General features: G+C 46.5%; 2 protein-coding genes and 2 long non-coding RNA genes across 9 annotated transcripts; 1 reads left to right on the top strand and 3 right to left on the bottom strand.

Moving 5' to 3' along the window:
* Positions 1 to 409: 409 nt before the first annotated feature.
* On the bottom strand, positions 410 to 20,704 carry PRKAA2 (protein kinase AMP-activated catalytic subunit alpha 2). 5 transcript variants are annotated; one of them, XM_084527844.1, is made up of 10 exons: positions 20,478 to 20,704; positions 14,188 to 14,329; positions 12,034 to 12,127; positions 10,560 to 10,704; positions 9,649 to 9,736; positions 6,891 to 7,115; positions 4,945 to 5,449; positions 2,175 to 2,301; positions 1,590 to 1,864; positions 410 to 897 (listed from the first exon to the last, which is right to left on the bottom strand). In XM_084527844.1, the coding sequence occupies exons 1-9, from the start codon at positions 20,569 to 20,571 to the stop codon at positions 1,626 to 1,628; spliced, it is 1,659 nt and encodes a 552-aa protein (XP_084383970.1). In that variant the 5' UTR covers positions 20,572 to 20,704; the 3' UTR covers positions 410 to 897; positions 1,590 to 1,625. The 5 variants fall into 5 exon arrangements, with proteins under 5 accessions (XP_084383970.1, XP_084383969.1, XP_084383968.1 ...); XM_084527843.1 differs by having other exon boundaries at positions 1,600 to 1,864; XM_084527842.1 differs by having other exon boundaries at positions 410 to 1,864.
* A 22,976-nt stretch (positions 20,705 to 43,680) lies between these two features.
* PLPP3 (phospholipid phosphatase 3) lies at positions 43,681 to 86,255 on the top strand. Its single transcript, XM_084527841.1, has 6 exons — positions 43,681 to 44,360; positions 67,567 to 67,724; positions 72,831 to 73,114; positions 73,879 to 73,936; positions 80,362 to 80,538; positions 84,436 to 86,255. Exons 1-6 carry the CDS (start codon positions 44,222 to 44,224, stop codon positions 84,559 to 84,561), a joined length of 942 nt encoding a protein of 313 aa, XP_084383967.1. The 5' UTR covers positions 43,681 to 44,221; the 3' UTR covers positions 84,562 to 86,255.
* Positions 80,893 to 84,427, bottom strand: LOC311440672. Its single transcript, XR_014695533.1, has 2 exons — positions 82,552 to 84,427; positions 80,893 to 81,973 (listed from the first exon to the last, which is right to left on the bottom strand). It is a non-coding gene; the product is annotated as an uncharacterized lncRNA (long non-coding RNA).
* Positions 86,256 to 106,211: 19,956 nt separating the features above from the next.
* On the bottom strand, positions 106,212 to 110,143 carry LOC311440400. 2 transcript variants are annotated; one of them, XR_014695389.1, is made up of 4 exons: positions 109,422 to 110,143; positions 107,675 to 108,960; positions 107,167 to 107,390; positions 106,212 to 107,062 (listed from the first exon to the last, which is right to left on the bottom strand). It is a non-coding gene; the product is annotated as an uncharacterized lncRNA (long non-coding RNA). The 2 variants fall into 2 exon arrangements; XR_014695388.1 differs by having other exon boundaries at positions 107,167 to 108,960.
* Between the last annotated feature and the right edge of the window lie 19,600 nt (positions 110,144 to 129,743).

The following is a 129,743-nucleotide window of genomic DNA, read 5'->3' as shown; positions in this document are numbered from 1 at the left end:
TGTGCGGCTTTTGGAAAAAATGGAGCTGGAAATTCACACTAGTGAGAATCAAAGTGTAATCTGTAACAAAAGTAAGGCAATTTTGTGTTTGTTAAAAAAAGGGACTTCAAGTTGAAAACGTCCACTTAACTGCCAGTAGATGGCAAAAATATCCTGTATTTGTCTTCATTACCTAAAATGATTAGTACAAAAGGCTTAACGTGTCTTTCTCTTCCTTGCTTCTCATAGAAACTTTCAGAAAGTATAAATTAAAGTGCAACTGTACAAAAAAAACAATTCCTAGCAAAAACCATCTAGGGTCATAAGAAGCTATCAAAAAAATTGTTTTGTTTTGTTGTGTTTTTTTTTTTTAAACATCAAACGACCAAATTCCTGGGACCAGTATCATTGGTTCTCCTTTGTTTTCTTAAAACAAAACCAAAAAAAAGTATGAAAAAAAAAAAAAACACCCAGGATTTTTTGGCAAACTTTTCATAAAGCATTTGTTCCTTGACTGATTAGCCTATTATGTTCCTTCGCAATCAAGTAAATGGAATTAAATACCATAGCAAAGCCAAGCAGATGCCAACGCTGTCCATGAGATTAAGCCTATGCGATGAGAAGTAGTAACTCTTTTAAACAAAGAAGTCGTCACACACGCACTAGACTTTACCCTCAAATAACAAGAATTTTAACCTTAAAAATCCCCACAGTTTGTCTGAAAGTATAAAATCCTATCCTTCAGATAGTAAAGGAACAGTGAAATGTTCAAGATATCCCTGCCTTCTCCATGGAGCGGCGAGGTCCCAGCCCCTTCAGCATCAGGACAGCAGAGCTCTTTGTTCTCAGATCCTCCGGTGGGTGAAGGCAGGCGGCTTTGGCAGAGGTTTTGGGGTGGTGACGATGGCCAAAAGCTTCCTACAGGAAAGGTGAAAGGTAAATGTGCCAGGGCCATGCTGCTGGCTCTCGAGTGTGCAGGGAAGCTCCCCCTCCATGAGAATACTGAGGACAAAGTGCTGGATTTGGGGGGGGCTCGGGAGCATCCTGTCCCACATCTGCAATGGGAGCTTTGCACATCCCACCCCTCACCCTTCTTTAGTAGGGGAAAAAGAACAGAGGGTAGGATGGCACTAGAAGCAGGAGCACTTCAGCAGCTGCTGGTTTTAGGAGAAAAGCATTGCCAGAGGCTCACATCCTCCCCGTGCTTGGAGCAGCACAGGGGTTTCAACATGAACCTTGCTGCACACTGTGTTTGTCATAGAAAGAGATGCTTGGCCACAGCTCTGTAAATTCAGGATCAACCAGGAGGAAGGTGTCTACCAAAAAGTCAGTGATACGTTTGCTACTTTAAAGCCATGCCCATGTTTCCAATTTGGTTCACAAGGAAAAGTTCATTGTATACATTTCACCCAGGTCTAACGAGTGAAATTAAGTTATTCCTGATTTCCTCAATGCCTTGTTAGAGGGGACTGGATCCTTTGAGAGTACAAAGGAGTACATTTTGGATCTTTTAAAAAAGGAATTGGTTCTGTGTCGCAGGCTATGGAGCGGTGAGGAGGACGAAGGAAGAAGAAGAAAGAAGGAACGGCCACGTCGGACCTGATCCTCACAGTGCGATACCGTGTGCTGGGGGAGCGGTGCCTGGCTCAGCGAGCCAGAGCCATGATCAGGCTGGCGCACATCTCGAAGAAGTCCATGGTGTGGCTGCCCAGGCGCGGGGGCACCGAGGGGATGCTGCCCACGAAGGAACCGCTCAGGGACCCCATCAGTGACTGGCACTCGGTGGCTGCTGCGGCATCAATGCTCAGTCTCGGCCGGTGCAAGCCTGCAGCAGAGCACGAGCGCTGTGGGGTGGATGAGCCAGACCTCTGTTCCATCACCTCATCTTCAAGGAGGAGAAAAAAAAAAGGCAAGAAAAAATAAAACACAACATTAGTTTGGCATCCCTAACATGTTTGCTAAGGAACTAGTAATAGTAGTGGAGACGAATGGATCAGAAGGGCTTTAGGAGTTAGACTCAATGACCCTTGTGGGCCCCTTCCAACTTCAGATATTCTATGATTACAATTCTAACTGAACAGCACTGTGTGCTACAAAAGCATTTGGGAATGGAAAGAATGATTATTTTTCTTCCAAACCACCAAACTTGCCATTTTGTATGTTTTCCATCTCAAGTTGCACCATTTCCCACTTACCATCAATGCTTTTGAAGTCCAGGAGATAGCTGCGGTTGTCCACCTGGTACAGCTGCAGACTCATTTTCACGTAGTTGCCCGTCACCGGGTTCTTTCTGCGCACTCTGAGATGGTAGGAGTTCACCACCTGCAACATGCAACTGGCTTTAAGGAATACCATTCAAGGGAGCAAGAAGAATCCTTATTTTTTTCCTAAATACTAGCAAGACACCTTCTGAGGTAAATAAAACCAACGCAACAGTTTCTGAAAAGACTAATTATTTTAAAATAAGCAAATGGCTTCATAACCTATTTCCTCTTAGAATTCGTTTTTAAAAATGCTTCTTGGGGCTCTGATTCACCATCCCTGCTGGCAGACAAAGCCTTTGCAGCCTGTCTGCCAGGCACCAAGCTGACATTGTTGCTCCCTCAACAGCAGCAATGGCCAAATGAGCCACAAGGCCACTCGCACACCCGCATACGAGGACTGTGCCTGGGAAAACCGGGCAGGCTGGATGGTGGGGACCAGTAATCTCTCCCATCAGCACAGCTAAACTCAGTGTTCGTGAATCAGTCCTGAGCCATGCTACGCATTTTCTCTTGCCACTTCCCACCCTACAATCTGCTGCATCTCATTTGCAACGAGATCTTTTCTCTGTGCTATATTTACGAAGCGATTGCATGGATGGGAGAGCTATTTTGACTAAGAGCCACAGCTGAAGTTATTCTTAGGGTGGAAAGGACTATTGTGAAACCTCCTTGTACAAAAAAAGCTCCACTGCCTACATAAAGGCGTTTGCCTGAGTCGCTTCGCAAAGCTACACCGGAAATACATTAGGTTTGTTAGCTCTCCTCAAAGCTGCGCAGCTAAGAAATGTCTGGCTCTTGTAGGCATGTGCATCTGGAGACAGTCCATCTCTTCACTGGTGCCATGAAAGCAGGCTTCTGGGCGCTACTTAGCTTTAAATACGTAACAATATTATCAAAATAAGGAGGAGATACGAGGCTTTGATGAAAGCCTGGGATCCAGCTGGGATGCAGCTACCAAACACAAACAGCATTTCCTGCAGGCAGATGCTCGCTACTGAGCGAGATGAAGGAAGGTGTGCCAGCATGTTTGAAGGAGCAAAGCTGCATGGGCACAAAACTTGGGCATTTTCTAAGTGCTGAAGTGTGACATTCAACCTGCAAAACCCTCTGGGCCTGGAATGAGAACAGTGACTCTGGTGATGAAGATCTAGGCAGAAATTCTCCTATCTTGGTCCTGATGCTTGCACAAGGCTGCAGCAAAAGGCCAGAAGAGCCCACACCCACAACTGCAATGAGTTTTAGGAAGTTGGACCCTGTAGCCATAGTGAGGACTCGCTCATGGGTTTACCCATCTGAATGTGAAAAAGATTGTGACCAAATGCTGTGTACCTCTGCTGAAGTATCTGAAGCAAATATTATCAACTAAAATGTCATCTGGGTTTAAATCAGGCTTCAAGAAGCTCAGCCCTAAACCATGGAAGCAATGTCTGGAAACACATCTGGTCACTGCTCTGGCTCTGTCAAGGAAAATGCCACCACATCAACGATACAAACAGCTTCAGTGTGGCTTCTGCCCCCAAACACCCCAGCATCTCATCTGGGCCTCTTCTATGATGTAGCAGGTTTACAGGGCAAGGTTTTGGTAGTGGGGGGGCTGCATGGTCCCACATGGAGCAGATCTCCACGCTGCAGCCCGTGGAGGAGCCCCCGGTGGAGCAGGTGGATGTGTCCTGGAGGAAGCTGTGGCCCATGGAGAGCCCCTGCAGGAGCAGGCCCCAGGCCAGAGGTGCAGCCCGTGGAGAGGAGCCCACGCAGGAGCAGGGGGCTGGGGGGAGCTGCTGTCCGTGGGGGACCCATGCTGGAGCAGTTTGCTCCTGAGGGATGGACCTCATGGTTCCTGAAGTGCTGATGCCTCTGGGCAGCCCCCACAGGATCAGTCCAGGAAGGACGGCATCCTGTGGGAGGGACCCCATGTGAAGGAGCAGCGGAGATGAAGCAGCAGGGACTGGCCGCAGCCCCTATTCCCTGTTCCCCTGCACACTTGGGGGGAGAAGGTAGAAGAGGGTGGATGGGGAAAAGTTTTTTTTAGCTTGTTTTTAGTTCCAACTGCTCTAGTCTGTTAGTAAAACGCAATAAATTACATTAATCTCTGTACACTGAGTCTCTTTTGCTTGTGACAGTAATTGGTGAGTGCTCTCCTTGTCCTTACTTATACCCATGAGCTTTTTTCATCGTATTTTCTCTCCATGTTCTTTTGAAGAAAAGGGAGTGAGAGAGGAGTGTGGTGGAGCTTAGCTGCCCATCAGTGTGAAATCACCACATAAGAAGGAATAAGGGAACACGTATCGTGCTATTTCAGGACACGTGGCTGCAATGGCCCAAGCAGAAATAATGGGACTTGCTTTTCTTGGGAGCACTCGAGATGACCTCGCAAGGAATTAGCCACTAAAATTAGAAATGTAACCAGCTCCTCTTATCCCCACAGCTAAACAAGGCAGAATTATCTTTCCAGCCAGAGGCTTAGGGCATTCAGGGAGAAAACGCTTATTTCATGCCATAAATAAATGGCATGGATACTGAGCCACAGCCAGCATCTTCACACAGTGTGTTGGTATAAATAAGCACTAGCAGGGATGATCACAAGGTGTGGGTATTTGTTTGGAAACAGGTGAGACTGACACCACACTTTTACTAACATTGTTGATCAACTCAGGTCATAAGAAAATAACCCTTGAAAACCTCCCTACAACATATTTCCTACCTTCCACTCAAAATCCAGCTGTTTCATAGCGCGGTACACCTCGGCCATAATGTCGTAGGGCTTGCTCTGGCTGCGGATCCCCAGATGCCACTTGGCCTTTTTGACAGTCAGAGGTTTGGGCTTTGTGGTGTTGAGTGCATCCAAAGGGCACCGTGCCTTGGGGCTGTCTGCTATCAAAGGTGGCATCCGCTCGGGGTGCGGCTTCACGCCAGGAGGGATGTGCATGGTGCTGTCATCCATGAAGGAGCCAGTGGGGGGACTGGAGGCGAGGTAGAACTCGCTGGCTTGGTTCATGATCCTCCGGTTGTCGATGACGAGGTGGTAGGCGACTGCCAGCTGGTCCTGCGGGTCACCACTGTACAGGCTGTTCATCACCTCTGACTCAGTGCATTCAAACTTCTCACAGACCTCCCGAACTGCATCGTCGTCAATGACAGTGGCGTCATAGGAAGGGTCCTCTGGGAAGAGGTAACTGGGCAGCTCTTCCTTAAACCATTCGTGTTCCCTGGGGAAAGACAGGTGCCACTGTCAGCTCTGGGGAACCACTGATGCCACTTTGGTGAAAAACTAGATATTTTTTGTACAGGAGAGGAGACGGAGAAAACGAGCTCTCTGGCTGCATATCTCTGGATGAGAAATGGGGTGGCTGCATGTACCCCACACAGGTTGCTTGGTCAAACTAGGACTAATCCTCAGACACAGAAAGGGGAGCTGGGCCTGGTCCTGCATGGTTCCCCCAACATTGCAGCACTGCGGACACACAGCTGCTTGCTCACCTGCCTCTGCAGCAAGAGGCAGCACTTAAAAGACACTCATGCTTTTTCATTCCCATGGGTCTGATAGAGATGCTGAGACTCAGAGCTTCCGAGGCCCCCAATTCCCATGGATTTACAATGAAGTCGATGATAATTAAGTGGGTAAAAGCCACAGAGAGCCTTGGTGCCATGTACCAACTGTAATCTTACCATGTGTGCTGCAGCTCTAACATGTAATTAAATCCTCCAGTCTTAAGGACTCAAGAGATAAAAAAAGGCATTTATAATCTTAATTTTACTTAAATGGTTAAATTACGACCATCAGTTGCAAAAATATATAAAAAAATAGGAAGTCCTGGAAGTGTCTGTAACACTTATGCATATGCTTACCACACCAGCTACATGTAACGGCTACCATAAATTTCATAAAATGTACATACTGGCCTCCAGTTTTACAAAATTTTTTAAAAATTACTCAAAGTTCTATTACCAGTCAAGAACTTTTAATGATACCTGAAGGCTCAAATATCTGCTTAAGAGCCCACTTGTTCCCTTTACCTTGAATACCCACAGTGATGCATGCTGGCAAAGGCTCATGAGCAGTACACTCATTGACTACACAAGAAAAGGATGCTGCATTTAAAGATAAACCATTTGCTCACATTTTAAGCTATATCTTATATTTTAAGATTAATTTAGTAATTCTTGTGTTCCTCTTGATTTTTTATTGAATGGACATTAAATACATTGATTACCCTTTTATTCTGAACTGGTATCCTGAGGGATATGTTCTTAAAATAAAATACTGAAAAATGGTTGATGAATAGTAAATTCTCAGGATTATTGTGTTATAGACCTGGTTTTCCTCAGGACTTTTAAGACATTTTTGAAGCTATTTTTATCGTGCAATAACACAGCATTATATATATGGAAATGTATACATATATATATAAATTATATATATGTATACACACACAAACATATATATATAAAATTGCAGGAAGTTACCTATTGCCCTTTTTTCACATACATTGGTGAAGCCACTGAGAAACAACGTCACCACCCCAGGTTCATCATCACCCACCTCTCCATCAGCACAGAACATTGCAGGAGGGTACCAAAATTAAATCCCTCAGGACAAAACCCAGCTGGATTAACTGACTACTCCTGTAAAGCATGCTGTGGGCTGACCTGATGTCTTTGATGGTTGCTCGCTTGAGGGGGTCAACCTGCAGCATGTGCATGAGCAGCGTGGCAACAGAGCGGTTGAGGTACTCTGGGATGTAAAACACACCTCCCCGGATCTTCTTGAAGAGTGTGGGGACGTGCTCGTCGTCGAAGGGCAGCGTGCCACAGAGAAGGGCGTAGAGGATAACGCCACAGCTCCAGATGTCCACCTCTGGGCCAGCGTACAGCCTGCACAAAGACAAGGGCAGGAGAAAGGGGTCACCCCTCTGCCCACCTCCCGCTCTGCTCTCCTTCCCTGGGCCCAGCTACCTTAAAAACCTATCTAAGCCCAAAACCACACAAGAGTGATAGGCAATGACCTGCAGAGCTGGTGCTGGCTGACCACGTTCCTCCATGGTGTAAGGAGCAGGTATGTGAGTGTCTCCCCCAGACCTATGGAAAAGCCAAAACCCGCATTTCCAGGAGCTCTGCCAGGTTGCTTGTTCCTTTGCCCCCAGGGCCAGGCAACTCAGCCAGCAATTTCTATTCATTCAGAGAGGCAGATTAAGTGGCAGTAGATACTATATCTCTTGAGTGTTTATTTTCAGTTGAAGTTTGTGTGCTGGTATGCAAGAGCTCCTGCTTCCGACAAGCTGCTAATGTGCTCCCTGGCATCACCATGTCAGGACACCCCAAATATATGGGTTTTGCTCCTGCTCTCCTGCTCTATTTGTTTGTTGCTTTTTGCTACGACTGATGCTTTCTTAGAGACTCTGGGAGGCAGTGCTACCCTGGGGCTGAAAAATCAAAATGGACAGGGGGAAATGGAAAGACAGAGGTCCGTTCATGAAACCTAATCATCCTGCACTTGCTGCTCTTGAAAAGCTCTGCTGCAGCCACACCTGGTATACAAAAAGCACCAGTCGTGTATGCTGTCATTCTCTGAATGCTACCAGAGCACCAAAACACTGCCTTTGCTTCCAAGTGTGAGACTTTCCCCACTGAGTCCAGCAGCGAAATTAGGGCATTTTGAAAATGCACTTATCAGTTAGCCACCCCCTGGTCCTGCCACTGCGTGCCAGCTTTCAGTAGATAGGAGGCCAGATTTTTTGGCTGGTAGTCACATTGTTTGAACAGTGGTTGGATTTTTAATACCAAATGAGGCATCCTTCAGTTACGCTGAAATCCAAGGTCTCACATTCTGGACCTGCCAAGGCAGCAGAGCTCTGGAAGCAGCTCACCTCCTCCAGCCTGCCATACCCACCCCCAGAGGTATATTTACCCTCTGGCAGAAACGGCAGATCATTCCTCTCCCCCACAAACACAGCTCTCGTATGCTGTTACAGATTTGAGGAAAGGGCAGCTTGGCACATAATTCAAGGGTATAAATCACAGGAGTCACTTCACTGATGCTGTGAGCGGTACTGATGCGGGATGGCTGCAGGAAACACTGTGGTTGGTGAAAAAGTGCCACAGGCAGGTTTGGTGTTGCTTTTTTTCCTTACTTTGCTTGTTAATAAGCAGTATTGCCTCTATCCTTGGAATGATTACACTCTGCATACCAGGACCTGTAGGGACTAAATACTTCTTGTTAATCTCCCAGGTGCCTTCTCTCTTACATGAACTCAAAAAGAAATGCATTTCTGGCCTTTATTGAAAAGGACAAAGAGATAATGTTAATATTTTTTGGAATCACAGCAGAGTTTCTGGCATTGTGCCCCTCTTGACAATGAGGATTTGCTTGCTTTCATATATAGAGCTGTAGTCACAACAGGCTTTTTGGATGCTGGTCTAGTTTCTAGGATACTCTGCCAACACATGCGCCTGTGTAAACAGGCATAAAATAGTCACAATCACAACTTCAAACAAAATGCTGGATTTAAAAGTTATAGGTATAAATATACTGAACTATGAAAACCAATGTTCATGCAAAGGATGATTAAAACATATAGAGCAGATACTAAGGAGACAGGCAGCCTGAAAGACCACGCAGAGGGCTGTAAATTTGAAAATCTGTGTTTATAATCTGCACTATGCCATTACAGAAAAGTAATGGAAATCGATGTAGCTTAGATTCTTGACAGAAAAACACGGGAGTTAAAATGTCTGTATCAATGTGACAAGACTGAACTCAGCCTTGTAGCCTGAGTTCAAATGCCATGTGCATGCAGATGCTGCACACTAGCAAGATGCAGCTCAGATATGCCACTGCACTGGCGTTTTGTCAGTTCAATTCATCAATTCAAAACAAAGCTATGACGGCTGAACCTACTGAAAAAAAAAAAAAAAAAGAGCCTAGCTTAAGGAACCAGAAGCCAAGGATTTTCAATACAAGAGCTTAGCGGTGTAGGGAAGAAAGTAAAGAACATACTGATTGCTCTCATAGTGAATGGTTTTTCTCATTAACATTGTGTTTTATATTATAGGTGGGCAGGAGAGAAGGGGGTGGCCTGAAAGAGCCTTTCCAACTGAAACCTCAGTATTTGCATTCAAAGAGCAATTTCCATCCTCTTTAATTAGCAATATAAACAGTAAACATCTGCTATTAATAATTTCTCCAGAGTAAACAACTTTAGCAAAACATGTTTTGCTATTACAGCCATTGAGAAATGTAATAACCGAGAAAACGTTATTATTTTGCTAGTAGATTCACCCAAACATAAAACACAGACTGGAACCATTCAGCTGCTTTTACTAGATGTACAAAGCTGTTTCCAATCCCAAGAGCAAATTTAAAGATCACGTACTCACATGTGCTCTGATTAGAAGTGGCATGTCCTACCTTCCAGAGATGACTTCAGGGGCTGCATAATTTGGGGAACCACAGCTGGTGCGAAGAAATTCACCATCTGACATCATGTTGGACAATCCTAAAAACAAGATGTTCGCTACATATTGACATTTGATGTGAATGTCCAGACAGACAAGACTCAACAGAGGAGGAGAGATATGGCAAGTGGAGGGGGAAATTTGACATCATTTAAGCAGAAACCTCTGAGCTGCTTTGATAATCCTTAATATTTTCTTTTCACATTCATACAAGGAATATTGACTCCAAGCTAGCTTTGCTTCTCTGAGTTGCAAAGCTCGGAGCTTTCTATAGCAGAGGAAGAGAGATATAATTCACTCCAGAGTGTGTTGTTTATATGGGAATTGTGTGGGGTTGTGAAATTTGTAAATCTTTAAAAGGATTTATCACTGCTAGAAAAGACTGAATGGGACTGAGCTGGTAACCCAGCTTTTACGTTGGATTTCAAACAGTAATGCCACTTAAAGACTCCTGTTACTGTTCATTTGGAAAATGAAGTGAGGCCAAGAGCACATGGCCATACTAAGGAGAACACACATGAAAATAAACATATGCAGCCAGCTCACCCTGGAACTAACTGTGATGAGTCTGTCTTAAACATAAATTAACTAAATCTTTATATTAGGTGATTATAATAAAACATAGTGAAGATTTGCAAATGACCTTGCTTCTCCATTATTAATGCAAGCACAGAAGCAGCCTACAATAAGTAATCCCTGCTTTTGCTAAGAAGCCAGTGTTTATAACTGTGGGCTTTTCAGGTAGAGAAACTGCTAGTGGTTATGAAAACAGACTCTGGGTTTTGTAAGGCGTGCTACGCAGACACGCTCCAGCAAGCGGCTTGTAGCTGGCTGCATTTCTGGAATGCTGTTGGGGTCACATACCAAAATCAGCTATCTTCGCATTCATGTGTGCGTCCAGCAGCACGTTCTCCGGTTTCAGGTCTCGGTGGACAACCATGTGTCGGTGACAGTAATCCACTGCAGAGAGAATCTGCTGGAAAAGGCGTCGAGCCTCTGCCTCTTCAACCTGCAGAAGCAAGGGGAAACCGGCCTGAAGGCTGCGGGGCTGGCAAGGGGAGGTTTGCCTTAGCAAGGAGCCAAAACTGTTTCACAGAGCGGAGACAAAACTATAACATGCTTGTGACCACGCTGGAACCAGGAGCAGCAAATGAAGCAAATTTCCCACTGGCATTTAATAACGTGCTTGTGTTTTCAAGTGATATAGCCCAGAACTGGGGGTAATGAGATGAAATTGGAAAACTAAATTTGGCTGAGCTGTCAAGGAGAACCTACTGGTGACACCTATCAGGCAACAGCCTGCTTTCCCAAGGGGACAGGCTCTGTTGTACAGCATATGAAGATCAAAACACTGCAGAGGATGCTACAGGGATGATGATACTGCAATGATGCTACAGACAGAAAATCTACATATAAAATGATCAGGAGACTTATTGTTTATGCTGAAGACTTCCTAAATATTCCCTTCGTGAAAATTTAGTTTCTGAATGTGAGAGTTCAGAAAGGATCCAAACTGGTCATTGGACAGATCCAAGTGGGCAAAATCAGAAATTATGCTGGACTCAGAACTGTATGTAAAAACATAAATTAGTTAGCTCCGTCTACCAGTGCAATAACCTAAAAAAAATAAAATAAAATTGTAAATTGATTGACTTTTTGTAGCATAGAGAAGAAAATGGACTGATCCTTCACCCGAAGCCTTATTCTGGATGTTCATTTTAGTCCATTTTTGTCTCTTTGACCTGAGACTGCTCCCTAACTATGAGGATGTCCACAAGTGATTTTCTCTGTAACCATAATATCATATTTCATGCACTCAACCTATTCCTCAGATGATTTATACCCAGTAGGAATACTGTCATTTGAAAATGTTGTTCAGATAAGCCACATCCTTAAAAAGTCTTCAAAAAGTCTGACATGGAGCCAAGGGGGAGTCTGGAGGAGGAAAATGACTGGGATGGAGACCACACCGAGTGCTCTTTCCCTCCAATGCCCTGCACACACGTAAATCTGCTGCTGAACCAGGGGGGTTTGACAGGCAATCTATAGCGAAAAATTAAAAAAAATAAATATATGGTAGTTTTCCAAATATTTTCGCTAAGCAACACGTTACCTTGGATATTTTGGTTTGCGTATCGAAATACATCACAGAATGTTGCAAAAAATGGCACACAACTTTTGTGCAAGGCGAGTACGAGACGCTCCAGATGGGATTGCTGTGAAGCAACTTCTATTTTGGGCCTTAACCTTAACCGTGTTCCCTGTAGCAGCCGTTTTACTTCTAAACATCATCCTCTTCCCACACAAGTGTTTGGCCTGACACGGTACTGGCACTTACGCGTCCATGCTTACAGATGTAATCAAATAATTCTCCGCCAGATACATATTCCATGACCATGAAGAAGTCTGTTGGTGTGCTGATGACCTGGTACCTTCAAAAACACAAGGGGAAAATAGAACAATAGTAAGAAATGGAAAGGCTTTTAAACAGATTATTAGTGTCCCGTCAATCCTTAAAATAAGCAGTGCTTGGATCTTGCATTTATAATTGCTTTCCATTTCTGAAAAGCCATCTCTTATTTCAAGGGGCAAGTCAGGATAATCTTTCACTTGACTATGAAAGAATCTCTTTTACAGATTTACCTTCTTCCTTCAAGCTTTTCAATAATCCTCTAAAATCTCTGCCAGAGAATCCTATTGCAATTAGGGCTGTCCTGACTTTCAAATTTCCATTTTGGCTATGATCTGCAACAAAATCTTCAGAAATGAAGGCTTTATTAAAATGGGGATAGGAATGGGGTATATTTGGTTTCCCTCTTGGTGAAGATAAATAAAGGAAGTCTAGACACCAGAGGGAGCTGCCCTTGGAAAGGCATAGAGACAAAGATGAGTGCTCCAGATTAATGTTATTTTTCAAACATTAAACTCCTTTATATTCTAATGATAGGTGTGTGGGGGAAAAGAGTATCCCCATTGACTTGCAAATTTACTCTCCACCTCCGCTAAACGATCCCAGAGTGCCACAAATGCACTTCAGTTTCCCAGCTGGCAGAACCTAACGGTGATGAGCTGCGGTCAATGCAGCTGTAGTAATTCATAGCAGCACCAGCTGAGGTGCCCTGTTTTAGACAGGTTATTTGCCCCCCCACACCCTTTTTTTTTTTTTTTTTTCCACAATTGGTAAATAGATTTCAAATTATTTTCAGAGATCAGCAAGTGAACAGGTGTTAGTTCAATAAGGATCAATAGGATCAACTTAATTTTTCTGAAGTGCTTTGCACCCAGACATCTAAGTTATTAGTAGCACTAATATTTCTTTCATTTATATGTAAAGTGATGGGACATCGCAACGGACTGAAAGAGGAGGCTTATGTACTGTAGTCTCCTCCTCACGTCTTTTTTTTATCACTGTATTTCAGGATTGCAGTATTTACTGTAGGACACCAATGTTTTTAAACTGGTTTTAATTTCTAGGCTTTAAAAGGTTGTTTGATAAATGTGTGAGCGGGACTTGCAGGATACTGCATGCACAGCTGAGGACTCTTGCTGGCTTTTTTGTAAAATAATACCAATGTGTTCTCCAATAAATCCAGGGAACTGTGAAGTTACTCTAAAGTCAACAGTTGCTGCATGGTTAGTTATTTAACTGTAGGGAGAATTTGTTTTCCCTTGCCTCTAAGTCCCAGGTATTTGCTATATCTCATGCCAGGTTTAAGGCTGACCTAAATGTCAACTTATCCTCGCAGTTACCATTCAACAGCTTTCTTTTATAGAAATGCCAAAGATATTATCGAGTGCCTCATTAATGTGGACTGGCTGCACAAACTGGGGATTGAGAAGGAATCCCAGAGGCTGGAGTGCAGGTGCTGATTTACAACTTAAATTCAGGTTCATCAGAGTGGCAATGTTGAAAACTTATGTCTGAATAATAAATAAATAAAAATGTTCCTTTAAGCTCTGGATAATCAGGCCATTAAAACATAAATCCTATTGAATTCAGGCCAAAGCTTCACTCTAAGGGCCTGGCTGTGCTGTAATTCCTCAGGCATGATTCTCAGTAGCTTCAAGTCCTGAAATACCAACCCAAAAAAGGGAAAAAATCACAGAAATTTCATATAGCATCCCAACACAGGAAAGTACAGATCCTCAGATCCTCTCCAGGCAACTTTGTAACGGCCTCAGCAAGGAAAACAGGATGTTTTGTGCAACTTTAGCTAAGCCAAACTTGGTGCGGGGACAAGTCTGATGGCTGGTATAATGGCCCAAACTCCTAATGGTAGACACATTTTCCATCGTTTCTCAATATGTTGATTGTGCCCCCAGGCAAATTAGCAGGAGGATTCTCAAAAAAACATTTGGCTCTAAAATGCAAAAACTTGACCAGGCACCTAGCATCCTCTACAACTATAAGCCTTCTGTTGAAGCCAAGTCGCCATGTGAAGCCTTTGCAGATGGCGCAGTAAGGTGAACACATGGAAGAAAATGTACTTACAGTTTGATAATATGAGGGTGCCGGAAGAGTTTCAAGTTTTGAATTTCTCGTTTGATCTTCCCAACCACATCCAGGCTGCGTATTTTCTGTCTGTTTAGTATTTTTACTGCCACTTTGTGCCCTGTCAGCTGGTGTTCGCCAACTAAATAGAAAGAAAGAATTGCAAAGTCACTAAACAGAGAACCAAAGTTCACATAAGCAACTTAAGATACTGAGACAGACAATTTCTAAGCAAAAAGCAACTCTTGAAGGGAAAAAGCAATAGAACCTGGGATGTTCTGCATGTAGTCTGGATATTAGGACTTTATTTTCCTCAGCTTTCCTATAGGTACTCTTCACATTTCTTAAGCCCTCTTTCAGAGAGAAAAGTTGGAACCAAACACCCAGGGAAAGAGGCAAGTTTAAAGGAAGCAAAATGGTGCAGCATTTCATAAAATGCCTTAACTAAAAGAGCAGAAATCAGTGCCACAATATATAAATGACTTTACAACTAGATTTGGCACATTCGTAAAGCAAATCCCAATAGACCTATTCAAAAAGACAATTTGGATAAAGAATGACTGAGTGCTTAAAAGTCAGCTTGTGTCTCTTCACTTTATTATTTTCCCATTGAAGTGCAGGAAGAAAAGAGGGGACTTATCTGCAAAGTGAGTTACTGGAGGTGTTCATACCCAAAGCTAATTTGCAAGGATTTATAGCACGAAAAGGTTACAGCGATCAGAAGCAGATATATTTAAATGGCAGCAGAGAATCTCCACTGTCACGCATGGGTTGAGTAAATCCCTGATAAACCAAATCTTAAAACTAGAACATCACGCTTCTTTAAGAAAAAAGATATAGAGATTTTTCCCTGCCCAAAACAGGACTGCGGGATTTGCATTACTAAAATGAATTTCTATTTATACTTCCTTAAGTGTGCTTCTTGTTTTGATGACAAGCAGCAGGAACACCACGCTGGAGAGTAAGAGCTCCAGCAAATTCTGCTTGTAGAAAAGACACAAACTTTAATATGTGTTTTTATAATATCCACATGGTGCACTTACAGTGATGCTTATCTGTTGCACACATCAGGACAAACAGTGACCATAATCTGGAGTAGCACCACGGTTACTGGTGTAATGGCACTAATTTATCAGTAATGTAAAATGAATTCAGAATTTAATCCATTTGCTATCAACAAATAGACTATTTTAAAAAGGAAAACAATTGCTCTGTGTTGCAGGAAGCAAAATTTATAGTCAAGTTAAACTGCTGAAACTGCTTGAAAACTGTCCATCAGGTGTTTACATCTAAAAGGGTTCTCTGGCCACAGGCTACCCCTCTGCAGTATCTCAAGGTGTGACACTCAAAAAGGTGGCATAGAGATGGCTTTCTAAAGACTGTAGGCAAAACCTGCTTACGGTACATATCTGGTCTCTCTAATCATGAATATTACCCCTTCAATAATAACATAGAGCACAAGGAGTTAATAATTATGAGCGAACCCTGTTATTATGTTATTAGAGTCTGTAATTTTGGAGCCTTTAACGAGGTGATCAGAAGCAACCTGCATAAGCAGGCAGCCTGAGAAGGACCGGACGGCAGCACCAGCACTGCTCAGGGCACGCAAGGTCACTATTATTAGCCACGAGATAAGACCTGCCGGAGATTCTTTCCTCAATAAGAGCATCCTAAAAATAAAACACTTTACTGCCCTTGAAAATTAAAGCACCACTTTGCATGTCCATTTTATTCCTCGTAATACTTAAACTACCAGATGAAATGAAAATAAACTCAGCTTTGCAGTTTGGATGCAATTTAGGGATTAGCTGAGGGCTGAAGTAGGGAGGTAATTCCTCCCGTGTGGTACAAGGAGAGCACTGAAAATAGTCGGAGGAGGCATTTTCCCTGGTGATCCTCGGGGATGGGAGAGCAGGGCAGTGCTGGACTTGCCCCGCTGCAGGGAGGCTGTGCTGGAGCAAAACTCTGCAAAGCAGCCTGTGTGCAAGGGGTGCAAAAGCCTGCCCCAGGTTTACTGGCCAGGGCACAGCTTCTTCATTCACTGCAAGAAATCTTCCCCAACTTGCTGTGCTTTGGCCGATAGTAGGCCTGCAAAAGGCGCCGACCTCTCCTTGCCCAGGTTGTCAAGGTTTATGCACAGTACACGCTGCACCGAGGAGGCTGGGGAAGGCAGAACAGAGGGGGAGCAACAACTGCAGCAGGTGTCTTCAAGACATTTGACTTGGTTGACCTTTGTGCTGCAATACTTCTGCCCTCTCCTTCCCTACCTCTGTGGCTGGGAATGCAATACACTGCATTTTGAAAGCTGCCCTTGCTTCATTTAGTCCCATTCAAGAACTGTAGTGCACTAGGGCAGTACTTGGGAAAACGAGGACCAGCAAAGCAAAGTGGCTTATGGCAGAACTATGAAGAAGACTCAGATCACTGCCATCCTTTGTTCAAGACAAGTCTGTCTGGCCTTACCCCAGTATATACTTCAGGGGAAAAAAAAAAAAAAAAAAAAAGCCATTCCCGGAATGAATAATTATTGTTTTTAAACTACTGCCGAATAGTTCATCTTCTTTCCACCCATGACAAACAACACTCAACTCTGCAAAGGTTTTCTAGTTCAAAGACATCAATAATTAAAAATAAACAGTCTATTTTGTAATCCATCTTTTGCTTACAGTAAGCATTAGATACAGAGATATTATTGTTTCGGTCCCCAGTGGCTTGTTAAGCCTACTCGAACGTCTTGAGAGAGACAAAGAGAGAATATAATTTGCTATGTGGTGGGTGTCTTTTAAGCCTTTTGGGTCCCTCCTGCTGCAGCCTGCGGACACGGGAATTTCCACACATGGCTCTAGGGACAATTTTCCCCTCTGCTCACTAAGTTTCCAACCCAGCACACACCGGGGGCACGGTGCAGCCCTGGCACGGGAACACCAGCAAGTCCCACGTGCTTGGGTAGGGCTGAAAGCCATCTCTGTGCTTATGGGTTTGTCCTTTCCTGGTCCCTGGGATGGTGGTGCTGAGGGAGTCTTCTCCTTCCTTCTCCCTCCCTGCCCGGATTAAGAGCCCACGGGGAGGAGGGAGGGCTGAGCAGCAGTATTAGGAGAGGGATTGGTGCACATCTCATCTTTTAGTGGCAAGTGCTCTGGTAAGCTCCCCCGCAGCTTAAAATCAGCAACCAAGGCTCCTTCAGGGCAGGTAGAGGAGATGGATTTGACCTTGAGATGAGGAGCAGCCCTGTGTACTGAACAGAGGCCTTAAACTCCTAAAACTGGCACCAAACCAGACGTGGTGCGAGTGTCCTCAGCCACTACAGCATCTGCTTACACATGGGACTGCCTGGGGACAAGAACACTTCAGTATCAGATGCTACTAGAGAAAGAAGAGAAGATACAACAAATTAGTTTCTGATAGAAGACCTTTTTTATTTTGTTATTTTTACATGAGAAAAAGACGAGGATGAATAGTGTTTATCTTGCAGTGAGCCAAGATAATCACTGAAGTCCCTTGCCAGCGTGGCTTTTTACATGAAGCCCACCTCTGGGTGTGTGTTTGGCACAGCTCAGGCAGCACAAGCACTTATGTTTTTTGCAAATACTTTGCAAGGACTGTAAAAGTTTGGGGAAAGGAGAGAAAACTCCTTCTCTATCAGCTGTGCTGGCCCTTATCTTAGCCTGAAGTTACAAATGAAATCAATCCAAAGCATATATTTAGCCATGACGTATTACAACTGTCCCAGTGCCACTTGCTCATATGTTCTGTCACCGTTCCTCTCCCTTTCCTTCATCTGTTCAGGCTCTTCTAGTTGATCATCCTCCAGTGCAAGGTTTGTCCTTTAGCAGCAATGGAAAACAGGACCTGACCCTGCCTCGAGCCCTACGAACAGATATAAACATAACCCAAGATCTGCAGGTCCCTGAGGGACCATGAATTGATCACTTCGGTGGCCAAGAAGCATAGGTACAAAACCACCAAGTGGCCACCTGAGACGCTGAGCATGACACCACAAGAAGAAACACTGCAGCAATTCCTCCTGCTGCTATATTTCTTCCCTAAGCTCCAAATCCACAATACGGACACCTCAGCTCTATTTTCTGCAAATTCATCTCGTCTTGAGTGTAGAGGTCAGGGGGAATAACTATCACCAGCTCTCCCTGGATTTGGCAAAACCCTGTGGCACCAGTGGCAGCTCCGAGCCTTCCTCCAAAGCCTGCTGTCCATCCACACTCACATCCACCACCTTCCTCCCCTATAACAAGTGCTGTATTCCCATCAGCTCTTCCAACTGGGATTTCAGCATTAGCACCAAAATCCTGCTCTCATCTCTCAACCTATCTGCTCCCCTCACCTCGTGCCTTGTGTGGTCTTCCTGTAAATGAGATTAAGGAACTGAAGGGGCTTAAAAGTAACTATTTCTTTTAGCTTTCAGTGAGGCAGTATCATGCACCAATGACACGGGCAGCGTTGAAGTAGAATGAACATCCCAACAGGGCAGCAGTGACTTTTGCTATCATACCTCTGGTTTCTGATAGCTGGAAGTGACTCCTCAGCTCCAGCCACAAATTCAAGCTCCGTTAGCATCCCATCGCCACTAAATCCTCCCCCCACCCTTCCACTGCCATGTTTCTGGTTCCTTAATACCTTCACGGTTGGAAATTGCAATTTATTATTTCTTAACCATGGAGAGTAAGGCAGAAAAAGTGCCTCTCACAAAGTCTTGTGCAAGGCAGGTTGAAGAAAACACATCAGCAACAAGAAACGTGGCACGGATGGCCCCAGCCTGATGAGTGCAGAAGTAATTATTACACACAACGTACACAAAGCTTGAAGCAACCAGGAAAAAAATCTCTTTGCTTTCCCTGTGTTTTCTGCTAAACACGGTGAATATGGTCTTTTCTAAAGCCCATTAGATTAAAACACCACAGTTCTGCACAAACAGGAGATGCAGTTTCTATGTCTCGGTTTCCAATCTCACATCCAGATTTCACCTGTCAAACACCAACTGCTATCACAGGCAAAATACTATGTGAAAAATACACAAGTATAGCGCGTACTACTTACTCATATAAGGCTTTGAGTTTAGAAATCATTTTTGTGTTATTTTAAACGCACCTCTGAAACTGTTCTTAACCAAAGCAGGGAGATGTATGCGCTGGGAGTGCTGGTGCTAGCTACTCCTGAAAGGTAGCTAAGGAAAACAGGCTTTGTTGGCAGGCTTAATTTGGTCCGCAAGAAAAAAAATGCTCTTGAAACACTTTTTGAGGTCCGCTGGCATACAGGAGTGATTTAAACAGTCCTTACTGTTAGAAATATTTATTCTGATAATTCTTTAGTCGCTAATTTGTGGTTTGGGATTAAACGCAGCAATATATTTTTAGGGGCCTGATTAATGGTCACAGGTGGATTTAGCTCCAGCGGTCGAGGTGTTTTCTCTCTCCTGCTGTCAGTTTTGGTTTATTTTAATACTCTGGCCGCTGAGCGCGGGCACATCTCCTGTCTGAGCAGCCCCTGGGTGCTGCGGCAGCCTCCCATGGCAGGGCAGGGGACAGCCCAGCGGGGCAGATGCTCCGCACCAGCAGTCTGGAATCACAGCTCTTCATTTCCCTTAGATAACAAAATTTTAAAAAGCTTTTTAAATGTATTTATTTATTAATATCATGACTCAGTGTGAAAATGGCAGATTTGGCAGGAAAAAGAGAAAGAAATCTTGGTGTCAGGTAAAGCAAAGCTGGTGTCTCTCTTGAGTTGCCCTCTCTGGGGTGAATCCCAGGGGACCCTCCCAAGCCCCAGCCCTGTCTGGCCGCGGGGCTGCTCGCACGGGGAAGGGGGGTGGACAGCAAAAAGACCCCCTCTCTCTTCCTCTTCCTCGCACCCCCCCCGGCTCGAAGCGAGCAGGATAAGCAGCCCACAGCCCGTTTTCCATGCAAGGCTCGGCAACGCCGACCCTGCCGCCCAGCCTCCCGCATCGCCGGCCTCCCGCCGCCGGTTCAAAGTTTTGCTGGGGGCACCGCAGGCGCTGGGGGCAAGGGAGGGGGCCGCAGCCGCTGCTACCAAAGGGCCAGCTCGGCGCTCCCTCGCCCCTTTCCCCCCACACACCCCCAATTTGCAGGGGCCGCCCCATCCTCTGCGCCCACCCGGCGCGGCGCCAGCCTCCGCCCGCCCCCGGGATGCAGCGCGGAGAGGGGGCGATGCCCGGGGAGGGGAGGGGGGGGGAGGCGACACGGGGCGACATGGAGACCCCCCCCCTCGTCCAGCCAAGCCCCCTCCCCTCCCTCCATCCCCTCCCCTCGGTACTCAGCTCTTGACTTTGCCGAAGGTGCCGACCCCCAGCGTGTCGCCCAGCACGTAGTGGCCGATCTTCACCCGCCCGTCGTGCTTCTGCTTCTCGGCCATCTTCGCCCCCCGCCGGCGGACCACAATGCGCAGGGCTGGCCCGGCACGGCACGGCTCTCAGCACGGCTCGGCACGGCTCTTAGCACGGCTCGGCACGGCGCAGCGCAACGGGCGTGCGCAGCGGGGAGCGGCGGCGGCGGCGGCGGCGGCGGCGGCCCGGGCTGGGTGCGCGGGGGCGGGGATGGGCGCGCCCGGTGCTGATGGATAGGGTGGGATGGGATGGGGTGGGATGGGATGCAGCTTCCCGGGGCTGAGGCCGGCCTCAGGGATACCCTCGCCGGGGTGCACCTGCCTGAGGGTGTCCCCCGTGCTCGGGGTGGAGCCCCGAGGAGGTGCCGCTGCCTCCCCGGTGCGCCCTACCCGGGATGCGCCCCCTTCCTGCTGGGGAGGGTCGCCTTAGGGTGTCCCCTCTTCGAGGGACTGCTAGCTCGGGTGGAATTTAGTAGGGGGTTTTGTCTGCCTGGGGGTGGCAGCATCCTGGGGGTGCAGGAGCCTAAGGGTGATGCTGGCCTCAGGATGCATTCTGCTTGCATGGGATGCTATTTGGGGTGAAACTCGCCTTATGGTGCATCCCTTTTGGGGTGCACCTGTGTGAAAGTGACACTGTCCTCTGAGGGACACCCAGCTGAGGGTGGCAGTGTCCTTGGGGTGCACCTATTTGGGGGTGTCACACCTGGGTAGCACCCATCTGCCCTCGGGGTGTGTCCTCTTCTGGTGCACCCTCTTTGGGTTGATACCCCCTTGTGGCATACCTGGCTTGGGGTGACACCCAGCTTGGGCAGCAGCTGCTTGAGCCTGACACCCTGCTTGTGGTGACACCTTGCTTCAGGTGACACCAGCTAGGGGAATTGTGTCAGGTCCTTAGAGTGCATCCCCACAGGAGGGATGCTGTGGGGCAGGAGGCATGGCCCAATACGTGCCCTGTGTGGCCTGGATGTAGCTTGGGCTGGGAGATGAGATGGGCAGGTGGAGGGAAAGGATGAAAATAATCAATAATGGGCAATTAAATAACATGGGCTGGTGAGGGTGAGGGGAAGGGAAAGGAAGGGAAAGGCTGGCTTTGGGTGATGGAGGTGCTGCCTGCTTCTAGCAGCTGCTGGCTGGGCTGTGGGGGCTGCTGGGAGGTTCATGCTTGGCAAAACAGCTCCAGGAGTCTTCCTGTGGGTCACTTGCTGTGTTAGTACAACGGAATGAAACAGATTCACAGGGAAGGAAGCATCCGTACATCAGTCAGTGCAGCCAGCCGAAGCCATCTCCACATCTTGGCAGTGTTGTCAGCTGCTTCTCCTGAGCTAACAGCTCATCCTAATGATAGCATTATCTGTTCCTTAGCATTTCAGCCCTGGGACAGCCTACGGTCTGCTATGGTAATGTTGTAAATTAAATAACAACACAACTGCTTTAAGTGGGCTAATTCCTCTTGCTAGAGCTTCTGTCTCATTAAAAGTGTACTTTAGGGGAGGGAAAAAAAAAAAGCTATCCTGAAGGAAACACCCATTCAGCAATCCCAACTTTATTCTGTAATGAAGATTCCCCTTTCACTTATTAAGAGGAAAACTGTAACCCCAAAAAGAAAGCCCCTTTCCCCACTGTGCAAAAACTGAGCTCAGCAAGCAGCTGGCACAGGTTTGTTTGATATAATGAGGTGATGGTCTGCCTCCTTCACAGCCCTGTGGCCTCAGGTGCATGGTCCTGGGACCCCAACATCACCTTAAAAAAACACATGTGCTCTTCCCAAGTAAGCAGCAAGGCTGAGCACTGAAATAAATGGATCTCATGTATTTCAAGTGTGGTCCTGACATGTTTTTATTCTAACCTCTCCAATACTGAACTTTGTTATTCAGCTGCAAGAGGTAGCAGAAGGTAGCCAAATGCAGTCCACGTTCTGAAATAATAAAGAGCTATTTGGGAAGCTGGAATGGGAAGATGTATAAACAAAGGATGTGTGATAAAATAATGACCAGACTGTGCAGCCGTACTGTCATAAATAATAAAATGACGACTTAATTCAACAAATCCATTCATGTAAATAAAATAGCAATCTCAGGGCAGAGACAAGAAGGTTGCTGCAGTATAAAACCATATGTAGTGTAATGAAACCATATCTGTTCAATCAGAACAATAGCTGTACATCAGGTTGTAAGAGAAGCAGTATTTACAAATAACAATATTACTATCTTATCTGAAGTTTACTATGTCTTGGAAAGCCTATGAAAACTGGTCTTCAGGCAGCTGCAAACATCCGTCCGTGCAAGTCTTTACCTTGCAAAGTCTCGGCAGCTTTCTTCACTCCTAGCACACCCGAGCACATGGGGTTTGTTTGATCTCTGCTTCCAGTCTTGGCAAGCCCTGAGCCTGCCTGAATGAGGCACCACAACAACTAGGTGAGATCTCGCATGGTATTTTTGTAATGGCTAAATTAATGTGTTTAACAGGAGCTGCTGTATGTAGGTGCGTTATTTAGCCTTGCTTGTTTCTTCAAAGCTGGTAGCTAAATCTCAGAGCAAACTGATGCATCATGAACATTGATGCAGCTTATTATTACATACAGATGCTAGTAAATAGAAATATTGACTTAATACAATAATATTGAATTAATATCAATAAAGTTTTTAATCTACAGATACATTTTCTGGGCTTAATGCTTACAGGAGATATCCAGCAAGCCCTTTGCTCAGAAGCAGACGTGTCTGTAGGTGGGTGGGCACCTTCCACCAGCACAAGATCACTGAGAGCAGTTCTGCAAAGATCCCGATGTGCTGTGGGAAGGCAGCACCATGGCTCAGGTTCCTCTGTGGCTGTTTACCTGTGCTTTTTCAGCCACCATGGGCTAGCAGTTGGCTTTTCTGGTCCAGGGGTTATTAAATGCATCCTGCTGGGGCTTGTTCTATGTATTGTTGTTCATGCCCCTTGTTGGACCCCAGTGCCAGGACTCCAACTCCCATCTGGCTCTGCCTATGCCTTCCCCAGCCACATCTGGCCCTGTGGGGATTTCAGCTTGGCACCCTGAACCTCTCAGCTTGCCTGGGGATGCGTTACGATGCTGCCCTTTCTGGCTCAGGCCATGTTTTCTGGTTCAATGTGACCAAAAAAGACTAGGAACGCTGTGCATCTATTTATATGGGAGCTCAGATTCGGGGCCATGCCGTCCAACTCTGTTAAGTGCCCTAAATCTGTGGATTTTCAGTAGGATTTGATTTTCCAGGCTGTTTGGAGGAGATGGTTAATGAGATAATGCAGCAGCGGGTAAACTGTGACATGTGAAATGATTTATTTTGAATGTTTCCGAAACTACATGCATCAGAGGCTTATGGACACTAGATTTGTAACCAAGCAATTTCCATTTATATTATGTAACTGATGTTATTTATCAAACTGCACGCGCTGGCCAAGAGCAGATGTTGAACTGCAGTACTACGGTGTTGGAAATGAACTTTTCAGAGGGTTAGTTATTTGAAAACAATCTTGTGATTAGTTCATTGTGATGTAAGCATATTCCAAAAATGTAGTGCATATGGGTCCAAAGTCTATTATGTTCTTTTCAGTATTAAGTGAAAATCTGGACTGCGTGGCAACATATGATGCTCTGCTGGGGATGTGTGCTGAAAACTCTCCCGGAGTCAGGGGAGGCAATGAATGTGATATTTCTGACATCCTAAATAAAACACTTCAAGCATACAACATGCTAAACAGTTGTTTAATTAGGAGACTGCTGAAAAGAGGCTGCTTGTGCCACCAAAAATCTGATTTTAGAGGCCAAATGTGCATGTAATGAGATACCTCATCTCACTAGAAGTCAATAATAATCAATTACTGTTGTTTTTTTGTATGCTCTGCAATGGCTTATCTGGGCACTTTGGGGTCATTTGTAAGGCAGATGTGTACACTACTCCTTTTTCTGCAGTCACGGAATTGATCTTTTAGGCTGTATCTACGGATGTGTAGCACGACATGGATTTACAGTGAGCTTTACGGGTAGTTTATATTGTTTCTGCACAGCCTCGCCCTCCTTTTCTTTACAAATACAGGCAGCCCAGCTCCAAATCCTGGAAGATAACTTCTAGCAGTGCAGAGGGAAAAGCAGTGACCGTGTGAGCTGCTTATAGCATTTTTCTGTGGCTTGCCAAGTATGTTTTCTTTCAGGGCATAATCTGCGAGAGCTGGCAGACCTTCTCTTGGCTTTGCCTAATTAAATCATCTGGGAAAGGGCTTGTTGGTGAGGAGGAGTCTGAAGTGTGTCCTCACTGCTACTTAGCACCCTTCTCTTTGGACCAGTGAGGTTATGCTCCAGCGACTGACTGTAAAACTTCAGGATTTGGTCCTTTGCCTATAAAGTCAATCCAGCCTCTTTTGACCTTGCTATAAAATGCTATTTAAAGATTCACAGCCTTGCAGAATCAGTCCACTGTTTCCTTGCCTCTTCAGTATTTTTGTTCTGAATCAGAGGATTGCTGCAGACAGGGTGGAACAACATGTTCTCCACGTCCACAATGGCCAGGACAAGAATAGGGCTAAAATTAAACCACAGACAGATGGTATGAAATGAAGAAATGCTTAAAATGAGGCTTGCTGAAGCATCAGAACCTATTTGGTTGGGACTGTGGAGTGCAGATGTTCCTGCCCAGGGCAGAAGGATGCTGCGAGGTCAGTTCCCGCACATTGAGTGTTTGATTCATGTCCCAGTCAGGGCCTTGGGATTTGGGTTCAGCCCCTGTGGGATGCTGGGCAAGCTGCTAAGGGCCACGTGAAATTTAGGGCTGAAGTCCCCAGAGTGGGGGAGCTGAGCTGAAGTTGAAAAATCATGATCCGAATCTCTGACTCTGCTGCTGCCAAGCCCTGATGTTTAGGTGGCTTTTTTATTATTAATATTTTTTAATTTATTTTTTACTATTAAGCTCCCCAAATGGGAATCTGCCAAAGGAAAAAAAAAAAAAAAGCCAAACCTCCTTTTTTTAACCCAAACAGCTCTGTTTTTACCAGCACTGAGCTGTGGAGTTACCTAACCCAGAGCAACCCAAGATGTGGGCCCTCCCTTGTGCCTAATACCTGGGTGCCCTGGGAGCACCTTTAGCACCTTGCGGTACCTGTGGCTTGGGAGAAAGCTTTGCTTGGGGGAAATTTCTGCTTCCCTTTTCCAGTTGTGGCTATGTATAATTTTCCATCACCAATTTTAAAATAAATCTAGATCCTTTTTTTGGTCGTATCTCACAGTCTTTGTGCTTGTTCCCTGTCCTCACAACTTATTCTTTTTCCTTGTCAGTATCTGAGAGGGTATTTTAGGCTGGAAACTCTCCGACCTGTTCTGAAAATGTATGTAAGTATTGCAAGATGTGATGCATCGTGGCAGGATGCTGGTGTGGAGGGTTGGCTGTCCCTTCAAGAGGTTTGTCCCTGCTGTCATCTGGGCTGGATTTGAGCACTCCTGGCCCTATCACAGCACATAGTGCTGTTTGTGCCTGTGTTTAATGCGCGGGTTGTTCCACATGAAACGCCTATCTCTGGGGCTGGCACGCTCGGAGGATCGCTCTCGCCCTCTCTCACCTCAGTGGCAAACTGAGAAAGATTTTCTTCAGTCAGCTGGGGGAGAGGGGGAGGATTTATGAATCGGAGATATGCATTCCTGGTGTGGAGTAGGCACATTCTGCACCCCCCCCCCCCCCCCAGCTCAATAAAAGCACCATTTGTGTGGCAAATAGCCAAGGGTTTTATGAATACGGCTCTTACTTTCTCCAGCTGCTAGAAACCTTTCTCGAATATGAATTAAAATAAAAGCCATGCTAGACACTTTTAGCACTCCTAATTCTGCTATTTTTGGGCTGCGGTGTGGAGTTCTTGCATCAGAAATCACGGTTTGAGAGGCTTCTTTCAAATATCATTAACCAGAAGAAAACCTGAGAGATGGATGACTTCAATCTCACACATGACAAGGATCATCAAGACCTCGATGTGATTGCATCCCCAGATCTGATGTTTCCCTAGTTGTTGTGGCTGAAATTCCATTCCTGACATCTTTATATAGACTTACCCTTCCTTCAGGAAAACACTGGGGTATGTTCTTGAGAAATTGGTACGCTGTGGGTTAGGTGTTTTTAATAAATCAGCTACCAGGGAGAAGACGAGATAAGGACCGCCATCCACACATGGGAATCTCCTGTAGGTTTTAGGAAAGCATTTTTCGTTACATCATGAATGTAACGAAATGAGAATGAGCTTTGGTAAGAGAAAGAGGAAACCATGGTAACGGCAGTGAGCTGGATGAATTGTGAGTTTGCGTGGCGGGGAGAGCTGCGTCTGGGTGACTTGTCATGCAGGCAGGCGTGGGACAGGGATGGGCGCTCGGTCTGGTGCACATGCACCGCACAGGGGAGGAAGCAGCATCTTCTGGAGGAAGGATTTGGACAGTTTACAGTCAGTGATTTTGGGCAAATATCTGCCCTGTGCTTACCTGTGTGCTGGGATTTTGGGTACTTCCCTGCTCAGAGGGGCTTTTGCCTTGCTCGGAGTCCCTCAGAAGGGTGGTACCACCTGGGCAGTAGCTACAGTGGGACTTGGGGCAGCCCTTCCCTGCAGTGTCTGCAATCCAGCTGCCCCTCTTGCTGTAATATATTTTGGCCAGAGCCTGCTTTTTTTTTTTTTTCTTATTGTCTTATTTCAGTGGCTGGACCCTCCCAGCTCTTCTGTGTTCCTGTACTGCAATGCAGGCAGCCGGCAGTGAGAGGAAAAGATCTGGACAAATGTAAATCTCACCCACTAGGATTTTGAAGGTGAATCGTGAAAATGTGCCAGAGGGGGATCTAGTTATATATAGGCTGTGGTGTCATTAAGATGGAGTGGATGCGAGTTACAGGCATTCATTAAACAATCGTTTATTCCTAGACCTATGCATGGCAGGGAGAGGTGAAACAGAGCAAATCTTTCCTTATAAATTTGTGTGACATGGCAATGTGATGGCTCAATCTATTTGCAGGAGCTGTAGGGATTTTTCACTTCTGTTTCATCAGTCTGAATCTCAGCCAGATCAGAAATAAACAAAAGAGCCCTCTGGAGACCACAAACTGTCTGAAGGGCCCTTGTACCTTTGCTTTTGGCCTACACTCAGAAATTCTGATTATTGCTGGCTGGTAGGAAAGAGTGGGAATTCCCCTCATCACCCCAGTTGTGTGCATCAAACCCTTTCTGGCGGGGTCATCTTCTGGGATGAAAAGTTCAGTGTCTGCAATGGTTGTGCTGAGGCTTCCCCAGAACTGATGCTCGGAGGTAATTACGTGACGCTTTGGCACTTTTTTTGTTGTCTGTGAGTTGGAAACTTGTCTGAGGCTCCAGCAGCACTGCTCATGTAGGTCACCAAGCTTAACAAGGCAGTGATGGGAAACGTGCATGAACTGCTGCACTCGTTTGTAGAAGGGACTTAATTATGTAGAGAGTTTGTTGGAAATAATTGCTAAAGGCTTTGGTACATGAAAAAGTTGCCATTGTCAAAGAAGTTCTCAGCCACCAGCAGCTCCACGGGAGCTTCACGTGCCCAGGCTTACCCTGGTGTAGATGTGGAGCAAGCTGCCATGAATTTTCTTGCTTTCATACACATGTAAGGCATTTTACCTGGGCACTAACTAGAGATCACCCCAAATGGGGTAATGTTTTACACCGCAGCAACGTGACTGTGTGTCACAGCCCTTGAAGCATGTTGTGGGCATGTAAACTCTCCCACTTACAGCACTCATATGTCTTGTTTCTCTTCAACTTGCGTGCCTTACTACCATGTAAAAAACCTTAATGAATTAAGGCCTCACCAAAGGGGCATTACTCACATTTTACTGATCAGAAGATAAACACCAAATCACTCTTAATAAGGGGTGTTTTCCCCGATTCCCAGGCTTCTGAGTTAACCTCTAGACAGCACTTTCTTTAATAACTCAGCAGCATATTGTGAAAATAAACCCAAATCTGGCCATCCATGTTAAAAACAAACAAAGCAAAACCTCTTTCATAAGAAATAACAATCTTTCAGCTATATTTTGTGTGTCTTAGAAACAACCCCATAACACACTAATCATGACCACTGGATATATGCAGCAATATTACTGTATAGCCAGAAATATCATATTTTGCTTCGGGTATATTGCATGCAAGTGCATCAATATAACTTTCCACTCTGCTTGATACGACCGCTTTTATAAGCCAGGATATCATTTTACTAGCGTGCTATCGCAAGGTTGTGCATTAGTATAATTTTTCATTTTGTTCCAAAGCATACTGAAAGCAGTCTTTTTTCCCCATGTGCTTCAGTGTATGTTGTATTGCAAATGAGATGATTAATTTGAGAAATAGCATATTATAATGATCCTGAAAATGTCTTCTGACCAATTCACATGATAGAGAACTTCATCCTACGGTAGCATTTTTGTTCCATGTGTTGCCTAAATAAAAGCGACTCTCACAGCTGGCCTTCCCATCAGTTTTTCCCCTGCTGCCTAGAGATTAGATCTCCTAATCTGTTTTTATCGTTTCTGAGAATCAGCCACACTGTTTTAGACCCCTCTGCTCTGCCAGCACCGCGGAGCACTTCCAGCCTGATGGTGCCCTCTCAGCTGCAGGCCATGGGATGGCCTGGCCGTGGGAGCCACGCTCGCATCCTCCCCAGAAATCTTCAGAGACCTGTTCTGAGATGAGAACGTGAGGCTTTCACAGCCCACTTCAGCAGAAATTAAGATGTCATTGCCAAGTTTGCTGGGCTGGGAGGAAAAATCTGGGATATGCAGATGGAGGTGGAATCTCATGAACTTCCCCGGAGAGCCCCAACACCACCGCGTTTTGCTGTGCGGCCCGGCGACGGATGTGGCAAAGCTGCATGAGCAATGAAATGGGGTCCCAAAAGTCCCCGATTGTCATAGCTGGCCTGGGCTGGGGTGTCTGACAAGAGGGAAATGGCTGATGATTTTGGGTCGTGTAAGTCAGCGTGTGGAAACGGAGCCCTGCTATGTTTCATGGCCATCTGAGTCGCACATGTTCGGCAAAGGCGCTTGTGATTTGGCTGTTATCTCTGTATGAGGGAGAAGTGGGAGATAAATCTGAAGGTTTTTCCAGACAAAAGAAACTTATCGAGTAATACTGAAACAGGCGGCTCAGAGCCAAGTTGGGATTTGGCCCTTGTTTTGAGCTGAGTAGATAGAAACGGTGGCCAAGGATCAGCTGGAAAACCATTTAACCTTTCTGAGATTGAACAGCGGCTTTTGCTGAGAAAGTCTCAGTTGAAATGCAAGCATGAGAAAAATTGAGAGCAGTGATTTGTACAGTGATTGACAGCATGTCATGTAGGACAACGTACGAGCTCACCTCCTGAAGGTTATACCATGTATGATCATGTACTCTGATGAGGTGGGGCTATAAAGTATAAGAGGTAATAGAGGAAAAATGCCACTTCTGATTCTTTTCACCTCTTCTGATGTGACTTTCCCTTACCCTGCATTTCTCAAAATCTGTTTCAGGCCCAAGCTTTGCTAGGGATAATGAAGTTAGAGGGATTAGCGCCATAAAATTCATCCACTGTAATACTGGCAACCTCTTTATTTGCTGAATTCCTCCCTGTTGCGTTGTGGTTCTCTGACCTCCAGCTCATGTTTGCTGTTCCTTCATCTGACCATACTATTTGTGAGCCCTTAATCAGCTTAGGCATTCTAGAAATAATTTTATTTATTTATTTATTTATTTATTTTTAATAACTTGGCTCTCTTCTTCTCTGATCCCAAGGAACAAGGAGGAAGTAATTTAAGACTTGGGGAAAGCTTCTAGGCAGTTGGGCCATCGCATTTTCCTCATCTTATTATTGTGTGTAAAGGCATGAGAAGAAGACAGCTTCCTTGCTGAGCAAGGATATCTTTGTGGGATATTTCACTTTATATCTATGATGACTTTTAGATTAATGAAGAGTAGTATTCATTTCAGTTGTGTTCTTCCTGTAAGTGATGGGTGCTGCTTTTCCTCCTTTCTAAAGCAACCTGAGCTGTATAGATGAGAAACACTAGATAGGATCAGGGTATTATTGTCTAATGGCTACTTTAGCCATTTAAGGCATGCTGAAGCTATTGTAAAACATGATTCCTCTCCAGTGGCTTAAGTGAGCTGGTTTTGCTGTACTGTGCCTAAAGGGAAGAAATAAAAATCAGATCCATCTCATGCTTACCTATGCAGTGAAATGACTCTGGATGGCCAGATTTTTATACTTCACATGCATTACTTTTTTCTTGTCTTGCAGAGCAGCTGTGGTACCCAGGTAGGCCTTGAATTTCACCTCTCTTTGGTCCACAGTGACCATCACTTTACATAGTGTCATGATGCAGGATGCTCTTGGATCTCCATGTAAAGTACAGGAAAATTTTACTCTTAAGGCAGTCCTGGTGCTTGCTGGCCCCTAGTGAATAGAGTGTTTTATTTTGTGATGCTCTTAGCTGGAAGGAGTCCTAAGACTTCGCTGTTTATCCTTCATTTGGAGTCCAGTGCTAGCTTTCCTGTTTTTACAAATGATAAAGTTGTTGATTGCAGGTTTGCTACAGGGTTGTTATGAGATTGCTGAGAAAAATTCCCCAAGAACTAGTTTCCAGCAAAAACCTCAAATCCAATTCTACTCCAGCTGTGCTGCAGAGGTCTTTAGTCAGCCTTCTTTAACTTCAGCACCAAGAAGTGTCTGTTAGGACATCCTTCCAGAACAAATCTACCAAAACAGAGCACATTGCTTAAACCATTTTCAATGGCAAAAGTGAGACTCATTGCTTATGCATGATAGGAAGGCATTACAGTATTTAAGATATGCAAACCTGTGGGATAGGTACTTATAATTGCTTGATATTTTCCAGTTATTTTTAACTGATGTATCATCTGATGCTCATCCCTCTTCATAAAATGTAGAGTAGATCAAAGAACAGAGCTCCTCAAGTCTTTGTTCAGGCAGCATTTTATCAATGTTTGGAGATCAGCAAGAACTAACAAAAACTTAAGGATCTCTCTTAAAGAAACTGAAGATTAAGACATCTTTTAGGTTGCCTCTTCTATCCTGTAGGGAGTGTGTCTTTGCAGGGCTTGTCTTTGCATATCACCTTACACAGTGGGGTTTAGAGCCATTGCTTGGGATCCCTAAGCCCTATGTGCAGAAATGAGAGTTAATGAGAGCACAAACATTTTTCTCTGTAATGAAATCCTACTATTATTTCAAATACTTTGTTAATATTCTTTAATTATTCTCTCCTTGTGATCATCCCCCTCTGCGTTTTCAATTATCAGTGTTCTAAATGAAGGAATTCTGAAGTATGAAAGATTAGATAAGGAAACGTTCAACATCAAGAAGCTTTTTGCTCAGAGGGGCTTTGAACGGGACTGTTGTATTGATTCCTTAAACCAGAGCCTGTCTTTTATCAGCAAGACATAAATCAAATGGCATGGTGCACAACAAATGTACTTACAGTTTCCAATAGGAAAAGAGACCTTGTTGTCTGAAGTGCTTCTGCTTGACATAAGAGAACGAAGAGTATTTTTTGTTGTTGTGTTGTTCTCTTTTTATTTTTTTTTATATATATGTATTTTTTTTTAAATGAAGAATGATGGAGTAGGTCTATGAGAAAAAAGATTGAACTCATTTCAAATCCAAGGGAAGCTGTTTTGCTCCTAATTCATGAACTGTCGCACGTTACAGACCAATCCAGCCCAGCTCTGACAAAACCCATGCCCTGAGCCCTTTTTAAAAACTGCATCACCTCTGGGCAGGGTTGTGCACACAGGACCAGGAGGGAGAGTGGGAATGCAGCTCCAGGAGCAGGATAGCCCCTTGCTCCATGCCATGTAGCAGCAGCAGCCAAGTGTTTTTCCTGGGGGACACAAAGGACTGCGAGCTGTGATGTTCCATCCTATCTGAGAGATTTAATTTTGTCATAAAACAACACCTAATCAATTTCACAGAATCACAGAATCACAGAATTTTCTAGGTTGGAAGAGACCTCAAGGTCATCGAGTCCAACCTCCAACCTAACGCTAACAGCCCTCCACTAAACCATATCCCTAAGCTCTACATCTAAACGTCTTTTGAAGACCTCCAGGGATGGTGACTCCACCACTTCCCTGGGCAGCCTGTTCCAGTGCCTCACAACCCTTTCAGTGAAGAAGTTCTTCCTAACATCTAGCCTAAAACTCCCCTGGCTCAACTTAAACCCATTCCCCCTCGTCCTGTCACCAGGCACATGGGAGAACAGGCCAACCCCCACCTCGCTACAGCCTCCCTTGAGGTACCTAAAAAGAGCGATAAGGTCGCCCCTGAGCCTCCTCTTCTCCAGGCTGAACAAGCCCAGCTCCCTCAGCCGCTCCTCGCAGGACTTGTTCTCCAGGCCCCTCACCAGCTTCGTCGCCCTTCTCTGCACCCGCTCAAGCACCTCGATGTCCTTCTTGTAGCGAGGGGCCCATTTAAGCCAAGCTTTACTGTCACAGGTCTAAACCAAAATAAAGTCCTGCTACTTTTTTGTACAGGTTTACCTTCTGTTAAACGCTGGCTGTTGTGCCAAGCACAGGATGCCCTGCTGCTGATGTGTTGGGTGATGTTGGGCAATGTCAATGTCCAGCCATGCATTTTAGACCCCCTTTTAATTTCTCTCTGTCCTGCAGAATACAAGTGTTGATGCAGGGGTGGAAAGAATATAAATGGGACTATCTGTAGTGTGCTGAAGAAACCAAGCAGAGTGTAACTAGCATCTCTGATGAAACTTTGAGCTGCATATTGCTCAGGAAGCCCAACACAAATGTACATCCTCCAGGTGGAAGGACATGCCAGCCCCCTGCCTTGCATCCTGCTGGCTCTTTGTCCATGTTGCGTGCTCTCCAGCTCCTCCTCCAAGCCTCAGGCTGGGGTAAGTGCAGCGATTTCACAGGCATCACCACCCAGCGGATCTTAAACCCGCAGCAGGGATGGGCCCGGCCTGACTGAGATCGGTTCTACCCACATTAAAGTCAATTAACTTTGGATGGGTAGGAATGAGAGCAAAATTTAGCCTGGCTTGTCTTCTCTGTGAAATATTTCGTGTTGGCTGAGATGAAGTCTCACCTCTCTCCTCCAGGCAGAGGCTGCTGTGTGCGGGAAGGCCAGGACTTACACAGAGCCATTAGCGCAAGGGAAAGAGCTTTGATCTCTAAATTGCACCATTTGAAATTGCAGATGAAAAAAAAAAAAAAAAAAGGAATTAATAAACCAGCAGCAAGCCTGCGAGTGAATCACTGCAGTTTCTCCCAGAGCAGGCTGGGTGCTGAGATGGGAGCAGGGCTCGGTGGGAGCCAGGCATTGCCACAAGGGAACTGAGCAGTGACCATCCCTCTAGCCTCATTGCACCAGAGTGGGTGCACGTCATTTTTTGGGGGCAGGCAGGGGAAAGCAGGGTTACCTGCTGGGGAGGTGCAGCCCAGGCAGACAGCTTGCTTTGCACCGTAATACTGCTCTGTGGCTGCCAGACCAGACCTGACTTGCATCCTGCTGGCTCCAGGCAGGAGCGGAGCAACAGGAGCCCGGCGAGCAGACGTGCCCTGAGGATACGTCTGCCTTGTGTCATGGAGGTGAGACCTGGGCTGGGCGAGACAGACTGGGATCTCGGCCACTGGGGTTGTGATGTACATGGAATATGTGGAGTGGGTGCCCCCAGCTCTGGGAGGGGGTGAAGAGGAGGAAGAGGAAGGAGGATTCCAGCCTCAGAGTCTTGTGATGCTTTGGGGGACTGAGGTTGGGTGGTGGAAGGGCTTTATGGGCTGGCATATGCTGTGCTCACCAGTGGGATGCTCACCCTGTGGAGACCATGCAGGAAAGTCAAGGCCAGCAGCACTGTGCTGGAGTTAGGGTAAAATACCTGCCTGTCCTCCTTAGGATGCACAAATCTCAGGGGCTGATTGAGCATCATCACCCCTTACCCTGGCACTGGGACAAGCCCTGGCACTTTGGCTGTATGGTTCCTCACATGGAGACCAAAACCATCTTTGAGAGGTACCTCTCTGAATCCACGAAGAATCCTCTTCTGTTTGAATTCACCACGCTGGTTTGTGGAAATCTATCCAAAGTTTCCCTCAAAACCAGGACAGCCCTGCACAGGACCCATGCCACCCACTGAAGAGGTGGCTGTATCCCACTTTGGTTCACTTTACAGTTAAATGAAGAAATAAACACCTCCTGGGGCAGCCTTCTCTTATACATCTGATAAATTCTTTCCTTCAAGTACTAGTATTTACACTGGTTGGAGACAGATTTTAGATGGCTCCAGCAGATGCTGTCCTCTGAAGGAACCCCACCTCCTTATGTTTGGTCATTCCTGAAATCCTGAAATTGTACATTAGAGAAAGAAAAAAAAAAAAAAAAAAAAAAAACAGTCATAAGAAAGTTTGTTAATTAAAAATCACAGACGAAGGTCTTTTCCAACCTAAATGATTCCATTCCTTCCTATTTAGTGATGGGACTCAATAGGTCAGATTGATTGCTGGACTTGAAAATCTTGAAGGTCTTTTCCATCCTAAACAATTCTATGATTTCTGCTGAGATTTTGGGAAACAGCCTGGTGTGAGCAAGCTGCTTAAAGCCAGAAGGGTGGCAGCAGCTGCTGGAAGAGGAGCAGAGCAGATCCCAGCAGCTCCTGGCACCTGCGAGGGCTCCTCCAGTCTCAGCTCTGAGCACTAGATGGCACACAGAGTGTGGAGCTGGGGCTCCTGGGCTCTGAAATGACAATTGCAGCTGGGTCCAAAAATACTAATGACAGCTGGGAGAATAAAAAGTAGAGGGGACGTGGACTTTTCCCACTTGTGCTACCATCCCACAGGGGCTTTTCTCTGCCGAGCTGAGCAGCGGACCATGGGGCAGGCAGCTATGGTGAGGGGATGGAGGGGGAAGGCACTGTGCCCCAGTCAAGGTGTGTTGAAGCCCAGTGGCTGTTAGCTCATGTCCCCTTTTGCTGGGGATGCTGCCAGCCTCAGCAGTGCTCGAGCATGCTGTGCACGTTGCTGTCTCTTCATCTGCTGTCCCTTGGTGTCCCCTGAGGCGTGCAGTCGGGGGATAACTGTGGGTGACTGGAAATACTGCTGGTAGACATCCCCTAATGAGGGAATTAACTTTTACTTCACCTAGTTTTATAAATAAGCCAAGCTCCCTAGGCCATCACTGAACTTTGGGAAAAGCAGAGACACCACAAAAGGTGGCTCTTGGCCGGATGGCAGTTCCTTCTCTCTGCCCTGGAGAAGATGTCTTTTTGGTGGTGTGGGTGAGCAGGGGGAGCATTTAGCATCCCCCCAGCCCCATCCCACTCCTCTGTGTGCTTCAGGGAGCACACAGCTTCCACTCTGGGCAGGATTACTCCCCAATTTGGGGAGTAAATGTCTGCAGGAGCCAGACAGGAGAGCAGATGAGTAAGTGGCTGTGGGCAGCCACAGGCAGGAGGAGCACGGCGCTCCCTGCCTGCCTCGCCTGTGTGTGACCTGGAGTTTAACAACTGAACGAGTGCTGTGCAATTGCCAGCATCATTTCAGATCACCCCGTCACTAGCCAGGACGCCACATGCTGGAGGTGGCTTTAGCACTGTCAGGGTTCACTGCCTGGAGGTCCTGCACCAACCGCATCACTTTGGGTCTCATCACTATCCAAACCCCATTCTCCTTCTAAAACACCTTCATGCCCTTACATTTTTTATTTTGTCTGTTTGTTTATTTGTTTTTATTTCCTGGTGTGAATACAGCTCCAGGAATGCAGGAGAGTTTTACTGAGGTTCGCTTGGAGTTCAAATAGTTTTCTTCCCCAAAGTATATGTACCTACAAGAAATAGCTTCAGCCTGAGCACTGGGTAATGCTGAGTTACTACAGGCTCCTGTTTGTGTGCCTGTTCCTTTTACCTACAATTATGGGGAAATTGCCATCGTGTAAGCAGCAGGCTGTATGAATAGCTTTATTATTTATTATTATTAGGCCTAGATGTGTGTTTTTCTTTAGATCGTATCAGCACAAGAAGTCACAATAATAATAGCCTTTTGGCTGCTGGTGGACTAGCCGAGTTTCATTTCTATGGACCATGAAACTTTTGAAGTAGGGTGCTGTTTATTGCTTTCTTTGTAAGATCAGAGGTGTTAAACAGTCATGGTGGAGAGGTCTCTGCTTTCTCCAGGCTGAGTTCCTCCGAGGGTAGTCATGTTGTACTCGTCCTCCCCCGCTGGCATCAGCAAAAGGGTCTCTTGTTACAGCCTGGTGCCAAGCTATTTTAAGGAGCAGGATTCCCCTTTTAGGGATTTTTTTCATCATATCAATTTAACTACTGTGCTCATTGTGCCTTTTATTTATTTATTTATGTTTGTTTCATTCTGTTCTACCTGCTGCCTTCAAGTGGGATGTGAAAGCAACATGACCAAGAATGGATCAAAAAATGGGAAAAGATTATGTCTTCTCCCCATGGTCCATTATCAGGAACAGTGGGGGTTGTCTTCTTTTGCTTTTGGTTCCCTCTTGTTTCGAAACAATCTCAGGGTTTTGAAAGAGGATTTTGACATTTACTGTTTGGTGTTGGCAGGACTGGATAAAGGAGATAAAGTGGCCTGTGACAAGGCACGCAAGCTATTTGTGATCTATTGTGCAACAACTGTCAGTGAATCTGTCTTTGTGTGTTTAAAGTGTATTTCTTGACATTTACTAGCAATTTTAAAGGGATTTACTCTTTGCGATTTCATAATCCCTGGTTCAGAGCAAACCTGCAGATTTTGAAAATCAGAGGAGACCATTAACGCTGTAGGCTCTGGATAGCTCAAGCCCCCTAACTTCATCCTCTTCTGTACCGAGCCCAATACTTTTTGTTCAGCCACTGCATATCTTCCAGAAAGGTGTTCAGGCATGGCATGAAAGTGGAGAGATCAACCACTAACCCAACAGTTTGTTCCAAGAGGTGATCATTATCAGTATTTAAAATAAAAAAGGTAATTTACTCCTCATTTTTCTTCATGTGCCTTTGGCTAGAAGATGACTTATGCCCAAACAAACTTATAAAAGCAAATATTTATTTAGCCCTTTCAAAATAAAGCAAAGAAGAGGGTAGATATGTATTATAGTGAATCTCTGTGGCTTTGCAGAGAAAACAGAGCAGCATCCTTCCAGTGGTTTGATGCTGTGGTCTGCATGCCTTTGTAACATCATTTGAGCTGTATTAAAGCCAGTATCATATCCTGAACATCATTTATTTCAGTGGCTTTTCTTCTTTGTCTGCATTTCTTCAGTCTTTTGAAATCCAATGTCCCGAGAAAAATTAAACTGGCACAGAAAAGTGAGGTAGAAGGTTGTGCACTTAGGTGAAAAAAAGGCATTTAATTGCATTCATGGAAATGTGTGACAAATGAAAGCAGGCCCGGCTTGACCCTTTCTGGCTATTAGGCTACATTGCAGGATAATTTGGGAAAATATTGTAGACAGACAGAGGGCATGAACCAAGTGGTTCATCCTGAGTCAGTAACGTGAGGGCTGTAGTAGTTTTGTAACGTCCTGCTAACCCAACAGCGGATCCCACCACTCCTCGAATTTTGGGACCAGGCTCTTATCCTAGTATCGAACAGCCCCTGCAAGAGTATTCAGAAGACAAATGGGGAAGAAAATCCTTTTCAGAGCTATAAAACAATCTTCTGTTGCAAGGAGCTTTTTGGCATGGCTTTCAAAGAAAACAGTGTTGAGATCCCCCCGATGAATAGGAACATTAATATATTAGGTATGCATTATGTAAATCCACACTTCAGTGGAGTGCTAGATAAGATAAATGAGAGCAAAGAGCAGGCTCTGAAGGTTACTGGTGAGGTTTTTTTGTGTGCTGTGCCCCTCAAAGTCTTGGTGCAGGGCTCGCAGCCCAGGGGGATAGTGTTCCTCTGGTACACACAGAGGAAACCTCCTGGGTATTGCATGGCATGGACAGATCAAGACCAGGATAGCCAGGGTGAGAGCAAACCAAACCTGTGTGCTGAAGCAAATATTTGGGGAGGGTCCAGCTTGGCCCCTTGCAAACACATTTAAATACTTCAGCCTCACTGACAATGAATTATCGAGATGGAGACTTGTGAGCAGATAAGCCCGGGGACTCGTGCATTGTATACAAATGCCTGGCCTGACTCTCACATCTCACGTGGGATGGCAGTAAGGATGAAGGAGCTTTTCCTGGTGCATCTCCATCTTCGTACCAGATGTTGGGAGGACACGAGCTCACTCCGCCTCGGCCCCAGTCCACACACCTGCCTGGCTGTGTGCTCAGGAGCTCTATGCCTGCTTTGAAGGAGATGCCAGAAGCTATCGGGTGGCCTGTAAAATGGTTTGGTCTAGACGTGGAGAAAAATACATATATATTTTTTTCTCTTTTTGGTTGGATGCTGAGCACTTTCAAACAGGTTGTTTAGATGGTTTGCGACCCAAAATCAGTCCAGGCTGAAAAAAGGTAGATGTGCCTGTTTACATTATAAACCACGAATGTTTGAATCCCACAACAACTGTCTGGGAAGTGTCCAGACGAGACGTTACCAATGTGTTAACTGCTGCGAGCTAACCGGTAATCGGTTCGGGGCTAAAATCTCGAGTGTGGACCTTTCCTACAAGACTGCTCTTTCCAACGGGGCTTTCATTTAGATCCTGACCTTGCAGAGTAATTAAAACATGCCACATTCTTGACTTTCAAACAAACTTCTGGGAGCCAGCCAGCACGGAGCACAGAGCTGGGTTTTAGTGGGTCTGGAGCAGCGCGGCCATGCACCACCTCTTTCATTAACGGTTGTTGACTGTGAAAATGCCTTCCCTGGCAGAAATTGCACATAAGGACGAATTATACAGGCAGCCCTTTAAGGCTCTGCTAATAAACACATGAAAGGATTCGAGGGAAATATATGAAAATACTGCTACAATGAAATCCCTTTTAATGCCACCAGTTGGGGAGGGCGCGCGTTATGCAGGACGGGGGGTTCTGATAATTAACGTGCCCATTCCGTCATTAAGCTCTGCTTTGATTTCCCAGCCCAGATTTGTTCTGGTGCCTCCCCAGGGCTGTGGGGCCGGGGATGAAGGATGCTGCTGGGCCAGCAGAGGCAGGTACAAGGCAGCAGGGGGTGCTGTCAGCCTCCTTTTTGGGGACAAGGCGCTCACGCTGCCTCCGCAGGAGCTTTGCGCCCTTGCCTGCGCCCAGGGGCCCCTGTCCCAAACCGGGCTCCTTTGACTTCACGACACCTTCAGGTGAAATAACGAGGTGCTCTTTCCTACATTGTGTGCCTTTTGGTCTCTCGGATGATTTTTTGAGGCTGTTTTTCTTCCTAATCGTGTCACTTGATTTTTATTATTTTTTTTTTTCTTTTTAATAATGCGAAGCAGAATCCTGTAACCAGAGCACTTCAGGAGGCAGCAAGATTTAGGGGAACTAAATTAAATTAAGGAGGAACACCAGGATTGTGAAACTTGGCAGTGGGACAAAAGCTGGTTTCAAAACAGGCTGGACTTTTAGGCTGTTGGCAAATCAAATGCATCTGACCCGTGGGTGATTTGGGATGCCAGGAACGGGTCCCTGACCCAGCTTCCTACCCTGTGGGTCACTGAGGCATGTGCTTGAGGGCTGACCCCTCTGGCCTGCATAAATCTGGGTGCCTGATTTCATGAAGGGCAGAAAATACTGCTTGGGCTGGCCTTGGCAGGGCCCCCCCTGCACCCTCTCCCCGTTGCTCATAGCCCCTCTCCTGGCTGGGGAGGGATGGGGCTGAGAATAGATCTGAGCAGGGCAGCAGTGGTTCAGCTTGGGACTTTCGAAAAGGTCCCTGCTGTTCAGGACTTGTGCCTCCGGATCAGGCCACCTGATGCTCAGCATGTTAACTCTACTCCAATTTCCCCATCTGATAGGGAACAATCTGAGATAACGGAAGGATAACAACCTGCAAACTGATTTCTTATTTTAGGTTTCCTATAGACGTGGTCATGAATGGCTCTGAACAACACAACAGACTGCCTGCCCCTTCCCACTGCGTGTCCCATCCATAGAAGAGCTGCTGCCAAATTGTCCCTGCAATGGAAAAGCCACGGGGACTCCTATATAAAACCCCACTCTATGTCTGAGGGGGCAGTGGTTTTGGCACTGGGCTGTGCATCACTAAACATGCAAATATACATGCTTGAAACACCCATCTGCTCTGCGGCCTCACATTGCTTCAGCACATCAGGCAAAGCGGGAAGGATCCCCTACAACTGCAAGAGGGACAGTGGGGCTGGATGGGGCTGCTGCTGCAGTGGTAATGCCAGATTAATGAAACACGTTGTAGGGGCTAACAAAGCACTCCCAACCCAATTAATAGTGATTTTACATTAAATAATGGGCGAGTGGAATAAAATACACCCGTGAGCCTTGGAGCAGGAACTGCCTCCCTTCCCTTCTCTCTCCCCCAAAAATACCCTGGGCACCAGGTGGAAACTGCAGCTGTCCGTAGGGTGCTCTGCCCCCAAACCAGATCCTACTGCCCCCCTCGGCCATGTTCTCCTATAGAAGAAAAAGTAAAAACGGGAACTTTTAAACTTTTTTTTCTTTCTTTTTGACAGAAGTGAGACCCTTTGACCTGAATCATGATGACTGGCGACACTGAATGTGGAAGAGGTGCTTTCAGTTTTAAGTTATTGTTGTGGAACAAGCAGATTTCCATAGGGGGGTTGGAGCCACATCCTGCAGATTCAAAGACACAAGGGGTACAAGCATCCCATTGCTGCTACTCCTGCTACAACGGTGGTTTTAAAGGAGCTTATTCTCATAAAATGACCAGACTGGATGAATAAAACACGATTTCTCTTTTAATATTGTTGGGTTCTGAAATACTACAGTTAAGGTGCAGATCTGGGCAAGAAGAAATTTTACTGCAAATGCTTTATCTTCTGATAAATTATCCTCACGCTGTGTTCTTCATTCATTGGGGCCTGGTTCAGCTCACAATGGAAGATGGTGAAAATCATGGGAGATCTCCAAAAAAGTGGGGTAAAATTCACTGGTAACATAAAGGCAGTTGGTTTGGTTAATCTATATCAAGAACAAGTACAGCCCACGGCAGGAATTTAGAGTAGGACTGAGAAGAAAAGTTGAGCCCTAAAAGGGTAGCTGGTGCGTGGTGCATTCAATAATTGCATTTATGAATGAACAATTAATTATTACCAACGAATCTCTTGCATATTATTGACCAAGGCACAGAAGCTGCCTTTTGGCACTGATGGCTTGCTCAGTTCACGCTTGACAATGGGGGATTGTAGTGGCTGTTCCCTTAAGAAATTGCCCAAGATTGGGACTTGTTTGTGCACCATTGCTTGCATCAATTAACAGCACAATCTTTTTGTTATGAAAATGCAAACATTAGTGGCCTGAGGGGCCTTGTAAATGCAAATATAAAACTTTAATTTCAGTATCCCTCACTTTCCCTTTAAGCAAAAGAAAGGCTTTTTTTTTTTTTTTTTTTTTTACTCATTTGTTGTTACAATGACAGGTCTTTTTTATTTTATTTTATTTTATTTTCTCACTTTAAACACAAAATTGAATTGAACCCAGGGAATTTCCATGGGGATCACTGTCAATCAGCAGGTTTGGATGCATGCTTGGGGTGGCTGGAGCCGGCTGTCGAAAGCCACAGGCTCCTTGGGGCAGGTTGGTGCCAGCCCTCGGGGAGGGAGCTGGGCTGGGCAGCAGGGCTGGCCCCGGGTGGGTGACAATTCCCATGTGAGGATTCTTTCCACTCGCTCCAGGCAGCTGGGGAGCCTAAATTTGGCACTTGCGGTCAGGGGAAGGAGAGAGAGACCTTGAGACGTGTCCTGAAGTCACAAGGTGGCCCCAGCTGGGTGACCGTCACCACCGGGAATGGTTTTGGGTCAAAAACTGATGGTTTTTCCCTCCTCACCGTGACATTTGAGGCAAAAGAGAGGTGTCTCCTCCAAAGCAGGGTGGGAGACAGCACCTGAGTCCATGCCGTTGAGGCGCGATGAAAGAATTGGCGAAAAACCCAAGGTCTGTTTTCCCTTTTCTTTTTACACCGCACATATACAAGTAAAATATTAAAACAGCCACTTCGCTTTCTTCCTCCCAGGCTGGCCCAAATGTGCCCAGGTATGTGTCTAAACAGATTCCTGGAAAACCTGCCCCCGCCGAGGCGCGGGCTCTTGCCTTGGCTGCAGTCTGCAACTCCGCTGGCAGTGGTTCTCCAGCGCGGACGGGAGCCCGAGGTCAGCTACAAGGCAAAAGCACAAAAAATAGCGGTCAGATGCTGTCCCGAGCAGCATCCTTTGGTACCCACAGGCTCTGCCCGCTCCCCCAGCCTCCCTGCTCGGAGCTGTTAAAATTGCCATCCGGGATTCCTGGTGAACGCTTCATTTGCATCCCTGGCAATTCCTAATTAGACCAAAGGGACAATTAGCCAAGGTAACAATCCCCTACCTAACTCCTAACGCTCTTGTTACCTTTATTTCACAAAGCTGGTGCTGCTGCCACAGGAGAATGAGGATGCTAGGCTTCGGTGGTGGCACCCAGCCTTCCCTTGACCCCATCCTACAGCCCCACATGGGCACGGCAGGACCCGGCCCCGTGTGGTGGCCTTTTGGGGTCTGTTGGGTTTTAGGGTCTGTGGGCACTGCACACACTGGAAAAGGGCCTGTCCCAGCACAGGGAGCAGAGCTTAGAGGCGGGGGGAAAAAACAGGAGGAGGAAAAAAAAAAAAAAAAAAGAAAGAGTTTTAAGCTATTTGTCACCAGTTTTCTCCCCTTCACACCACAACCACCTTTCAGGAGTCCTCCCTTGGAAAGGCTGGTTGTTTTTCTTCCCCCCCTCCCTCTGCCGTTGCACTCCTCTGCTTTGTGAACGCTAGAGGCTCTCTGCGAAAAAACTTTAGTTCCTGACTCTTTTTCTTTTCTTTTTTTTTTTTTTTCCAACTTCCCTCAGGGAAAAATGTGGAGTTAATTAGCTATGTAAAATGTCAGATGCAGGAAAGGGGCTGTGCTTACTTGGATATCCCATCCGAGGCGAAGTGACTGATATTTTTTTTTTTTCCCCCTTCGTTTTTTTTTTTTTTCTAAGGGGTGGAAAGGAGCTCGCGAAATAAAAGTGCAGCAACGAGCCGGTGGCTCCCAGAGCGGCCGGGGCGGGCGCGTCGGGAGCCCCCAAGGCAGCGCAGCGCGGAGCCCACCTGCCCCCGGGAGCTGCTCGCCCCTCGCTCCGCACCTCTCCCCCGGCACCCAGCCGCCCTGCTAGGCGCACGCCGAGGCTTTTCTCCTTCCCTTCGACTTCTCCTCCAGGACTTTTCCACCGCCGCTGGGACAGCCGCAAACTTTTTCTTTTTTTTTTTTTTTTTTTTTTTTCTTCTTTCCTCCCTTCCCTCCCACCTTCGCTGGTGGTTTTGTGCTTTTTTGTTGTTGTTGTTGTTGTTTTGCTCTTTTTTTTTATTTTTTTAAACTTTGTTGTTGCTATTATTTATTTATTTCGGGGGAAGACCCGCCTGCGTTTCAACCTCCCGTGGCCCCAGCGGAGAGGCCGGGAGCGGCTCCGGCAGCACCTCCCCGGCGCACCGCGTGCGAGCCCGGCCCGGCACGGCTCGGCACGGCTCGGCTCGGCCCGGCACGGCACGGCTCGGGCTTTCGCCCCCGATAATGCAGAGCTACAAGTACGACAAGGCGATCGCGCCGGAGAGCAAGAACGGGGGCAGCCCGGCGCTGAACAACAACCCGGCCAAAGGCAGCAGCAAGAAAGCCCTGCTCATCTGCCTCGACTTCCTCTGCCTCGTCATGGGTGAGCACGGCGCCCCAGCCTTCCTCTCCCCTCTCCTCCTCATCCTCTCCCCGGGTCCCGCTGGGGAGGGAGGCTCGGGGTTGAGCCGAGCCCAGCCGGGCCGGGGCCGCGCCGCTTCCCGAACAAAAGCGGGGCCCTACGGAAGGGGGGGGGGGGTGAGAGAGAGACACACAAGCTTGGGAAGTGTGCACAACCCCCCGAGCCAGCTCTTTTTGCAATTTATTTAACTTTGTTAAACCCCAAACTTGTTTAACTCTGCGGCCCCGCGCTGCCGTGCGCTCCCCCGGCGCTGGGGGTGCCCCCGGCAGGGTCCCCGCAGCCCCTCGGGGGCTGCGAGCTCCAGGTGGAGGCAGTGCTGGGGGGCTCCGGGGACAGGGAGCAAAGCTTTGACTCTGCTCTGTGCTGGGGGGGGTGGTGGTGCTGCCTCCCTCCATCTCCCTTGGTTGTTTAAAAAGCTGCTTTGAAGCTCGCCCGGGCATCTCCCAGTGCCTGGAGGAGCCCCAGCTTCAGCCCGCTGGTCTTTTTGGAAGTGGTGGGGCAGGCACAGAAACTGTCAGCGCTCTGCCTCCGAAAAGCCTTCGCATGCCAAAACATCAACCGGTCAATTATGGCTGCGATGCCGAATATTTAATTGACAGACGCAGGCAGGGGAAATCAACTGGCTTCCAACAAAGAGATTAATAACGCAACAGCACGTGAGTTTAATACTCCAGACACCACAGTCTTTAAAACAATTGTTTCTGCTTAGGGCCCGTTTTTTTGAGGACTGTCAGTTTGATTTAATTTTTCTGTAGTTTATTGATCATCTGGTGTATATTACGAGGCACTAATATATTAAGAAGAGAGGCATGGTTTTCTCTTTATATTCCCACAAGAATAGGGGCCAGTGCAGAAAGCTTCATCTTGTATCTGGAAAAAATAAAAATACTCGGTATCCTCTATGTGAAACTAACGTAAGCAGAAATGTAGCTTGACTTACCTCACTTACTGAAACAGGAGGTTGGATTCCTAGTAAAACAACTCCTAGGAGTCAGAACTTTTAAACTTTTATTTACTCAAGTTTTCTTGACTTTAGGCATTCCTGGCATGAGTAAGTGCTATTTGAATGGGTAAAGGACTTTTGTTGTTGTGTATTGTTTTTTTCTTCTCTAGACTAAGGGTCCAAAATGAAAAAGCAATTAGTTGACATGTGTTATTCTACTTGTGATGGTTTTGGTAAACAGAACTTATCAAGCATCACTGGAAGGTATTGTTAGCAGTGAATAATGTGATACACCAAAAGCCGTGATTGTTGCTTTGTTTCACGTTACTGCAGGTGGAAATCAGAGAGTAAACACAAGGGTTGTTTTTAGGGTGAGGAATGTTTGAAAGTAAGAGCATGATTTCAACAGCTGAAGGAGAGAGCTTTGGTCTGGCTAATGACATGCAGGTGAAGAGCACTGGTGGGACGTGCCAAGGGAGGTGATTATGTGATGGAGAGGCCGGGGTGTGTGTTTGTGGATGGGCTTTTCAAATCCACCCAGCCCAGCAGTATGGGACCTGCTGGTGGATGTCTTTGCGTGAGTTGCTGTGAAAGCCAGCTGCCCTGCTCGCAGGAGGCTTGGCATGCTCTTCTCTCTGCCTTCCTCTAGGGAAAACTAAGAGTTCGCAGTTTTCCAGGCACTTGATTCCTATTTTTCTTTGTCACAAGGAAAACACTTTGGAGGTGAGGGAGGAAAAATAAGTGCTCTAGCTGAAGCCTGGAAGAGGAACCTGGATGGTTACAAGATGAGGGGTATTTACATGTCCAGTAAAGAAATAGAGTCCTACGTAAGCTAATGAGAAGCAGAGTTGGGTGAAATGATTTGTTTTAAGGTGGATGCACTGAGCCAGGGTCTTCTGCTGGTGCACGTAGGCATGGCCAATGGCCTCCAGTGCAGTTAAAGTGAGTTACGCCCCTTGAGTGGCTGCCCAAACACATTCGGAGTAACAGGGAAACAGAAGGCTTTTCTCATTTGAAGACCACTTTAGGAAATATTAAAACCAGTCATTTGATTTGCAGAGGGCTATGACGATGCATTGGCTTCTGCTGCAGTTATTTTGCTGTAAGTCTGCCCTGAGTCAGTATTCTATGGGGAGAAATGAAAAGAATAAGCTATGGCTGAAATGCCTTTCAGAAATGACACATGCTTTTTGTGAGGCAGCAGATGTGTACAAACTCTTCTTTGTTTACATACAAATTTAACCAAATTACCCAGAAGACAATTATCATAAACATCTCAGAAAGTTAAAATAAGTAAAGCAGCACTATCAGGAGCTTCCTCCAGCTTTAATTTGATGCAAGGTGTTAGAAAGATCCACTTTGTCTTTCATCGTCATTACAATGGTTATCTTGATAGCAAATGCATGAGGGGAAGATTAGTATCTCTGTTCCTCGGGGATGGTGGGGAGCAGTTGTCAATCCATTGATGGGAGCACGTTGCTTTGGCAGCTGCCAGAGCATTGCTGGTGGGGTGGGCTTCATGAAGATCTGACAAACCAGATCACCCTCAATTTCCCCCGCATTTCCAGCTTGGATTGGGCTAAATATTTCTGAATACCCCGCTCCTGATGAGTGCACTCTGCCTATGAATGTGCCAAGCACCCATACTGACAAATCTCCGCTTCCTTGCACCAACAAGAGGTTTCATCACAGATACCGTGAACATCCCAGAAACTGTGTCAGAGTTCAACTGGGTAAAAGAGGCAGAAAAGAACTGAATGTGCATTTAAACCAGGTCATTTGAGGGGGGGAAAATAACTTTCTCCATCTGCTTCCTCTTCTCGGGATGGCTCTGTTTAGAGAATTAGAAGATGCTTCCTGAAATTGTTAGGGCCACAGGCAAGCCTGGTGGTTTGGAAGAGTCCTGCTGGTCACCACGACACATCTGAAAATGTGGCTGAGGAGCTCGGCCTGGGGGGCTCAGCTTGGCCCCGCTAAGACAGTCAGTGGCATGGGTTGAGGAGCAGCGGGAGAGTTTTTGAGGAAGGCTCTGATGTGAGGACCTCACACCACCTACAGTGGTCGCCCTGGTTGCGAGCAGCTCAACCAGCCATCACCTTTCTGCATGGGACGTGGGCCCAGTGGGGCAAGTCCTCCTATCCCGACCCTTCAGGTGGGATGTCTTGGAGGCTGTTCCCATGGAAGTAGCATCTAGGGTTAAATTTGCTCCTCTCAGTCCTGCTTTTTTTTTTTTGCATTAGGCAAACTGTGAGCAGCCACCTGTGCTCTGCTGACAGGCGCCAAGCCGAGCGTTTCATCTCAGAAGAGGGGAAGGCTGTGTCAGCAAGGCCAGCAGGGCACGCTAGGGTCTTCAGTAGCTTGTGTTTTTGCAGCTTGTGCAGGTACAGCAGCTTCCCAAACGTCCTGCTTGTGCTATAAAATAGAGGGGTTTCATCTGGCTGACCCGCTTCCTCTGCTTGTGGAAGTCAGGCTTATGGGCATGTGTATTTAGGGCTGGTGAGATGTAAAGCACGCTTAACTTACCATGCTTCTCATCCTCTGTCTCTAATTGAATTTTTTCTTTTTTTGCCAGTCACAGTTAGTCAACACAACACAAGTTTTACTGCCTTCAGGAAGTTTTGAAGCAACAGATTGATAGGCCTCTTACGCCCTTAATATCTCTTCAGCTTTCTCACAAATTTGGCATCTCTTCTGTTGTGAGTCTGATGCTAAAATGAACTTTGAAAGTAAATATTTATGCTAGCAGGACCTTGAAATGTTTATGTAAGCGGGGATATAATCTTGTAATTTGGGCTAACAGTTTAGGTTACTCTTAACTCTCGTCTGTGTAGAAAATTGTGTTGTTGTCCAGCTTCCAGAAGCAAAAAAGGCTTGAGTTCCACCTGAACCCCTGCCATGCCATCACAAAAATTGGCACAAACAGGCCTGGGTTTGTCATTTAATTGTAAGGAGTGGGAGGAATTAAAGATGAGGGATGAGGTTAGAGTTCTTTGGAGGCTGTAAAGTTGAATCCGATGAGCTAAGCAACTCTGTTTTGTTTGGGTTGTTTTTTGTTGTTTTGTTTTTTTTACGACTACCCTGCCATGCAGGGCGTGCAGATGTGCAGGTAACATCTTCCTATAGGTACCTGAAAAACTGCTGACTCAGCTGTTTCTTATTTTTGGTGAGGGACAATGAGCTCTGGCCACACTAAACCAGCCAAGCAGTCCCAGTGCCTTGGTGGTGTCTTCTCCATGCCTTCCCTGGGCTGGGGAGGTCTGGGCCTGCACCACACAGCAGAAGCTGTGTGGGTGGAGAGCCGTCATCGTGCTTGGAGCATCCCTAAATCAGGTTTGGTTGTTGGTGTTTACGTATTGCTTCTTTTCATCCTGGTAGGAGCTCCTCTTGGCAGAGGTCTGTCACGAAGCAGCAGGGTCTGTCTCAGGGATGGATGCTGTGGAAGTGCTCTGGTGAATGCAGGTTTGCAGGGGAGGCATCTTGGTAAGGGGCTGTATGGCTGCATCCCATTGTACCTTGATTGGGATGCTTCTTCTAAAAAATTTTTCAAGACTGAACCAGCAATCAGCATCCAAGCATGATATCCATCCTCAGTTTTTGCCCCTTTTTTGGAGGACAGAAAGAGCAAAAGATGACTGGAAGAAAATATGAGAGAAATGTTTTGGAGGTGTTTAAAATATTTTTTTTCTTTTGTGTGCGTGTGTTGACTTTATAAAAACTGAAACAAAAAGTATCAAGAGCAGGTTATTAGTGACAATTATACCTGAGGTGTTAATTGCAGAACAAGGAAGTGCTGTACCTATGGCAGACCGAGTCCTCGGGGGTATAAATCTGCTTGCTTTCCTGAGTTGATGGAATTCAGCCAGGCTGAAGATGTGTCTCCAGGAAAGCAGGATTACGTGCTACTGCTTCGTGGCCAGGAGTGCTTTGAATCTTGTGTACCTGCTGCTGAGACAGGCAGGAGATGGGATCGCAATTACAGTAGACGACATTTTTTTTTTAATCATATCTGTTTGTAGTGAGCACAGAAAATAATATAAACATCGCTCCCAGATCAAACAGATTATTTTTATACCCTTTAAAACTCGATTTAATATGCATACCTTTCTGGGGCTGTCTTGGTCTGACTTTGTTTGCCTAGATACAGGTTGACAGTACATCCTCCAGATGCTCGTGCCTCCATAGACCGCCCAGAAATGGTTTGCATACTTGAGCTAGGAAGGCTGTTCGCATGCCTCCATCTCTGTCTGAAATGAGTTAAAAGAGGGGAAAAAAAAACACCCCAGCCCTGTTCTGTAGCTTGCTGTGGAGGAGCAGACTCCGTCCTCTCCGTTTCATTCATACAATGCTCCCGCTTCATCCGTGGCAATCCAGGAGGGACCGTTGTGGTCGCCCGGTCTGCCTTCGCCTCGAACAAGGGCATGCCTGTTGAAGGCAGCGTGGGGAGAGGCAGCAGCCTCCAAGCCCTCCTAGCCTAGCCTCAATGCAGCCAGCTCTGAGAGCTGCAGCTTCCCTGGGGGATGTGTCACAGGGGGAACAGGGAACCCCCCTCCCCGGATGCCAGCTGGGGGCTGGGTATCATTGCCCTGTGTTGTGGTGTTTTGGTGCTTAGGGCCCTGGCTGCTGCAGTTATGCTGCTTTTTTTGATAGCTCAGGTTTCATGTTTAAAAAAAACAACATGTGACTCAAGTGAATGATAATGCCTCAGAAGAGCAGTGACTTGAAGAATCCAGCATTTATGCTGTAATGGTAAAGTCTAAAGTTGTTTTTCTGAATACACTTCATGATTCGTATATTCTTTGGGTGGCTGGTGTGGCAGAGCAGTGGGAACTGGTTCAGCAGAGGCTAACGGAGCCCTCTGTGCCTCCAGCACTATGACTCTGCCCTGTGCCCCTGCCCAGATTTCTGTCAGGCTGGAGAGGTCTCACCAAAAGCTGGGATGAGGATGCCCCATGCACCGTCTCCTGAGGGCTCAGTGTGATCCCTTTCACAGAAGGACATTCGTATCCCAGTCAGAGCCACCCCATCCTTTTTTCCATTTCGCTCTCTCTCGTGACACCTATTTGCAGAAGCACGATCCGCTCCACGATTTTAGCACACGAAAAGCTCCTCAGTGTAGATCAGGTGTCCGCGTGCAGGGTTGTGTTGGGGCAGCTGTTGGGAGGTCGTGCTCAGGAATTCTCCTGAGCAGGAAGGATGCTGCCAAGAAAGAGGAGTTTAAAAGTGTCTTCATGGAGTTTCCTGACGCAAACCACTGGAAAACTTGCCTTAAGTTTATCACCAAGACAATGTATTAAAAAGCTTGAAACTTAGGTTGGCCAGGCAGCTCTAGGTGCCAGAAATATATTTAAACTCTTGTACTTTCAAGTTGGTCACGTAAGTGGGCTTGTTTTTCACATGCGTTGGATGTTTTGAGGACAGAGGGTTGAAAACCGACTCTCCGCGTCAAGTAAATATTACAAGCAGAGCCTGTAACCTAACTCCGGAGCTCCTGATGTTCTGAGGCTGCCTGTGCTCTTTGTGCTGGGTGTTCCCATTCCAGTGCTGCCTGTATGTAGCTTGCACCTTTCCGCGAACTTGTCTTATCAGAGCATATGGTGCTCTCCATCAGGAGCTACGGGACTGGGCTGGGGCTGCTAGCCAAAGCCCAAATGGAGCTGCGTGTGGTATGACTGCTGCTGACACTGAATCACTGGAGAGCATTTGTAATCCTCTAGTACTTTCCCATCATTTTCCATCCCTTGCCCCAAAAGGATGCGGCAACTACACTGAGCACAGCACAGAAGCTTGGGAGATGACTGCAGCCTTCTGCTAAAGCACACCCATGGGTCTAGTCTGCAATGGCTGAGACACAAATTGAAGATGGATTGGCAGTGCTCTTGCTTGGTTTAGGCTGGAAAAACCTGGGCCTTGCCCTGAATAGTGCAGGCAGCTGTGGCACAGAGGTGTCCTACATGGCACTGAGGGTTTGCAGATGGCTGTACCTCTTGGGGTTGCTTCAGCTTGCCGGTCGGAGGAGCTGAGCGCAGTGTGGTGCTTCTTTCCACGAGGTTAAACAGAAAAAGTGAAAGTCCCTGGTTAGTGGTTTTGGGCAGACGTCCCTCTTGAAGCAAATGATGATCCCTCTGAGAGCTTGCTTTTCCCCACGGTGTCAGGGTTGTAGCCTGCTGCCATGCAGAGGAAGCAACAAGCTGCATTCCCTGTAATTAGCTTTCAGCTGGTTTTACTGTAAATTAGCAAGAATGACGGTCACTTTTTGAAAGCTTTTACAGCAGTGCCCTTCATCTGATTGTGCATGTGTTGGAGGCAGGCATTGCAAGCAGACATCAATTCCACTGCCATTAATCCAGTGTGTGCTTATTCACGGCTGAGACATCGCATGCCTCGGGACGAACCACTGCATTTGAAAGCTGCTGTGACAAGCGGGGTCTGGGCTTCCTGGCCTGGGAAGTTATTCCCCACCTCTGTTCTGGGGTGGTTTGATGCTCTTTTCTCAAAGCCCAGCCCTGCTGGTCTTTCCCACTGATGTTGTCTGCGAGGTCTCTGCTGCAGCAGCGCAGTGGCCGTGGCAACCGCTCCTGCACCCCAAGTATTTCAGCACAGAAGAGCTTTGAGGCTTTCCAAGGCTTTTTGTTAGGCCCACCACTCTCCAAAGTGATAGTTTCCAAAGGGAAAGCCAAAAATATCTCTCAGAATGCTGCTTAGCGAACAGCGGGTACGTTTATTTTCCCGAGTGATGCTCGTGGGTTATTTTGGATGATGGTGAGCCGGCGACAGGCAGCAAGGCTCCTCTGAAGCTGATAGCTGTGACTCGGTTTGGTGCTATCAGGTTTCTGAAGCAGCCCTTTGATCAGTGATTAGATGGCCCTGGCTTTTTGCAAAGCTGCTGCTCCCTTTGGCTCCTGGGTTTCTGCCCTGGACCTCAAAGGCCCAAAGGAATGATCCCTGTGCAGAGCCTGCTGTCCTTCCTTGTGGCCGGGGAGGTTTGTGCCTCTTGATGTAGGGAACATGAAGGAGCATCCGCCCCCATGGGTGAGGAGCAGGAGCACAATGAGGGCACTCCTCAAAGGCCAAATTTCCATTACAGATGTGCCCAGCTGCCTGGTGGGGTTTGCAGAGCTAACGGGGTACCTCTAATTCCTGATCATTTCATGTAGGCTCAAGGCCTCTGCCAGGGCCTCGCCGGGTAGGGAGGCAGCTTTTGAATGCTGATCCTCAGCCATGTGCCATCCAGGAGGAAGTCTGTGGCTCTTGTGGCCAGGCCGAATCCTGTCCCTAGGATATGTGTGCACCTGCCCCTGAAATTTCCACCTTGGTTCCTATGTGAACGTAGCTAGGTGGCCCCCCTTGCACGCTTCCCACTTCTGCAGAAAAGGGAGGCAGCCTTGGATCACCAGCTGCAGCTGGCTCGGCCCTTCCCCAAACCAGGGCTGAGGCTTTTCTTGGTAAGGGTGCATGGGAAGAGGTGTGCTGAGAGGTCTACCAACCAATAACAAGAGGCACAGGTGGATAGTTCACAGAAGAAGGGGTTGGAGGGTGTTTTTGCTTCCTCAGAACTGCCAAGCTAAGGAGAATTTCCTTTTTCTGCATAGCAATACAAGGCTGTTTTCAGTAGAGGCCTGCCTTTTTTCTTATTTTCTTATAAAAGTTTGCAGCATCAGTGACTATCTCATAAAATAATCCCATTTATTTTCACCCATAATCCAGGATAAGTTTCTTTTTCTTTCATTGCCTAACACTCCCCATTTCTTGACCCTCCCTGTCGCGTTAGCATGCAGTGGTCATTCTGCTGCAGCTCCCACAAAGCAGCAGAAAACCAAGGTAACAGCAACATTTTGAGTGAAGGGGATGAAATGTGGAATAGGTTCAGCGTATTTCTTTGTCATTGTTGGAGTCCTATTCAGTCTGGAGCTGAATAGGAGGCTGATTAGCATGTGGAAGCATTTCTAAAGCATTGGTCTGGGGAGGGTTGGTTTTTTTGTGTTTGTTTTTTTTCTTCCTTAAAGGAGAAGTTTTGTGGCATTTATTTTTCTTACTGAGCTGGCATGAATCTTTGTGAAATGCAAAACCATGGAAAAGTCAAATAGCATTTTAGAGAGAGCCTGTTTTGATAAATTATCACATGCACGGGCACAAAGAAGTTCTGCAATGCCTAAAGTTGCTGCAGGGTCTATGGGTGCCACATTTTTGAAATGGTCAGATGAGTGGGAGTGAGTTTGACCATAGGATGCATCTGGATTGCAGATATGAGACTTTGCTTTTGCTCTTGCTGAAGTCATCTGCAAAACTGGATGTTGCTTTACGAACGCAGGATTGGGTCCACAGTCTGAAAATCCACCTGCTTGAATGCTCAGCATTTTGCTTTCACAGGGAAAGATATAATGCTGAGGTCGATGAAAAAGCTCACTGCAAGTGGAAAACCAGCTTTTCCCAGTGATACTGCTTCAGGTTCTGGGTGTGGGGTTTCAGGGAAGAAAGTTCGTTTTCCCTTTGGCATTGGCAGTTACCCACGTGGAGGGGAAACCTGCTGCACCGTCCCTTGCTTTGTGCTTGGATGACACCAGAGTCACCACAGGACTTGGTGCTGGCACACCAGGGGACTTCTTGGGCGAGTTGCAGCCCTTTGCTGTGAGGTCTGGTGTGCTTAGCTCCAGGTAACTGCAATTATTGCCTCGCTGCCATCTGTGCTGCAGGGCCTCAGCTGGGGCTGTGCTAGTGCAGAGGTCCTGTCCTGGATGCACTGCATCTTCTCGTCCTAGGGGCACTGCAGGATTTTCGGGGTGCTTGCAGACCTAAAGAGAGATAGGAGACCAAGTTGCATGCTGCAGCTGTGTGGGTTTAGCACACTTGTTCCCCCGAGCTTGCAGACAGAGTGGGTTAGTACAGGAAAGTGGATTTAACATCCCATTGAGAATCTGCTGCAGCTCGCTGCTGTGTCTTCACGCAGCCTAATGAATCCTGATTAAAGCTGCTGTTTAATTAAGGAGAACTTAGCTCCTCTGGTCACAACTCACGATTAAAGGACTGTTTGAAGTAATTCTGCAATACTTTTCCCCCCTCCTCCTTTAACGTGAAGAAAGCTGCTAGCGCCGTACGTGCCCCAGCGCCGAGGTTTTGAACGTTATTACAGGACCGCAAACCTGCTGGCGAATCTGGCTGCTGCCAAGGCACCCGAACATTAAAAAGCCCTGCAGAGGGGTGGGAGGGAGTTCAATCTCAGGATACGCTGATTTGGAAAGGGAATCCAAACAAAGAGGCTTTTCAGCAGAGGCTGAGACTTGGCTTCTCTCAAGGGCAGTTTGGGCTTGGGGAAGCATCCGGGAGGCAGTGAACAGCGCGGGAGTGCGCGAGCTGGATGCGGCGCGGTGTAAGGTTTCCCAGCACAGCATGGTTTTGTGTTACAGGCTGGGGACCTGCCTGTAAGTGCTCCCCTCTCTTCTTTTTTTCTCTTTTCCCCTTTATTTCTGTTGGAAACAAAGGGGAGGTTTAGGCTCTTCTTTTTTTTTTTTTTTTTTTTTTTTTTTTTTTTTTTTTTTTTTTTTTTTTCAAAGAGAGGGAAAATAAAGGTCCTTGCCTCCAGCTCCCGGAGTTTTGGTGCCGAAGAGGAACCTGGTGGTGTCTCCAACCTGGAGAAACCCTTTGCTGGGGGGACAGGATCTTGGTGGGCAAGTGTTTGGCTCAGACAGGGAGAAATGGATACCAGGACACCTTCATGATGAAGTGGGATGTGCATCCACAAGGCGCCCCACTGCTGTTGTGCTGAGGGCAGGGCACTCCACGGCCCACAGTGCAAGCCCTTTCCCTTTTGGTGGCACCTCCAAGTGCCACTGAGCTTTTAAGAAATGTCAGGAAGAGCAGAGTGGAGAGGAGGTGCTACCAACCATCTCAACCAACCAGTCGTTTTTTTTATTTTTATAGGCACCAGATGGTTTTAATAGAGGAAAGCTGAACTTCTTATGACCCTTCCCCACAGACGCTGTTTGTTGTTTTGTAATTGTGGCCAGGACAAAACCGTGTCCCAGGACCTGCCGCGAGGGTGAGGGCTTGGTGCCTGGTGCCTTCTTCTCTCACCCCACCATGTGCCCTCCCCACTGCCCCATGCCCCTCTCCCTGCCCTGCCTCCAAATTATCTGGGGGAAGCTGCTGGCCATGAAAGACTTGAGGTTTTCCACCCATCCCCGTGTAAAGAGATTAGCAAGAGTACAAATCAGAGAAAACTGAAACATCTCAAAGCAAAGCGCAAGGAAGCAATAAAACGTCAGGCCATGTTTTCCCTTCTAGTTGATTAAAAATGCTTCTGATAAGCAAGAAAGCTTTCCTGGCTGGACAAGATCTGTATCGTGTCAAATGCACTGAAAGGTTTATTAGGAAGATAAAGTGGTGTGAGCGTTGGGCTGTACTTGCAGCCCGCCGGTGTCAGCGCTGAGTTACCCTGTGGGGCTGAAGGCTTTTTGCAGTGGTATGGGGGGAAGGAGTGTGATGGAAGAATTGCTCGCCCTATGGAGAGGGGGAAATACAAATGTAGGGAAATAGGGGTGTCTGGAGGGATGGTGGGAGACATGGGCGTCTGCATGCTTAAAAGCTGTTGGAAAATTTTGTATAGCAATTGGCTGTTGGGTAAAGGTAGAAGAGCAAAATTTATCAAATTACTGCTAATGAGGGCCTCTGGGTGCTATATCCATAATGCAACCAAACCATGATTTTTGAGTGCATAGCTCTCCCGTGACTGATGCCTCCAGGAGCAATGTTCCACCAGGGCTGACCAGTTCTGCAAATTCCCTCTCAACACGTCCAGCCTTGTTTCTGGCTAGCAGCCTCAAACCTCCAGTAAATCTGAAATAAAGATCCATAGGGCTCCTGGGCAGAGAGGCAGCCAGGAACAAACTGTTATCTCTATTCCCTTTGCTTTTGTTTCCAATAAGGTTTACTTCTTTGGGAGCAAATGGAAAAATATGTCTTCAGATGCATGTTGAAAAAGTCCCGTGCTTGGCTAGCCCATCTCAGAGACCAGAGACCATTTTAGCAGTTCCCAGCTGTAGTGGTCATCATTTTTATCACCCATTTGATGGGTGGTAGGTGATGGGACAGCCTGCTGGCATGCGTTTTTGTGGCAGAGAGCTTTGCTGCCCATCTTGTGTGCCACTCATTTCACGGCGCCTCTGCGGACAGGAGGCCACTGAACCACAGCATGCCAGGGGGAAGAGAGGCTCAGAGGACTTGCCTTGGCTTTTGGAAAGTGTAAAATCAAGTAGGAAAATGAGATGAGGGCTAGGTTTCCTTCTCTCCATGGGAGAACCAGTGGTGGTGCTTGGAGATCTGCTCGACAGAGCGAGGGGCTCGGCAGGCAGAGACCTGCTCCGCTGTGGCTTCCCCTTTGCTTGAGAACTCGATGCCTGTGTTTTCTGCTCAGAGATCAAATACAGGACAAGAATTAAAAAGCAGGAAGACAAAAGATTAGCTTCCGTGCCGTTGTTTGACTTCCCAAGGTTTAATTGCCAAGGGCTGCTCCGGGAGCCAGCTGGCTGTGAAGGGACGCGGATCTCAAGTTAGAGAAGGGCTTTTTTGCTCCCACGATCTGGTAGCTGCTATATTTTCTTTTGCAGGAGATAGAGCTTTGTATATATTTATTCCTCCAGAGGTGAATTATCTTCAGGTACCTGCTTCCTCAATTTCTCCAGTTGCTGTTCAAGCTCCTGCTGTCACTGTTTTACTACCTACATCAGCAAGAGGGTGAAAGCAGCAGGAATGGCAAGTATGGAGTGCAACCTGCACCTTAATTGTAGAGTTTTCCCTCTGTGGAGCAGAAAAGTAGTGTTTATGTGAAGGGAGAACATGATAGGTGGTTCAACTTGCAAGCCCTTGTTGGGGTGAGCGGAAGCAAAAGAGCAGTAATGAACTATTTAATGCCACTCATCCATTTTTTAAAGAAATGTGTTTCTGGTGAGCTTTGATGGCTTGTAGTGTAGGAGCAAAACCCCAGTGGTTTCCATCCAGACCGTGCACCAAGGGATGTGCACATCCCCCAGTGACAGCAGGATTAGCCCCACTGGTGTGTGGCCTGGGAGCGAGCTGGACAATCCCAGTTTTGCTGCCAGAACCTCACTTTTACACTAACTCAGAAAGAAGGGAGGAAAAAAAGACCAGCTTACTCCCCCTCCAAAACCAAACAACCAACCTGCCACCCCCCAACAAATGCATGCATTATTTGACATGCTGGCTGTATAAACCTCGACATTAGCTACCTGTGAATCATCCAGCAGCATGTTAATTGGTACCCCTCGGTAGATTAGGATTTGGCATCAGGTCTGCATGTAATTACAAGCCACACACAGAAGGACACAGGCAGCTAATGAACTCCTGCCAAACTCCAGCTCTGCTTCTGCGGCTTTTGAAGTTTGCTGGTCTTTCAGTGTTTTGTATAGCGAGCGCTGAAAGGCATCAAATCACTCCTTTGACAGCGTTTAGAAAGAGCTGGTTTGTTGAATGAGAGAGTCCCTCCAAGCTCTGATCTGAGAACTGGAGCATCTATAGGCGCCTTTCTCACCGGAGCAGTAAATAGGCTGGAAATCGAGGACACCCCCTACGAGCTGCTAAGCTCCTGCCTGGGCAGCAGGAGCCAGGGGGCTCTGGTTGCCACGATGGGCTGCAAGAAAAGAAACTATTTCCATTTAAAAACATCCTTCCAAACAACCATGCCAGTGGTAGAGGGAGAAATGGGCTTTTTCCCAAGCGTCGAAGCGCTTAGAAAAGAGGCTGTGCGAAGTGGGTTGCGGCACATTGCATGGGGCTGAGATTGCAAAGGAGGTGGGAAAAGGGGTGTTGGAGGTTTCTGCAGGTTTTTGTGATGCTGAGCAGTGGCATTGTAGGGTGCCCGGTTCAGAGGCTTGGGGGTGCTTTTCTGTGGCATTTTGTTTCTGTGGTCAGGCCTGAGCCCCTCTCCTCTTTTCATGATGGATGTGACAAAGGGAGCTGTTGAAGGAAAAAAAAACAATTTCCCTGAAAACCTGCAATTTTCAGGCAAACATACCAGGCAAGTTTCATGGCAGTACCATGGTGAAGAGGAATAATGCAACTTGGCACGAAGCCCTTCAAGAAAAAAAAAAAAAAATAGGGAAACAGTAGAGCCTTTGTCAAAATTAACCGCAATAAAGAAAAAGGGACTGCAATTCCCTTGGGCTTCTTTAACCTTTTTTCCCCAATTTATTCACACGTTCCTTGACAGCGGGGCAGGGCATTGTTACGAGGGGGCTGGAAAGGGAAATGGGGAGTTATCCATTTTTTGCTCTTAAAGAACACTGTATGCATTGTGTCCCCTGGGTGCGTGTAAATAAGGAGCCTGGATGTTGCCTGTGCTGTTCGGATCCGGCCCCATTTCTGCCCTGCCCTAAGGGAACAGGGCCATGTAGTGTCACCTGGCCACAGAGCTGCTGTTACAGAGAGGTAGTTCATCCCATCCTTGCTGGTAGTACGGGGCAGCCACCTCTGTTGCTCAAGGTGACCACCAAAGTAGCCCATTCACAGCTGTTTTTCACCAAAATATCTTAACCCACACAACTGGGCAGCAAGGCCAAGGCAGAAGCCTTCATGTACAAGGCTTGCCCTCCCTGTAATATGAAGCTCGTATAGTTAACTGCATGATTTTATTTTATTTATATATATTTTTAATATTACCTGGATACCAGCGCAGTCTCAGCTATGTCACACATTGTCGTATATTAGGGTGCCACTCTCATGGTGCGACTTCAGTCAAAGTACAGGAGAGGAAGAAATGAGATAATCCTGGATCTTTTTAACCCATTGGGCATAGGCACAGCCTTGTGGGGCTTTGCCTATGGGACCAGTGAGATTAAACCCCCATCACTTGAAGGGCTCTTGAACCATTTCCACCTGCACTCATGCTTTTTTGATTTTCTTTCAGCGCCGTGCATTATATCCTGGAAAGTGTACCAGATCACAACTACCGAGGGGGAAAAGTTTCATTTCCAGTTAATCAAGGGAGTTGTGTAATACCATTTTCTCCTGGGGAACTTCCAGAAAAAAGGAAAAAAATAAGAGGAGGGAGTATTATATAAAGCGAGTATATTAAGAGGAAATAAATTATGAATTAAAAGTGATTAGTGAACTTTTAAGGAAGAGGTCAGAAGTGCATTTTGGACTACAAACTTCTTAAGCTTTCAGTGCTTGTCTTCGGTTACAGAGTTATAACCCCGCATTATTTGTGCAGGTGGCTGCTGCTGCAAATCCGAAGCAGGATTTTGCATTTACAATAGGTACATTGACAGAACGGGGTCACAAAGCTACTCGCGGCCTCCTCCTGCAAAGGAGCAGTTGCTCCCAAAAACGTGCTCAATTATGGCTGTAGAGCTTGGCCAGGATGCTCCGGGCAAGCAGGGAGGAAGCTCGGGAAGTTTAGCAGATGAATTTTGTTTTGTTTTTGTTTTAAGGGGCCTGATGTGGACCAGGTGAGCTGGCTGTATTCCTGCATTTGCTCCTTTACTGTTTTAAAAAATAATAGGATTTGGTCAACTGCATCACTTTGGCTGCAGCTTTATATTTCCACTGTAAGCTTTTGCTAAGGTTTGTCATGGTTGTGCAATGAAAAGTAGCTTATACCTGGCAGTGTTTGGAGTAGTGAGCTGAGGTAAGGAGTCGCTGCTCATTATTCTTGTATATTAACATGAGACCTACAGCCCGCAGAATTTTAATTTTGAGTAGGGGCTGGCAGAGTTGAGCAGACCCCTTGTTATAAGGGCAAATTGGAGGGTGCCCATGGCAGTGTGTGTCAGTGGGGCCAGTGCGAGCTCTTCCTCGAAGGCAGACCCAGGGAAGCCGTGGCGAGGCAGAGCTCCTTCCAAACCCCACTGACTGGCAGAGGAAACTGGGCTCGCTTCATTTCTAATTGAAAACATAATGGTCGCCACAGCGTGTTTTTCACACGCTCTGTTTGCCCTGGGTATTGCAGGGTTTGAGGATGTGTTCTTAATTTTTTTCCCCTCTCTATTTGAGCTGGGTCATCCTAGGTCAGACTTGGCGTATCTGGAAGGCCTTCCACAGCACTTGGCCATATAGAGGTGCATCAAAAGATCTGATGCCTTGGGTTTTCATGGCACATTGCATTTTTATTTGTTTTTCTAGACAATGTGAGCTTATGGCTTTTTTTCCATCATGCTTGATTGGCGCCGTCTCTGGGTTCCTATTTATAATGTCTTTTATAATCATCCTCTCCAGCTTTTGCGGGTTGGCCAGTCTGGCTTAGATCCGTTCTACCCCACAAATGCAGAATTTTATATGCATCTAGATATTGTGACTTGGATAAGCTTTTGTTCTTATTAACGCATTTTTTAGGTATTAAAAATATATGCACACTTTATATTAAAGCTCTTTTTAATATATCAGCTAACGCCAAACTCCCAGGAGGAACAACTTAACATACTTCTTAGAATTCCTTTCTCTCCTTTTTTCCTTTGTACGTGGTGTTTACTTCTGGAAATAGGTAACAGGTACTCTCTGAAAGAGCAGAATTCCTCCCAGCAACAGCAATGGCAGCGCTCCTGTTCATCTGGAGCCTTTGGAGAGCGAGTGCATGGGTCTGGCACAGCGAGCTCCGGCCACATAAGGAAGCGTTTCCTGCTGGGGTTTCGAATCCAGAGGAATTTGCAGTGCGTGAGAATAATTTCACATTTGGTTTAAAGTATCTGTGACCAAGAGCTTTTCTCTTAATGTCCTCCAGAATGGTTGGGTCAATGAGCGTACTCCAGATAGTACTTATTGCAAAAGATGGGTTGTGCTGCTGAATAATGGTTTTGGTCTCAAGGTAGAGATAGCTGTCAGTCATCCAGTGGCGTTCCTGCCACCGTCACCACTTCCTTTTAGAGGCACTTCTCAAATACCTGTGCGGCTTGGGGTCATAAATATTACAGGGTTGTCCATATAGAAGATGAGTGCTCTTTGCTTTCTTCATTTGCCATTGCTCTCACAGGCATGAGAAGGCATTTTGCCCAGCATTCCTGCATAACCAGCTCTTATTAAAGAGGTGTTGTGGGGAACACAACGTAAAGTCTAGAAAGTATCATCATCTAGGTCAAAATGAACAATGAACCTGTGTCTGCCCATCAGGAAGCAGACCTGGTAGACCTAAAAATGGTGAGGTTTACATTGTAGTCCCTATGAATTGGCTGAAATAGAACTAATAATTATAAAGTGGATGGAAGCGTCGCTGTCTTGATAGCTAGGAAGAGCACCAGACAGATTGACATAGGCAGCCACAAAGGTTAGTGTGAGCTACTTGGCAGAACCTACAGCAGGTAGAAAATGGACTAGGGTCTTGGTTCTAGTGGAAATCAGCCCTTTGTGTGTTGGGACTTTTCCAAACGGGTCAAATCAGTGAAATGCCATGCATACTGCTCCTTGTTTGTAGGTTCTTCGGTATTCTAAAGCAGGTACCTGGTCTACAGTAAAGTCTAGGGTTTGTTTGTACATGTATGTTTAGGGAATCTTCTATCCCCATGCGTTTCTGCGTAGCTGAGTAGTAGAACTGTAATAGAGTGAGTTGAATGGGAATCTGTTTTGAAAACAAAGACATTAAATGTGTTTCCAAAATACGGGCAGATGCCCAGAGCGGTCTTCTGGACAGCTGGAACCATGGTGAAGAACAATTACAACTGAGCAGCTAATAAAATGTGAGGCTGAAGGTATTGTGCATTTCTGATACTAGCCTCTGGTGAAGATATGAGCATTAAGTATCCAGATTCAGTCAAAAAAACATTGAGGGGGCACTCACTGATCCTTTCAAGAACTTTGAAGATCCCAGCATAATTCAGCATGATTCTTCTTCTAGCTGTCATTTGACTATGGATCAGGTCCTTTGAGATGTAGTTTTTGTTGACCAACCTCCTACTGTTTGTTCCTCCATCCGTTTTGTTGGTGCTGGTGCAGAGTCAGGCCCTATAGTGACTGTCAGCATATGCCTGATATGATGAAAATGTGGAAATAGTTTTATTCTTCGTGTTATAAAATTTTATCGGTGTGTACATATATTTGTATCTATATAATGTCAACTGTCTTCAAGAGTCATTCACTCTTGCAGTAGCTGCCAAAGCTTGATGTGTTTATTTCTCATCTGAAGTGCTGCCATTTTCCTCCAAAAGCTGGGGAAGCCAACATTTAAAGCCCCAGTAAAAGCTCACCGTAGCCAAATATAGTTTTATGCATTATAAAATATGTACAAATATTGTAAACCCAATAAGGTTTATATGTACCCAAGATCAGCCACTAAATAGTTCAAATAGAAAGCCTGTCTCTTGCTGGAACCCAAATATTTACACAATGTATCTTGAATGAGCCCTGCCAAATTATTTAATGATTTTTTTTCACTTACTAAGCTAGACCTGTAATCTACTGAAACCTTAAAAACATGCCCACGGCCTGGACACTGGCAGCCAAACCCATCACAGCGCTAGAAATTATCATTGCTTTGTTGAGATAGCCAGCAACATCCCACTGACCTGCTCTCTTTAAAGAATTTTTTTTCTGGAAAAAAAAAAAAACTACCTCCATCAAAACCAAACTATTAAAAAAAAATAGACTGAGAGGGTGTTTAATTTAGTGCAAAGGTGAAGTTTGGGCTGGGAAGATGAGAGCTACATAGGTGGGTCACTGCCAAAATGGCTCTTCCCCTCCTGCTCCCTCCACAACTTTTCCAATGGGTGGCCAAGGAAAGCTTATCCCTTTATTTTTTTTTTCTCATTAAATCCGCACAAGTGCTAACTTTTCAAAGGCTCCAAGATTCAAAGTACTGTACCCAACACTGAGTCCTTTCTTCTGCCTTTGATTTTCTGCACGTTTCAAGCTGGTCGGAGAGTACATTGGGGTTTTGCAAGGGATTTTTGTTTGGGTGAGGTTTTAGCTTTCCCCTGCACCCTGCCAGCCTTCCCAGGATTATTGCCTATTAATTGCCTGTTGATAAAGGTGCTGATCAAGGAAAGGATTTTTTTTTTCCCTTGGTGCTAGATTTTCCAAACTTGATTGGCTTTATTAAATGGAAAGATAAATAAATTGAAAGCCTCCAATATTAGCATGGGACACCAGCGGTTTGGGGTCACGAAGTCACTTGGACTTCCTCCCAACAAAAGCAACATCATTTTTCAACGTCCAGCCCCGTGGCATCCTGTGGTGCCTCGCACAATTCGTTAGTGTCCACACCTGCTCTGTGCCGCCCTCCACGCGGACCCATGGCAAACCCCTGTGGGTTTGGATGGGGCAGGATCAGCCCCCAGGAGATTTCTGTTATGCTCATGGTTTGGAGCCCTGTTTGATCTCCTGCAGTGTAGTTAGATAAAAGCATGTGGTTGGGATTTCCTTGTTCTGTTATTAAAGCAGAAATTCCCCTTTATGTACGGGGGAAAAAGCCTTTCCTTTACCTTACGAAGGATGTTACAATTCAGAAAGGCAATCTCTGTTCCATTTACCTTTTTTACTTTGGAATAAGCAAATGCCTCTGTTGTACTCTGCCTTGGTTTTATCTGTCTGAAAAATTGGGATAATAATCCCATCTCTGGCTACATGGTCCCATATGAATATGCCAGGGTGGTCTTGATGCATTAGGGGATGGTTCATTGGCTGCTGCGTAAAATATCTCAGCATGGTGATACCAGTAATAAGAAGGATGTGAAGTCCTTCTGCAGTGCTATTAAAGGTTTTGCAAGTGATCTGAGAACACAGGTGCCTTATAGCGACAGGCAGAATGGCCAAATAGGGCCATTTTAGGAGAAGGTGGACCATCCCTAAGTCAGTGTAATTTTTTGTATGCCTTGTAGGGCTACTGGTCACTTCAGTGCAAATTGCCACTTGTTAGCACGTTCTGAGACGTACCTCATCTATCCTCAGTAGTTCTGTACTGTGGCTGGGGATGGGAAGTGGGAAGGGTGGAGGAGATGGGAAGTGGTAGAGGTTGGAAAGTCAGCACCATTGCGGGCAGTTCAGCTGTTGAATTTGTTGATGCAAATCTTTGCAGGCAGGGATTCATAACCTGAATTTTTTATCACTAAAATGAGTTACACTGGGGCATAAGAAGTCATGAGGCAAATGTGATCTCTCTGGTATAACCCTACACTACTTTGCCTTGCCTTTCCAAGAGTGCATGGGCTGTAGCTCCAGTTCTGGCTACCTTTGCCTCCTAGTGTGAATAAAGTTTCTGTGGTGTTTTTCTAAGGGATCTCAAAGGCATCTTGCTCCGCTTTTATTTTTCTGTGTTCTTCCAGACTTCCCTCTGTAGTGTTTTCTGCAAAACCCATTCTCTGGACGCCTTTTGGCTCTGCTTCAGGCCTCTCCGTGCTGGAACCCCCTTGCCAAAAAAATGTGGGTGGTGACCTAGTCCAGTAGACAACCCATGCTCCAAGAAATAATCTCTTGGAAGAAGAGCCATCTTTAGCACAATTTACCATTCAGCACAGGCTGGGGCTAGGGTCTTCTGTTGCTTGGGTAATTATGGCTGCAAAAGCAGCCTCTTACCCAGCCCTTGAAATCAAGGGCATGTTATGTCTTCTAAGCAATATCCGCTCAGCTATGGAGTGTGTTTATGTTTCTCATGTTAAAAAAAAAAGGGGGAGGGGAGAAAAAAAAAGGGAATCTGAGGTTACTGTTTTGCTGGAAAAATGTCAAGACTCGATTGGCAATATCCCACTAAACCACAAGTTTGTAGGAGAGAAAACAAAACCATTGGATTTTCTGAACTATGCCTATGCGCGCTTAAAGAAAATGTATACCATATAGGTCAGTTATGCTCTTATTATAGCTGTGGCAAGCGTACATATAATTGAAATGCGGAAATACTACCCCATGCTGTTCAGTGAATGAAGGGAAAACAAATCTTTATTATTCCTGGGTTCATATAATATATAGGAACACTATTGTCTTTTTTTTTTTATTTTATTTTAAGCCAGTTTTAGCTTTCAGATGTATTTTATTGTCTGTGGGAACATGTGTTTTACAGACCTGTCATGTGAAAGCTATTAACAAGAGGAACTGGAGAAATAACAATAAGCCACGTAACCGTGGCATGTCTACTCCCCGAGTTCAACTGTTACGCTGCCGCTTCAAGTGCATGTGAAATTGGATCACACCGAGCGCCGTTAGCTCTTCTACTGCAATTTTTCATTGGGAAACTAAGGATTTTTTAAGTGGCCTATTAATATCATATTGCTGGCATCAGAGGCACATTTCAGGGCCAAGCTGGCTATGCCTCAGAACAGTTAAATAGCAGAATGAAGATCAACTGGATTCACACGAGATGTCCGATCGTATTTACCAAATCGGAGATGGGCATGCAGGTCTGAAACCTTGGTTTATCATTTCACATGTGTTGGAAACTGCCCTGTCCTGCCAAGCACTGCAGGGCCAAATGCTCACCATTAACCCATTTCTGGAGTTTTTGGAGGTGATCTGGTAGGAGTCCTGAGCGGTGGCCCTGGCTACTTCCAAAAGGCTTTGGGTATGAGTGGTTTTGGCCCTGCTCACTTGGAGCAGGGAGCGGATGAGTGGCACTATCTTCTTTTTTTTTTGTTAATAGGCTAACAAAAAACCCCTAATAATCCTGGATTAGGTAAACCTGTTAACAGAGAGCAAAGGGAGCCAAAATGGATTGCGCAAACGAAGGACAAAAATTGTTCCCGTGGAGATGAGGAAAGTTACTTTGATTATGTGTTAACTCCTCAAGCAGTACCTTTGCAAATCACGCTCAGTGGACTGTGATCCAAATTTATAAAAAAAAAAAAAAAAAAATGTTTTGTTTTATTTTTTTTCATTGCTGGTTTAAAACAAACAAACAAACAAAAAAACACTGATCTCTTGGACTTCTAGCTGTGCTAACAAACCAAGGGGGGCTTGAGCAAGTTGATGGTTGACAAAGATTCCCACATGCTTTCTACAAGGTCTGGGCATAAGACTTGCTATTTTGGCCCAAAGCTTGAGCCACTCTGTGTTGTCACCTAAATGGCATCCCCTGTGCTTTCCACTGGCCACGGCTCATGGTTTTTCTCTGCTTTGCCTTGGCCCATCCTTTACGTATTCTTGCTGTGCTGCATCAGGTGCTTTGCCTTGTTTGTTTTCCTCTTGCCAGTGTTCTGCTCTGTGAGTGGGAGGAGGGTTTCCTGCACGTTGTGGTCTGTGATTTGCTCTGAACAGGGTTCAGAGAATTAGGGCCTTGCTTTGATGGGGATGTACTGCTTAACAGCAAAGATGGATGGGGAGACTGAGGCATGAGGAATGTGTGTGCCCTGTGCAAGTTAACGTTGTGGCTGGGAAATACCTTTTGAGGTAACACCGTGTTTCACCAAAACACTAAGGAGAATATGGAGTTTCACATGCACAGCAATCTTGGTGTCCTTTTGTGTGTCCTAATCCATGGCAGTCTGTTTTTTGAACCCAGCACCTGATGCAGAGCTCCAGCTGAGCTGGTTGGATGCATCTGACTTGTGCAGGGGCTTTCAAATGGTGTTTTATTAAGATTTTCACGTGGCCTTAGTGTGATTGAAGGGGAATGGGCTCTGATGGGCTTTCAGTAGCTACTGGAGCTGGGTGCAAGCTCGGGTTACCCTTGTGTGGGTGGGTGGAGGACGGATGTCCTGTGGCTGCCTAAAACACATAGACTTAGGGCATGGGAGGGTACCAGCATGCCCGTACCCTGTAAATAGGAGGGAGCCTAGGAAGGCTTCCAAGGTATAAAAGGAACGTGGGTTGACTTTAGCTGGGCCAGTCAGGTAGGAAATGCAGTGCTGATACCCAATCCCTCAGTGTTTGCTTGCACAGCTCGTCCTGCCTGGCGGCAGGGCGCTGCGGTGGGGCATCAGCCCACCGTGGAGAAAAGTGCCAGCTTTGCTTTCATGGCTTTTTGCCGAGGGATTGCTTTTGGGGTCCGTTCCTGTAAGTTAATATTTGCAGTGCATGAGGCTTAACTGAAACCAGGCAGAGCAGACATCTGATAACCATAACAGGAGAGATGCTTTTTCCCCACAAGAGCAACTTGGAAAAACAAAACCCAAAGCTATCCCCTCTGGAAAGATAGCAATACGAAAAGAGAAGCATCAGGAATGGCACTGGGTGGTTTGCAAGGGTTTTTCTACTTTTATTTTATATGTGTGTACATATATGTATATATGTATAATTTTTATGGCTTGTTTGTATTTACCTTGTATCACTGATGGGTTGGTTATCGTCTCCCCTTCTTTCTAGCTGGGTTGCCCTTCCTCATCATTGAAACAAGCACAATCCAGCCCTACCAGCGGGGCTTCTACTGCGACGATGACAGCATCAGGTACCCGCTGAAGTCGATGGAGACGATCAACGATGCAGTGCTGTGTGCTGCAGGCATCCTCATTGCCATCCTTGCTGTAAGTACCATCTTTGAAGCCTCCTCTCCTGCCCCTTGGGCATTCATGACAGGTTTTTTTAACCTCTGTAGCCGGTCCGTGCTATGTACTGAGGTGTACCTCTCCTCGGCGGCTATCTGACTTCCGTGTAAGTTCAGTGAACATTTGCAAATGAAAGCTGGTAATGGGAGGAATAAGATTACTCTCGAAGCTCATAAACAGGCCCAAAGCTGTTTGGGCAAGTCTGGGAGCTCTGCAAGAGCTTTTTCACCCTGTGGTAGGAGTTCAGAGCAGAAGCAAAAAGAGTTGAGTGTCAGTGAGGACTTGGCATGGTTTGTCCCTATTCAAATAACTCTAGGTATTTGCCTATTTTATAAGGCTGAAAAAAAAAATAATAAAAAGATGAACCTTTTCAGCTAACCAGTACCTGGAAAAGTTTCACAGGTTAGTATTAGATTTTTAAGAGATTGTATAATATAGGCATATTAAAAAGACAATTAAAATCTTCCACGGGGAGCATATTCCCAGAGCCCTCACTGTAAAAAGTAGTTGATACACCACCTTCCCAATGTCTTCATTTCTTTTCCTGCCAGGTTTCCTAGAGCTATGCTAAGAGATGATGATTGTACAGTGAGAGCTTTATATTTCAGCCAAAAAGCTGAACTCAGCCCATGGAGCTGAGCCTCCTTCCACCAGCACGTGTCTCATGCTTGGGCAGGAGCCGTCTCCTGGCTGCTGGTCAAACACTTGCATCTGCAGATGAAATTCCCAATGAGTTATTTAATGAAAAGTACCTGCATTTTCCTTGCTCACCTGCTGGCAGCACAGCTCAGGTGCTTTCCCAAAGATGCTGCCTTCCTCTTGCTCCATGCTGGAGACGGGGAGGTCAGGAGCACTTGTTCCCCTCTTGGCTTCCATCCTCCCTCATGGGAGCAATGTCATGGCTGGTAGATATTTTAGTGTGGCATGGTGCCTGCTCCAGTAACACCTTGTCCCCAGCCTTGCTGCTTTGAGTAGTTAATATAACAGAACGGTTCTGTTGGAAGGGACATTCAAAGATCTTGGAGTCCAATGAATGTTCCCCAGAATAGCCTCCCTGCGTTGTCCCTGGGTGCTCATGAAGCGTCAATGTTCCCTCTCACTGGGGCCAGCAGAAACCATCCCGTTCCTTTCATTTTGCTGCCAATAGGCCATGAGTCCGCTTGCAGGCAGCAGCGAGATGTGCAGTGCATCTGCCAGCTTGTGCCCATCTCTCCATCATTCCCTGACCACGTGCGTTTACTTAGCAGGATAGGTCCCCAAAACACCTTCTGCTTATTCCCTCCCTACTCAAAGCAACCCCCAAAAGGTGACAACCCCCTAATTCCATAAGTGCAGCAGAATTTTACCCTGCAGGTGAATTACCCCCGAGTGTGGAAAAGCCATAAAAACGAAATGAGAAAGCCCCTCATTTTCACATTACTGCCTGAGCTATCGTCATGCTGGCTGCATGCGGAGTGTGCTTCGGATCAGTAATGAGGCGGTGGCAAATAGAGGAGTTGGAACAGAAACTGGAAACATAATCAGCTGCCTATGTGATCCATCAGCTTTCTACCAAGAAATAGCAGGTCAATTAAAAGAAAAAGAAAATCCCCAAAGAATTAGATGTTTCTGCACTGGTTTCACTGTGCCCACAACAAATGTAATTTAATAAGGTAAATTCACAAGCTCCGTTATTTGCTGGTGAGTGATACAAATGGCTAACGAGGAATTGAAGAAACAGATTTCTGTGCTATGGCAGCACGTGTGGAAAATTCAAGTCAGTCTGACCTCTTTTTCAGATGTAACCCAGATACCAGAATTATTGTAGCATAATAGGAATTCCTTCCAAATCCACAAAGCACTGACTCCGTTCCTTTTTGCTCAAAACATTTGCCTTCGAAAGGCAGGACAGCGGTTAGGAGGGCTGCCAGGGGGATGGCATGTTGGGTGGCAAAGCCAAAATCTTACACCCTTGCCTTACGTGGCGTGATGGGCAGCCTAGCCCTGGGCAAAAGGTCCAGGTCATGTTTTAAATGGCTTGAGGACACTCAGAGGTCCAGTTAAGTAAACACAGAGCCACAGACCTTTGCTTCCATCAGGCTGTGAGGAGATACACATTTGTTTTTAATACCTACGTATTTACTGATGAAAGGCAAATTCCCATGCAGATGACCCTGAAGTTGTGGGCTGTGTGCTCCCACATCTCTTCTGACTGTTTCTGCTAGAAAATTGTCAGTTTGATCTTCCTGGATTAAAGAAGCACGTTGGTGTTCACTGGGATGGAAAATGCCCTTTTCTTCTTCCTGAGCCTTGTGCAGGCACCACTGCAGTGTGGCCCCAGCCCTGACACCTGATGAGCTGTAAACACCTGTGGAAAATACCTAAGGAGGTGGATTTCATGGGTAATATGAGTTTCACATCCAGGTTAGCTGACTGTTTTGCAGTTCGTGGTGATAGGCTTCAATGCAATTAAGCACAGAGAACGATGCTCCAAAGACCTAAGGGTTCGAAAGACTCTAAGCAATCACAGGCTAATTGAATTGCAGCTGATACCTTGTGATAACAGTGAAATGGGCATGAGAACTGAAAATGTGCAAAAGGCATGCACAGACAGAAGAGCTTGCTATTGCCTTTGTCATAATGGCCAACTTTTTTGAACACGTGTGGCAGTCACGGCGCTCATCCCACGTGGATGGCTCGCCAGGGACACGAGGCAGGAGCAGAGCTGAATGGATAGCTTTGACTTGCTCATTTTCAGGATGTCTTTTCAGTTCCTGCACATCTGTGCTACGTTAATTTTCCACCATCCTGCTTTATCTGGGACGGCACTGCCAAAAAAACAAGTTTACCCAATTTTAGCTTCTCATTAAGCTTGAGCCATGACTTTAACTGAGCGTGGAGGGCTCACGGCTGCCCAGCCGTGTGTTAGTGAGGGAATGAAGTCTCCAATTTACAATCTGCTACATGTGTGCAATTACCGAGACCACCAACGGTGAGAAAAAAATATTAATCCCCAGACTTTTGTTGGTCCTTGCTAAACATGTTGGTCACATGCCTTTTCCCAGGCCAGGAGCCTCAGCTTTACGTGGCTGTTTGTGCGTTGGGAGCAATGGCACATCAGCTGGTATCAGATGTCGCCCTTAATTCAGCTCGTCTCCCCTTAGCAAGAGCTGGGAGTTTTGAGCCTCACAGCTCTCCTTCTTGCAGATTTAGGTGTTTAGGAGGCTGCAGGCAGTGGCTGTGCCCCTGTGTGCATGGCAGAAACCTTTGTATGCTGGGTGCATGATGAAGGCAGAGACAAGGTACTTGCAGGTTTTTGTCACCAGCATGAGAATGAACCCAGGGAGATGCAGATGGATGGGAGTGAGTCTCCAAAAAGCCCCAAGGACCATCCGCATCCATCATCTGCATCCACTCCGGATGCCCAAGTGTTGCCTCCTGGCAGAGGAGCAGGAGATGCTCTGACATTCTTCTGTGGTTCTCATGCAAAGAGATTTCCTGGATCCCAGCTCAGGCTTGAAGGTAGCCCAGAACGGGGATAAAGATTGTGCAAATGATGGTTTGGAGTCTGTGAGGATTAAAATGGAGCTGGTTAGCTGCAGCTCCCCAGGCAGCTCTTGGGCACGACCAGGCTTCCAAGAGTAAATATTAGATTTGACGTGTAAGCCCTGGATGACAGTGCAGCTGCCTGATGTATTTCTGTGTACAGCTGCTGAAAGATCTGGCTTGGTTTTTGTTTTTTCATTATTGTACTTGTATCTCTTCTTGATAAACCCTGCTTAGCTGCGATTTCAGACGCCTTAGGTCAACCTTTGTTTTCCAAGCTGTGGTACGAGTGAGTTCAAACAGTGATACAACTTCATCTCTTCTTGGCCTAATTGCCATACTTTTCCAGTTTATTAGTTTCCAAACGTTGTGCCAAGCTTTTAAAAAGGTAGGCAGGGGAGCCTTGTCTCCTGAACGCCTCTGGCAGGCTGCCACGCCAGCAGGAATATTGCTGCCTGCTCCAGAAAGGGATTAACATGAAGGCATTTTTCCTGATGGCTGAATTTACGTATCGCCGTCCTTGTGACCAGACCAGAGAGGGGCAGAGACGACAGGGCAGCCAAAACAAAACAAAGAAACCCCTTGCCTTGCTTTATTGGTCAGGTATAAAAGCATTTAAAGTAATGAATGAAATCCTGAAGTTATAAATCTGGAGCTCAAAAGCTAGGTGTGTAACGTGGCAGAGAACAACTTAAGCCTTTGCCTCTTTGGGAGAGGTGAGACATTTGGACTTGGTTTCACAGCCTGATTTTCATTAAGCTGCCTTTTAAAAGTTGGGATTACAAGAAGCCAGCCCTCTGCTCTGCGATGGCAATATTGCCAAAGCCTTTGGTGGCACCACAAATGCATCGTTTGCTGCCATGCAACTTAGGGATCCCTTGAGGTTCCCAGCAATACCTGGTGTGTGTGGTGGCTTTGCATGGCTGAAATGGAGTCTGGTGGTGGCAAATTTGGGGCCAGAATCTGGGAAGCTCAGCGTTTTCTGAGTCATGCCCTGTTGTGTGCATGGGTTTCAAAGAGGAAGAGAGACAGGTTGGGAAGTTGTTCATTTTTTTTTTCCTTTCCAAAGTCACTTTGATGTGGGGACAGTGGATCTGGCTTCTCCTTCCCAAACAATCCCATGTTATGTATCTGTTTTATGTTGAATTTTTATTTCTGTGACACTGAAATAGAATAGAATGGGGCACTATTTCAGTTCTGTGAAGATACACAAACATGCTAAACCAAAATCCAGCTTTTTTTTTTTTTTTTTTTTTAATTTTCTATAAACGAAACTTTGAGGAGTGCAATCTCTTCTTGAGAGGCAGTAAAAAGCGGAAGATGAGGAGGATCAGGAGGTGGCAACCTCTGGACTAAGCTTTACTCACTATGGCAACAGATTCTTGGTTTGAGATGCTCAGAGCAAGAAGAGCAAATCATTAAGCAGCCTGTTGTAAGAATGAATTTTGTCTCTCCTGGCTTGCAGCTTGGCACATCTTCATCTTGCTGTCTCGGCTGGTTTTGCAAAGCATCCTTCCCTCTCTCTAACCCCAGCCCCTCTGTGTTGCTTGATCCCCGCAGATCATCACGGGAGAGCTGTACCGAATCCACTACCTGAAGGAGAAGTCGCACTCCTTTATCCAGAACCCCTACGTGGCAGCGCTCTACAAGCAGGTGGGCTGCTTCGTTTTCGGCTGTGCCATCAGCCAGTCCTTCACAGACATTGCCAAAGTGTCCGTCGGGCGCTTGCGGCCGCATTTCCTGGAGGTTTGCGACCTGGATTTCTCCACCATCAGCTGCGGGAAGGGGGTTTACATCCAGAACTACACCTGCAGGGGAAACGACAGCAAGGTCCAGGAAGCCAGGTGAGAGCCCTTGTGTCCCTGTCGGGGGGAAAGCGTCCAAAGAAATGGGCTGCTGATGCCAAAACGGTGTCTCACGCTAAATATTCTCAGGGTTTCTCCGCCAGCAGTAGACGATCTCGCTGCTGCTGTCCCTGGGAAGGCTGCAGCAACGGGTGGTTTCCCTCGGGAGTCATGGGGTTCGCCTGAATAGTTTTCTTCTTCCTTTCTCTGTACTCCTACACTATTGTTTCGTGAGAGGTTGCTCAGTTTGGGAATTCACCATAAGAGCTGAGTTAATGTCAGCCATCCGTCCTGCTGTGCAGGGAGGGCTTCTCCTTTAGGTCCCTAGCACCTCCCTTTCACGCTCCTCATCAGACTCATCCCATGCCCAGTTTTGACATTTTTAGGGGGAACCTAAATGAGGGGCGCCTAAATGCCGTAATCAAGCGACCAGAGAAGTGCTTGCTTTTCATTTCTTCACGGTTTCCTGGTTATTTGAGGCGAGACGATGAGTTATCGTGCTGTCCTGGAAATAGCTGCGCTGTCCCACGAATAGACCAGGAAGGCACGAACAATGCGCACATCCTGCCCATCCGCTCGTTTTCGGCCTCGGGAGCGAGCAGGGCGGATAACAGGGCTTTTGTAACCCGAAAGATGGGGGGGTTGTGGTTCCCTCTGCTTTGGGGCCATCTCGCTAGCTAATGGGCAAGTTACCCTGTTATGTGTAATCTTGTGACACCGAGAATATGGTAGTGGCTGGTTCTTAGCACCTGTTTGTTTTGCAGGAAATCCTTCTTCTCCGGGCACGCGTCCTTCTCCCTCTACACCATGCTGTATTTGGTGGTAAGTGACCTCAGCCTTACTGGAGATGGAGCTGGTTCAACCCCTGACCCCCACCCCAAGGCATTCCCCCCCGTTCGGTAGCAATAGTAGTGAGATGAGGACTAGAGATGGGGGCGTTGGTTGAAAACAAGAGCCCAAACACGCCGATGGTGGAAAAAATCTCACTTTTGGACCCTGCAGTGTTATTTGGGCTGGAAACTCCCGGGTTATAGCTGAGCTGTGCAGCTTTTGGATGTAGCCAAGGCTGCAATTAAATCCGAGCCCTACTACCCCAGCGGATGACTTGTGCATTTTTGCTCACCCCAAGCTGCGGTTTCCACCAGGGAGAATTTTGAGGGTGCCAAAATATTGCATTGGCCGTGGTGGTGGGGGGATGCACCGTGGCATCTCTGTCGGGGTGTAGGCTGATTCCTAGGCTGTGTTTCAGGGCTGGCGGAGCAGGTGAAGCTGCCTGCCCGGCCGGATCTGTCGTGGAGGGCTGGGGCTCGTTTTCCTTTGTCGGTGACAAATGGCTCTGCCCTTCCTGCGCGGGGCCCGTGCCAAGGTGCTTCCTGCCAGGGCTGCCACAGGCACGCTCCCCGCGCCCCCAAAAAGGTCCCGCACTGAGTTTTTTTTGTGGAAGGGATTTGGATAGTGATTTGTGCTTTTAAAAAAAAAAAAAAAGGTTTCAGGTTCCTTTCAAGATTTGTCCCCCCTCCCCATCTCCTGTAAGCTCAGACTGGCAAGCAAAGAACCAGCCCTGTGCTTGTAGTGCTTGTAAAAACATTAAACATGAACTCTTATTTATCTATTAGCAGTGCTTCCCCTGTCCCTCTACTTTCCCCTCTGAAAAGATAAATTACTGCAGCTCCCTCCTGGCTTTTAATCCCTGGATTTACCCTCCGTGGGCTGGGCGCTGTTCCTGTAATTTAATTACTAAGCTTTCCAGGCTGTATGGGGGGAGTGTATTAAATTCTTTCCTCATTCCCCCTGTAGTTTTTTTTTTTTTAATCTGTTCTTGAAATATTTTGGGAAACAGTTTGGCCATCTCCTCCTCCCAGCCACGTTACAATAATGAGGTTGAAGCTCTGCCAGGTGCTAGGCTGGGGGAGAAGCAGCCCGCACCCCCTGTGTTGCCCTTACCAGAAGCCAGTGTGGACGAGGCAGGAAACAAAAGAGAAACCAGCTCCCTGCCGCAGCATGTGTGGTGTTTTGTTTTGTTTTTTTTTTTTCCATTTTCCCACCGACAAAAATCACTGCTTGCACAAAAATGGCCCTCCTGTGCCCCAGCCCGGGCACCCGAAGCGTGGTGGTTGGCAGCATCTCCCCCACCCCGTGCCGGAGCCGCCTCGTGATGCTTCGCAGGAGGCTCGGCCCTCCTGCCCTGCCCTTGCAAAACTTTCCGAGCTGAGTTTGGAAATTGTCACTCTCACTGCCTCGGGAGGGGCATTTATTTATTTCTGAGTGTTCTGCAGGCAGGGAGATAAGTTGGCCTGGCATCTGGAGGCAGCAAGGACTGCCAGTCCCCACTAAGTCGGTCGTGTTTCTTCCTCGAATACTTAGCAAGGTTACTGGTACTTTTATTTTTTAGGAGAGGCAGCTCCCAGGCCTTTTTGGAAGCCCAGCACGACCTCTCACCCTTTTCACAGCATCGTAGCCTGTGGCAGGGTAGGGGACAAACCTGGGCTTCCCAGGCAGTGCCTGGGGGAGAGCCCAGCCCCATCCCATGTTCCCCGCCGCTCGCTTTGGCCATAGCTGGCCGACACTGCCAGGGCTTGACCCGCTTTCCAAAGGGCGCCGTGCAGACTGCTCTGCTTTGCCAGGACTTTTCGTCCCTTGTTTTTCTGAAAAAACAGTGGTTATGGAACAAGTGAGATGCAAAATGAGAATTCAGATGCCTGGAAGGCACTGGTGGCAGGGGGTGCGCTGGACACCCCAAAGCAGTAACGTGCAGCATTCCTTTAGGACATGTGGAAAAAATGTGGCTCATTTTCCAATGCTGCTTTGTACTAGTGCCTGCACTAATACAAAGTAGCCTAATTTTCTTCTAGCTTTGCAACAGGCTTTGGAAGTGCTCCTGTGTAACTCTGGGGGCCATGACTTCGGAGCAAAAAGTCAGCTCCGATCTGTCCTTTCCTTTCCCCTTATGGGAACATTGGAGCTGTCAGCACCCAGCAGCCACTGCTCCTCTCCCCATCTGCTCCCCTTATTCCTCTCCGTGGAGCAGTTTTGTCCCCTAAGAATGACTTTGTTTTAAACTATACCTTGTCCAGTGACTGAGATAAGGTTGGTAGCAGGCTCCCTCTGACCGGCTGTTCAGTTGTGCAGTGCCTTAAAAAGTCAGGGGAAAAAATCACACCCAGGGTTCAGCCATAAATGCATGAGGGGATTTTTGGAAGACTAGCTAGGGACGGTGATGTTGTAACATGGCAGCAGGTTGTTGCTGGAGCAGTGGCAACTGGGAGCTGGCAGGGGACCTCTGCAAACTGGAGGCACTGATGGGGGTGAAGGCACTTTGGGGGCATTTGTGGGACTGAGCGAGAGCTGCAGGGGTTCAGCTGGCCAACCATGTCCTAAGTGCAACGTCCAAGCTCTGTGTTGAACAATACTTCGTTTTCCAAGAACAAGTCACTTCCTGGCATACCCTGGCATGGCTCTTGCAGCCCATTCAGCACGACGATGGCTTCAAGTCCTGTGTCCCATGCGATGGAGGTCGTGGGTGCAGAAAGCTTTAGTCGGTCTATTAAAAGGTATTACATCACCCCACGCTTGAAGTCAAGCCACCTTTAAAATGCAGCATCCACACATGGGCAGGGGGATATTTTCGATGGAAGTTTGCTCTGTGTGTGCTCATCAATGATGTGCTGGTGTGTATAAACCCCGTGCAGAAACAAGTTTATGGCCAGTAATATGTTGTATGTCCTGGTGGGATCTGTGGCCAGCGGGGTCTGTCTGGAGACCTCAAGGATGCTGCAAAATGCCTTCCGTTGGGGAAAATACCTGCAGAATCCATCATTGCTGGAGTGTGTTGGGTCTGCAGAGGGTCCTGCAGGGTCTGAGGCTGGGCAGGAACAGGGAGGCGGTGGGTGACCAGTGCCTGGTTTCAGCACTGAGCCCTGTGGCCAGCTGGTCTCTGTTGGGCACTATCGGTTTGGGCATGGGATCCCAACAGGGACCTGTGAATTGATGCCAAGCCCTGGAGGGCTTTGGTGGAAAAGTCCCACAGAAAGGCGTTTGCCACACAGTCAGAGCTCCTGGGATTTCATTATAAGCCCTGAGACTTCAGGGCTAAGTTTCTCGCAGCCTCCTTGTCACCAAGAATACCCAATTAACATCAGGCCTTTGTATAAAAATTTAAAAGGGGAAATTGCGCTTGGGCAATCCTCTTTGTCTTAATTTTCCTTGCTTTGTTGCTCCTTGGCTGAGCGAGTCCATAGCCCATATTTATAGCAGGCTGAGGAAGGAGGAGGTCTGTAACAGCTCACGGTGCACCCAGCCCACACCTCAGGTTTGTGGGGAGGCTTCGATGGGAGCAATGGGGTTTTCTGCTCCCATCAGGCGCCTGAGACCATAATGCTGATTTTTTTTTCAGCCAGAACTTCCCCAAAACCCCAGCCAGTCGCTCAGAGGGTGAAGGAAAACTAAGTTATATCCCTCAGCAGCGTTGGCTGATTCTGGAGAAAACGAGAGCGAAACAGAGCAGCTTAGGTGTTAATGGGCATTCGGTGGGTGAGGTTGAAGCCTTCAGATCAGAAGGGGTTTCATTGTGGTCTGCTGTTTGTATGGAAACTTACAGGTGCTTCTGGTTTTGCCTGGGTGACCATGGAGCTTTGCACTGGCGTTTCTTGCCAAGGGCAGAGAAGCTCCTGATGCTGCCGTGCTGCTGAGTGATGATGTGTACGAGGGAAGCTCCGCGGTGGTTGTGGACTTGGATTGAGGCTTGGTGGTGACCTAAGTACGTGAAAAAAGTGGTTTATACCAGAGGCTGGGGCCGAGGTGCGACCTTCTCTGCCAAGCAGACGGCGATATTCCCAGTAGGGTGGGAGGATGCTGTGCAGCCAGCAGAGGCGGGGAAGAGGCGATCAGCTTGTCCACTTGGTGCTGGGAGGTCTTTATCCTTCTGCCTACATCAAGGGTTTGAGGACTTCTGGCCTCACGCCGTTTCAGTTACTGCTCCAGATGGGGCTGGAGGAGGTAACGTCAGGTTAACTCCGAAACAAGACCGGCTGCTTCCCAGAAGGAAACCTTGGGGTGACTCAGAGCCGTGGTTGGTGGAGCTCAGCCTTGTGGTGGGGGCAGCGTGAAGGAGATGGGATGTCTGGGTGGCAGAAAGCCCTGGGAGGCTGGAGATGAGGTTCTCAGCCCGTGTCCCCTGCCAGCTCCTCCCCAATGGGTTCGCTCAGGGGTTGTGTGTGGCCGCGGGTTGTCCCCGCCGACGCTGTGGAAGTCCCCTGGCAGGAGCAGAGCTATGCGATGCCCTCGAAGCCATCTGCTCCGTGGTAATTCGGCTCCTGCCAGAAGCCAGGCAGTGGGTGGGAGCTCCAGACAGCTCCTGCTGTGATCTCGCTTCATTCTCTCCATCCACCCCTTCTCTGGGCTGTTCCCATTGATGCTGCTCCTGCCTTTAGCTGCCCTGTGACAGTCTGTGGTGCAGATAACCCAGGCTGTGGTCTTGCTCTGCCGTCCCATCCCTGGAAGAGCTTTGTCCAGCCCCACATTCCCACCCAAACCTGGCAGTCCTTAGCAGGCATCGCTCGGTACGTGCTCCCAGCCTGCTTCCGAAGCAGGTTCTCAGACAAGTGTGGGTGTGAGTCGGTGCTGGGTGCTCCGGTGGCTTCCAGGACAGTGCTGCTCAGCCTTTCCACACCTTACACAGGGCCAGAGGGTGTACACGAGCTGCACAGACCAGGGTTGTGCTGGGGAAAGTGGGAATCAGTATGCAAACAGCCCCTTGCACCATTTGAAGGAAACGGGGCTTGCGTGACCTTGCTGTCTGCATCTGCGTGGCAATTTGCGATAACTTTTGAACTGCTGGGCTGATTTCAGCAGGGCACAGTGGGGATGGAGTGCAAGTTGCATGGAAGTAGGGGAACGGGACATCGCGATGCAAACATGCAAGTTTTGCTCCAAGTCCAAGTGGTTTCGGACTTGGCTGTTTCCTGGAGCAGGAGGCACCGGGGCCAGAGGACACCGGGGCAGAGGCTGGGCAGGGGAGGGGAGGGCAGTTTTTGCAAGTGTTTCTAAAGAAAAGGTAAAATCTCCGTATAACCTAGTTGATAAAATGGTTTGCCCAAAGCACAAATCTCAAACAAGTTAGACATTTCTTTCCTTGTTTTATAGAATTTCCTGTGTTGTTTTTTTTTTTGTTTAAATCACTTCAGACTCCAAAAGGTGTCTGTTTTATCATGTTCAAATTCAGTGTTAGTTTTTTATTGCTAATTTTTAACCAAAAATTTGCTTCATCACTTAGACCTATCTAGTTCGAGCTTGTGGGATATAAGGATTTGAGGGGATGTTGGGGTGGTCTAAAGGGACAAATGTCAGGTTACCCAGCATCAAATTTCATTCTTAATGGCTTTAGTGGGACACAGCCTGAAGTGTAAGACATTAAGTTTCAAACCCCCTGGTAGAACTAAGGGTAACAGTTTGTAAGATATAGTACATGGAACTATTTTTGCTCTGCAACAACATACTGGAAGCTGAGCTTTGCACTGTACCCTGGACCCAAAAGTATTCCTGAGACATTTGCTTCACCAGACTGCAGCAGTGGGGGGTGCCACGAGGACTTGAGAGCCATAGCTTGTCCCCCAGCATCTTGTGGACCAGTTTGCACAGTGTGGGGTGTGTGCCGTGGGGATGTGGCCCCGTTCCCAGACTCTGGCTGGTTTGCAGAAATATTCCCCAGAATCATAATGTGAGCTAGCCAGCACCAAGCTGTTTTGGTGCTGCTCTCTTCCATGCTAATTGGCTAACAATTTGGGTAATTTGGAGCATCTGCTCCATTCCGATGACATGATGTTTCGTTTCCTTTAACAAGCCTGGTGTGTATTCCTTCCAAAAAGGGGTAAATAGAATGCTTATGCAACAGCCAGACACACTAAATCAACCAACACAGTGCTTCCCCCATATCAGCTTTCCAATTAATTTTGCTTCAGTAGGTAAATGGTATTATTAAGCTGCTTGGGGTTTCTGGTGAGAGCTTCGCTCCCTCCTGTCTCAAGGCAGTGTGAACTGCTCTGGGTGCACAAAAGGGGCTGTAAATGGGTATCAAGCCCCTTGCCAGGCTCCAAAGTGGCAGGCAGGAGGTCACAGGCCTGTAGAGAGCATCCTTTGTGTTAAAAACTCCCCCTCCTTGCTCCATGGGGCCCCTGCGTCTACCCCAGTGCAGGTGGGACCCTCAAATTAACTCACCCTTTTTTCTTTTTTTTTTTCTCTCTTCCCTGCAGTTTTATCTGCAGGCCAGGTTCACGTGGAAGGGTGCCCGCCTGCTCCGTCCCCTGCTGCAGTTCACGCTCATCATGATGGCGTTTTACACCGGCCTGTCCCGCGTGTCAGACCACAAGCATCACCCCACCGACGTGCTGGCAGGCTTTGCACAGGGAGCCCTGGTGGCTTACTGCGTGGTGAGTGCTGCTGCAGGGGGGGCCTCTGGGGCAGGGGTTACTGGTGCTGCTGCTGTGAGCTCGGTTTTTTAATGTAGCGGAAGGGCTCATGAGAAAACTGTTAACAAAAGCCGTGTCTGCTTGTCTGTGGCAGCTTGGGCTGCTCTCATGCAATTTACTCTCTGAGGAGTGACCTGATTGCAGGCCCCGTAACTGCAAGTGACAGATGGAAGTGGTGGGGGGCACTGGGGCTGTTCTCAGGGTTGCTGCCTTGCCTGGAAACAAAGGGGCTGGGGTCACTCGTGTCTTTGTACAAGCTCCCCAAACCAAGGCTGTAACAGCTTACCACTTTCTGGTCTAGAGGTGTTTTTGCTGTTTTATTTTTTAACTGATGGAAAAGTGATGCAAAACAAGGCAAGGAATTAAGTTCCCTAATGCTTTATTTCTCAGGGAGAGAAAATAGGTTGTGTGTATACTTTCCACTCGCTGATAATAATCCGTAGCTAAGTCAAAAATGGCACGGCCGGAAAGTTGTTATAAAGCATTATTAACCCACTGGGCAATGGTTGTTGGGTTGTGGTGTTGACGAGTGCCAAAGTCCCGTTCAGGCACGTGGAGCCAGCAGATGCAGAAGGCAGCTGCCTTAACCCTGCCGCCAGCGTCAGCACAGCTCCTGCATCTTCCATACCAATACTGCCAGGGTGTTTCCACACATCCTGGTCATCTATTCCTCTGCGGGGTATGCAGGAGGTCTAGACACCGGGCCACATCACCAGGCTGTGTTACAGGGGTGCAGTTAACCTTTCCATATGCCAGCAGTATTTGGGATATAGGGCAGCGGCTGCCCGGATCACGGTGTCAGGAAGACAGCAGCTCTCCGGATGCTTGGTGCAGACATCCCCAGGCTTCCTGGCTGGGGCCAGCAGCAGATCTGGCCGTTTTCCCCCCAGCAGATGGAAGCTGTGCTGGGAAGGGGAGGCCACAGCAGCGCTGGGCTGGTTTTCCTGTATGGAGGCAAAGCAGTGTAGGAAGCAGCTGCCTGCGAGCTTCACAGGTGGGCACGAGTTTGCTGGCGCTGCCCTTTCCAGCCAGCTTGTGGAAGGGCTGGTCATCTCCATGCCCTTTGGAGACAGGGGTTGGAGGCCAGGAAAGCCTCACCCCAGACTCTTTGGGGTAGGTGGAGGTCTTAGAGTGTTTTGTTGGTGTGTCCCAGGGCTGCTAGCCCAGGTTGGGTTCAGGTGCTCATGCAGGGGATGCTGCAAAGCAGAGGCAGGGACCTGCTGCTCTTCCCCTCCCTGCAGCACAGCCTTCAGCAGCACGCCGGATGATGGCCGTTAAAACACCGTAGTTATCAGGCTATAATTTCTGCTAGAAACCGATTGTGGGTTTCACCTCCGAGGACTGCCAGGACTTAAATCCAGGTTGTGCTGCAGCAGACGCGTTTGTCCTCCAGTGCCTGAAATAACAAGCAGAAGACATTAGTGTCAAGCGCTTCCAGCTGATGAAACATTCGGACTTGGTTCCAGGGTGAAATATGATGAGGACTGCTTAAATGGAAATAGTTTTTATGCACGTCGCAGGCAGCCTGCTATGTGTCGTGCAGTTTATGTCTTTTCTGATGGAGAGAAAAGGGGAGGTGTCAGAAGGACACACTCCTGGTGTTGCTCTGGTTTGATCAGAAGGTTGATTTAACCTCTCTGTCTGTGATTAAGGAATTCTTCGGCATACCGAAAAGGAATATGACTTGCTAAGTGGCAATATAAGATATTGGCTTTGTACAACAGGCGCTCAGTCTTCTGCTGTCAAGTTTTCTTTATGGGTGGAGAGCACCTTCTACAGGAAATGGAGCTAATCCAAGTGAAAAACTTTGCACGTTTATTAGTCCTTTTTTGTGTTAAACACTTCAAGCATTAGGAGGATTTAACACACTGTTTTAACCCCAAAAGATCATGTTTCATGATTCCTATAAGTGTTTGTATAACCTCCAGCCACGTTGAAGTGAAATACAGTTTAAAGAGAAAGGAAACCTCTTACCCAGTCTCTGAATGAAACCCCGAAAAGCAGCAAGCAGCACAGTAAAGGCTGAAGTGCGCAGGATGACACTCCACCATAACTCACTCCTGTCCAAAACAAGGACCAGGCTCAGCGTAATCCCCATATGCTTCTTGAACTGAGCACTCTCCTCCCGTAAATCAATTTGTCATGGCTGTGTCGGTGCAGAAATTGGACATCTTTTTGATTGAATCCAGCTCTCCGAGGTGGGCACGCGAGAGCGCTGGCACCAGCAGCCAGCCGAGCGGAGGTTTTACGCTTGTTAACAGCCAAGAGGAAAACCATCACCAGAGCAGCTCAAGATGCTCATGCTCTGAGATGCGGCAGCAAGAGGCCAGATCCAGGCTTGTGATCCTCTGTGGGTTCAGCTGGATCCTGTGATGGAAATAGAGGCGCAAATGCTGCTGCTTGGATGCCCTGTAAATGACTTTACCAGCTCCGTTACAAAACCAGGCAGCCAGATACCAACACGTCCCCAAGGAAAAAGCCACTTTGCATGTCAGCTCCTTCCGTGCCTGTCTGTGAAGCAATAAAAGCTGAGCAGCAACAGCTCGGCTTCCTGAATCCGCAGTTATGGTTGTAGGAGTGAATTGCCATTTATAGCAGGTTTGGTGTCTATTCAGCTCAGTTCCTTATCTTCCTGTGCTGATATGGACTTGCAAAAGTTGTTTCCAAGGACAACTAAACTTGCCGTGTGAGGCTGTGGGTAGCTAGAAAATGTGGAGAGGCAGAGGGGAATGTCTCAGCTCCTTCCCCACGTTACCCAGCCTGAAGGTGTAAATCTGATATTACTCATTTGAGCACCTTGGATTTTTTTTCCCCCCTCATTTATCTTGCTGCTTAGATGTTGGATCTGAGTACTGGAGGAGAAAAGTCAAATGTGCTGCTAATTCCTGCAGCTGCCACATGCTGCTCTTCCCAGGGCTTCAGTTCAGCTAACCCACACCTTGCTCTGAGTTACCAGCGCTTGATGATACCTGAAGCTGAGCCAGCGACTTTGGGCTGGCAGAAGCCACTGATGGCACGACTGAAGTTCTGGGATTTGGTACCAGCTAACAAAAAAAAGAGTTCTGGCTGCTTTTTGCTACCTCTGGAGGATCTGTGCTGTCTAAGTCTTTTCCCTCCTGGTGTGGGGCTGAGGTTTGGCATGGGAGAAAGTGCCCCGGTCTGACGGTGCTGATAAGCTCAGTGCAGTGGCTGCCAAGGGAGGATGTGGAAGTTTCCTCCCAGCACTTTGTTTCTTATTGTGTTGCTGCCTCCCAAAATTGCCAAGCGCTGGCTTTTTCACATCCGGGAGAGGGCTTACATCACGGCATATTTAGGAAAAAGCAGTCAGGAATGGCTCCTCCTCTATTCTCTGGGCCGGTGGGGAAAGGGCAAGATATGAATCAAGTCCATCGTGTGCTTTGGACTTGCTGCCTGTAACGTTTAGTACAATTTGGATTTGAGGGCGTCTCATTGCCTACCTGGTGTCTGCCTAAATGTGTTATTTCACATCGATCCCATCCCTAAAACAGCTTGCATGAGTCAGGCAGGCTCATTGGAGACCTTTGTTTTGTGTGAGTGTGAGCCGTGTGTCTGTTTCCTGGCTTTTTAACCCGCTCAGCAGTGGGGTTGGGGTCCTGCTCTTGGTGAAGACACAGCAATAAATGAAATTGTTCTGTCATGTTTTTATGCTGTGTTATGTGAGGTCTGAGCCTTCTGTGTCCTACGGGAAGGTGGTAGCAGGTGCTGGGGCTACATGCAGGAATTCAACAGCACAAGAAGTGTTTGAGCCTGCAGCTTTGTACGTGCTTTGTAAACCAAATTTGTGAATGAAGCATCTCCCAGTGGGGCTAAGTTTGCCTTTCCCTCTTGTTCCCCCAGGTGTTTTACGTCTCAGACCTCTTCAAACCCAAGACAAAGACCTGCCTGCCACCGCCCCCCATCCGGAAGGAGATCCTTTCACCTGTGGACATCATTGAACGCAATAACCATCACAACATGGTGTAGGCCTTTGAGAGATCGGATTGGCGTTGTATTTTATTTTATTTTTTATTTTTGCAAAAAAATGACTGCTGACAGCAACTACCTGCTGCTCTCAAATCTCATCAGACAGTAGAATGTAGGGAGAGACTTTCTTGCCCGACCGGTAAAGTCTTACTCTGTGGTCTTTTCAACTTGCGACATTTGGAGGAGAGGGGTGGTGGTCAACTAAGTCAGAAGCGACAGTGAGAAACAGACACACGACAAAAAGATGAACAAGCAAAGAGAGCTGCCGGAGTCCTGGATGTGCAATTGGTTTGAGTGTTCATGTTGTAGTGAACGCCAAATTGTTCATAGCGTAATGAACACTAAGGGATTTTGGAAAGCTGGCCATCTTAGTTGTTTTTGTTTTCTTTTTTATGATGAAGATGTCCAATGCCTGCGAGGAAAAAAAAAACAACTCACAATTGAATTATATAGCACTATGTATGAGAAACAGCACTGAGTCAAGATCTGGGATTGGTTTGTAAGAGTTGCTTTTTTTTTTTCCTATCGGATGCTAGTTTGTTTTTGCCTCCTCTGTTCCATACTGTGACTTAGCGTAGAAGAAGCTTGCCCAGTCAAAGATCTCCGGAGGGTCTCTGTTCACACTACACACCTTTCACAAGCAGTCCTGAGACACACAGCGAGGTTGAACAAACCCACCCTTGGCACAGAAAGCCACATTTCTTCCTTCCCGCTCGCTTCCTGGCGAGGCTTCATCCTGCCTGAGCCACCGGGCGCATGCAGCAGCCGCAAATGGCCTTAAAATGGAAAAGAGCATCCTCCGCTTCCCGGTCCTCCCCCCCCCTCAAAATCGCAGCAGATTTTCTGTGCGCTCACGGTTTGGGCAGTGGCAGCTCTGCCGGAGGCACGTTCGCACTACGACCTCGGGGCTGAGTCCCGGGGAAACTTTAATTCTGCCGTTTTGGGACGGGCTGCTGGGCGGCACGTCCCAGCCTGGGTGTCAGTCGGTTCGTGCATCCCCCCCCCCCCGCTTCTCCCGTTGGCGCCCTGGTGTGCGCTGCCGCTGCGGGTGCCAGGCGGAGTGCTCTGTTCGGGGACGCCGGTGGGAAATCAGTTGTGCCTCCGCCGAGTGTGATTTTTTTTTATTATTTTTTTTTTTTAGTTTTTGTTTTTGCCCGGAAACCACAGGTTTTTGGCTTGCAGACCTTTCACAGAGCGCGCTTGCAAAGGGATCACGCAAAGCATGCAGAACGGCCATTTGCACATCCTTCGTACAGAATCCGTCCTATCATTTCAACTATAGCAAGCTATGATTTTTTTATATATAAATATTATATAAATAATGTATAAAACCTTAAAAATTAACTATGTAAAATATTATTTCTGAAACAATTTTAGATATATCCACTATGACTATAAACTGTGTCCTGACCTGTGTTATTTACATTTTGCTGCTTAAAAAAGCATTGAATTAATTTTTTATAGTCGACTAAAATATTGTAGTTCTGTGGTAGTAATATTTTAATGAAAATAACTACAATTAGAGACATTTGTATAAAAAAATCATATTAAATTGTCTGTATTTTTGTAATGTTCCATTTTGTAAAGAGAAGAATATTCAAAGACTTTTGTAGAATACAAAATTAAAATTTGTATCTGCGAAATTATTGCTGTATAAATGTGCTTTTTAAATAAAAGCTCATAACACAACTAAACAGCCCCACGTGTGTTGCGTCCTGCCTTTGGGTTGAGCCCTCCTGCCCAGGGAACTCGGGTCACCCTTTGGGACTTGATGCACGAGTCATCTGGATGTAGGGGACCCGATGCCACCATAGATAGGCTTCTGGGTGGAGAGGGTATGGTGGCTGCAATCACAGGTTTGCATTGAACTGCTCCTGACAATGCGCAGGCTTTAAGGACATTTCTTTTTATTGATTGCATCCCTTTCTCTCTATCAATATTCTAAGATTTAAATAAATATGGGTTTTTTTGTGTTTGTTTGTTTTTAAGAGTCTGGCTGCTGGGTCTCCCAGGAGGGCTCACAACTCTGCCAACACCTTTCCCATGAAACAACCCCATGATACTTTGCAACTGAACCAAAAGCCTTGCAGCTTGATGGGTTGTGAAGATGTGGGTGGAAGGGGAAAAGAGGAAAAAAAAACATCCCACAGTGGCGTGTGCTCACATACACACACGTGCACAGCGTACAGTTCCACTTCAGGCTTGATTTTTTTTTTCCCCCACTCCTACAGGATCTGAGAACAAAATTAACTCCTTGGTGGTGACACCCTCAGTCAGAGCTGCGTTTCGGCCACTCCTTGGGTGAACCACATTGGCAAGATAACGCAGCACAGAAATAATTTGCAAGAATGCATGACAGGAAGTGAATACCACATCAAACTGAAAATAAATAGCAGGTGGAAATTAAGCAGGCAGAGCTCAGCTAGCACTTGCTATTATTACCGTAATTAGTAGTAGTATTTTATTACGTGTGGAACAACTTAGTAAACCTGTGCCTGTCCTAAATGTAAAGGGAGCTTTGCTAGTGTTGGGTGTATGGAAACAGGTGTACAGATATATGGGGGACAGAGGAGGGTTTGGGGAGCATCAGGCAGCTGGTGAGGTGGTGAGATGCTGGAGGCCTTGTGTGGGATGTGTAGGCCAGGTACGGGGCAGGAAAGGCAGTCAGTGCATGTTTCTGGACAAGGCAGCAGGCTTTAAGGTTATAATGTGTGTCCTGGTGTCAGTAGCACCGTGTCCTATTTCTGGCTCTGCTGCTCACCCCTGCTGACTGCTTGGTAAATAAGCAAAGGGGAGTGATGACTGCCAGCAGCACAGTCCAGAGTGCCCTGTCCCGATTAGCAGAAGAGTGAGTGTATAGGTGCTAGAGGAGAAATGAGTTCTGGGCATGCTGGTCCAGGCAGTGGCAGGGTGATGCTGGACACCAGTGTGGGAGGCATCCAGCAGCACTGCGAGCTGCCAATTGCACATCACAGGCACCACCACAAGCGTGGAGGGGAGACTGAATGGGGTGGCTGGATCTGAGCAGGCAGTGTGAGCCATGAGAACAGCAATGGGGCATATCTGTTATCATCGCTTCCTGCGGGGCAGGAAGGAAGTGAAAGAGAAAAGAGTGAAATGGAAAAAGAAAAAAGAAAAAAAAAAAAACTTTTAAAACCAAACCATACATGCTCTAGGATCTGAAGGCAACCACTTCTGCAGGCAGTCCCTGAGCAGAGTCTGTGCATGCTGCTGGAGCATGCACCATGCCAGGTTTGGTCCTTCATGCACATCAGCGGGGATGGGGAGCAGCCACGAGACTGTGTCTGGCTGGGTTGAGGCAGCACGGTGGTTTTCATGCTGCAGCTCTCCCAGTGAGTTTGATGGATGAAAAGACTCAAACACATTTATGCAAACCAGGCACGTTGCTGGAGCCCGAGGCTGGGTGCCCGTTTTGGCCTTCAGTGCTGAAAAACGTGGGCTCTGCTCCTGCAGATGCTAATCGGAGGCTGTGGAGCACCCAGCACACATCTGCCTTTGATGCTGGCAGGTCCTTTCTGCACAAGGGGCTGTTCCAGTCAAACCTGTCTTTTTTTGCACAGAGACCGGTTCGGCGTGTTTTCACACGATTCATGCAGTGCACCTGACTGCTATGGGAGCAGATCTTTTGTTCCGAGGTAAGAAAGGTTTACGCAAGCCCCAGGTTCGGCCGTGTTTCGGTGTACCCAAACAGCTTCCCTCAGCAAGAATGCTTGGCAGCCTGCAGACGCTGAAGCTGTTGAACTTCTGCTTGATGATTTTTTGGATATGAAGTTTTCAATCAAGGGAGGGAGAGGGAGGAGATCCGTCCTGCAAGCAGGGACCTGCTGTGCTCTGCTCCAAACCTGGCTCGTTTCGGTGGCCGGAGGTTTCATCCAGCTGTTTGCAGCGACCCAGCCAGCAGCCAGCCACAGGGCCACAGGACCTGTGAGGCTGAGCTCCTCCAGCTCGGTGCTGGAAGCTGGTTTCAGCCTCCTGACCACACCATGGACACCTCAGGAGACAGCACCCCATGTTTGCTGCATTTCTCACCCCACGTCCCCTTTCTCTTGCCACACCCTCGGCTTCACCCATCGCTCCCCTCCCAAAAGGCAGGCCTGGTGCTCAGCCTCACCTCTGGGGCCGAGATCGGAGAGGCAGATTTTATGAATGAGGTGAATCACCCAGCTCCTGCCGTCTGTAAACACAGGCTGGGGGCCTCCTTACAGACCTGGGCTGCTGCCCAGCCCTGCACACCTCCCGACACTTGCTGACGGGGTGCCAGGGGCCTGCCAGGCCTGGGCTCAGACCTGTGAGCCTGAAGACAAGTCGCCACCTTCACTGAAGGAAGCAGGAGGTCCAAAACAACAACCTGTTGATTCAGCGGGGGGGGGGAAATAACACACACAAAACAACCCTCGAACCCAACAACTTTCAATTATCACCTTTGCACGCCACCCCCGCTGGCACCAGCCGGCGTGGGAGTGCCTGCGTGAGCTTGTCTTAAGTTATGATTTCCTCGGGGCACAGACTACACCTATGCATGTGTTTGGGTAGCAGTGATCAGACTGGTTGCGACGAATACCTAGCCCGTCCTATCTGTAGCTAGAAGGGAGCGCAGTCACGAGGAAAAATCTCCCAGTGCCCTTTGGTTTCCTTAGAAAGTCTCGTTCGGCCTGTTCCTGCCCTGCTCGAGAGCCGCCGACTGCGACCGCGGCGGTAGCTCGCAGGCAGCGCTGCTTTTAATATATACAGGCGCGGCTGCGTGAAACGTTTAATTTTTGTTCTTCCCCCAGAATATGACCGTCTTTGTGTTGGTGTTCGGTGTTTTGCTGCTGTTGTTTTTGTTTGTTTGTTGGTGTGTTTCATTTTTTCCATCGCTAATCAGGTGACTCTCCGTGCTGTGTTTTTGGGACACGTGAAGTATGAGGCTGCCGGCTAATTCGCTGCTGGTAGCAAAGGCACCAGCATCTGCGGTGTGCAAAGGCATGAACTCTGCAGGGTTTGATCTCACTTTGTACTGAGGATTCACAACCAACAGGAACAATGGGTTGTGATTTAAGAAAAACGCCTTTTAGTGTTCCCACGTGTCAGCAGGAATTTGAGGATAAGAACCACCAAACACCAAAATATACGTACACATACATATACACAGATGGGAAAAATGGGAATTAATGGGAATTCAGCCTGCTCCTGCAGTCTTTGAAGTAATTAAAGCTACACCAAAACTTGAAATAATGTGACTTCACTTACCCTGAAAAAGAGAGAAGTGAAACAAAGCCATCACTTTGTACAGGAACCGATGTGAAAATCTTGGCTTTCCACCCAAACTTTGACATCTCCATCTCCAGGTGTGTGGTGTGGGTGCGTGCCAGCTGAGGTCATTTGGAGATATAAATTAAATCAAAGAGCATTTAATACGTGCTAGGCTGATCTTTTCCCTAAAGAAACCTCACAAATGGAACAGGAAGAACTGTGCTGTTTTAATAAGGAACTCAGAAATAAAATAAAATCTAAAAAAGAAAAGAAACACTCTTTTCATCCGACAGAGGAAGGGAGCCAGATCTCCCATGAGCACAAGCCGATGCAACACCATTATATCAAAGGGCCTGGCCCTCTACACAAGTGCATAATTTGCTTCTTTTCAAGGAAATTTCAGTGACGTAGAAGGCAAATAAATAATGTTTCTCCAGCCTCCCAGGGCTTGTCTGAACAAGAAAGATTGTTAATGTTTAATATGAGGTAAAATTTTAATCCATTTCATTAAACTGTGTAGATATTCTTAGTTTAGTTTTAAGCAGGATTAGTCCTGTTTACCTGAAGTCAAGTAAGCACAAGTATAACTTCAACTGATATAAGCCTTGCTCAAATTAAAGCAAGAATAACTACCAAGGCTTGGGGGGTGGGGGGAAATACCATTGAAGCTTTTCCTTAAAACAAAAAATGGGCTTTGCTTTGATATTTTTTTCTTTATGAAGTATTTCTTGCCATGGGAAAATAATAAAAACTAGAAAAAGTCTATGGAAGTTCTGCTTGTAAATGATGAGACAATAGCAGCTGAAAAAACACTGCTTAATTGAAGAGAGGCAGTGCTTTTCAGCACACCCAGCCTAGGGTTCCCCTGAACGGGTGCAGGCTGGTTGGACATGGCATTTTCAACTCATGGATTTCCAGGAGTCGTCAACATGGATGGCAAACAAATTAACTGATGCTGAGGCCAACAGTACACCAACACTCCATCCTTTGCTCAGAAATCATCCCACAGCTTTTGTGTTTAGCCTGATAGCAATGGCTAAGGTACTGCATGGCCTTTAGGAAGTCATCCAGGATTGATGCAAAGGTGCCAAATTGCGTAGGATTTACCACATGCCTTGGCCAGCTGTCCCACTGGCTCCTGGGCCTCACTGTTAAAAATGTGCTGTTAACTCCCTTATTTTTCATTACTAACTGCCTCTGTATTCTCAAGTACCATATCGCTTTGTTTTTATTTATCAAAAAAAAAAAAATCTTATTAAATCACACCATTTTCCCATAGCTAAGTCCCCTAGTTAGCTTTTCATGGGCCTTGCTTGTAAATAATGCTTCTAAGTTTAAAGCCTGCTCACTTTCTGTTCAGGTTTTTCCTCGCTTTTCAAAAATGTCAGAAAGGCTGCAAGTTAACACAAAACCGGTGGGGAAGTAAATAGCTGAGGACCAATTTTCCTTTTTAGAAGCAATTAGAGAGGAGCACCTTCTGCCTGTAGGTCAGATTTTATCTGACACTGTCAAAGAGGAGATCCCTTATCAGGTCCTAACCCCTACCAGGCCCCGGGAGAGTCACCGCTTGATGGCATTTGCCCTCCTTCATGCCTGCTTCTGTCAGGCACCTTATCTGCTTGACCTTGGGGTGCTCTGGGGAAAGGATAACTGCACTCTTGTTGGGTTGTCCATAGCTGCAGAAGAGGCCTCTTTGCAAGATGAGCATTAGTGACTTCCATGCCAATGTGTAAGATGCAATTCGTCAGGTGATGCTGGGGAGGTTGGTTGCGTTTCCAAGCTTGGAGTGGGGGGCTAAGTTACTTCGTGCTCATTTATACTCAGTATAAATCAGGTGTGATGCTGTTAAGGGTGTGAACCAGGCCCCATGACCTAAGGTACACATGGCAAAAGACCTTGAGAGGTTTGGAGATGATTCTTTGGTTGACGCAAAGCTGGAGGGTTAAGATATATTCGGAAAGACAGCTTTGCCATATATTGACCTTTACCTTAAAATTCACACAGCAGAAATTCCTATAATCATTTCAGCTTTCCAGAGGAGCTACGGAGGAACCAGAGGTTACCTCTACACTACATTCTTGCAGTGCAACTGACTTATGCAGATGTGACCTTGCTGAAAGTAAACAGCGGCACATGGGGCTGATAACAGTTATCTGCACAGACACCGACGAACGCGAGCCGAACAAAAGCCTGCATAAGACTTTCCACCCACTGTATGCTAAATAGGCCAGAGGGGCAAGGGGAGGAATGCCAGGCTGGGGTTACAGCTTCAGTCTTGTTTATTAAGGACAAAATATTCAAATAATTGTGTGCCTGCTCCTTGTCTGAACTGGCACTGAAAATAAGGCGGCAATTGTATTTCTAAGCCCTTGCAGGAAGATTTGAATAGTACAGGCAAGCTCACTCGAGGCATTAAGCCATGCATGTCTCATCTTGCAAAGAAGAGAGCAGCTCCCCGCGGAAGTGGGCCAGGCTAGGCACCGAGCAGGTGGATTAACAGTTCAGAGGAAAGAGCATGGAAAGCAGCTCTCTTGCAGAGCAGGTCTCTGTACAAATACATCCAAGGCAGCGAGGATTAGTGCTTAAGCTAATGAACCACCCGCCAGACCTCTCTGGGAGAAGATATTAGCACATAGCGGTACTGCTGACGACAAGCTGGCACCTCTGCAAGCAGCCAGAGGGTTCGATCAGGAGCAGGCTGCTTGGAGCCAAGCTACCAAAATACCCGTTGTGCTTTATGGGCAACATAACACAAACATTTCCAGCATGGGACCTGTAATGAGCTTTGAGTTTGCCTCGAGACGTTTTCTCCCAATTTGATTATATTTATGAGCAGCTATTTCTGTTTAAGTACAGAAGGGGGGAAAAATGGCACAGATTTAGCTCCACTTGCCCCTGCACACACTGCTGCAACCCTTGGGGCATCTACATGGACATGGGGAGATCTTTTGGGGTAGGTCATGTCAATACATGAGATGCTGTGCATTATCTTTCCTTGCACAGGGAAAATTGTGCATTTTTTGCACATAACAGCCATGCAATCAAGAGGTTTATTAAACAAAAAATGAGCTTAAGAACACAACAGGCAAATACAACCTCTATATCTACATATTGTGTGGTGCCAAGGTGGACAGGAGTGAGGTGAGGTTGCTGCACTGAGATGGCTTTGGCTCTAAGGCACTCACCCTTCTTGGTCCAAGGAAAACCTTTCACATTTGGGTTTAGTGACTCCAGGAAACTGAGGCAGATGTCACAAGTCAGAAGGGAAGGACATCCTAAAGGCACATTTGTATGGTATGTCCCACCAGCTACTCCATCAGCCAAGGTACATAATCAGCAAGAAGATCTGCTGGTATTTATAGTTGCCAAAAATACTGGGGGGTTCTGCTAGCCATTCCCCACTTTATTAAGGCAGTTTTGAATGTGGGGTTTCTATCCCTTGAGAAATTCAGATATTTTACTATTTTCCTCTTGAATTGAGGCAGAAAGTCAAAATACGAATCCCCATTAGGAAATGTTAAACAATTTTTTTCAAATCTGTTTTCCCAGTTACAATGCAGATCTACATAGTTGCAGGCACCAAGAACACACAAAAAAAACTCCTTATCTCCAAAATCGCTTACAATCTCAAAGTGCTTGAGGAGTGTTTTCCTTTTCTTTTGTACCTCAAGACACAATGCAAGCAGCAAGAGAAGACTCATTATTTTTAACAAAGCGTGGCTGCAAGGCTTGCTCCTGGGAAGCCCTTTGGCTGGGGTGGCAGGAGGAACGTGGTGAGCTCCACTCATGCTCACCGAGGGACAGCCGTGCAAGCACGTGGCTCACCAGCCTGTGAGGTGTTGCCTGGAGCATGGCCCCCGAGCTCAGCAAAATGCGATGCTCCTGGCGTAGCTGCTGGGTCCATTGGCAGGGGTAGCCTCTCTCCTTCCCCCAGAGCCAATCTTTCCTAAGTGTGCAGTGGAAATGATGCAGCTTTCCCCATACTGAGACCTCTGGAGATGGTGATATTGGCTGTAAGGACACATTTCAGGCAACGTGGAAGGTAACCTGCCAATGATGCTCCCCATGCACTTTGCTGTGCAGCACATGCTAGGTACCTGAAGTCCCTGTGAACCTCGGCGTTGCTCTACATGTTTATTTAGGGGCAGGTTTTAACAGGAGCTGGTGCTAAATGGCAGCAAGGGGGCTAAATAACCTTCCAGGTAAGGGTCCTGTGTCCAGCTGGAGCACGTTCTTACAGGAACAAGATTTCCAGGAATGTTGCTTTCCTCACCCCAAATTCTCTGTTGTCTGATGGCACTCAGAGTTTGAACAAACATGGGCTAAGCCAAAGTGAGAACTGGCTGCCGGAGCTCAGCAGCACATGTTTTGCATTACGGAGCTGTTTGAGGGGCCTATGCAGCTTAGTGGAAAAATCAACAGGTTCGTCCCCTTGCAGCTCACAGGTCCAGAATAGCCCGTGGCCCTAAAGTGGGGAAAACTCCCCCCAAGCTCAGCTCCCTCACTAGTTTCCATGTCAGAGGCTATGCATGGTGTGGGACAGATGGCACACGGGCCATGTGTGTGGGTTGTACCCTGCGAAGCCCTCGGGAGCAGTTTGCAGGATGCAGCAATCCCAGCCCTGCCACGCATAGCCTGTCCTCAAGTTGCCTACCCTCCACTTCCAGAGCAAGCACTGTCTATTCCTGAAACAGGGGAAAAGCGATGAAAATAGCAAAGAAACGTAAGCCTGAGGATCTTCTAGCACACAAATAGCAAAGGAAAGAGAGATAAATACTGTGATAGCCTTTAAATATCTGTGGAGGAAACCAGCCAGGAGCCAGCTTGGCTACAGCGAGATGGGCTGGGTGATAATGACAGATGATCCCAATATTCCCGAGAGGATTTCTGACCACCGTTTGTACAAACGAAGCGGAACGTGACATTCTGGAGATTTGGGTTCATTTTCTTGGGAGGAAAAGGACTGCTAAAAGCCTTTAATAGCTCCAATTCAGGTAATCACAATTATAAGGAGCAGGGGAGGAAGCTGGGCCTGATGTATGACATGCCAAAGAGCTGAGTGCAGTAAACAAGGGTAGGGGAATATTTGTTTGGCCAGCACGCTAGGTACACAGGAAACATCAAGCAATAAGAGGACGACTGAGTGCAGGAGTTCCCAGTCCTATATTTACGAGCAAATAAAATGATGGGAGGACCCCACAAATTACAGACATCTACAAATAACCGCAGAGCTTTTGTCTGAGCTGTGGGAAGATGCTGTGGACGCTGATAACAGAGGCTGCCTTGCACAAGGCTGGGGAGTGTGGGGCTTGGCCCTGTGTCCACTGTGCCGAGCATCCCGGCCCCATCCTGGCTCCAGGCTGCAGGGGAAGGCGGAGAGAGCACAGGAGAGGATAATTATGGAATAACCTGTCGATGGAGGAAGTGGCTTCCCAACCTCTCTTTATTTAGGGCTTGAGTTATGCTCAAAAACAGGCAGATTTATAGCCCTCCCATGGTTGTGTTGTTTTCTCCTTCTGGCCAGATTAATATAATAAATGAGAGGTAGGAAAACGGCTGAAAAGCAAAGCCCCTGCAGCGATGTTGTGTCACATCATTAAATAAGGGGGCTTTTTACTTAAGAGGAGATGTTTGACCCATAATTACAGCTAAACTCCAATTTGGAAAATGGCTTTCAGTCTATTGAGACTTCTGTAATTTTAACAGGATGCAGCATTCGAATCCTCACCCTCTGTTTTAGAGGGCGGCATAAAGTGATTATAAAACACTAAATAGCAGCTGTTTTTCAGGCTGGAAGGGGCTCTTCATTGCTGTGTGATTCTGCTCTACACAAAGGCTCTTTCTGAAATTAAATACCCACTGTAAATGTCAAGTAGTATTTGGTTCTCATTCCTGAGGTCTGCACACAATTCGTTCTAGCAAAACATGGGCTGAAAACTAACCTGACTTGTATAGCAGAGTGAGTATCGACTGGGAATTTCCAAATCCCAGCATCAGCAGGGCGGCTGGAGCTCAGAAGATTATCAAAGGCAAAGGTATTGCAGTGTCCTGAAACAGGGGTTAACCACGCTTGCAATATTTACTGTCCCCCAAGACTGGATTGGGTATATCGGGAATGTGATGGCATGTTTAAACACGTTGCTTTATCACCTTTTTGATCTAAACCAATCACGAACATATAAACCAGCTCTGAGGTGACCGGGCAGCTTGTTTTTTGATAACAATAATTATGTTCCTCGCATTTACACAGAGCATTTCGTTTGTAGATCACAGGATGCTTCATCAAAGCAGGCTGCAATCACCACTGCCCATCATTACCAGTAGAGAAAATGAGGTGCAGGGGAGGGAAACACCTTGTTTGTCCCAAACCAGACATCAGGTGATGGGGTGGCAGGAAATAGGAGCCTTGTGGTCCTTATTGAAAGGACAAACCCTAGCTTCTGACCATGGATTAGCATGGGATTGGCCAAAACCCCCTGGCAAGGAGATGTCTGGGAAGTTTTGGATGAAAAACTTCTGCTTCTTTCTTTATTTTTACTTTATCTTCAAAATGGAAGGTTTCATAGGAAAGAGCACTTTCTAACAAAGCGTTCCTGGGGAAGGTTTTTTTTTTGATATCACAAGGCATTTTGTGGTCAGGAAACACGTGTGTTTAGCCATGACGGGCCGTGGTGGGGATGTGGGAACCCCAGACCTGAGTCCCACCTGTGTCTGAGTCAGACCTCCATGGCCAAATCTCCCCAGTCCCTGATGAGATTCTGGTTGCGGTCTCACTGGCGTGGTGCAGCTGGTCGGGGTTTCTCAAAATGCATGGTTCATCCAGCCCAAATGCTAGCTGTTAGCCATCTCACACACCAGCAGACTCCTGCTTTAACTGTTTCTCCAAAAAGGATTTAAATCCCTTATATCCCCTCATGTCTGGATTGCGACCAGTTGTGAGACGAGACACGAGCACTCTTCCTATCTAACAGCTTTCAAAGGTGTTGGTCTCACATCCACTTCCAGGCGAGCGGGGCTACATTTTGACATCTCAGCAAATTTTTCTGCCTGTCCCCATGTGGGAAATTTCCTGCCCATATTTAAGCCTTGCGTGGCCTCTTTCTGCTGTTGTTCCCCGTGACAAGAGGGCTGCAAACAAAAGAGAGCAAAAACAAAAAGACGAGCCTGCGAAAATGTCCTCTGCTGTGTCCTCTTAAGATCCAATTTTCATTTCACATCACTTCTAATCAGACTCTGGTTTCATTCCAAAATTAAGCACTGGGAAAAACAGCTTTTTTTTTTTTTTTTTTTTTTTTTTTTTTCTTTTTTCTTTTATTAAGAAATATTGCCTTCTTGAAGAAAACAACAACAACAACAACAAAACTCCTCTTGATTCTTTCTGAACAGCTCTTCTAATACTTGAGCTGGAGTGGTTTACAATGCATGAAGTCCTTTGTGCTTTGCATTTTTCAATGCTTTGGGCTTCTGCCTGCAGTTGTGCAAAGTTTCAGCAAAAATAACCCACCAAGACTTATTTCAGTTTTTGATTCACATTTTGGTGTCAGAAAGGGGCTGAGATCTCAAGGATGGAATGAAGTTCTCTGTCATAATTTTGCAAGTCTGCAGTTTGATTTAATAGTTGTCTGAATCAACTCCATGAAAACTTGTATGGCTATTATTGTCCTGGCTTCCTTCACTAAAACAGGCATATCCTAAAAATAGGTAGTTTGTAAATAAGAGGGAAAAAAAAAAAAAAAAAAAAAAGCTGGCATCCCAGGTTCTTTTAAATAAGAAAGATGCACTTTGCAACTTTAATTTTTTAGGTTGGTTTCCATTCATTCCATTTTGCATATGAGGAGAGGCAGAAGAACCAGGTGCACTGGTTTGTGAAAAGGCAGGATAGTGATTTTTTTTCCCCAAAATAGTTGGCCTACTGTGAGGCTCACAAACTCAGAAGTAAATTCCCAAATCCCACAACGGAGGTTAAAAGCCCTTGTGTCCTGCAGCAGCACCAGACCGTTTTATTGCGAGGAAAAATGGTGATTATTCTGGGGGGCCAGGGCTGAGCTTGCTGGAAGCTTCAGGACAGATTTGTGTCCCCACCAAGTTCTGTGCCAGGCTTGCCGGGTTGCAAATCCCCAGGCAACCTGCAGTGCCTGTTGTTTTCTGCTGTCCACAGCTCCCCAGGGTAGGGAGAGAAATTAAACCATGGTGCAGAGGTGTGAATATTCCCAATAAAACCATCCTGATGGGAATGTCTTTTTCTCATGGAAGCCATCTAAATAGCAATTCACCATGGCAACACACATTTGGGCTATAAAAACCCTCAAAGAAGAGGATTTTTGCTTTTATTTAACTTCACAAATACCTACTTCATCACCCACCCCACGGACGGGCTCAGGAGCTGGGCACACCACAGGGAGGACTTTGTCACGCAAAGCAACCTCCACGTGCTTTAGGATCAGATATGGAGCCAAGAACTGGAAGAGGAGGCAGATTTGCTTGGGAGATAAGGGAGAGCCCAGCCAGGAGGCTGGAGGGGCGTGAGGGCGCTCCAGCCTCACCCGTTATCGTCGTCCACCATCGAGCAAACCTTCCTTCGCCTTCCAAGCAGATAAAACCAGTCTGCGGACATTGCACGTTTCAGCTGATTCAGACACAGCTGGCGTGCTGGGAGCTGGAGGGAATTTATTTCTCTTGGCCGATGACCCGCTCTCTTTGAGGGCTGTGTTTTCCATGTACTCTTTGCCTGGCCGCAACGTTTATACCGCTGACAATTATTATTATTTCATTATTGGGCTAAGAGCTAATGAATTAGGCTAATATGCAGCTGGTAGCCTGTGGACTCTTTTGCAAGACTGTTTCAGTGACACTTGGAGGAGACTTTATAGATAGGCTGTTCAAACTCAGCTCAACCCTAGTCTGGCATTTAGCTGCGGCTTGCAGAATATAATGGCTAAATACGTTTAGCCCGTGCCCACAATAACTCTCTTTGACTGCAGAAGAAGTTCCAATAAACATGTCATTCACATGCGAATGTATTCCAGTAAAAATTAGTGAGCTGATGCTATGAATAACCTGCAGAGCCGTCGTGTATTTTCAATTGCCCTCCCATCAGACGGTAACGAGATGATTAACACCAGATCGGCCAAGATATTTATATTGCTCGGATCATGATGTGTCATAAGCAAATGCAAAATTGCATACTGTATTGTAACAGCAGGGATGGGAAGAGCCACGTAATGAGCTGGTTTTATAGTGAAAAACAAATGGGATTGTAATACAACCCTGGAAACAAGGGAGTGCTTCCAAGCAGGGCGAGGGAACAGGACAGCGGCGCGTGAGAGCAGTGCTGAGAGTGACTCTTTGGTGAAATGAAGTGATTTATATAAACAGAGGGTGGTTTATTTCTTTTTTTTTTTTTCTTTTCTTTTTTTTTTTTTTTTTTCTTTCCTGCAGCAGCTTCGAGTGATACAGCATGGATTTGGACAGCACATCATTGGACCTGGCCAGCGTGGGAGAGCTTTTTATTAAGTTAATTCTTTTTGTTTGCTTCTTGGGGATAAAATGAACACTGCAAGTCTGGGTTCCTTTGTGGCTCTGTCACCTTCTCCCCACCTCCCCTATTTTATAATTAACAGAAGCCCCTGCAAATCTTCCCCTGCAACAGGAGAACCCTCCCCCACCTGTGGCCCCTCTCCACCAAGCGCTATTTTGTAAAATCTCTTGTCACCAGGGCTCTGCGAAGACTTAGGCGCCTAATGGGAAACATGTGTCTTTCCCGGCACTCACAGCCTCACCCCGAGGAACTCTGCAGTGGAGCTCTCTCAACAGAGACAAGGAGCTGATGGAGAAAGCAACGAGGTGGCAACTTGGGTGTTTCTGCTTGCTTCAGATGCACGGTGATGGCAGCAGCACACAGCAGCTTCTCCGCAGAGGGAGGCACATTGGGCAAGAGTGCCTGGTGCTCCTGCTGGGAAGCCTAGACAAAAGGCAGCAAGGGGGAAATTAATGGCTTTTTAGAAGAGGGAAAAAGCAAAATGATGGGAAAACAATTCCCAGTTTGGAGCCTCGGCCCACCACAGTTTTGTTCCATTTCCTAAGCAAGGGAGAAAAAAAAAAAAGAGAAGCTGGAGAAGATGCACAGAAACTGGGGGATCCTATTTTTTTCTTCATTATTTTTCATGGATTATCACCATCAAAATAGTGGGCATCTTAATACTGTATGCATCGTACAGAAAGTATAAGTTATGTAATATAAATTGGTCGCATGCCTCATTGTTTTTCTTTCTGGATGTTCTGATCTGTAGTCTTCTGTACAAAACAGATCCTGTAAATAAATCAGTGCAGTGCCCAAAGGCACCAGGCCCAGACTTTGGGCAAGATTAACTCCAGCCATAAAACCTATTCATCACTTTGGTTACCTTCTTCAATTTCTTGAGTACAGGGGATCTCTGGGTAGATGGAGCTTCAGAAGCCAAAAGATGCAGTGCCATCCCTAAAACTTGGGTGCTACTGGGCCTCATTTGGATTTAAGTGCTCAAATAGCCAAGCTTGCTGGATCTGGCTGGTGTCTGACAGCTAGCACTGTTGGGTGTCCAACAGCCAAATTTTGAGAATAAAAATCAGGATTGGGCTGAGGTGTGTCATTTCCCTGGGTGTTCCCTTGTAAAGGTCACTGCTCCTCTCTCCCCACCCCAGTGTATCCCTCTCTGCAACTCTGTTGTTTGTGCAAGACTTCGGGAATTAAAACCTCATTTCAAGGGTTATGAGTAGACCACAGCAGTGATGCATTGCACTGATTATGAGCAGCAGGCGAGCTGTTCCCCGTCAGCTCTCTTGCCACAGTAGTGTGCAAGTTCTGTATGGCTTGCACTGATTTTTCTTGCCTGTGAATTCTATTTATTTATTTATTTATTTTCTAGCAAACAAGAACTCCATTGCATTAGTGGAACAGACTTATCATGATAAATTGCATAGAATAATATTGTTACAGGGTATTGCCATCACCTCAGCAGTAATAGAAATTAAAAATAAAATTAGAAAAAAAAAAAAAAGTTGAAAAATAGATAAGTATCTGTGAGATAGCTGGGAGTACACTGGAAGGAAAAAATGGCCCTGGTAGGGAAATAGACAGATGTCCTCTTCAGATGTAAATGTTTGTTTATGGGGACAACACTGGGAAATCTTCATATGAAAGAGTCAAGCCATAGGAAAGTAGTTGTATTTATGAAAATGTTGGGGTTCAGGGCTTCCAAGGGGCTTAAAGTTTCTAGATCTGCAGTTCACTTGTCTATGACATGAAGGGAACATCATCTTTAGCCTTGGAAATCTGGGCATCTTGCCGCAGAACCCCTTAAAACCAAGGGAGCCTCAGATCACTCAGTGCTACTGTAAATAGGCACATCATTGATTAAAGGCCTGGCAGGAAGGTTATCTTTCTTGGCCTCTTGCATAACAGAAGCTAGATAATTAAATTTTATAATCTTTGCATCAAGCCTGTAATTCCCTGCTTGTGTTAGGGTATGACTTTGAGAAGAAGCCCCCACCTGAGCACCCTGAGAAGTGCTCACCTCCCTTGGCAATCGCTGCGGTTGCCATTAGGAAGGGCCACAACTGGAAAGGGTTTACTATTTCTTCCATCACTTCTGCTGGGTTGGTGAAAGATCAATTTCCCACCAGCAGCCCTTTCCCTTTCCTCTCCCTGCTTTGGGGACCAGCTGGTTGCAATGAACCAGCCTCTCACCATCCTCCTTGGGAAGCTCAATGGTTTGGATTCCTGAGATGCTCAGCCCACAACAAGGTTTTCAAACAGCTGTTTTCAGAAGTGTTTTCCTGAACTCTCACTAATTCACCAGGATCCTCCCCAAAGCCCAGCCTCCATGCCAAGCCCCAGCCGGGCATGTTCCCAGCAGCGCTATATAGGGTAGTAGCCACACTCATAACGCCAGCCTCTGTCTCTCTTTTATTTCTCTATATCATTATGTTGATGTAATAAATATGCAGAGGAGCTCCAGGCATCAGCCATGTCCTTTGTTTGAAACACTCTACCACGTTCTCCCAACTTGGTATTACCATATGATTATATACATGCCAGAGAAATAAGTCCCAATGTCAGTGCTGCTTTTATACTGCAGCTCTGCCTTCCTGTCCTCCCGTCTGCATTTCCCATCCCACATTCACACGCTCCCATTACATGGCTAGCCTATATTTTACTCCCTCTGTTCTTGCTGCAGCTCTTCTTGGTAAGGGAAGTCTTGATTATATGTTATGGCTGAATGACTTAAATCACAGAAAAAAATGTACGCAGAAGAGCAAAATGAGGTCAAAATGAAGTCAGAGCGCTCCAGTTGGGAGGCAGGTCCTTACGGAGGGCTGGTGGCACCTCCCCTCGCTCTGCTGAGCCTCCCTGTGCCCATAAGGACTCAGCAGATGCTTAACCTCCAGGGGGAAACCCCAACCCGCCAAGCCAGCCCAAAGTGAGCTGGTGCAGGCCAAAATTTTATAAGCAGGCTGCAAACGTGGGCTGCCGGGAAGATTTCTGCCTATTTCCAGCACTGGGAAAATGCACGAGCAGGGAAGTCGTATTTATATAAGTCAAGGAAAACACTGTTTCCTTCTTCAGCAGGAAACAGAAGTTATTCTCAGAGCTTCAGCAAAAGAACAAGAAATTAAATAAAGTGCTGGGAGCCTAAACTTGTTTTATTCCTGTGGTTTTACAATCTCCGAGTCAAAATAAACACATTTTCGATCTCAGGATAATTATTAGGGTAATAATGGGGGGGGGGGGAAGTTATTTACAGGCTCCAATGGAATTATTTGATGAATCATGTGAACTGAAACAACAGATTCAGGGCAAGAAAACTCACATTTATGCATGGTTTGGTTTGATTCTTTTGTTAGAGGGCACCCAGATGCTGCAATATAAGATTGGGCAAACCTTTGGGTGCTCCCAGCAGGATTTTTGCCTGAGAGAAGAGCAGTGACCACTATTGCAACAACTGATTTCTTTCAGTTAAGAGCGTTGATGAATTTTAATGATGTTGATCCTCCTTAAGTCTGGGGTGGGGTCTCATGGTGGTGCCAAACCAGAGCCCCTGGGTGAGGGCTTACATCCCAGGCTGGGTAGGGTGCTAATTTGCACTACCTTGTGATATCCGATGAGGCAGATGAAAAGCAAAGGAGAATTTTGAATCTTCATACCTTGAAGTGCTTACCACCGCACCTCTTAATAACTCAATTTAGTATTTAATAAAAGGAAAGGTTTTCTTAAAGGGAAACTGGAAACTGGAGCACTCAGTGGGATAAGTGCCTGGGGCAAAGTGGTTTTTGGGAGCTGTGTCTACTACAGCAAGACAAGGGTAACCAAAGTGTAGTTACAAGAAATAGCTACAAGACATAGTCACAAGGGGAACTACAAGAGGTAGCTACAAGGGTACATAACGGAGGTAGTTATCAGGCTCTTGGCACTTTGAGAGTGAAGGGCACAGGAAGAGGAACAGGTATGGGGCCTCCTACACAGGAATGATGCAATCACAGCAACTCCTGAAGCTTTTTGTCCCTTCTTTCACTAAAGCAAAGGCAAAAGAAGGTAGCAGGAGGGTGAGAATGTCTTGAATTGCATATTCTTTTCAAAACCAAAGTGGGCTAGGAACACTTCACCCTGCATGAAGCAGTCCCGAGGTTTAGGCTGCTGTTTAAAGGGTAGAGGTTTAACTCTGAAGCAAGCCCATAATTTTTATAAACAAGGCTCCCATTTCCCTTCTGGAAATATATATATGGAAACCCACGTACGCATGAAGCCTAAGACATGCACGAGAAGACCATTGAAGCCTTGTTATCTTTGCTTTTGTTCTGCTTTCCTGGTGCTTTTTCAATTCCCTTACCGGTACTGCCTTGGAATCGACTCCCTTTTCCAGGATGAGCTTTTCACAGGGCCGCAGGGCTTTGTTCTCGCCCCGCTGCCCCTCACCCTTGTTTGTTGTGCGGTCCCTGGGGTGTGCTTCTGCTCTTGTAGGGGGCCAGTGGCGGAGAGGAAGAGGCAGAGGATGTGAACTCCCATGTTTGAGCACAAAGAGAGAGGTGGACCCGTTCACTCCTATGCTCAACGCTCCTCAGCAGGCAGAGAGAGCTCCTGGAGTTAAAGAGCAAAATACCCACCAAGGACTGGGGCAGAGGGGTGTAAGCTGGGTTTCTCCCCACCAAATGGCACAGTGGCACTGTCTGCAGCCCTCGCTGCCATCATTGCCTTCACGATCCTTATGTGCGTTCTTCAGATCTGTGTGGGAGTCTCCTATGCGACTTCCAGGTATAAAACTTTTTGGCTCCAGAGAAGCTGCTTCACATACCGCGGCAAGGAACATAAATACATCAGTGCCGATGGCGCCTGGGAGGGAGCCATGACCATTCCCAGGCACGTAGGACTGGAAGGGACCACCTGCGTCACGGGGCTCAGTCACCGGCTCCTCACAAACACCTTCCACAAGCTGGTCAAGCACCAGCTCCTCAGCGATTTCCTGGTTGTTCTTGCAGCTGCTGCCCCTTGCTTGTTAAAAGCTTGGCATAAGTACCGGAGCAATTCCGTTTGCCTCAATATTTTTGTCACCTAAAGGATCACAGGGCCTTTTTGAGGACGATCCAGAGTCCATCTGATGCTGCAGATGCCATCATGATTCCCCTTTTTAAAAATAAGAGTAGTAAGCAACAAAGCTAACATGCATATTCATTTATTGCACCTTTTTTTTTATTATTTTATTTTCCCCTGAAAAATTTCTAGTTTGTTTTCTTTTAGCTCTTTGCTTGCTCTCCTGAGAACATAGGCCTGGAGGAGATTTCATGTTTGGTGGTCCAGCATGGGGAGGCAAGGCTGCAGTCATTTTGCAGCCCTTCTCCCCATGTCTTAGGGCCCCAACGACCCACAGGCACAGCCCGAGGACTGCTGGGTGGGTGGTAAAGGGAGACCTGCCTAAGGCTCTTGCTTTCTGCCTTCTCCCCAGTGGCTATCATGAATAATCAAATCATTAAAGTGAACGATGTGCTGTGATATAACCTCAGCTTAACCACCTTCTGCATCTTCACAACAGTGCTGCCTCCACCATCCCCCTTGTCCGAATTATACAGCTTAGGAGCCAGATCTTAGAGATGATCTGTGCTATAAACAGCATTGTTAGGGGAAGAAAGAATTAATTAATTTCAATGATGAACATTTCTTCACAGTGACACACACAGCTGTGGAGAACATGCAATCCATAGGCACTGGGAAGCAGCAGGAAAGTGTTTCTTAATTTGTTGTTTTTGTTGGTGTTCTGACTATTTTTGTTTGCTTATTTGCTTGTTTGTTCATTTTTATTTGCTAGCAGAGCCATCATATCATGAAATCATACTCAGTGATTGAAAACATGTATTTCAGAGTCACGCTGTGTGGCAGACATGGTCATAGGGTTGAGCTGAAGGATTCTCCAGTGTGACAGCCCTGCCTCTGAACGGTCCCAGAGTAACAGTGTTGGGACCTGAAGGTCCTCAAACTCAATGAAACTAGAGCAAGTTAGCGTGCACTTGTTGCAGATTAACAGGAGCACATGGACAATTACAGCAGAGCAGCCACCGTGCAAGCCATGAGTGCTGTCAGTGCACGGTGGGAACCTGCCTGGGACTCCGTCCCCACCGCCGGGCCGATCGGTGGTTATCTCAAGGTCAGGCGTGCAGGAAGCCACCAGGACGCCGTGAATATTGTGTGAGTGGGAGCTGCTGGCGGGGCTATCAGAGCTTCCCAGGTCAGCAGGACAAGCAGGGAGTTGCCCGAGCTCAGGACGAAGCAGGAAGAAATGAAGATGGCGCCGAAAATCCTGGTGGGAAGGTTCAAAGCCCAGCCAGTGCAAATGACCCCCGTCAGCAAGGGGAGGCCAGGGCTGCATCGATGCCTGCCCCAAGCGTACCCTAGTGTGAGTCCTAAATCCACACTGCTTCCTCTTAACACCACCCCACCTTCCCCTATGCCCTTCCTATACCTTCAGCTGCCAAGGTTAGAATTGCATTTGCAGTGCTTTGCGTTTTACTGTGGACAAGCATGTTATTGTAATGGTCTATGGATGCCTTTTCACCAACTTTTTGCACAGAAGTCCCTGCCCTGTAGAACCAACTCTGGTGAGGCTGAACTTACCCCCACAAAAAGCCTTTGGGGTCTTTTTGCTTCATGTTTACGCATTTCTTCATCTGAGAATATCCTCGTCCATGGAGCAGCTCACAGGCAAATAACGACAGCAACTATAATAAAATCACCACCAGTTTCTGGATTGTCTTGAGGGTGAAAACTAATGATGACGTGGCTGCACAGCCATAAAATCAACAGCAGCTTTCCAAAAAAATCCAGAAGGCAATGACTGCAGGAGCACCAGTCATCGGTAACGTCTTTAAGGGTTAAAGTAGCAAGCTGACAAAAGCTTTAATGTTTTTACAGCGCACAGACATGTAACATACAATACAGGACAATTTGTTCTATTGATGTCTAAAAATGCTTAATGGAGAAACAGGCTGTTAAAATACAGGATACTTTATAGGTTAGCTCTTCTCCATACTTTATCCTCTGGTATTTGCCAAGTTAGCAGAGCATCAGACTTCAAGTCACATTTATGCTTCTTCAGAGCAGTTTTTCCACTAAAAGCTTAGCTAAAAGACATACATATTACTGAAAAGGAGTCATTCATTCTTGTCACACAATTTGTCCTCAGAACAGTTGCAAATCCTGCATATCATTTTTTTTTTAATCGAGGGGAAATAAAACAGCTTTTATATAGTTAAACAATTGTCCACAGTCTCTCCCAAGAATGGAAAAACGCCCTAAAAATGGAAAGCAGGTGGGTTTTCTCCACATCAAGTTGCTTCTTCTGCACAAGAACAAATAGGCTACATCTTTGTTCTCTTTTTAAAAATAAAATAAATAAAAGCAACAGAATTGGTATGTCTTCTAAAAGAGTCCTGTAAGCAGGAGATCTCTAGGAAGTGTTCTTTGGTGCCTGCGCTGGCTTTTTGTGTCTGCAGTTTCTTCTAAGTGGATTGACAAAACTTTCCTACTTTCCTACCATACCACTGCAACCTTGGCATCCCACATTTCCTTTCCATTGCTGCTAACATGGGAATTTCTGCATATTTCTTTGATGTTGCTGCTGGCTTGGGAGTGTCAAAGCCAAAGAACACAGAGAGGATGTCTTCAGAGATGTCGATAGGGGCAGGCGACCAGAAGAAGGGTACATCGCTGGCTGAAAAGAGACACCTGAGGATGTAAGATGAGAGGAGAAATGCTCAGCAAAACAACTTCTGCTGCAAGGCTCTGCGTCTGAAGCTCCCTAGCACTTCACTGGGGACTTGCTTCCTTACTTCTATAGGTCTTTATTAACTCAGAAGCCTCCTTGGTGGAAATATAGATGGCAAAAATGGACAATTCTGACATGTATTTTTACAGGCAGGTGGATCCCAGCCAAGCGCTCAGTCATGCCATTATTTTAGGCATAGGTTATCAGCAATGCACACAAAAATGCTGGGTTAGGAGAGCAACTTTCAGAAGAAACGATCCTGCTAAACCTGGAAATACTCTCAGACCCCTGTGGCACAGGAACAATAAGTTAAGTGAGTGGCAAAGCAAACCCCATGACCTGAACATCTGCAAATTTCAGAGGCATTTAAAACAAAACCTCAAACAGAACTCAGAGGCCTAGCACCATGCATGACAACAAGACAGAAAATTGTGTTGATATTACTGAGGCACTACGTGGGATGAAGTTCGCCTCAAGGTCAAATTTGGGTACCTTCCTGGCTTTTCTGGATTATTTTTTTTTAATTTTTGGAAGTACTCTGTCTAACTCAGCAAGAAGCACCCGATGGACACCTGCAGATTGCTTTGCTCTCAGCAGCATCACTCCCAGATAAACCAGTCCACCTTATTTATTGTGCCAGCTAATGGAGGAATAAAGGCAGACAGGACAGTTCCATTTTGCTATTTTTCCTCCCATTTTTATTTTTCACGGCCTGTCACTGATTCCCTTTCCTCCCCCTTTTTTTCCCCCCTATTAAAACAAAACATCTGCTGCTGTTTTAAGATGTGGTGGGCTTTCGCAGGCTGTTATGGACAAAGATAGCACTTGGCAGGGAGGGGAGCTGAGCAAGAGCCACAGCAGGTGAAGGGTTTTAATTCCCCCATTACTGTAATCAGCTGCCACAGCCGCGGGAGGCAGTGGTAATGATTTCCAAACCCAAAAGCCTGGCAAAGGGCAAGTGTTCACACGATGAGGGAGCGCTGGCGGGCTGGACGTGGGCTTGGCCCCATCCATCAGGGCTTTGCAGAGCTCAGCTGGTGACTAGTCGCTGCGTCACTCCTTTCTGATTAAATTCCCATTAAGTTTAAAATAATAATATGTCCTTAGTGGAATACGAAACTCTGGAAGAAGAAAAAAAAAAATCTTCGTGGGGTTTTTTTGGCCAGTGGTGAGCTAAGGTCCAGCCCTGAGGAAGCATATGGGAATGGCTCTGTGATCATGCTCTTCTGTTACAGTGGGGGGCTTATCCTTGCTTTTGCTATGACCACAAAATCCAAATTCAGTGGCTATCCAAGACCCTTTATATGATTTTGACAATGAAAAAAGCCTGAACAATATACATAAATTATTATGTGTGAACTATAAGGCACAGAAGCGCCCAAATCTTTCAGCAGACAATTTCTCAAAGGAGGTTGATCAGAACAACCTGCACATTTGCGTCCAAGATCTTTGGTCTAACATTTTTCTCTCCCAGCTATCTAACCCTTTTTTTCATTATCTGTCTGCTCGCCGTCCTGAGTGGGAGCCAAGCAGACAGAGCAGAAGGGGCCACAAGGTATTTTGGCATCCGCAGTCAGACCAGACTTGAAGGAACAGATAGAGGTAGGTCCACGCCACTGGATTCCCAAAGCAGGGAGCATCCATCTTTACCACCACTAAGATTTGCCTGCACAGCCAAGGACCAGTAGTTACTACACCAGCAGTACTATTAATTATATTAATAATATATCTTCTTGGTTTATGTTTCTTATCCCTTAGGTTCTTCAGTCTGCTAGTCACTGGGGAGGGAATAACAGTTTGTGTCCAGCCCAGAAATCAGATCTGCCTTGTTTTAGCACTGAAAGTAGACGAGGAGACCCTAGGAAAAAAAAATAAATAATAGTGCGTTAATTAAAACTTCTTGCTAAATGTGAGATATGTCTTACTTAATTTAGTGCCTATAAAATCATTTTAGGTATCTTATTCTTATGGTTCAAGTCTGAAGACAAAAAAAAAAAAGGAAACATTGCAGCTTTTCCATGGCCAATATTTACACTTAAGAAACTGATATAAAAGTAAGAATATTTTCCAGGGCCAGCACTCCCTCTTGTCACAGAAACTATTTACCAGATCTGAACCCACTCACAGTCTTTCTCTCCCCAGAGCCCCATTTTGAGGGATGAACTTTTGCAGAAACTTACCCCAATTCTGGATAGTTTCAATTGCCCCAGTCAGGGAGCAGATATAGCTGAGCCCCATGGGTCTGCCATGGACCTCCACATACCCCATGGGTCTGCCTCCCCTTCATCCCAACACCCCACCCAGGCTACCTGGATTTACCTGGTGAGTTGCCTGATGCAGTACATGGTAGTCCTGGGGGAAAGTGGAGGAGCAGCAGAAATGATGTGTGTCATCTGAAGAGTAAATGTATGCCCAGATAATAACAGCAGGCTACCTGATGCTTGAGTCCAGCATGTATAAATAGGTAGTAGAAGTGTGAGGGCTTTGGCAAATGCCCGCTTCTGTTTGTGCTTGCTTAGGTTTGGGATAAGGCTTTCCTACTCAAAGCTAATTCACATCAGTCAGGTTACCTGGGAAAAGATTAGGAGAACAGCAAAAGAAGAGGCCATAAATCATCTTAAGACTTCTGGAGATCAGGTTGAATTCCTTGGGACCACGAGGCTGGGGGCAAACACAGGAATGCAGCGTGTAATGGACTTGCTTATCACCCTGGTGCTGTATCCAGGAGTTATTAATGGGCTCTGGCGTGCTGTGACAGTAACACGAGCTTGAGGAGCAGCCTAATAAAAGAGGCTCCCTGCTCCAGACAGCAGAGCCAGGTCGCTCGTAGCAGCCTCAGTGCTGCCTCCCAAAGACACGACGTTGGTCGTCTGCTGTTTCCACCGTATGTTTCCTCCATCTCTGTGCCTGGAAGGATTTTAATGGCTCCCGCGATGATCAGGCTCAGATTATTAAGGTATTAGAGAGCAAAAGAAAGCTCCTTGAAATCCTGGGAAACTCTACCTGGCACACACCGAGGGGCTGATAATACCACCCTCTGTGACACACCAGCAGAGGGTAGGAGGAGCCGACCCATTAATCTTTTGTAATCTAGCTGGAATGAAGTGACAGTGATGAAGTAGTTTGTAATGGACTTCCTGAATCCTCATACAAATGGAGGAAGTGACCACCCTTGACCAGATTTCTGCTCATTTAGCCAGCTTCCCTGCCTGCATTACGCATTTTTCCCTTTTGCAATCGGTTCCGATCCCGCTTTAGCTGGGCTGGTGCGTTAATGCTCCACCAACCCGTGAGAGCAGGGGTCTGGAGGGGATGGGGTCTTCCTGAAGAGTGGGGCACAGGGTGTCATCCAGCAGCAATAAATCTGATAAATCTGCAGTGCCTCTGGAGGCTCTGGGGTCTCTGGAGGGCCAGAAAGGCCCCTCTGGAGTGGCAGCCTCCTGGGGGGGGCCTGGGGAAATCCAACCGGTGGTGCCCCAAAGCTCCAGGCTCTCCTGAGAACACCAAGAAGCACTGTCCTCAGGTAGTCCCAACTATATGGACGGGGTCTGCCCTTCCTGGTGGCTTCAGTCAGCAGAGACACGGTGTTCAGCAGCCAGCAGCTGTGCTGTAGGAGCCGGAGCCTTGCAATACTGTGTCCTGCAGGCCGCACGTGGGAGAGGATGGCTTTATTTTGGGAAGGCGTCAGTCGAGCTCTATTGTCCTGGCATACCCATGTTACAAAACCATGTTGGGGACCCATCCCTGCCTCGTGATGGGCTTGTGTAACCGTCCAGCAGCATTCGTGTTGAAAAGGGACCACGACCTTCCCTTTGTGGAGCAGCGCTGCATTGCCACAGCCGGGAGCTCTGGCAGACAAACCCCAGCAAGCTTATGAACTCCGTGTCTCCCACCCAACAAGCTGGTCAGGAACATACCCTGAAGGCCCATGTTGAAGAGTCAGTGTAAAACAAAAAAGAGACCACAGATTACGGCCCATGGGAGCTTCAAACCACGCCAAAGGCAAGAGCCAGTGGACCCTATAGCCATAGAAGGGCATATTCAGGGCCGGTTCCCAGCATCCTGACCTTGCTTTCAAGTGCTGGCTTTGGAAATACTGTCTGGCAGTCTGTGTGGGCTCTGCCTCTGGCATTGGGCTGGCAGGAGGAGGTAAAAGCTCAGAGAAATTCCTTGGCTGATCTGGCCCTGGGAGCCTTGCAAGCGTGGGGACAAAGCCCTAGGCTGCGATGAGGTGGCTGCAGAGAAGGAGCAGAGGTGACCCCAAGAGGACGTGGAGCAGGGTAGTGAGAGAATTCCCACAGCCCAGCCCTCATTAATTTCACCAGCAAGAAGAGTTGGCCCACAAGGTTTCAGCTCAGGCACAGGCTTTGATTTTTTCACTTTTTTCCTGGTCAAACTCCTGGGCATTCTGAGCAGGAAGGAATCTGAGACAGCTGTACCCCTTGACACCAGTTCTGGATCTGGCCAGTTGGTCCTGACATGTTTTAAAACAAAAATGACATTATCAGTGGTCTTTGGTCCTGCTCTGTCCTAGCTCCCACATCCTGGAGCACATCACTCAGCAAAGAGTCCCCTCTGATCTTCACAAATGTGGATTCACCCACAGGGGCGAGTCACAACCAGGCACTAAGGTCTGTGTAACCTGATAGTTCTTTTCTACCTTTTTAAAAAAATTAAAAAAAAAAATCTTTTTCATCTGAACCAGGAAGACCTAAAGACTTAGTGAAATGTTCAGGCTATGATCCAGTGTTTTTTTGTCACTTAGTTATCTAAATAAGGCACAGAAAGCTCCTGCATTTCAGGCCAGGCTCTCCACAAAATGTGTAGAACAGGAGAGGTGCGAATGGAAACCTTGGTGGCATTAGGTGTTGTTTTTCTAAACATTCCCCATCAGTAAGCAGGCAGCCTCTCAGTGCTGCACAGTCCCACTGAGGTCTTTAAAATCATATTTCTAGGATTTCTCTAAACCAGGGGCCTCAAGCTTTTAAACACAAAGGGAGCTGGGGAATGGTTTCTTTAGCAAGAGATTTGAGCAAATCAGTGCTTTTTGTCTCACTTTTTTTTTTTTCCTTTTTTTTTTTTTTTTTAATGGACATCTGCTGGGGTTTGTATTTTTTGAGCCGTGGGGGTGAAGGGGGTAGAGGGGGAAAGAGAGGTTTGCAGACGGGGTGAGCACAACTTATTCTGGAAAAAATCCCGGATGCTATAAATGGGAGCCCCCTAACAGTGCAGCTCATCTGAAGTAAAATGAAAATATCAGGCATCCAAGAAACATATGTGCAGATGGCTTAGAGCCCAGTCTCCTTACTAGGGCTCTGCATTAAATAAAATGCACCGGGTCATGTTGCTACAGATATAAGAGATTACTAGGTGCAATGTGCACTTCTCTGTGAAACTGCAGGTTTTTAAACAATTGGAAATACAGACCTTGTTTATGGATCAAGCAAATGGCTTCAGTCAAGCAGAACAGCCGCTTTTTTTTTTTTTTGGCTAGGGCTGGGGTCAGGAGGCTCGTACTCTGTTTGCGAGACTTCACTGCAGACACCGCTCCAAAGGAGAGCAGTCTCAACACCAACTTGAGAAGTGGCGTCCAAGAGGGCTATTGACTATGACCTGTATTTTTGAAGGATGATATGAATCAATCCAGAGCCTTGGCAGGACCCCGTGGCTGGGGCTTGTGCTTTCAGCCAATGTCAATTATGTCATTACTGAGCCTGCAGAAGCTATTACTAATGTTACTTTTACAGTTCACTGCCGACCAGAGAAAAGAGTTTTTCACACTGTTGTCGTTTTGTTGGAGCAAGACTATACGAATCGCAGATGGCTTCCTTGCCAGATGCAGCCTCGCAGGACGGCAGTTTGGGGTTTACAAGAGGTTTAATGAAAACTTGGCATTTTCCCAACTTTTGGCAAATACTCTTGGGCTGTCAACTCACGCAAGCAAGTCAAGATCCTAAAAATGTCGAATGACTTGTTCTCACCAAACGGGGAGGTGAAAAGTTTTACCTGAGAAACCAAATCCAAATGAGCAAACCAATACAATATCACACTGGGCCTGAGCTCATGATCACTGCAGTTATTGAAAGGCTCTCACTGAGTGCTGGATCTGTTCCCAAGTCTATGCTATTGCTTTGGAGGGGTCCAACGTATTTCAGCTGACATGGTACATTGAATGTGGAGGGGGGAAAAGGGGGAGAAGTGACATCCAGGTGTGTTGAAAATCACATCATCCTGTCTTTGATGTCTGCTGCTCATATTTCAGGGATGACTTTGCTGCTTTGTCTTGGAAGGAGAGTTTGCTTCCTAGCTTTTCTGCTTGGTTTGTTTTTCCCTGATGGTTTGAGCAGCTCATTTAAATTGTGTTAAAGGAAATTCTCAGGTGTGTGCCTTCAAATGGATGGCATCTCCTATACTCAACAACATGACCAAATGGTGCAGAACTAACCAGCTTCTCCAGCACCAAGTTGGAAACTCTTCACATTATTTGAGTTCTCAAGCCTATTATTTCCCTTTTCCTGTTCATGGATATTTGCATTCAGCAAAACTTGGCATAGCATGGTGTCATGTTAAGCATAACTCTTCTTAGTTTACCAGTACCACCATTCTCCATTCCCACCACCCTGGCCTAATATTCGTCTTTGTCTACACTGCCAAATGGAGTCAGCTGCAGTGATTTGGCTGTGAATTTTCTTCAGTTATGGTCTGGATGAGAAATGATTTCCTAGGTCCCAGTAGCCTCAAAATGCTGTCTTGTGTGCAATGCATTGGAAGAAAAATGCCAGGAGCTGCCCCAGTGAGACAGAACACAACTGTGCCTGTGTGTACACAAAAGCATGCATTGGGGCCATTCAGAAAATCAGCTCCAACAAACAAACCCTGAAACATTATTCACACTGAGTCTCAAGGTAATGAGCCTCTCCCCGTGGGCCCTGAGCAGTCTCCCATAACCAACTGCCTTTGCCTTAGCCAGCCTGCTGATCTTTGAATATCTTCATCCTGAGTCTAGCTTGAACAGTACATTTTTTATCACCGTTGGTGCACAAACCAGATGATTGAATTCTCCAGAGGAAGGAGGAAGTAGCACTTTACATCCATGTGGCAAAGGGATTAACTAACCGGCTGGAGAAATGTAATCATGGAGATGTCATCCTTTTTCCGCTGACAGAGGTTTGGATGCAGACCTGATATCTAACCCTCCTTTGCACTCCTGTGGATCCAGTCTTCTTCAGAAACGCTCTTAAATGGGGTTTTTCTGACTTTGCAGAAATGAAATTCATTTGCCAAGACGCAAATTGAATCAACATCCCCGAGACAAAGCACACCAAGCACCATGGGTCTCCCTCTTTTGTTGGAGATTGCATGGCTGAGCTGGAGATTGCCTTAGAGGAGCTATAAAAGACTGTAAATCTCTCCCCCTTCTCCTTCACAAAAGAAAAACTGTAAGTGCTTTTTCAAAGAAGTTTCTTATAATCTTTAGTTTTCTAGATGAACCCTGGATAGGACCAGAAGAAATCAACTGATTTGTGATTACTAATCCTTAAAAAGTGCCATGTGTCTTTCCATAGAGCAATGGCTTGCTGACTCAGGAGGGTGATTGCTAGTTGTACGCTTCAGAGCTGCATAATATGCCCTGCTTTATGAAATAGAAGAGGCATATCCTAGTACAGCAGTAGTCCTAGTAGTAATCATCCTTGAAGTACTTTCAACTTTAAGTTATTCTTTCTTGATCTGTGTGGTTTTGTTTGTTTGTTTGTTTGTTCCTCCAGTGAAACCTTGAGAACCTTTATTCTCATGGTATATAACACTTTGACCTCTGTTCTGCAAATGTTTCTCCACAGGTGTCTCAAGGATCTCTTCCTTACCGAGTTCTGAGTCTCAAAGGAAAGTTCTGGGGCTCTGAAGAAATGACTATGAAATGCAGAAGTGTGGGAGAGGAGTATTTAATACCTTTATACACTGTAAATATTTGATGTGGTCCCTTAGCTAAGGCAGATTTCATCTCACTACCCCCTGCATACATCTATACTCAGCAAAGACATCGAGATATCTCCAGAGCATTGTGGACATCCATGACCTGCCTTCCTGAGGAACCAGCATCTCTTTGTTGACTAAAATGGAACCTAACTAATGCAGGCAGTAGGTGAGGTGACTCCTATCCCTACGCTAAACTGTGCTTTCTTCCTTCCTCCCATAAAATAAAAATGAATACATCTCCACCTGAAAGAGCTGCTGTAAGGACCCAGACCTTACAGAGAGGGAAGTGCTTAAATGAGCCAGCAAGGCGGTCATGGTAAATACCTACATTCAAGAGTGCGTGGTTGGTAATGTATAACATTCCCTAGTAAAATCACAGTGTTATTAATTTTTCTGGCTTTTATACCTCTGGAATGGTAAAAGCAAGAGGAGAAATCTGGCCCAGTGATCCATCATCAGGGGCTTTGAAATAGAGCCAAGCTGAGTGAAATTTGAGTGAGCCCTTAGAAACACAAGGAGAGCGAAAGCAACAAGTGCATTTTACTGAGCTATGATATCATCCTGTATTCGTTTCTAGAGGGGAAGCTGTTTATCGGATGTGTAGGAAAGGAAAAAGAAGCAGAAAAGCACACACATACATTTAAATATTAAAAGCCGCCCCAGGAAAGAACTTAAAATCTGAGGTCATTTCCTTGATGAGCTTAAAACGTTATTTGTCATCCACACTGAACCAGAAGAAAAAGAGAAATAAAAGCACAGGAAAAGTCCGTCGCACCCTTGGCACTCATGGTTTGGATGGGAAGGCGCTGAGCTGCGATGGGTGGCAGTGAGCCAGAGCTGGCCCAGCCAGCCCACGAGGCTGCACTTTGATCTGCTCTGGGCTGGCTCTGAGCACCAAGGTGGCAAAATTTGTCAGGGGGAACCGAGGAGGCTTGTCAAAGCCATGGTACCGCCTAGGGGTGTTTCACATTGCCATTCCACCAGAGTGCTGAGCCATTTGTAAGAGCCTTAAAACAAGTGGTCTCGAAAAAAAGACCCTTCTCTGCCCTTTCTAGGTTGTGTATATCTGGAGGGACACATAAACTCACTCCAGAGAAGGTAGGAAAGAGGAGATCTAACCAGCACCTCCAGGAGGCTGCCTAATCTGCTTTAATATCACAATATCATATTGTTTTTTTGGCTTGATTTAAAAGTTTCATTTGCATATCAACACAAAGTTGGTGTAATAAGGCGTTGTTACATATTGTAATTAAGTGTAAAGGGCAGAAGTGTCCCTTGCAAGTATGATCATCACCCCGATGATGATCAGGAGGGTGCAGAGTGGAGACTCTAGAAGGCAGAGCCAGAGTGAAGCAGCAGCTTGTGCTCAAGTCCAGTGGAAATGGCTGGGTAACTGGAAGACAATATAGTGCTTCACTGGGAACTGAGTTAATAATCTGGGGACCTGGATCTGCCTGATGATAGCACCTGTTTAAGACTCAAGCCCCTTTATTGATAGGGGGTAAGCAGGCACTGCACAGTGTTCACTGTTATCAAGGGCTCCCAGCACACTGATTCTGAGCTCAGGAAGACATTGCCTTTCCAGGCTGTGAGAGCTGTACATCTTTCCCCCCAGTAAATGTGACTTGAGCCACACCAGTCTTGTAAAGCAGCAGAATGTCTGAGAAAAGACTGGTGATTTTAACACATTTGCCTATTTAAAAAAAAAAAAAAAAAGCTGTGCTTATACATCTTGCTCTCTAGCTGAGGGAAGCTTCTCCAGTGGCTGCTTTCACTCTGTAAGGGAGAAGGATAATAGTGATAATGAACATTACATGAGGTATTTCTCCTTGCTGAAATCTGGACCGAGAACCAAAAGATGCTGTGCACAGGCTGATGCAGCAGTGTTAGTGTATGCCTCCAGCAGCAAACGCCGTCCTTCCCCTGCCTCAGCCACTTCAGAGCCCATCACATGCTGTTGCTCAGCAGCACAGCAGAGCCAATAAACTGGCACAGTGCTTCCCTTGAAGCTGGAGCAGCACCTTGTCAGCACTGCCCTGAATGAGTATATCACTGCCTGATGTCAGGTGGCACAGAAATTTTGTTCTTTTTTTTGCTCTCCTGACTGAACTGTAAGCAAGTGCTGCCCTTCCAGGGAAGCACTCAGCCCCTTCCTGAGCTCCTGATGCAGCCCAAATGGGACATCTCATCGTTAAAACATATTAGGGATGGTTTGGGGTGGCTCCACAGCCCTTCCACAGCATGGGAATCACATCCAGCCATCAGTTCTTGCTGGGAAGTAAGGTGAGCATGGGCGATTCCTGTTTCCCTGATCAATGTGCAGCAGAAGGGAAAGCCCTCCTGGAGCACTGGGCAGCAAGGCAGTGAGGGGTCTGCAGTACGTCGGCACCAGGCAGTCTGCAGACATTGCTGTAAAGCAATAAATGCTGCCAGACAGCTATGTGAAGTGGCCACACAAAGCTGCAGGGGTGTGAATACTTCCCGGCTGCTCCCTAGGCTCATGTCAGCTCATTGTAGCTTTCTGTAGCATGCAGAATAAAATGAATTTTTTTTTTTTTTTTAAAGGGCTATTAATCTACGTAAGGGCCAGAAGTACCTGGCATGACCCTCCAGCAAAGTCACCTGCCCTACACCAACCGTGTCCCATGATGTCTGGTGGAGCAGGAGTCTCATTTCCGTCAAATGTGGAAAAGACTGGCTTCTTCCCCACTGTAAAATATCTTTTTGTGTGTGTATGTGTATTATAATTTTAAAATAACAAAGTGGAATTGCTCAGCAGGGCAAACTTCAGCTCTAACCACAAACACAGGCCTGGCTGAAGGAAGCGGCAAGCTGGGAGGCATTACCAGGTTGTTAGTGTTAAAAGCAAGAAATTGCAAGGAAAATCTATTCCCTGCTGCCTCCCAACATGCTGGCCTCTGGTCAGCCTTCCCAGGCTAGTTTTCCACCAGTGGCATGAAAATCAGCAGGGCCCATCCAGCCATTTAAGTATAACGGGGAGGATTTTCCACAAGTCATCACTAGCCCAAATCACGTTGCTGTAATCAAAACCTGCTGAGCTATCTATCGCTGTTCAAAGGCAAATGAAGAGTGATTGAGGCAGATGTGATGGGGTCACAAAGTAGACTCGTCGCGACAGAGGAGCATGGGGGCACAGGGAGAGCCGTGCCTTTGTCTTATCCCTCTCTCCTTTCACCATCACCTCCCTTTCTCACCACATATTGCATGTTAACACCATATAGACATTTGCTTGCTTTGACCCTAATGGACCTGTAGAAGGGCAATGCATTTTGGATGTTTTTTTTCCTTTTTTTTTTTTTTTTCCCAATTTATTAATTCTGAATTTAAACTCGATTGTTTAAATTCATTGACAATTTTGCTCCTCTTATTCATTATGTGTACACCAGCCCTCACTCATTATCCCCAAGAGGCCATGCCTCTCCTCCGCTCACTAAGCCCCATGGGGTTTCACCACGGATGAGAACTCCCCATGCTCTGGTTTGACTTTTCTGTCAATAACCTTTCTTGGCTGCTTCTGGGATTTGTCAGGACAAGGAGGTTTTCTTCATACACAGCTTAATACTCTGCTTGGACCATTCACAATTCATCTCAGCCTGACATTTGATGCACATCCAGAAACCCACATGGCCCCGAGTGGAATTAGATAGCCCTTTAATGGCAGGGTGGGCAGAAATATAGTGAGGTCAGGGTGAAAAATGTCAAAAGTCAGTTTAAACAACAAAAACAGCTGCTTTGAACCCAAACAGAACTCATCTGTGCCACAACACAAAGTTCATCCCAGTTAGGTGTGTAAAGGGCCGAGTGCCACACTCTTCCTTATCAGCAAGGAAAATTTTAGGAATTCTCCACAAACCTTGGACCCAGTTGTTATTCCCAAGAAGAGAGGATCTCAGGGCTATGTCAGATTTCAGGAAAACACAACAACGAAGACTGTGCTTCCCAGACACTGATATTTCAGTAATGATAGTGGTTTTTTTCAAGGCAGAAGGCAGCGGCCTGGAGTTCAGTTACATTGTGCGGGTGATTAATGTGTTGTTTAGGGAGCAGACAGAAGCAAGGAGCCTGAGAGAGGTCTCCTCCTATCCATGAAAAATAAATAAATAAAAGCAAATTTAGCCCATGTGGTGGACAGTGTGTATTTTCTGGCTATTTAAGGAGCGTTGCATTGGAGGTATATCGTGTGTGTGGTGGGAATGACCCAGACAGGCACTTGTGCATCTTGTGCATGCTGGGGGCAAGCATTCATGTTTAATTGCTTCGTGTACACAGCTTATCAGTCAACAGTACAACAACAAGAACACCAACAATGCAAACAAAACCCCAAAAGAAACCAAAGGCAATGAGATATTTCTCATTTAATTTTATATACATGCAAAGGGCAGGATTCAAAGTGGCACAGGTTTGGTACCATAGGCTCCTTCCACCCAGCGCACACATTCGGCATACACTGAAATGTATAAATAAACCAGCATTTTGCTGGGTCAGCCCTCTGCTGGCAACCTCTTTGCACTTTGTCACTGGAGGCCACAACTCCACTTGAAGTGACTGCTTGGTCTTGGCAGGGCTCGCTCACTTATTCACTCGCTCCTCGGCCCTGCTGCTTGGTGCCAAAGAGCAGCTCCTCGTTGCTCTTGGCTTCCCCTCTGCTAGCGAGGGCTGAGCTGTGGGACAGCCCATGCCATACAAAGGGAAAAAAGGACAAAAATACTACTTGTGCCAGCTTCCAAGAAAAGGGAGGAGATATACGCTGTCAGGTCCCATTCAACCATGGGCCATAGGGAGGATCTCAGGGCGTGTTTATAGCTCCTACCATTGGCTTCCACATGGGCTTTAAGATACCCCGCTGGTCCTGATGGAGAAAGGCTCTTTATGGGACAGCCATGGCTGCTCACAGTATTTCCCAGACCTGTGACATTCCTCTCTTTGTGTCCAGAGGCTGAATGGGCTGATCCCTTCTGTATTCACGAGCTGCTTTCAGAACTGGCATTGCTTTTTCCCATCCTAACTTTAAATGAGTATGTGGGCCTGCTCCTTTTCAATGCTGGATTGTTTCTTGAATTGCAAAATGTCTGTAATGGAAAAACAAAGAGTTATGGGTGTCGCTGTGTTCACTGCTGCCTCCCAGAAGATGCTCCCTGTCTTTGGAGGGGTGCTGCTACAGGCACAGGCTGAGCATCTCTAAAAATGGGGGCTTGGTGGAGGCTAAAATTTGGGAAATGGATGGGTGATTTCAGATGCACAGCCTCAAAGGTGGTTTGTTCTCTGGGGACAGCACTCTCCCAAACATCATTCTGATCCTAAAGCTGGACACTGCTCTGGAAAGCATCAAAAGTCTTGCGTGGCATTTCAGAGGGATGTCCAAAATATTTCTATTTAGTAAACAGGAAGTCACATTGTCTGGAGAGAATATTTTCCCCCTTTCAATAGCCGCATGCCGTCTTTTTACATAACCCCATTTTACAGCATTTCAGGACTGAAAAGTTCATTTCCCTCTCATAAGCACATCGGAGAATGCAGCTGCCACCCAGACATCCTTTAAATGGGACCACATGTAAGCCACTTAGTCTCCAAAAATGAAAGGAAAACACAGCGCTGTCATCACTGCACGGCACCGTCAATCAGAGCTGCTCATAACGCGCTGCGCCGCGTACGTCTCATACCCTGTTTATTATAAGCTTAGGCTGATGTGCAATAATCAGGCAGATTATTACAAAGGTTAGGAACTTTGGTGAAATAAATGAGGGATAAGTGGAAACAAAGTTCAGAGTCGGCCTCTTTTCTGTCCGTGAGGATTGGCGGACACAAATTCCTCTAATTCTCAGCTGAGGTGTTTTTCCCAGCTTCAGCCTGCCCCAACTGTGTTGTATGGAACTTCCTGAAAGGGAACTGCTGGGCATTTTTGCTCATGGTCTGTTACTCCACTGAACAACCAAAATTGAATTATTTTCCTTGCAAGTTCAGAAAACTGAGTTTGCCAGGGATACTGCTTGTGGTGTGGATGGGAGACACCCAGGTGGGTCATGGCTGCCTGTTTTATCATCCTCCTTGCCCTGCTGGTCCCATCATATGATCCAGAAAGACCTCAATAGGATGTGCTGTTGACACTTTACCTTAATCTACTTGAAACATAATTTAAAAAAAAAAAAAAAAAAAAAGGAAATTTTGAAAACGTATTTGTTCATTTGTGTAAAACCCTTTAAATACTTCACCATCATCTTTGGAGTGCTTAAAGAGGGAGAAGGATCATTAAGAAATGAGGCCAGGGCACGAGGTCTCTCTGATGGGGTCTGACGCACGGGTTGGTTTTGGCAAGGAAGGCGCCTCCGCTCCTTTCACCATGCCCTGGCTGGAAAAGCAGTTGGGGTCTTATATGAACCAGCTGACACGTGCTAAGTATTTGTTGTTACTCATATGCATCCAAGTATAAAACAAGGGCTGCATAGGCTGAGTAAATAAACAGACTTGCTAATCTCTGGTGAGGAGGTCTGTGTCATTTTATTCACACTTTTCACCATATACTCCAGAGTCCTTTGCCAGACTGGGAATAAATGGCATCTGGTTCTGTAACCCAAGCTCAATCTCCTCTTTCTTACAAAGATGTTTCACTCCTGGTTGTTTCTGGGGTGCAAAAAACTGAAAAGGTAAAAAAGGAAATTTACCTCCAAAATGTCTTAAATGTGTCTGAAAACTTTGGGCCTGATTCTGACTGTGTTTACTCCCTTTTTCTGCCATCCGGACAGGGCAGAGAATCTGACTCCCTGGATTTTATTTATGTCCAGCCAGAAAGCGCTGAGATATTTGTCTCAAATTTGCTAAGTCTCAGTAGAGCCAATTTAAATAAATCAGCTGCTTTAAACATGCAATGCCTCTATTATTAAACACCAAACACTTTTCAGTGGGAGGATTTAACAAGAAGTGATTTCAGCAAAGGCAAAACACCATTTGCGGGAAGAAGCAAACCACCCAATTCAGAAGTCAATTTGTTCACCAGTCACACAGAATTCACACCAATTTTACACAATTTGACATTGCTTGAGTTCCTCTGAGTCGGTGCCACTGAGAAAGGCGAGTGGAGCCTAACGAGCTGCCTTCGCGGAGATTTTGGACTCTGTCCTTTCAACAAACACACTTTATTATTTCATGATGGTCTTTCAAACTAGAGAACAATTCGGGTCTTGCTGCAGCCATGAAACCTCCCTGTTGCCTTCCAGTGGAAGATCAAAATTGTGAAAATGTTTTTTGCTCACTAAACTCAATCCTGCAAATATTTATAAGCAATGGAAAAAAAATAAAAAATAAAAAATAAAAAATAAAAAATAAAAAAGGAAAAGGAAAAGGAAAAAGGAATAAAGAAAAAGAAAAAGCTAAGAGTAGAAACTGGTATACCAGGGCATCTGCTCACAGTTTAATGTAGGTCTGACACATGGGTGCCTGGTGGCCATGGGCAGGGTTTTGGTTATCTTCCTTGGCTGCTGCTCACCCCCAGCACTCTTGCTGCCACCTAAATCCAGGGAGAGTCCTCCAAATAAATTTCTGGGATTAAAAATGGGAGATGGGTGAATGCTGTGTCTCGGGAATGCAGGATTGCCATCATAAATGTACAGCAGTGCTTGGGCAGGAGGCAGAAGTTGTGGGCACACCAATCACCCACACCAAAGCAGACAGCAAAGCTTGGGCTTGGGCTGGATTTCCTTAGAGGATGGGAGGCACATCACTGGAAAATGTGGCACGCTTCTGGGTCCATGCAAAACCCTTCCCTTGTTATTAATTTTGGAAACCCCTTATTATGCTTTCATTAAATGATACCTCTCTTAAAATGCCCTTTCGTGCTGAAGGCTGTGCGTGGTGTTCACAGCAGCCCTCAGTGCCACTTCAGGTGCAAACCCTTGGGCCTCCTATGACTCCTGGCAGGGAAAGGAGAAGAGTAAAGCCAGAGACAGGGAAGCTGTAATGCTTTTGCATGCTGAAAGCCAGGTGAAGGTGGATATTTGTGGTTCAATCCTGATTTATTGAAATAAATGGCAGGTTTGCCACTGATGTCTGTGGGAGTAGGTTTAGCCTCGGACTGCAACGCAGGCATGGAATTAGAGCAGTGCCTAAGAGAATTAATTAGGGGTGGTTAGCGGAAAAGTGAATCCCTGGCGGTACAGGAGGTTATTTAGCGGTGGCGCAATGTGGGATCGTGCCTTCTGCTCCTGGGCTGCTCTCACCCTACACTCAGTCCTGGCTCATGCTCCCGGCCTCCCAGAGATGCTTTTCTCCTGCGTAGGAAGGCAGCACGTGAGCGCGTCCATGATGGATGCGTTGTGGCTGGCTTAGAGCAGCAGTGCGAGGGGGATTTTTCAAGCATAGTGACAGGGGAAGAAAGGCTTGCGCACTGAGCAGATGTATCTTTGAAGACAGAACATGGGTCATGTCTAGGAATTTAGGGACTGTCATATGGGAACAGTTTGCTGGGCTTTCGGGGTTTCTTTGCTGTGACGTTTTGTACCAAGATAGATCCTCATCTGCTACCTATCACACAGACCTAATTGCACAGTAATATGCCACAGGGAGGTAAGTGTTTTTTATTAGTCTTGGCTCCTTGTTTTGCTTTTTTCTCCTACCTGATAAAATCACAGGTATAATCTCTATTCTTATATATGCTTCTCTGCATAGATCAGTTTTGCACATCACTCTAAAAGCATCTCACCTCAGTGAATCGCCAAACACAATTTCAATCTTTCACTTTTAGCTCTGGTGTATACTATCATTGCACAAAGGGAGAAAAAAAAAATAAACAAAATCACTAAGTTATTTTTTTTTCCAGGTTGTAAAGACAGAAGCTTTCAAAGAGGATTAGTATTATTGCTGGGAGGAAAACTCATCCCTGTGCAGCGAGACATTTGTTCAGCTTTGCAAGTCAGGCAAACCTGGGTTACGACTGGACATCAAAGCTCTGGTAAGCACTTGTTAAGCCTTGGCCAATTCTCCTACCCAGCCAGGAAAGCAGGGCAGCACAGCTGGGCTCTGCTTTGGTTTGGTTTAATAACACACACGATAGATGCGGAGACTCGGTGCTGCAGAGACAGAAGACATGGATCTGTGAAGTTCCTCTGTAACCCACCAGCTCCAATGATGACCTTTGTTTTTGAAGGTTTTCTTTCTTTTAAATGCAATATTTCATAAAGGTTGGACTAGATGACCTTAGAGATCTTTTCCAACCTGAACGATTCTATGATTCTATGGTTCTGTTTATTCCTCTGTGTATTTATCCCTACAATGTGGCAGTCATTCATGAATGTAGCATTATATAGTTTATCATTTTCCTCACTTTTCTCTTACCAGATGCTGCTTTAGTGGCTGTTTCAGTGGTTTGATTTTGTTTAACAGGCACGTTAATATTCTCTGGTGGAGACGCAGATCACCTTGCAATGCATTTAAACCTGATAATGGCTTTCCTTAGTTACATTTCACAGACTTCTTGGAAATAATCCATGGACCCCCATGGGTTTTCAGTCCACAGGTCAAAACCTACCTATTTATTTGTGAAACACCTTTCACTACTGAATGGGTTGCTCTCCGTGTTGCTTGTGCCTGCTACGTGGGTCACAAGGCTGTTGCATGCTAACAATGCAGGCAAACACTTCATGAACAGACCCAACTTCATTTTGAAATCAGGTTCATAATTTGTCTCCCTCTGCAAGGCTCTTCTTGACCTCAGTGCCCTCGTGGTTGCTGGGAGCTAAAGAAATGGATCCAGAGCTCCAGATGGTTTGATATCTTCTTTGGTATTGCACTGAGGGGTTTCATCAGGATTTGGAAACTCTGAGTCTGGGCTGGTTTTCGCTGCATTAGCCCAGGACTATTGTCTCTGTGTGTACACATGGGGCCTGTTGCTCCCAGCCATGGAGAAGTCCTCCTTCATCCTAATGATCACCAAGGGAGAATGGGGCCCTGGTGTTGCAACAGCCCTAAATACTCAGGCCTGGAAATAAAGCTCTGTCTTGCAATAAGGCACACTTTCCTGCCTTCAGGACTAATAATTCAGAGAGCAATTATTTTAAAGATCTCATTCTCCAAACACTTATTCCCTCATTGTGTTACTAATGTCATACTTGGCTCTATTTTCCTTCATTTTCAAACTCTCCTGCTCCCACTCCATGCTCCAAATTCATCACAGCCCCTGCAAGACAGCATTAAAGGACAGTGCTGTGTAGAGGAACCCATGTTGTGATGTTCAGCTATAGCCCAGGTTGTAAAGTCTGAGCTAAAATACCCTGTTCCTCATACCCAAGCTGCCCCAATACTTGGGGTACCTCCAAAAGCAACAAAGAAATACTTTTAGGTCTGATCAGCCTCATTCTGCTGAGGTGCTTGAATTAAAATTAAAAATGACAATGCAGACATTGCAATTCAATTTAGGGTTTATCTTGGTTTTACACTACCTTGATATTAAGCTTAGCTCAATGCAGCAGACAAACAGATTTGGCTAAGATAAAAAAGAGGTTGGAGTTCTCTCCCAGAGGATGTGTCCAATTCTTTTCAGAGATGTGTAAATGTTGGGAAAGAAAGTGGAAATAATGAACTACTATAAATAAAACCAACTCTTCCAATGTTTCCATCAGAGCCAGCCAAAGCCTGGAGGTGCAGGATAAGTCTTGAGAAAATCTAGCCTGGTCACTGGTATGTCGACATCCAGCACTCGGGGTGGTTTGAAAAGCCAGAGGGTGTTTGTTTGGCTTCTCTTTGTTACTTTATCAAAACAATAACACCAAGCAACTTAAAAACATTTTTTTTTTCTTGGACCTAGAGTGTTTTTATATAACAATATTAAGGCAATGACAAGGCAAGAGGTGTTGTAAGCCCTTTCATGGACAAGATGAGAACCCAACATGTTCTGGAGAAAGTAAGGCTCCATCTGAAATAAAGAGGACGCTATGTAATGCAGAAAAAAAAAAAGAAAAAAAGAAAAAAAAAAGCTGATGCTGGCACATCACTAGAGCAGGTGCAAAAAGCAGGCAAGGAACTGGGAGCCTACCTCAGAAAGGGGCTGAAGAGGTGCTCAGGCTGGGGTGTCTGTCCCAGAAATGTCCTATAACCCAAGCTGCCAAAAGGACTAAAAAACAAAACAAAACAAAACAAACAAACAAAACAAACAAACAAACAAAAAACAGACAGCACTCTGGTGCACATAAAGCAGAGTGACTTGTGTCATTTATGTGTCTATCTGTTATCCCCTAGGCGTACCCCTTCTGCTGTGCTTGGGGCTGGCAAAGCCTCAGCCACAGCGAACCGTCCAACTTCTGCGATCCAGCCTTCAAGGAAGACCTGGAGAGAGTTCAGCAGGGAGTGACGAGAGCTCTAGAAATCATGATTTCTGCCACATGAGAGCAAGCACCGAGCTCATGCCGTCCTGAGCAGGGAGGACCAAGGGGGAGGACATGATATTATAACTCAAATATTTTAGTGGAGTGGAAAGGAATAAACTGGTTTTGAGTCCGCTGGGGAATGAGGCAAGAAATCGCAGACAAATCTCCTGCAAAAGAGATTTATGTTAAAGGTAGGGATGGTCTGACATGGGTTTTTGGGGGGTTGCCACCACTGCTTGGTGTGTAAGTAGCCGCATGGGTCACCTCTGCCCCACGGGAAGAGTTTGGAGTCTGGCACCAGCCGTGCAGCATGACCTCGCGAGCTCCCTCCCAGCTGCATTTTCTGAGAACTCGTAATAATGGCAAAATTACATGCTGACAGCGTAAGAGCTGGGATTATTTGCTTTAGGATTAATATAATTAGGCTAAGTATGAATCAGATGGTTCAGCTATTTATAATGAGAACACACGGGAGAGATGCGATGCCCTCTCTGTGTCGGTGACACTTGTGCAAGGGCAGAAAGCGAAGCTGGCGGACACCTTCCTCCCACCCCAGGGCAGGCAGGGCAGGCAGGGCTATGCCAAGGATTAGGCTTCATCTCTTTTAAGACCACTGCATAGTGCCAAGCTGAGTTTTGCTTGTGTAACCATAGCATTTCCGCTGTCATACATTCACTGTCTTAATTAGCATCAATGAATGTTAACACTTGCTGGATTTATTAGGAAGCTTAGAGTGCCAGCTTAATTCAATGCTGACGTATCGACTGTTACTTCTGAGATGTGATCCATCTCAGAGCTGTCTGTTTCAAGATCTCAGGGCTCTTCGACATCTCCTGCATCACACAGGGAACCTGAAACATCAGAGCCACCTGGGTGGGACTGACACCCGGCCTGGGCTGGAAATCTTCAAGTGATGAAGAGCCAAAGAGATCCCTAGTGAGAGCTCCAGTTGGTGGCTACACTCCCAGCTCAAAACATACCTAGCTTCTGACTGAAACGTTTTAACTCTGTCTGCTGGCTGTACCTCGGTTTCCCTTTACCTGATCGATTACAAATTATCAGCTAGGATAGGCTGGGATGTTTCAGATGGGTAGATCTGTCACAAAGATCATTCCAGCCTTGGCCATGACTGCTTTTGGCCCCCACTTCCAGCCTCGTTGTAACAGACAAACCATGGAGGCTTTTCTGCTGTTCCCTGTTTTTTCTTCTGGTAGGAAGCTGTCAAAAGGGGATGTGATGCTGCAGACCCTTTCGTAACAAGTGCTGAGTAGGTTTTTGGAAGATTTTCTTTGAAAGGACAAGCTCCCAGATCAACAACAGTACTGGTTTGCTGGGAAACTCTGCCAGCATAGCTGAAACCTTAATTGGTGTCTGCTGTAGAGAGATGGGGACATACCGGAATTTTCCTGACAGATGCGTCATTTCTTCAAAGAGGAAAAATCCTACAGAAGTTTTCAAATCAGGCTAGATTCTGGAAGTCCCAAAAGTGCGTGTGTAGGGGGAAATCTCATAAAATCACAGAATCATCTGGCCAGGCCTTGCTCCTGACATCAAACCCCTCTGAAATTTCCTGCTGGAGATGGGGACACGCGATCCCAACGCCCAGGCTGCGCTCGCTGAGCGATTTTGCAGAAAGCCCGGGTGACCCCTGGCTGCAGCAGTGTCATCTGTGGTCCATTATTGGGGATTTTGTACCAGCTGGGCAGCAGGAGCTCATCTGAAATCCACCCCAGCTCAGGAGATGATGAGTTATTTAGCGACTGGTTGTACTTGTCTTATAAAAGTAACAGCACTGTGTTCTGTGGCCATTAAGGCCCGATATTAAATGCATAAATATCCTAATAGGTCTAAAGCAAGAACTAGGAAGGCCTTTTATTTCTAATGAACTGAAAATTGTTGTGATCTCATTCACCCACCCATGAAATCCACTGACTGACAGGGTCCCATTTCTGGGCAGCAGGGTTAAATGTGCTTCAGACAAAAGCCAGATTTTCCTTTCTTCTGCATGCCATGGGCAGGATCAAAGGAGTGGGGAAATGGACATTAAAGCCCTTGTAATCAGGGCCACAGACTCCAACCCAGCATGGGCCAGCCCCCTTGCAGGCTCATGGAAATGCCACTGTGCATTTTTGTATGGGAAGCTTGGGAGCAAACTGGGCAAGAAAATAAGGCTGGGGAGCAAGTGCCACATGGAGCGGGCTCATCTGTCACCACCAGGAGCTTCTGCTTGGAAGGAACCTGGGAGCAAACAGCCCTCGCACCTTTGATGCTTCCTCCCTCCGTTTAAAAAAGGGAGGGAGGCTTTAAAAAGTGACTTAGTGAGGCTGTAATATCTCTGGGACGCAGCAGATGGTGCTAGCATGGATAACCCTAGGAGCAGAGTGTGGCTGAGTGATGGGCAAACAGATCCTGGGGGAGCAGGGAAAGCAGGACATCCAGGTTGATTACAATTCTTCACCAGGAAAGCTCTTCTCATTCACCACATTTCTCTGCAACTGGGAAAACACTGCAGTGGTGGTGGCACAGCTAGAAATCCATTAAATGTGTGTGACAGCCACCTCAAAGGACAGCAAGGCCAGTCCCCTTGCTTTGTTATGCAAACCGCAGGACCTGGATAGGAGGTGAGGATGAAGGTGGCCTTCAGAGAAGCTGGCCAGTCATTTCTCCTCTGGCATTGTCTTTTTTTTTTTTTTTTTTTTTTTTTTTTAATATCTTTTTCAAATAACCCTCTCAAATGATCTTGAAAAGGACGGGAGGTAAAATTGCTGATGCTTCCCAAAAGGCAGCAAACTGGTGATAGCTTGTTTTCCAAGCACATATGAGTTCATTTTCTTCTCAAAATTTGCATTTATTTTTAACTGGATTAACATCCAGCTAATGTGGATGTCAACTACTTGGAATGCAATTTTGGGAATTACAGAGGAATTCAGCACCACTGATATAAACCAAATGTGATGGTGTTGGAAAGCATCTGATATTTATCTACATGGGCTTGGTGTCATCAGTATGCTCTGCCTTTCTCCTACGTTAACTCTTAGGCAATCTGCATGGAAATACTTCTACTATGGCTCCCGTATGACTAATAAGATACAGTGTATTATCTGGCTTGGGGTTTTAAAGAAATAATAGGGAGTTTATTACTCTGACTTTCCTTCCTCTAACAGGAATGGCCAATGACACTACATACATAAAGCACTTTTTTACTTGGTGTGCTATTATGTTTCATTTGTCTCTGTTTCAATTACAAAGGTTATTGTAGTGCATAGTGCTTTGGAAAAGCACAAACACAAGGATA

This window comes from Aythya ferina (assembly GCF_964211825.1).
Source record: "Aythya ferina genome assembly, chromosome: 8".
Taxonomy (NCBI): Eukaryota; Metazoa; Chordata; class Aves; order Anseriformes; family Anatidae; genus Aythya; species Aythya ferina.
This window is presented reverse-complemented; position numbering and strand designations above follow the sequence as displayed.

Coding starts and splice junctions, on each gene's coding strand:
- PRKAA2 (XM_084527842.1), bottom strand. CDS start 20,571: ATGGCCGAGAAGCAGAAGCACGACGGGCGGGTGAAGATCGGCCACTAC. Junction 12,128..14,187: donor CACCCTCATATTATCAAACT/GTAAGTACATTT, acceptor GTGTTTTTGAAG/GTACCAGGTCATCAGCACAC. Junction 10,705..12,033: donor ACATCTGTAAGCATGGACGC/GTAAGTGCCAGT, acceptor TTGCTTCTGCAG/GTTGAAGAGGCAGAGGCTCG.
- PLPP3 (XM_084527841.1), top strand. CDS start 44,222: ATGCAGAGCTACAAGTACGACAAGGCGATCGCGCCGGAGAGCAAGAAC. Junction 73,115..73,878: donor AGCAAGGTCCAGGAAGCCAG/GTGAGAGCCCTT, acceptor TTTGTTTTGCAG/GAAATCCTTCTTCTCCGGGC. Junction 80,539..84,435: donor CCCTGGTGGCTTACTGCGTG/GTGAGTGCTGCT, acceptor TTGTTCCCCCAG/GTGTTTTACGTCTCAGACCT.